At 37.0% G+C, this 121,896-nt stretch overlaps 3 protein-coding genes across 3 annotated transcripts; 2 read left to right on the top strand and 1 right to left on the bottom strand.

Annotated features, from left to right (window-relative positions):
• Positions 1–246: 246 nt before the first annotated feature.
• Positions 247–68,182, bottom strand: LOC140155361 (importin-5-like). The gene is made up of 25 exons (XM_072178175.1): positions 68,058–68,182; positions 48,682–48,759; positions 29,182–29,374; positions 27,848–27,950; positions 26,530–26,626; positions 25,507–25,611; positions 25,030–25,155; positions 24,160–24,280; positions 22,656–22,850; positions 21,686–21,810; positions 21,009–21,098; positions 20,329–20,502; positions 19,054–19,272; positions 17,816–18,032; positions 17,069–17,130; positions 14,108–14,264; positions 13,670–13,842; positions 13,016–13,127; positions 11,613–11,668; positions 11,268–11,390; positions 10,405–10,479; positions 9,477–9,621; positions 8,815–9,043; positions 7,700–7,841; positions 247–6,819 (listed from the first exon to the last, which is right to left on the bottom strand). The coding sequence occupies exons 1-25, from the start codon at positions 68,136–68,138 to the stop codon at positions 6,736–6,738; spliced, it is 3,282 nt and encodes a 1,093-aa protein (XP_072034276.1). The 5' UTR covers positions 68,139–68,182; the 3' UTR covers positions 247–6,735.
• A 184-nt stretch (positions 68,183–68,366) lies between these two features.
• On the top strand, positions 68,367–105,475 carry LOC140155360 (uncharacterized). Its single transcript, XM_072178174.1, is given in 17 exon segments — positions 68,367–68,433; positions 78,747–78,945; positions 79,729–79,800; positions 81,624–81,886; positions 82,923–84,302; positions 86,580–86,673; positions 87,000–87,181; positions 87,843–88,601; positions 89,118–89,159; positions 90,110–90,247; positions 91,030–91,158; positions 92,234–92,380; positions 92,382–92,464; positions 92,890–93,006; positions 94,938–95,092; positions 97,578–97,721; positions 99,360–105,475. Coding segments are annotated over 17 exon segments (4,224 nt in total). The 5' UTR covers positions 68,367–68,421; the 3' UTR covers positions 99,668–105,475.
• Positions 105,476–109,622: 4,147 nt separating this feature from the next.
• On the top strand, positions 109,623–113,162 carry LOC140155359 (galactosylceramide sulfotransferase-like). Its single transcript, XM_072178173.1, has 2 exons — positions 109,623–110,095; positions 111,329–113,162. The coding sequence occupies exons 1-2, from the start codon at positions 109,908–109,910 to the stop codon at positions 112,455–112,457; spliced, it is 1,317 nt and encodes a 438-aa protein (XP_072034274.1). The 5' UTR covers positions 109,623–109,907; the 3' UTR covers positions 112,458–113,162.
• The last annotated feature ends 8,734 nt before the right edge of the window (positions 113,163–121,896 follow it).

The raw sequence follows: 121,896 nt of genomic DNA, 5'->3' as shown, positions 1-121,896 counted from the left end.
GGACCGTCATGTCTTTATTTCTTGAACGATTTCAACAAAAGAGGTCTTAAATTTGAGCTAAAAGATGTCGCTATTGGCTGCTGGTCCAAATTATGACGTATCTGTCTTAGTAACTTGTTTAGAATATATGTCATATACAGGGGGTGAACATAACTAGTACCTTAATTCTTTTGCTTACTGTATTCCAAACATGTTATGCTATTCCAAAACAATTAACACACAAATAAAGGCAAATCAAGTCCAATGTAAACAATCCTCCTTTTTTGAACATTTATTAATTCAAATATACATGACTTCAGCTATCATACAATGTTTCTTATCCCAAAATAAGGTTTCCTTTTTTTACATGAAGCACTGCTACTATAATAACCCTTAATGGAATCTTACAATGGAGATGAGTAATAAGATATTGTTGACTGGAATCTGCGCAAGTGCCCATGCTTGTAGAAAAAATATTCAGACTAAACGGTACAGTGTTATTTTTCCAATATCCCATCATACACTATAATTTGGTTCACCTCAAGTTCGGTAGTGACGTATGTGCGTATTTCAATCGCCGGAGCGTCATCGTGAGCGTCAAGTTAAATGCGCTGAGTGTACATGCATGCCCACACAGGCGGTTTGTCGGCACGCTTGTGGCGCAACCGCGAAAAAGCATTGACGTCCCTACCAAACTTGAGTTGAACCAAATTATATCACATATACTTCATGCATCAGTTTCAACAGAACACATCAAATGCAAACATGATATTATTCCTTGTGGGATATAGGGAAAAGATTAGTAGCCATGATCACACCGGGCGCTTACCTCTACATGTATGTTAGTCTAACACGGAGGTAGTGCAAGGTCATCCTTTAACACCAATACTTATTCACACAGTCCCTTCCCACTGACCTTAACACTAATTCCATGCTCACGTAGTTAGATTTTCCATAGTCATCAAATTTATACCTCATGGCTGCAGAGTCCAGGTTCAATTCTGTAGTGGACCCCCCTGTCTCTTTCATATTGTTATCAATAATGGCATAATTTTGAAAATAGTGAAAGAAAATATCCTTACAGATTAGTTTGACCGTTTCTGAGTTTCATCTCAGTCTTTTCACCTACTTTAATTAAAGAGAACTCATAAATACTGTATTATCCTGTGTATAAGCCTTGGGTCTAAGAAATGATGAAGTAATGTTATTATTTGAACTTTCTTTATGCTCAATTTATGCTGGTTGATATGCTCCATAATACAATGTGTGCACGTGTGTTTTAAAACCATATATATAACTTCCAAGTTTCTAAATTTAAAGCATTTATAGGTTTGTATTTGGAACTTGCTACAAAAGTGCATAATTATTATTGTTATCATCATTATCATTACTTCATCATTTCATTGATTTATTTTGTATAAATCACATTGAGAAAATGTGCAATATAATAATTTCCAAACAGTGATTACCAACTTGATGTGACCACTTCCTGGCCCTGTGTATGTGCATTATCTTTAGCAAAGAACGTCATCAGATAACCCAGCTCATTTTTTAAATTCAAGTCAAACCCGCTTCATACACAAGAAAATACTGTATTTTGTGATAGTTTGATTATTTCCTAATTGTATTTACAGCAGTGTGTCTACTTATGTTAATGGTACCAATCTTGTCATGATTATGTATTATAAGGGTAGCAATTTTTGCAGTACAGAATTTTCACTTTTATTATTACATATCCATGTTGGGCATACACATTCATATTAATCCATTTTAGGCACCATTACTCCAGAAAAAAAAATTGAATTTTTGATGTACACATAATTAGCATCAGTAAGATGTGAAAATTGAATAGTACAAAAATTACTATCAGAACTATTGAAGAGTGCATACTACTAATATTAATAATATATTATAGAATGTACATGTACTGGTAAAAATGCAGCACAAGACGAGCGTGGAACCAAAATCTAACCATAATCTTAAAATAGTCATAAAGTCATGTGAATAAAATAGTATACACTTTGCTGCCTCAAAAATCCTGGTTATCAAAGGGTGGTCAATCTACAAGGCAGTTCTACCCCACTGTCTCTACAATCATATACCCAATATACATCTTTGAAATAGCCAAAATATGAGCACAAAAACAGGCCTGTTAAATTTTACAAATTTACAATACAAAAAATGTCAACCAGTAACGGAATTCATAGTTTATTCAACACAAATGGAATTCATATTATTGTTATGGCTAAAACTTGATATAGATTTAAAAACAAAATATTTTTAAGTCATCAAAAACAGTTCTATTTTTTTAAATCAAAATTACTATAAAGCAGCTTTAAGCAAAGGAAGAAATATGCAGCAAACCAATAATGTTAATACCAGAAGTGCCTTTCAGGCATCTGTTGAAACCTCGTGTATTGTCATCCACTTACAATGTGTGATGACATCAATTAATTTCAATTTGATGAGGAGAGTCGGGGAGGGGATCTCATCTAATTGGGAAGATCTAATCACACACTTCTGGAATTCTAGACTATTAACTTTTGCCATTTGAAATCTCCAACACTGCCAGAAGTGCAATAGCTGCCCTGTGAACATGTGGTAATTTACACACTGTATATCATACTCATCTACACATGGCAGCTATTGCACTTACCCACTTCTGGCACTGAGCAGTCAATTTCAAATACAGGTGCACATTTAACACAATGGTCAATCCCGGTGAAAATTTTGCAGGTTTTATGTCAAAATCCATCTTGGCAGCTTCTGGTTTTTAAAATTATGCAAAATATGAATGTACAAGTTGTACAACACAACTAAATTTTAGTTCATTTCTAAACCGTATGATTATAAAAGCAATTTCTTGATAAATTATTATTTCTGGTTCTGGTACTTTTAAACTAACACATTAGCCAAAATAAGTTCCCAGCATATTACTAGAGCATAAGGCAAACTGTTTTGTTTCTGAATTTTGTCTGAAATGACCAAAATTACCTTGTCACAAAAATGGAAAAAATATATAAATATGGTCAGAAAAAACAAAAACTAAGCAAAACTCAAGCACATAAATTTGCAGAAGCACTAATGGTCTTACTTGAGGTTACGTTCATAAAGTTTTCAGATCATCACATACAGTGGAGCTGCAACTTATTTACATAAAAGTAATACATGATTTCGTTGTTTGCAGCTCAAGATATTTGACAAATGCCAATAAATAACTGTCAATATAATTATAACATACATCTCATGCAATGCTCATGCAGATTATTGGAGTGGGCAACACCGTTTTTTTTTTACATGGAGCTCAAAATTCAGAAGTTATAAAAGAAATTGTTACACTTTTTGGATATCGTGTTGAATTCGGCAGACTGCCAAATCCGGCTTTTGGTAAATTCACATTAAGCATGCATTATTTTTGAATTAGAGAACAAGGGATCAATGCTTAACCTATAGAGGGCAGCATATCAATTTTTTAACAATTATCATCGTCGACCGTACTGCGATGGACTGCTAGCTAACCCTGTATGTCGCCTTTTTTGATTTGATTACTTATTATGCTGTTATCATCTGATCTCTGTTAAAAAATTGATATGCTGCCATTAATTAGGTAAAGCATTGATCCCTTGTCCATTTCTCAAATTCAAAAATAATGCATGCGTAATATGAATCGGATACTGCTGTCTGCAGTATTTTTACCAAATCCCTATACCCTCGTCCCTCCCTTATAGAGTAAACCACGCATTATTTTCATAGTATTGGTCCCATACCCTGGAGTCAAACTACAATTTCACAAATACTCTTGATTAATAGAAATAATACAAATTAATGATATTTAAATAAATATAAGTGAATAACTTAAGTATGATATATTCATTTTAGGGTACAGTATTAATTCAGTTAATCCCATGCAATCAAGTGTCATACAGGCAGGGGCAGATCAAGAGGGGGCTGGCTGATGGGGGCGTGTTCGGACCCTTCTTTTTAAGAGCTAAATCATGAGAATTCAGCCTGTTTTGGGATTATATCAGGGATTATACTCCTGACTTTTTGCCAATTTAGACACTAGGCCCCTTCATTTTAGAAAACCTGGATTTGCCCCTGATACAGAACTTGGTCTACAGCAGCTTTGTCTTGTATGCCATGTTGTACTATAGTCCGTCTTGTCTCAAGTTGAGGGTAACGCCATGTTGGATTTCGCAGTGGCATATTCAATCATGGCGTGATAACCTAATCCCACAAAGCGTATACACCCGCATAAAATGGTGATTTGTCCGTACACTGTAGACGCACCCGCATAAACGCACACATTCGTATCAACGAGTTCGAAATTTAACATGGTGTTGCTCTAAACTTAAGATGAGACACACTAAATATAGACTAATCACTTCAGCGACTGACACATTTCTGTGACACCTGTGTGATTATTATATCATCTTGTATACCTGTACTACACAATTGCAGTTTTAATCACAACCACCCGATTTTTGTGGAAAAGGCTACAATATATGGACAACTAAATGACATCAAGGACTTTTGCAAACATCTTGTGAGTTTAACACAGTCACTGTACATCCTCCGTATTTATCAATTGTATTATTAGTGCGTCACAGCACTTTCAATAGTATCATAAATTTCTGAAACCACAAATAGAGTACCAAAAATATCCAAAACAATTTTTGCCAATAAGGTGTTCCAACACTTAGCAAAATCCTTGATGTCATGCAATGCATTCAGTTTAACATCACATTACTTAACAATAGCGCATTAAAATGAAAGCTTTCTCTTGAAATAACTTAAAACTATTCTTACTAAGGCCAAAAAAAGTTTGCCCAAGCTTCCTTTGGTCAAAAACCCTACGTCCTATGCAAAAATGTTATTATTCGAAAAAAGGCAACACGGTCGCGGAATATAGTTTTTTATTGCATTTTTAGCCAACTTCATTTGGTAGCTTCATAGCTGATTTTTAACAACTTTTCCCGATGTATACTATAAAAAAATGCACTTTAAATGCAAATTTTAAATCCTATGCGTATGGGAAGCTGAGACAACTTTTTTGGCCTAACATAACTTACAGGATACGCATAGTGTAATTTCAAATCATTTAAAATGGTCATAAAATAATACATAAATATAGTGAGCAATGTTCAGGTACACAATGATAATTACTTATTATTGCAATTTATTGCATAATTTTCAATTTGGCAAAAAGCCTTCTTTTAATTGATACGGTATGTGAGGTAATCAAGCACGGCTGGTCTTCTGTTGCGCAATGTCAATCTCAGAAAAATACCAAATTACGCTCAGGATATCAATTTGTTTCAAGATGACAAAAGTTATCACTCTTTCAGTTTTTGCCAGCAAATTGTTTTTGCTTAGTGGAAAAAATGTAGTCAAAAATATGTTTTTTTCCACCTGCGGCAAACACCGGCAAACCCTGAAAAATATTTTGCTTGATCATATAACACATCTTTTAATCATCACATGAATGCAACATGGAGTACAGTTGGCTGAACTTTGTTCACATGATTCTATGGTATTGCCAGAAAAGCTACACTTTAATTAAATTTTTATTGTCAAGACTAATTGTGGATTGATACACAATAGCGTACATGCAGTTGGGTAGCACCACAGTATTGTGCAATTTGCATGCAACTTTGTGTGAATTTGGTACTTTATCATCGTGCAGTTTAACAAAACTGAATCATTTTTTGTTATTACCAGATGAATTAAGTAAGTATAGTTTGTTGAAACATTCACATGGGATTTCCATGACAATTACAAATGAACATCACATGAAAATACATGCAATCTTAAAATGGAAAATGCATAATATAATATCTTTGTGTATTTGTAACATTTGAAAGAGAAAAGCTGCTTTATGTCAATATATATCATATAAGCACTCCTCAGCAAGAAGACTTAAATAGGTATGCCGATTCCCTGCACCATGGCACCACAACCAGAGTTCAGATAACAACTGAGCAAGAAATGCAAATGAAGGTAACATTTTACTTGCAATGTTGTATCAAAAACTTCAATTTGACTGTAGCCTCAAATACTTATGCCCTCGTCAAGTATTTCCCCCACCCCCTATCATGGGAAATGTGGGGCACTGCTGGGAATTGTAATCTGGCATTAAATAGGGATAAATCGATTGCTGCGTGCAGTTTTTGTACTGTGTAATCTCCCGACCCTGCAGGCTGCAACCCAGGGCAATTGAATACCTACAGGGATCTCCAGGGGTTGGGGTCATGCCCCATCTCCCCACATTCATCAGGATGGGGGTGTGGGATGGGAAGTACTCAAATAGTGGATAACATGTTGGCTCATAATTTAACACATGCTCGTCTGCTAATTTAATTCATTGTACAACACACATGTTCATTGTATAACAGATATTCCCGCCCACTGGAATGCAGTGAATTGCAAATCGATACTGCATTATGTAATCGATTAGTGACTTGCACTACCCTGTACATGCATCTTTGGTCTGTGAGAGGTGGTATAGGTTAGTTGCCATGGTAACAGGGATCCAGCATCATAAATAGATAATAACCACAAACATAAGAAAAAGCATTTGGGGCAAGGATGAATTGCTCAGCTATGAAATTCATTTTTTTTCTACATCACAAATAAAATAAAATAAAATACGATAAAATGACCGTTTACAATCGTTGTTAATTGATTCTAAGTTATTTCCTGGAACAGGTCAATTCACCTTCACAGCAGTTTAAAAGGTCAGCGGTCACAGAAAGGTCATCCCGAGAGGGCGGTAGACAAAGCTTGTAGTTGTTCTTCCGTGAGCTGTGCTAGACAAGTATTCCAAATATCAGCATTGCCCTGGAGATAAAGAAAAAATACACAGAAATTAATCTTTATAATTAGGGGTTCATTCATATATTTTCATGACTAAACGGTTGTTTATGCCCGAGGGGCCGCATAAACAACCGTTTAGTCATGAAAATATATGAATGAACCCCGTTCATACAAGAACATTTTGTAATTCTTATTTCATCAAAATAATAACAAAAGTAACATTATTAAAAGTCATGATTTTCCTTCATTTTTCCTACCCGGCGATCGCACATCCGGGACACCGGGCATAAACGCTGTTTATGCCCGGCTCTCGACCAATCACGCGCGCCGTTACATAGTGTGTATGTATGAACTGATGATAACAGATAAGTCAAAACATCTGCTATGTACACTATCATTTTCTTACAGCTATGACACAAAGTGTACAAAGTCCACAATTACAAAAAAAACCTACTGAAGCTGTCCTGCTTTGTAAGTCCTGTGTTTTTCACCACAGTTTATACAGCCGTTTAGCTTATACACTGACATCTAAACATCCCTATGGAAGACAACCTTATTCTCCCACACAGGGGGTATATATTTCAAATGGAGTCACCCATTCAGGTAACCCCATTTAAATTCATACTCTTTGTGTAGAAGATTAAAGTCATGTCTTACATAGGGGGTGTATGGATTTCAAGTGGAAGACTCCAAAGTTGGTTACCTCATCAAATGTGTCACATTAGTAAAACAACAAAATTGAAGACCATGTCAAATATTGCAAGCAGGGTTGTTTGATTTAAATCATGCAGGTTTAAATCATTGATTTAAATCGTAATTTAAATCACTTGATTTTTAAAAAAATTCACAAATTCATCAAAATCATTTTGCCTTTTTAATTAAATCTGGAAGATTTGTACCATACCTGCACTTGTCTGGCAATATTAGCACATCTTCTGAAGACTTCTTGATCTTCTGAGAGTCCATCCTTGAAGTAGGTTTCTGCTAAGATGGCTAAAATTCGAGGCAGATTGCCATTGTTTTCCCCAAGTATATGTGGATTATTTCTACAGGGCAAGATTAAAAAAAGTTTTGTGATGAGCAATCTTGAACAAAGCCATGTTAATATTTAGTTATACTTCATCGTCAAAATTTCTCAATTTAATTACTCAGTGGAAATATTAAAACCATAAACGGTCGCCTAATGGCGCTATGGGCTCCCTTGACCCAACTGGAATTTTAGACAAATACTAAAAGTGCCCTCCCATAAAAATCCCATCAGCAAATAAGGGCAGGTACCCTTAATTCTTGTTGGGATTTTTTGAGGAGGAGCACTCTATTTGTACATGAAATTTACCCCAAGGCAAAAGTAGCCCACGTGCGCCATTAGGCGAACGTTTACGGTACGTTTATAAGAGGACATGGTGGACTAGAGTGGACAGGCTCAGACTCATAATCGGAAGGTTGAGGGTTTGAACCCATGCTACCGTAATATGTCCTTCAACACGGGTCTTCTATTAACCTCTCTCTACCCACTACCCAGTATAAATGGGTACTGGCATAGTAAAGTGCTGGGAAGGTAAAACAGATTTGCCAAAATTAGTTCATTCATGGGAGTCTGACCCAAACACCAAGGTTAAAAGAGATGAGCACTACTCCGGCAAGAAAAACAAACGCAGTGATTTATAGTACGCTATGCACAGGTACATTGCCTAGACGTTGATCCACATGCCTCAGCACACTTTACAGGTTGTCGCTGACCACTACGGCCCACATCATTCCATAAACCATTAAACAACAACACAGGGACTTGCTGCTAAGAAGCGCACACCCTATACATTCCACAATTAACCTTCGCAACCAGGATCAACTCCCCAAGTTTCGTACGGGTTACAATGAGACAATTAGCAGGAAGTCCCTTGTCCAGCGGAATTTCAAGCTAACTCAATGTTTACACGAAAGCGTACTAACTACCACCGGGGTTCGAACCCTTATATACCTTAATACTGTGACAAAAAAGAGAGGGTCTCATCTACTTACGATTCTATCAGGTCACACAGGAAATTATAAACATGGACTGCCTCTTCTCTATCTTCTGTTACCGGTAACCACGACAACCAGACAGGTAGGAGCTCATCTGTATTGATGTTGCCATGGTTATGCTTCATGACCTTGGTAACGGCTGCTATGGCGTTCTCTGTAGCATTGACGTTTTCTCTTGCTCTCGACTCAGGGTCCTGAATGACAGCAGTTAACAGTGGAATTGCCTCTGTGAAAAAAATAACATCAAATTTATAGTCCCCAAACAAACATGTAACTTTAGGCCAAAAAAAAAAAGTTTGTTTGCTTGTCCTCATTTGACCAACCGTCCCCAAATGTTGTGACCAGAAAACTTTTTTTATTCCATTTTCATAAAAATATCTTGAATTATTCCATCAACTGATTTGTTAGGAGTTGCCTCGTTATACCTTGTTTATTCTTTCCATATATCTAGGTTTCTTAGCCCGGTTTAAGCATTATGTTTGAGCCTGGTTCAATCAGGACCCAAGGTGTGTCTCCACACGGAGTGACCGGTTAAACAAACATTATTATGACAAGCCCTTGAAATAAGCTACTCTCATTGACCATGTAGTCATCAGCTATCACCTTCTGCATCAGTACCTTGATTTGTTACAGAGCTTAGTGATCATAACATGACTTACGTAAACAAGCTTGTGCAAATTGCGGCCCTCCAAATTGTCCCATGACACCAATACCATATGCAGCAGCCTGCCGAACATCTGGACTTCTGTCTGTAACATATTGCAGCAAAGGTGCTAGAAACCACTCCTGGTATTTGATGGCACTCTGAGATAATTGAAACAACATTATGCAAGTATTTTAGTTAAAGATTGCAAGAAAGGCATCATATTTTAGACTGGCAATTTTCAATATGTGGTGTGATCAAGCAAAATCAGTCGGAAATTCTTGTTTGCAGGTGTAGGGGAAAATGTGTCAGTACTTCTTATTTGTGACAACTAAACTATGAATAACTTTCTCACAATAGATCACTGAAACATGGGATTTTCAGTGAAATCAACAAACACATTCCTACTTTTAGAAATTTAATTAGATTTGATCTGTCGAAAAATCAGCAATTTTTGCAATCAATGATGAGTGCATGGTTTATACATGTACGTATTTGAATTTTGGTTTTGTCATAAAGCTGAATAGCTGTAAATACCAGTTTTCATGGCTATATCAATTGTTTAACTTTTAGAATATAAAATTATTGTAAATAAATATTGCACATTCACTTCTGTAATATACACTTCAAATGACTAATTCATGTTCTGAAATTTTAGAAGAACCAATGGAATGGTACCAACACTTTTAAACGTTGAACAAATTTTAATCTTTACCCAGAGCAGCAAGCGCACATAAATGATGGTAAAAAACAACAACAAAAAAACCAGTGCATCTGGCCGGATTCTAACCGGCGACCTTTGTAATACTAGCACGAGGCTCCAGCCAACTGAGCCACAAACTTTCAAACATTGTTTACTCAGAACAGCGATTTTGCCTATTCGTCCCTCTGCCGAATTCAAAACGATATGGGTAATAAAAAAAAGGTTTTTCTTTGTTACTTACAGGTCCACAGTATTCTAATAAATCATCAAATATACAGATTCCCCACTGTTTGTCTGTATAGGGTCTCTCAGGTGCCTGTAAACAAGGAAAATTTATATGTAAATAAACATTAGACAACAGTAGAAAATAAATACAGAAAACAAACACGCACAAGAGTAATATTTCTCAATTTGAAATATCAGGCAAACATAACTCAGAAAATATACCTTAATTTTGATTCTGTTCCAAAGAGTTTACGTTGAATTTTTTTTTGAAAGTTAGCTGTCAATTAAAAGCTAGCATTATCGGACAGATGCTGGAGGCGTTTATCTTTTTGGCATCTTAACTCATCAATGAACATTTAGCTCAATTAGCTACACCCCCTCAATGTTCACTTATTCTACACAAATTAAAATAAAGTCCTGAAAATAACACCTTGTTCTTTGAACCTGTGTACAGGGCTAGAAAAAATGTCAATTTCCCAGGAAGCAAGTTAAATGTCCCACAATTTATAGCATAAAGACACAATTTCCCTCCAAATACCAGAATTTTCCTCTAAACAACATTTCCTGGGAAGGAGCTTCCCAATTTCCCCACTTTTTTCGAGCCATGTCTGTGTACACACAAACTACCCCATTCACATGTTGTCATTTGTAGCATTGTCATGGAAACGACTGACTCATCTTTGTCATGCCATGTAATGCTGGTTTCATACTACCCTGCCGCTTGCCGCGTGGCGCACACGCATTGCAGACAAACGGACACAATAAAGGCTTGTCATTGGTTGAAACGCCCTGCCGCTTGCCGCAGCGGCAGGAAAGTATGACGGGCGCTTAAGAATAACCAGACAAAAATATGGTTTTTAGTAATTGTACTAGACTTACCAATAGCTTAACTAGCAGTGGTAGGAGCTGTTCAAACATTGGTAAGCCGACATCACCCTGGGTTCCTAGTATTGCATGGATCACATCCGATACCTTACTCAATATATATACATCATCATCATCCTAGAAACGGGGGAAAAATATCATGGTCAAAATCATCAGTTACGGTCATAAAAATCATTGAATGTTCATCAGGAAGCATTCTTAATCAACACAAGACTCTTCAAGAATTACAACTCATTAGTCATTAATTTAACCTGCACATATAAGAAGCAATACATACTACATCTCCATTTTAAGCTTGAGATTCAGGTAAGGTCAAAGATTAACTTAGTATGTCTTTACCTCATCTTGTAAATTTTCTTCCACCACATCATCGTAGTCTTCATCTTTTCTTTGCTCTGCAAATGATTAAAAGAATACATAAATAATACAATCCTCTGATCTGGCCAGTGCTTCCATACAGCCGATTCAAACAATTCCAGTTGAAATCCACACACCCCCTGTGGAAGACATGACCTTAGTCTCCCAATCAGGGAGTGTGCATTTAAAATGGGATTACCTGAATGGGTGAATCCATTTGAAATCTACACCCCATGTGTGGATGATTAAGGTCATGTCTAAGGATTCAATTGGAATACCCCATTGTTATTTCAGGAGAGTTCCCCTCATGATTAGGGGAGCTGTCAGGCATGTCTAGCAACTGGCTTTTTGGAGCACAAACCACCTAGTGGACAAGCTGCATAACTGTCCATTAGTTATTTGCAGGACATTGTGAACATCTTTAACATTTTGCCTTTGGAACCAAAGAATATCCTGAGGGGCGTAGCTAAGATCTCCCAATGAGTGCAAACAGTACTCATGGTACCAAATAATCCCTTGCTACATCACACAAGATTGTCATTGTTTAGAGTGTATGACTGCAGTTGTTTTGAGGGTGTTGAGAAATATCTAAACATTATGCTTTGGACCTCGGAATATCCCTCGAGCCATGCAAAGTCATTAACCTCATTCATAACAGTCACCTTTACTTTTTTAATTTGATCTGCATTACACATTTTTCTTCTTTTAAATTTGAAAACAAAATTATACAAATTTAACTTTCACTTTCCCTGTAAAAATTGAAAAGCTGATTATGGAAAATACAGCTAGCGACCAATCACACTAGCGTGCAATCATGCAATGTCCAACTCTGGCACCCGCGTAAACTGTTCGAACGCATATCACATCACAGTGCAGTCATTATTCTGTCGGTCCATGCCACGTCACTTCCGGTTGATGATGCGACTCACGGTCGAGTGAAAACAAGTCCCTGATTTGATTTTTATTGATGATTTCTGTCATTGGTGTTATGTAAATTTCGATCGCAAATAGTCAGTAGAATCAAACAACCGTTTCTAAGTCTTCAGAGTGGAAGAAACTTACTTGACTTACCGTTTATGTACTGACAAACTTAAAATTAAATTCCATGGTCGAGTGTCGTTTTTTTTCGGAAATTGAATGTCACTCCAACAACATCGCTATATTCATAACAAACCGTGCAGTTTTGCAGTTTGGGCCCGAGACTAGAGATAGCCCGGATGTTGGACCGACAGAATAAAGGGTACTTTTGTACTACATCATGAGATGCAGGCATTATACTTTTTAAATAACCTGCATTTCCGTCTGCGTTTTTCAAATTTAACATCTTCGATTGGATTAACTGCATCACATATATTCATGAGGTTAAGAATATATTTTCTACTGACCTTGTCTTTCCGATTGCCTCTTGAAATGTTGTTCCAACATCTCATGTATCGTCTTAGCTACTTCTTGCATTTGGTCATTGTTGAGACATTCTCCACCGAGGAACTCGATACACTGTATAACAAATACAAACACACCAACTTTATTCATGAGTCGCACCGGGGCAATATTTTTGCAGAAGGACTCATTTGTCCACACCTTAATTTTCAAGAAATATTTACTTTTCCCATGACTTGCCATGTTTTTCAATGGGTGAAAAGTCTCCCCAGTAGCTTGCTGCAAGTAACACACGCCAGTCCTTATCTTGGCAGCGCCCTCCAAATGAGGTAATTTTGTCATACCAAAAAGCTGTACATAATTGTTGAGGGAACACAGACGGACGGACACAAGACTCATGGTGGCATAAGGTGTTTTTCCTTCAGACGACCGAAAATGATTAGTATCTCTAAATAGCATTTTGGTAAGTGCATTTTAAGGGCCCATAAGAAACACAGTTTGCAGTTAGCAAAGTCACAACCCGACTATTGTAATCCCAGTTATATATAAAACAAAATATTTCTGAAAGTGGCTATGCAGGATACCCCCATAAATGTAGTTACCAAGTCAGACATGGGCAATACTGTTATGACCTTTGACCCTGGCCTACAGCGACTCACCTTTGCAAATGATTCCATGTGTTGCTGCAGAATGTCTACTTCAGGTTCTGTCTGTATGGCTTTGACAATTTCTGGATAGATGTAAGCCCACATCTGCGCCAGGTATTCCTCCCCTTTGATCTTGGCACATTCTAGAAGCAATGGTAACGACTCGGCAGCTGTATACCTGACAAGTGCATTTGACGTCAAGGAAAGGGCAAAACCATAAGAAATGGAAGAGAGCAATGTGTAGGCAGTGTCTACATGTAAACTGCATAGCATAGCAACAAAAATGTGAAGAATGTGATATTTGGTCAAAAATATGATTTTTTGGTCAAAAATGTGATTTTTGGTCAAAAATGTGAATTTTGGTCAAATTAGAAAAACAGAAACTGCATTTTTGCTTGGAAGGACAGTGTAGCTGCAGAGGTCTACTGCAGTCAAATATAAAAAGGATATCATCGTGGAAATAGAACTTGAGTAATGGCACCATGATCCTGACCACCTGCTCCGTGTAGTCCGCAAAAGATTCCTTCAGCTCCCTTGCGTAACACACCAACATTTGACACGCTGTACTTTTGTCTTCTAGTCCGGCTGTTTTGATGCCAAAACTTTGCTGTAAATTGAACATTAACAACATGTGTTTATACTGTATAAAACCTCTTAAGGGGTGGGGTAAGAATGTTTGAACAGTATTTATTGTGGGACATTAGAGCACATGAGACATATCAGTGCATTCTGAATACGAAGAATGTCCTTCTGATATCAAATAATTTTGATTTTTGAAATTCACAATAATACACATTTATGGCAAATCATTAAAATTGATATTTTTGATATTTAACAGTACTCGGTAAACTTTATAAATCTGATGATTTATACTTAAAATGTATGTAGGTGGGATGAAGAGCCGACGATCAATTGAAAATTTTGACCTTTCGTGTTGAAGATATGGATTTTTTTCCCCAAAGCACAAAAAAAAATTAGGTCTTTTTGGGAAAAAAATCCATATCTTCAATATGAAAGGTCAAAATTTCTCCCACCTGCATACACTTTAAGAATATATCATTAGATTTATAAAATTTACTTCGAGGACTGTTATATTTCAAAAATGTGAAAAATATCAATTTTTAATAATTTGTCATAAAATGTGTATTATATCGTGAATTTCAAAAAATAAAAATTATTTGATATCAGAAAGACATTCTTCGTATTCAAAATGCAATTCGATATGTTTGATGTGCTCTCATGTCCCACAAAAAAACACTGTCGAAACGCTCATTCCAGATCCCTTAATTGCGTAACTGTCTGGTAAGTAATCAACTTGTCTGTCCATTTTTGTGTAAGTGACTTCTTGGGACCGTTTATGTCCAGTTTGCCAGTGATCAAGTCAGACTGGTATAAGAGACTAGCAACATTAGGCTATTCCAGGTGAAATCTCAAACACCCTGTGGAAGACTTTATCTCCCACAAAGAGGGTGTAGATTTTACGAGAAACCTGAATGGGAACCTGAATGGGCAACTCTTGCTTTTGTCATGTGTAAGAAATGTAAATAGTTATGTACCATTATTTTTGTTACTTTTGTATTTTGCAAGTAATTAAAATGAATATTATAACCTCATTTGACATTCACAATCCTGGTGTGGGAGATTAAGATCATGTCTTCCACATCGGGGGTGTATGGATTTCAACTGGAATAACACATTTTGCTACTGAACAACAAACCTCACCACTTCTTAATTCAAATTTGAGTGTTTTAGACATGGTCTAGACAAATCTTCACCAAACATGTAGCATTATTCTATAAAATAATTGGCTGTGTGGACTAACACTGGTCAAAATGGAGTAAAAGTCAGGATTGGCGTTGGTAGATGAATAAGAAAATCTATTTCTGGATGCACTATAGTCCATGCCTTCCTTGTGGCAGTCAAATAAACTCTAATTTTGTGAGTTTCTCGCAAGAATCTGTTGTGCTAATTGAATTCCTTGCATCAATTTCTTTTTGAAATTATATACTGTAAAACACTTTAATTTCGCGGGTACTTTATTTCGCGAATTGGCGATGATCGACATTTTCGCGAGTATTTAATTTCGCGAATTTTCAATTTCGATATAAGCTTACACCTACAAAGTATGCCCAATTTTGAACTCCACAGAATTCTGCACTAACTTTCATATTTCTATCCGTTTACATCGCTCTAAACACTGGATAAATTTCCCTTTTCTTGGCCTATAATGTACAATGAATATCTAGTAATTCAGATTAAACCTTGATTTTTTATATATTTTGTCATTTTGACTGTCTATTTTGATGATAGTTTTGCGATATTTTACCACTTCCGAGTTTGACCATCGGCCATATTTGATTACCTTATTCCCAATGCCCCTTGCCTATTACCCACAATGCTGTAACAAATTAGCCTAAGTTCCTCTCCTCTTCCTAAAGATTGAAGACCATGCATAGCTTTTAACTGACACATGGATTTAACCTATTATTTCAGGATGTTGGTGCATTACTGGAGTTCAGAAATAAACAAATTAACCCCATGAGAACTACCTGCCGATTGGCCAAAAAGAAGCTTTCATTATCGATTGGACCAATCAGCAACATTGTTAGAAAAAAAAATTGGGGTGAATTATTTGCAAAGCTCCATTCTGATTGGTGATTAAAATGAAGCTATCACGTAATTGACCAATCAGAGGCAATGTTAGATTGGCAGGTAGTGCTCAGGGGTGTTAAAGATGGCCGATTTGATAAGAAAAAAAATACCAGAAAATATATCAAAAAAGAACGTGAAAATAAGTCCAGAAGGACTGAAAAATTAACAAAATGGATGTGCACTAATAAAATTAAAATATTACTTTACCTCCATGCATCATGAAAAATTAATTTTATGCTGTATTCTGAGCGATGTAAATGGATATAAATATGATGGTTTGTGTAGACAGAATAAGCTTAAAATACATAAAGCTTGTTTTAAGCTTTCAGTGTGTGTTTTCAAGGATCAATTTCGCGAGTATTTAATTTCGCGAATTTGTAGACCTCGCGAAATTCGCAAAATTAAATACCTCGCAAAATTAACTTGTTTTACAGTACTTTAATATCCCTATCATCATTAATGCATTGAGAGATACAATAACAAACAATATCTAAATTACTGCCTACGGACTATATACTCTGATAAGCTCGTAATCGGCGGGACTCATAACATTGTGAATTGATATAGAATAGCGTACAGACAGCTTGGCGCACCACATACGCAAACTGTGTTTGAATTGCTTGACTAATGTGCACTTATGTTAATTTACGCAGGCATAAGTTGGGACTTTATTGATGTGCGCAATAACAAAAACCCGAATAATTCTCGCCTATTACGAGCTGATCATAGTATAGGAAGGAGCAACCATATCCTACACACCTGTTCACCAAGATTTACAAACTGCCAGCCTTCATCTTCATCCATGTTCTTTGCATCCTCAGCTAAGAAAAACAAACAAAAATGACGGTGATAGAACATCAATTTCAACATCGATATACAGGAAAGAAAATCAAAACTTGTAATTGGCAAACAGTTCGAAACATACAGTAAGTATTTCACTTCAGCAAGTATTTTGATACATTTGATCTGTTTATTTTCAAAATGGAGTTTGTGTTAACTGTGCGATAAGCCCACAATTTCCTATTCTCTGCTGCGACTTCCGGTTCTCATTTTGCTCAAATAATCAGCTTTGTATGGGGTTGAGTTCGAGGCATGGTTTGTTCTTTCATCTCATCGGTACATTTAACTCAAGGAAAAACAACTGTCAGACTCTACAGACTGTGTAGCCCTGAAAATAGATTTTAGATCTCTTAACACTTTTAAGCTTAATCCCCTTCAGCCCTCCTGACTATTCTTATCATATCTCTGATTGGCTCAATACATGACATAGTCCTCTCCCAATCAAAATGGTTCTTAGGGGCCTATAATTCGGCCAGCAGTGCCTATGTGGTTAATGCTCGTCACTAGTATGAACTGAAAGAGCCCTAAAATCTTATTTGCATCTACCCCATCAGTCCTGATGGCTCATTGGTAGAGGTACAAGTTTCAAAAATTCCATTACGTATTTTTTTCCTTGTTATTTTGTTTTTACATAAATTTATGTTCCAGATTCGGCTGTGCACTCACCATCTATAAGAGCCACCTCAGGTTTGAGTGATGCTGTCTTCAACAGAGGTCCCATTACAACCGGGAGATATTGCTGGAATTCTTTGCCGAGAAGTTTACACATTCTAGCCCAGGCAGATATCATGTAAGAGATCTGTGGGTCATCATCATCCATATCGCTGGAATCTGTCTGTGTCTTCAGGAGGAGCTGCATCACATCATTGGCATCTTGCATGAACTGAGAAGGAAATAAAATAACATGGTTATTCATTCACCCATGCATTGGGCTATTCCATTTAAAATCCACAGATTTAGCTAAAGCCTTCCACAGAGGGGGTATGCGTTTTAAATAGAATAGACAATTGGGCAACTTCCATTTCAAATACTCACTCCAGTTGTAAAGCAACCAAGTAGGTTAATCCATAATACAGGGGGAGAATGGGTTTCAAAATGATTAACCCTGACCAATTACATTTGAAAAACACACTCCCTCTGTGGAAGATGTTTCCAAAATCTTCCCCAGGGGTAGTGTGGATTTCAACTGAAATAGCTCAATTTACTTTCCTTTTGATCAATCTACAGCTTTCCTAGGGCATATCACGGTCAATTAATTGGTCTACTCTATAAATGCACACCTAACTTCATTTTGAATCAGGGTCTTCCCTATAGCTATCACCCCTGGCATGCTCCGATCACATCCCCTGCCAAATATAGAAAGATTTTGGGACCTATATCATTAACACAAATCTCCAATTTGCACATTTGAAATATGTTTTGCCACTCCTTCATTCTGACTGTCTCCCTTTAACTTAATTACCCGACCTGTCAACCCCCAAAGTCAGAAAGAGGGACAATGAGGCCAAAACCTTGTACATGTACACAAACCAGGTACCGACAAATTCAAACACTTGAGGTGTGTAATACTTTCAAAATTCAGGGAAGGTTTTATTTTAAATTTATCACAATAGACTAAAGAGAATGCTATAGCAAAAGTTAAAAGTGAAATTTACATCATTTTCTACTGTTCTTACATTTAAATTTGCCATCACTGAAATGTTCAGAAAGCTGGACTGTCCCTCTTTTTCACTTTGGAAACCCCCAAATGAGGGACAGTCCCTCAAAATGAGGGACAGTTGGCAGGTCTGGATTACACTAGTTCTGAGAGATGGGCACTGCAGTGTGTAAATGCAGGCATGAACCTTACCAACTAGTGGACCCTAGTTCACATCCAGTTTATCCCTAGCATCTCTATCACTCACCTTTTCTGTTCCCACAGCCAGGCCAATCAGACTGATGCATTCTATCGTCTTGCCGCGCAGTAACCTGTACTCTTTGCTGGTAGCATTCTGTACTATGTATTTGAGATTGGGCATAAAATGTTCGTAGTATTGACAGAATTTGTCTTCTATGGTGTCGGCCACAGCCGCTAGAGTTGTCACCATCTGCTCAAGCACCAATTTGGTACCATTTTGTACAAGCTACAAAAGAGATGATAAAATAAACATACAACATGACAAAATTAGTTCACGGTTCCCCAACATCCTTATTGTCAAGTGTCTATACAGAAATGCACAAAAGCCAATGTTCAATTAACGTACATCATTTAATGATTCAAAATCTGGGAGAAAAAATAGGGACTAGGAAATCAATGCAGCTTGGTGGAGAGGTCACATACAGTATTAAAACCAACACCCTATGTATTCAAGGTATTGATTTTCATTTTGGCTAGAATTTGAAATGAAAGACAGCTTCAAAACCAACAACCGGGGAATCAAAACGCTTGTTTCTCTGGAGGTATGCTTATCTGATGTACACACTGACAAAGATCAACAGCTTAGAGCCATAACCAGTTATGTTCACTCTATAAAAGATAGTTACATTTGGTACATCATTTTAGACATGGTCACTGTGTAAAAGGTGTACAAATGTAATTGAAATTTTCATTTAATTTTCATTCCATAAAAAATAAAATATTTCAATTCAAAACGTCAATTTTGGACACAGCCAGTCCTCGATACAGTATATATAAATAAAGACAGCAGCACACGATGGCATTCCAAGGACAAAATGTGGGTGGGGCAAAAATACTGATCAAACCAATCAAAAGATATTATCGGAAATACCAACCAATCACGAGTGACTTACATTCACTTCCGCATCATGTAATGTACGCAAGCATTCATCATTTGTGAGCACGGTGGCAAAGCGGAACGGACTCAGACTCATAATCGGAAGGTTGCGGGTTCAAGCCCCAGCAACACTATCGTGTTGTGCCCTTGAGTAAAGCACTTTATCTTGATTCTCTAACCAGGTGTATAAATGCTGGAAAGGTAACAGACTCGCTGTGGAGGTGGTGTGTGTGTTCCCCCCATAGCAGCATTTCATGGTGGAGTCTGGCCTAATCGCTAATGAAAGAGAGATGGGCACTCCGTCCTGCAAAACATGCAGGTTCGAATCCCTTATTCATCATGTTGTGTTCATTCTTACTGAAGTCTATACCCAATATCATATAGAAACAAGACTATCTCTCTTACCTCCTGCATTTTAATTCCGATGATGACTTTCAGTTTGCCTAATATCTGGTCTAGGTATGGCAGGAGTAAGGACTTGGGGCAGTCTTCACTGAAATTCACTAATGCAGCTCCTGCATGTGCCTGCACTCTTGGATGTTCATTGTCATCTAGTACTTGGATTAAGCCTGGAACAATCTGCAAAAGAAACGAAAAACATGGTTAGAAACCTGAAAAGTCACACACCTCTATACTTCAGTGCAGGGCAGATTTGTCAAAAATGCCTGAAATATTGCAATAACCTTGGAACATCAAATTTTGTGAGCATGAACGCCAAACTTCTCCTATTGGAGAGCACTCAATCAAAGAAAACCATCAAATTGATTGGGACAATGTCCGCATGTGGGACAGAGAGAACGACTGGTACTGATGAGGAGTGAAAAAAACCATTCAAATACGTCGCACCAACAGTGGCCTTATCAGGGACCAGGGAAGCCAGATTCTACCAGTCTCATACAACAAGCAGAAGTGTGACAGAATTTCTGGCATGTGATCAAAGACTAACTTAGCCTCACTTTAAGGCATTTACAAAGAGCCCCAAAAGGAACACAGTATGATTTGAATGCTGGTGGATACCGGCCGCAACTTTCTTCTTGTTATCCTTGAAGAATATGAAATTAATAGAATGCAGGGTGAATAATTACCTTTGCATGAAATTTCTTCTCTAGTGTGGGTGCAAAGTCTGTAGCCATTTGTCCCAATGCATTGCATGAAGCGTATCTCACCCGTGGATGCTGCGGGACAAAGGAGAGAAAACAAACAAATCATTTAAAAGGTATTTTAACCCTAGTCCCAATATTCTTTGGTTCGTCTCAAGTTCGGTCGTAATGTAGGCGCGTATTTCACTGTTCGCAGAATAGAATCATGTGAGTCAAGTTAATTGCGAAGAGCGTACGCCGTACACGCAGGTGTACAAGGGCGGTTCACTACCGAGCTTAAAGTGAACCAAAGTATACATAATACCACAGGCCACGCTGGGCATCTCCCCTTCAGTGGGACAGGCATCGCACAGGGCACCTGGAATTTAAAAAAAAAAACACCTCGGAGCCATAGGTTTAATCAGCCCCGTGTGGTAAAATAGTGACCAGTTAGGTAATCAAGGATTTTCGCAAAATTTTCTTGCACAAATTCAAATCGATTCACTCGCACTGCCAGATTTCTAAGCCTGAATACACTGATTTAAGATTATACCTTTTATCTGTAGTTCTTACAACAAAGTTAGTTGCATTTACTAATTATTATAAGAATGGAAAACCAAGTTTACAACTTGTGTACTTGGATAACTTTCAAAGATAACCCCGCGACCACGAGGGCGCCTTACCGGATCACTAAGGAATGGCAAGACTGTGTCTACAACCTGTCCTAAGACGGCCTCCATCTGATTATGGCATCCTTCTCCTACAGCCGAGATGGCCATTAGAGCTGCATGTCTATACCTCCAGTCAGCTGGAACAACAAGCAAACATAAATTTAATTATCAAGTGAAGTACAACATGCAAATGTACTTTTGGTTGGATTCTTAATTAGAGTTGCTAAAATGGTACACAAGTCTGTGTACAGGGTTGTGACCTGCCTAAATTTTAGTGCTAAGTAATTTGCTTACAAGGAAACACCAGTCTGGGACATTTGTTGTGACCATTTGCATTGAAATCAGAGCATTTTTAATTTTTGGCCCCTGTGTGGCCAAAACAACTGACCAACCCCCAAGTTTTGACCTTTTTGCTTATAACTCAAGAACTGTATGTTGCCAGTAGGTCAACTATACTTTTTCTGAATCCTTGCAATGAGAGGAATGATTTGGTATGCATGTTAACCAGATTTGAGCAACTTTGAAATTTGACCACTGTGTTGACCTTTAACCTTGAATATGGCCTGAGTACAAGGAATTATTTTTGGTTAACATCTTGAATGTGTTAGAGGACCATAAAAGTAAGCTAAAAAAATTAGTTTGGTAGAGTACTTCCTGTATATACCGGACTATAGTGGTGTGTACTGCCGTCTGGCGTAGTCACTTTTATGAGGGTGTATTCATACGCCCAAGACCATCATGGACGACTTTGGTTACAAGATCTATTCCAGAGGGGCCTACATACCTTAAAAACAATTCCACCTATATGTCCCCCTTACGGGTCTAATATCATTATGCCCATGGTATGATTAATTGTCACATCTGTGCATAAAAGTTCAGTGTGAATGTGAAATGTCAATGTTTTCATGTTCTTGGTTACCTGTAAATTCTGTGTGTCCATATGAGTAGGGATGTGGGTGGGGATGTGTGTGTGTGTACTTACGATTTTGTAACATAGGTGGTATTCCTGATATAACATATGGGAGCATGGTTTTGCCTCCGATACCGCATGCAAACCTATCCAGAGCACTCTCTCCTGCTACTGCGTTGCTATCAGAGTCATCATCTTCAATCTCATCCGATTTGGCCCAGTCAGGGTCATCCTCTAGTTCTACCATCATGCCCAAAAGCTGAGGAACTATGTAAATATATAATAAATAAAGGATTCAAAGCACTGTAATTTTGCTGCCATGGAGAATCATCACAATCAGACCGCATTAACTAGGCCATTTGCAGCTGAACCCTGGTGCAAACCTATCCACAATTAGATTGTAACATCCACCAATAATCTATGCAGCTCCCCAATTTCCAATGGGTGAAGGAAGTTTTTGATAACCAAACATCTAATCACTGATATTTGAAAGGAGGAGGAAACCGGAGATCTCGGAAAAAACATGCAAGAGCGAGCATGGATCGGGATAAACCAAGTGCACATACAGTCCTTGGGCACGGCCGGGGCTTGAACCCGGGACCTCAATGGTACAAGACGAGGGAACAACAGCTGCGCCAACTTGTTCTCCCCATGTAAGAATTGTAGGTTATATGAATGTCAAAGATAATCAAAAAACCCTTTCTGCCATGTTCAAAGAAAGCATAGAAAGAGAGAAACAAACCTGAACCCAAATGTAACATACATAAACAGAAAGAATACAATATCACATTATCCCCTTTATATAGCTAAAACCAGAGATTAACCCTAACACTGGACCCTGCTTTTTGGGATCGGAAGTCAAAGAAGATCCGAAAAAGTCAAGGAGAAGAAGAATTTTAGACTTGGCACCCCCGTGATTCGAACCACAGAACCGCCCGCATGCCAACCACACGATCACGGACCGGTAACTACACGGGTTATTGCTGCCCGCCAGCAATTCCGTGCGCGATATAACACTTAGGGTGATTGCGCCATCACAGACCCTGGGATTCATACATGCGCAGAATTTTTCATCGAAGATTTTTGGGTGTTAGGGTTAATCATAGGCTCTAATCTGGAAAAATACATCTTAGTTAACCCTAACACTGGACCCTGCTTTTTGGGATCGGAAGTCAACGAAGATCCGAAAAAGTCAAGGAGAAGAAGAATTTTTGACTTGGCACCCCCGGGATTCGAACCTTTGACCCACCGCATGCCAACCACACGATCACGGACCGGTAGCTACATCGGTTATTGCTGCCCGCCAGCAATTCCGTCGCATATAACACTTAGGGTGATTGCGTCATCGCAGACCCTGGGATTCATGCATGCGCAGAATTTTTCATCGTAAGATTTTTGGGTGTTAGGATTCAAGAACAGGAGGATGTCTTGATTGCATTTGCCGAGTTATAGTTCTGGTTTTTCCATGACCCGATCTTACTATCATTTGATTTGGGATTTTGATGAAAAATGCCACATGTCGTCAGTCTCCATGCATGACAATTCAAGATGGCAGATACCCATAACCTTTTCTTACCTATCATTGGAATATATCTGTTGAATTTTCTCAGCATAGCAGGTGCTGTTTCTGCCAAAGTGACAACCATCTCTACTCCCAGCTGACGCCAGCTGTCCGTTAAATTTTTGTTTTCCATGATCTGGAAGGGATGGGACAAAAAGAGTTGTATATATCTTACAACTTGTACAAATTATATGTAGGCTTACAGATTTCCGATAGGATTATTTCATGAAGCTAAAACTAGTTTTATAAGTAACCATAATGACCCATCTGCAATCTTCATTTAACCCAGTGTGCAAGTATAAATTTGGAATCTTATGCAAGAAATTCCTGCAATGAACCTCACTGATCTGATCACTGAACTAATCTTTCATGACAGACTTTTAAATATTTTTGAATCAATTTTTCTTTAAATACTTTTACCAGTCAAAGAGGGTCTTTGACAATCTCAGCTCTTCTTTATCCTTCCATTTTCTTAACCATTTGATAACATAGGTTGTAGTATTTGGTTGGAGCCAAGGAATTTACGGCTCTGCACATAGTCTGTTATTATACCAGGGTCAGAATTTTGTTTCCCAGTGCGAGAATCAGTCTTGATTCTTGCAGAATAATTTTGCAGTAATTGTTTGATTCTTGCAAATAAACTTCTGTGTAAACTACAAAAGTTTCCGAGAATCAACTTTGATATACGCAAATCTGTTTCCAAGAATCGATTCTCGCCGAAATTCTGACCCTGTATACAGGTCTGAGACCAGCCCTCCCCACAGGCTTTTATGACAAAAATATCATTGACCCCAATACTGGTAAAATTTGGGATTTCTACAGCAATATAGATATTCACTAGCTGCTAACAAGCGGTTAAATATTTCTAGTTGTGACTTTACTTACTTGTAAGGATAATGTGAGAATCTGCTCCATGAGTGGTCTCAAAACTCTTGGAACTGTTTCTTCTAATTCAATGAAAACTTTCAGTAAGGAATCATCTTCTTGAGCCTTCACACTTTCCACTGCAGCCTACAAAAGTTAAAACGATATTAAAATGATTGAATTGGTTTAAACTTAAACAAATTAAGGCTGACATTAAAATTGTTAACTTGATTGTTGGGAGTGGCCTTCTTTTCCTTGTTCTTTGTCTTCAAATCTGTTTCTCACTTCTCTTTCCATACAGGCCAACATGCTTATATAGGCTTTTTGGCCTGGCTTGAGCATTTTGTTTGAGCCTGGTCCCATCAGGACCCAAGCGTGTCTCCACACCGTTTAAACAAACTTGGATAATCATAGGTAAAAACTAGCACATATTTTGTAGATGTGCATTGTGCAACTTCAATAATTGAACAGTCATAATTTTTTAACAGCTATACTAACCTGTAAAACTGCTGGTAGCAATTCAGCAAAGTGTTTCTGTAGACTTGTCTCTCGACTTTGTGCTAAGAGGAATGCTACTGTTGCTCTGGCTGCTATGATTCGCACCTGAGAAAGAAAGGGAAATGTGAAGCTCATAAACAAGGCTGTTGTCGAGCGCAATTTTCCTGATTGTCGACAAGCAAGGACCAATTGTCGACAAAAAATCAGTAAAAAAATTAGAATAAAGCTTAAGATATGCATAACAATGCCATTATTTACCATGAAATAATTGAATCAATGTTCTACAAAAATGTATTTCATTCATGGTGCAGATTATCTTTCCATTTGTTTTTTCCACTTTATTGATGTTTTGTGTTGTTGACAACGTCGGATCTTGAGATTTGATGATTGTCGACAATGTAAATTATACTCGACAGCAGTCCTAATAATTTCTAAAAATGATTGTAAATTGATTAGCTTATCAGCTTTCATCTCCGAAAAGAGGCAAGAAATATTTTTTTCCATAAACTGAAGGCCACGAGGAAGTATTGTTGTTGATTATCCTAAACTGTTTGACTGGTTTACGCAATGTAGCCTTAATTGCCTATGCTGAATGGAAAGATAAAACCACCATAACCAGCTAAAGCAAGCTTGAGTATCAATCAGTATGTAAAATCTTTCTTACATTTTACGTTCTATGCTTCATCGACTTATTGGTACCGCAAACTGTTCTTGTTTAAGGAAAATTCTTTACAAATTTCAAGCTTTTGCTTCACAATTCATCTGAAGACGGGTGTGCATCAGTGGCATATCAACCTAGGAGGGAGGGAAGCAAGTTACCCCCACACTAAAATAATACCAGGAAAAAGAGTGAGCACAATTTTACCCCTGGCTTCTTCCTTTAGATTAGATCTGTTTCAAACAAAATCAACCTTATTTTGGGTAATTTTTAGCAATAAAATTTGAATTTTTAGCGCATTTTGTCCCAGCCAATTTCTAAATAAATGCTTGATATTAAACCAGGCAGACGGATGAAATACTTACCGATGTTGGTTCTGATTCTGCGAGACATTTGGATAACATGTCCTTAATGACTTGCAAATAATGTGACTGCTTGTTGCCAAATATACCAGGAAAATTGCTGCAGAGAGAATACAAGTTTGGTTAAAAGTTGAAACCTGCCATGCCCTTTTTAATGTTTTATTTTCAGTTCTTCACTTTTTAAACACAACACACACAATTTCTGGAATCAGAGAAGTATCTAAAGTGGGAGCTTAACCAGGGCCAGGGGTGGGGCCTTGTGCCCTTACAATGACATGCATCAATTCTTTATTATTAGCCAAATCTGACTGATCAAATGTACAATGAAATTTTGACTTTCAGAAAGTTACAGATAGCCACAAATAACTCGCATGAGCATGGCTAGAAGAGATGACACAAGGAAAGGTATGTGCTACAATCTAGTTACTAGAGGTGTTATCGACACATTTTCTAATTCAACACTTCGTCGGGGAAAAAATATGACAATTGACACATGAGGACACTCGTAATGCGATCTAAAAAATGCTGAAAAAAGTCGATAGAAAGCTTAAAATCACACTGATATGAGTTAAGATCGCCGACTTCAGGTGTAAACATACTTCCTGGTTCATGCTACTTTCTTGTTTGGGTCAATTTCAGGAGATAATTTTTGACTTTCTGATGAAAACATGATCGTACGGTAATCTCCCGTAAGCTTATTTGGACAAATTAGCATGGAAATTTCTTTTTTCTTCTTTTTGGTATGTGTTGTAAAGGGACAGTTTATTTTGACATGTCGGATTTAGGATCATGTCGACGATACTATGACACATACGACAATCGATAACACCTTTACTAGTTACTATATTTATACAAACATTAGGCTATCGTATACTGAAAACACAGAAGTTCTAGCATTTTTGGTTCTAAAGTTCTGAGGTTTTGTGATTATGTGTATTTTCAAGTGAACTTTCTAGAACTCCATATTTTTTTTTTTTTTTCAATTTCAAATTTGCCGCCTTTGGCCCCATGGACCAGATCGTGTCACAACTTTTTCAGGGGATCTATGCGCCACTCTCCTGAGGAATGCTACGAGAGTTTGATCTCTCAATAGTGTTTACTCTCTCTGGAAATTGGGTGCGCCAAAATGAAGCATTTTCCCGAACTGATCTAATTTTGGATCAAAACTTCCTCGAATTGACTAGTAAACTGTAATCCAGAATTGCAAATTCTTGTGGGCCAAATCTGATTTTCACTGGGCCAAAATCGCAATGACGAAGTCAGCACCAGTGACGAAGTCAGCACCAGTGACGAAGTCAGTACACAGAAGCAGAGAACTTACTTGAATATGTGCAAGGCACTTTCTTTTAACCCAGCATCTGGAGACACTGCACACTGGAAAAGGAACTGCAACACATCAGGCCACAGCAAGTTTCCATCATCATCTATGTGGGTAAATAAGGAAAATAGGAGGTTAGCTGACATCAACTACTGAGAAAAAAGTGTCTGTGCCCATTATTGTAATAAGAGTGCAAGTTACAACAAGGTGGGATATTCTTAACATGTACCAAAACCTGGTCATAAGGCCCCCCCCTTTTTGCCTTTTCCCAACCGACATAACAAAATTCAGCAATCGCCTGCTTTCTTGTTTTTAGGGCTTAGATTGTTGTTTTTTTGGTGTTTTAAGTGGAAACCTAAAAACTTTTCTTTCACTGAAAGTTTCAGCCTTGAGAGAGCAAAAAAACTAAAACTGCATGGTTAGGGTCCATAAAAGTGGGAGTCATTATAGAAACTGAAACATTTTATGAACTGAAAGTGAAACCTTGCCATACAGAAATTGGACTGGTCAACTTAAGTGTCTCAATGAACATTCTTTCAGGTGGCGCAAGAATTACACAATCAGGTCAAGGTAACATTTAGTGTTAAATGTGTTTAGAGATCAACAAACACTCCAGATGGGCATCATGTTTCGATTATATCCTTCCCTTAGATCACTGATAAGGATATTGCTGCCTGAAAAACAAAACCTGGTCATAAGGTTCCCCCAAAAGGTTTGTTTGCTTTCCCAATCGAAACAAAAAAATTCAAGAAATCACCTGCTTTCTTGGTTCAAGTTTTTTTCCTGAAGTTGAAAATTTTTCTTTAAGCCTTGAAAGGGCAAATAAACTTTTTTGTAGGCCTAATTAGACTTCCTGATTTTATTTTCCAAGAAATGTTCAGTCATGGTTTTAACCAGGATCAAAAAACTGCCCACCCACATTCCACAGACCCGAAGACCATCCTGATCTGGGATTGCCCTTCCTTAACACCGTTCATATTTCGCAATATCAAAATGGTGAAAGTTGACCGTGATGCCTCAGAAAGTCTTTTTTATAGACTTCTCAATACTTGATTTCTTTTAGAAATTGTACCATAAATTGATCTCATCAGGGATTTCAGACAAGCGTTAGCTTAGGCATCTTTCGAGCCGTCCCATGTTTGTGATTGCACGGGTCATTCTTCATATTCCCAGAAAAAGTATCTGTCTTGAGAAATATATAATTTTTTTTTTCCAATTTTTTCGATTTTTTTTTTAGGCTTACCAATTTTTTTTCTTGGACTTCCAATTTTTTTTTGGGAGCGGCGCAGCTGCACTCCCATGGATATCGAGGCCCTGCCACATATTTTCCCACTTACCAAGTAAATTCCTTGCTAATTCTGCCACACAGTCGCATACTTTTCTTCTAACTAAAGGCACTGTTTCTTGTTGTATACCAGCTAATAACTCCGCTTTGCACGCCTCTTGGACCTCAAGTCCTAACTGAGGCCAAACCTGCTCCCCAAAATTGCTCACCAGTCTTCTGAAAAGCACTGCAGCCATTTGTCTTGCCTGTTGATAGCAAAAAAAAAAAAAAATAAATAAATAAATTCCATTCAAAAAACCCAAGGCATTTATGTACAATACAAAATGCATACCGTAATTGCTTTTCAATTCAATGTATACAGTGACCCCATTCCCAAATATCATATTTCAAGGTTACAGGATGATAAAAAACATTGCTATTCACAAATTTGACATTTCAATGTGAACAGTGTGACATGTTATCCACGATTTAATCATTCAAATTAGTCATGCCTGTTACCACTATTGATCGCAGCAAAGATGCCCCCATTACCTAGCATTCAGTCATACTATCTCTCTCTCTGCTTTGGCACTAAAGTGCTAATCGAAGAAAATAATTTACTGTAAAATGAAAATCACAGACAGCATTTGGCTTCCTAAATGAAATAGACACATGCGTGTCAAATAAAAATGGAAGTGTACACTATTCTTATGTTTTTAGGTTTCAACTTGAGGTTTCAAAATGCTGTCTAGATAACTTATTATTTATTAAATCATTATTTTCAGAATTTTTCAATTTGGCTAATGCTGAATGTCATCAAGCTGCATATATATCCACTGCTCAGTGAGAAGTGGGTAAGTGCAATAGCTGCCCTGTGAACATCTGGCAAGTTACACACAGTATATAGTACTTATCTACACATTACAGCTATTACTCTTGCCCACTTTTGGCACTGAGCAGTCAATATTTTAGCAGGTCGCTATTCAACAAAAATAATTGCTTTTCTACAGCGACCCCTTCATAAAACAGTATCTGAATGTGTAATGCAGTATTTGTATTCAATGTTAAAAATTATCATAATAATAGTAAGAATAATAATATTGGGAATGGTGTCACTTGAACAGAAACTTGTAAAAGTTCAATTGACCTTAGACACTGCAAAAGGAAAACCTGTTTCCTAAAACTCAACAGACAAAGATTATCAGGAAACTATATAAATATTGGTTGACTACATCATCACAGTCAATGGCACACATACAAGGCGGTTCTCGAACCACGAGTCTCGCCTGCTTTTGTGACCGCCTGCTTTTGCGATAACTGTTGGTAGAGAGGTAAATGAATTTGGCGGTTATCGGCTGGGCACGATTATCTGGCCGATGGTAACTGTACCCACCAAGTTTCATGCCCATGCAACAGTTTTTACTAATATGACCTCAGATGACCCTGGTGGCCCTGAAATGACCTTCCAAAAATTTGGCTTTAAATGTTGACTGTACCCATCAAGTTTCATGCCCATACGAAGTTTTTACTAATTTGTCCTCAGATGACCCCTGGTGACTCGAAATTACCTTCCAAATATTTGGCTTTAAATGTTGACTGTACCCACCAAGTTCCATGTCCATCCAACAGTTTTTACTAATTTGACCTCAGATGACCCTCAAATGACCTTCCAAAAATTTGGCTTGAAATGTTGACTGTACCCACCAAGTTTCATGTCCATACGACAGTTTTTACTAATTTGACCTCAGATGACCCCTGGTGACCCCAAAATGACCTTCCAAAAATTTGGCTTTAAATGTTGACTGTACCCACCAAGTTTCATGTCCATACGACAGTTTTTACTAATTTGACCTCAGATGACCCCTGGTGACCCCAAAATGACCTTCCAAAATTTGGCTTTAAATGATGACTGTACCCACCAAGTTTCATGCCCATACGAGTTTTTAATAACTTGACCTCAGATGACCCCTGAGTGACCTCGGATGACCCCGTAATGACCTTCCAAAAATTTGGCAAAACCAAAGAACTATTTCATCAAAGTAATAAATCAAAACAGAAAGATGCTTCCTTTACGAGTTATCACTCATTGAAAGTGCTACTTTGCTATACTTTTACATGGAAAGCGACTATCTTAAAGTCGCTATATTTCCTTAATTACATGACCGATCAAGCTGTTATTGGGATATGTGATGCACAGTTGAAAATTAATTATTAAAAGATTTGGTGACCTCAGTTGACCTTTGACCTTGTATGTGACCGTTGACCTCACGAAATTGGAAAAAGTATGTTGCGCTGAAAAATCAAATTTGGCAATACCAAAGAACTATTTCATCAAATAAATCAAAACAGAAAGATGCTTCCTTTACAAGTTATCACTCATTGAAAGTGCTACTTTGCTATACTTTACAAAGAAAGCGACTATCTTAAAGTCGTCATATTTCCTTAATTACATGACCGATCAAGCTGTTATTGGGATATGTGATGCACAGTTGAAAATTAATTATTAAAAGATTTGGTGACCTCAGTTGACCTTTGACCTTGTATGTGACCTTGACCTCATGAAAATCTAATCAGGTCGAGTACCTCTGGCCACGCAACTCCCCACCAAGTTACGTCACTGTACCCCATACGGATCTCCAGATAATCTGTTCACAAGGTATTTTGCTTATTACGCATATATTATGCAAATTAGGTACTTAATTACCATATTTTACGCTCAAAATCTAATCAGGTCGAGAACCTCTGGCCCCGCTACTCCTCAGCAAGTTACGTCACTGTATCCCATACGGATCTCCAGATAAGCTGTTCACAAGGGTTTTTTGCTTGATACGCATCAACACGCATAAATTATGCAAATTAGGTACTTAATTAGCATATTTTGCGCTGAAAATCTAATCAGGTCGAGAACATCTGGCCACGCTTACTCCCCACCAAGTTACGCCACTGTACCCCATACGGATCTCCAGATAAGCTGTTCACAAGGTTTTTTTGCTTGATACGCATCAAATACGCATAAATTATGCAAATTAGGTACTTAATTAGCATATTTTGCGCTGAAAATCTAATCAGGTCGAGAACATCTGGCCACGCTTACTCCCCACCAAGTTACGCCACTGTACCCCATACGGATCTCCAGATAAGCTGTTCACAAGGGTTTTTTTTGCTTGATACGATCAAATACGCATAAATTATGCAAATTAGGTACTTAATTAGCATATTTTGCGCTGAAAATCTAATCAGGTCGAGAACATCTGGCCACGCTTCTCTCCCCACCAAGTTACGCCACTGTACCCCATACGGATCTCCAGATAATCTGTTCACAAGGTATTTTGCTTATTACGCATAAATTATGCAAATTAGGTACTTAATTACCATATTTTGCGCTCAAAATCTAATCAGGTCGACACCCTCTGGTCATGCTACCCCTATAAAGTTTCATCATCATAGCACTTACGGTTCTCAAGATAACGCTCTCACAAGCTTTTTCCTAACACACACACGCACGCACACCCCTACCCACATAACCCTGAAAATGGGGACATGGGTAGAGATGTAGGAAATTGGGGACAACCTATTGCATGACATTATGCTTGAAATTTTTATTGCTTATGTGTAGGTATACCCTACTTATCAACAATCTGTAGTGGGAATTACAAATTTCAAATTCCTTGTCCTAGTGATTTTTTACATTGGAACTGTGGACACACACCAATACACACTCAATGAGATTTTTAACATGAAATATGGGGATATAGAATATCCCCATTTTAAATGTAAAGTTCTGGAAGTGTGTATGGGTATTTAACATATTAACTGGGGACATTGGAACTGTGGACACACACCAATACACACCCAAATGAGTTTTAACATGAAAGAGGGAAAACGGAGTGCGTTCATAAAAATGTGAACAACCCTCTCAAGTTCTGGAAGGGTGTGTATATAAATGTTTAAAGCCAATTTTAGCTACTTTAGGAAAAGTATTGAGAACTAAAATGAAATGAAATAATAAGGAACCCTGAAAGTACATTGTATGTTTTAATTCTCCCAGTCCTGGGGTTCTTTCAGATCTGGAAAAATTATTCTTGTGCAATATTTGCCACATTTCCCTTCAACATGGCAGGATTCCCACAGGAGTCAATTGGGGAAGTAGGGATATCTCCAATTCTCTTTTGATTACATGGGGGTGTGGCAGAATGTTGCAATTGGTCGTATGCCATGAACTGGGTACGCTAAAATGGGGGAGCCATTTTTTTGTCAAGTTTCATTCAAGTTTATTCTTAAAGTACTTGACTGTGTTCAAAGTATTTGGTATCAATTTATTGCTAGAGGTCTGCTCTAAAAATAAAACCATTTCCAGCCCATTTGGACTAGTATTGCATTAGTGTTGCATTTGAACTAGTACAAGTGTAGGGAATTGAAGGAAAGGATACAAACAAGCTAAGCATGATTCAAATGTGGTTATTCCAACAGGTTGTGTTCTTTATGTTGGAATAGATATGATACATGAAAACAATAAATTTGTACTTCGGGTTCAAGACCATGAAGACAATATATATGTGCTCAATATCCGCCTAATAATATACCATATTTAAAGTCACCCTGTATAGTACCATTTTGCATAGAGATGACAAATAATATATGTACTTAACAGAATGTACAAAGGGCCATTTAATTACATAGAAGAAAATGAAGTTTGTATTCCATGACTACACTTACTACATTAAACCTGTTTAATTTTGATGAATTTCAGTACTAATGAGTCAAACATAATCACCCTGTATAATATGTTGATCACCCTGTATACTTAATATTTGAGTATAACTATGGGCAGAAACTCACGACTCATGTATTTCTCTTTCTAATTTACATTTTCAGTGATGAAATATAGGACTGCTACTTAAATAAAGAAGTTAATTGATCTTCAAATTAATTTTTTTGCATCAAAAAATAGAGTCGAATTTGACCACCCTGTATGATCAACACAGAACACCACCAGTCGTCCCGTTTATGATTTGTTTGTGGGCCATTGTCATATTTTTTTTAATCCACATCTGTTTTGACTTGTACATTTTGGGAGAAAAAGATGACTCAGGTATATCAAAATTTCAAAATATGTATTTTTTTTTTATGTTACACCCTATAGGAATTTTACCCGCCCTGAATATTGGATCTCTTTTGCCGTATCTAACATCCTTGTAATAAGCTTTCCAAAAATATATACGTGTGTGCACTTTAAATGTAAGGAATAAAAGTTATGCTTACTGCAGTACATATTGGTGACGTTTATGTCATTTTTCAGTGTGTAATATTCATGACATACGACCAATTACAGACACTTATTTCATGCTGAAATTGGGGATACATACAAGGATTCTTACTAGTCAATTGGGTAAGAACCGCGTAATAAGGATATCTTCATATTTCTCTTTTTGTTTACATGGGGATGTGGCAGAATATAACAATCAGACTTTTTATTTCATGCTGAAATTGGGGATACACACAAGGATTCTTACCAGTCAATTGGGGAATCGAATTGGACACAAAGGTGTGGCAGAGTGTCGCTCTCACAGACACTTATTTCATGCTGCAATTGGGGATACACACAATGGTTCTTACCAGTCAATTGGGGAAGTACCGCGAAATGTGAATATATTCATTGGGCATTAAGGTGTGGCAGAGTGTCGCTCTCACAGACACTTATTTCATGCTGCAATTGGGGATACACACAAGGATTCTTACCAGTCAATTGCGGAAGTACTGCGATGAAATGGGAATATAAACATTGGGCACAAAGGTGTGGCAGTGTCGCTATCACAGGCACTTACTTCATGCTGAAAATTTGCTATTTCAGATTATCCACCCCCCATTTCCCACTCCTTTTCCTCTCAATATTGCATGGGGAATTCCCATCACTTAAAATGCCTAGATTGAATGGCTATAATGCCTATTGCTCGGGAATTCCATTTATGTAAATACCTATTGTTTGGGAATTCCCATCAGAAAAATGCCTCTTGCATTGGAAATTCTCATCACAAAGTAAAGTACTCAAACAAAAATGTGCAATTGTATTGCAAAAAATAACCAAAACATGAGATTAAAATTGGTCTGAAACTGGGGTAAGGGCTCTGGTATGAACGCTTGTCATTTAGACAGTATTTTTGTGGGACATGAGAGCACATCATGCATCAGACATATCGAATTGAATTCTGAATACGAGGAATGTCCTGATGATATCAAATAATTTTGATTTTTGAAATTTGTGATATAATTGGCAAGATTTTTTGGCAGGCCGAGAGGGGTTGGGAAGTGATTTTTGGCAGGCCCAGTCCTCGAAGTAAACTTTCTAAATTTAATGATAAATCCAAGCAATCCAGGTAAATCATCCACATAGTAAATTGCTCAACCAGGCCATCCTACATTCATTGCATTATGTTCTGATGTTCTGATCTGATGAGTGTAGGTCAGCCTAGCCTGCTTGGCTTGCCTTCATGAAACAATGTTGTAAACAACAATGTTTTAATCAACCACCAAGTTCATTTTAAATATAAATCTAATGATGTGTACTTAAAGTGTATGTAGCTGGGATGAAAAGCTGACAATCAAATGAAATGTTTGACCTTTCAGATTGAAGATATGGATTTTTTCCCAAAACACCTAATTTTTATTTTTGTGGTGTTTTGGGAAAAAATCCATATCTTCAATAGCTACATACACTTTTTATCCCAGCTACATACACTTTAAGTACATATCATTAGATTTATAAAGTTTACTTCGAGGACTGTTAAATATCAAAATATCAATTTTAATCATTTGCCCCCTCTGGGCCTGCCAAAAATCACTTCCCAACCCCTCTCGGCCTGCCAAAAAATCTTGCCCCTCCCCCTCCCATGCTAAATTTTTTGGGATCTAAATGTGCAAACCTTAAGAGATCTGGAATGAGTGTTTTGACAGTATTTTTTGTGGGACATGAGAGCACATCAGGATGATCAGACATATCCATAATAATAATGATATCAATATATTTTCATTTTTGAAATTCACGATATAATACAAATTTTATGACAAATTATTAAAATTTGATATTTTTCACATTTTTGATATATAACAGTCCTCGAAGTAAATTTTATAAATCTAATGATATATTCTTAAAGTGTATGTAGCTGGGAGGAAAAGCCGACAATCAATTGAAAATTTTGACCTTTCATATTGAAGATATGGATTTTTCCCCAAAAGACCTAACTGATTGTCGGCTTTTCATCCTACCTACATACACTTTAAGTACATAATTATCATCAGATTTATAAAGTTTACTTCGAGTACTGTTAAATATCAAAAATATCAATTTTTAATCATTTACCATAAAATGTGTATTACACTGTGAATTTCAAAAAATGATATCAAAAGGGCATTCTTCGTATTCAGAATGCAATTCGATATGTCTGGTGTGCTCTAATGTCCCACAATAAATACTGTCCAAACGTTCATACCCCATCCCTTAAATGGTCTATATTGTGAGTGCAACAAACAGGAAAATTTGCATATTTTAAGCATACTGCTTTTTAAGCATTTTATTTAAAACGGGGCCCCATTAAGGAATCGGATAACAACGTTTGCACAGTATTTTTGTGGGACCTGAGAGCACATCAGACATACCGAATAAGTATTCTTTGAAATTTGCGATATGATACAAATTTTATGGCAAATTATAAAATATTACTATTTTTTTCATTTTTGATATTAACAGTCCACGGAGTAAACTTTATAAATCTAATGATATGTAAAGTGTATGTAGCTGGGATGAAAAGCCAATGATCATTTAAAATTCTGACCTTTCATATTGAAGATATACATTTTTTTTCTCCAAAAAGACTTACATTTTTTGAAAAGAAATCTATATCTTTAATACGAAATGTAAAAATGTTCATATGATGAACGACTTTTCATCCCAGCTACTTACAATTTACTTTGATGACTGTTAAATTTCAAAAATATCAATTTTCAATCATTATATCGCAAATTTCAAAAAATCTAAATTATTTGATATCAGAAGAACATTCCTTGTATTCAAAATGCAATTCAATATGTATGATGTGCTCTCAGGTCCCACAAAAATAATATGTGAAAATGTCGCTATCCGAGCCCTTAATGTGTGCCAAAAATCACTTGCCCCCCTCTTGGCTTGCCAAAAATGGTTTGCACCCTTCCCCTCTCAGCTGGTCAAAAAATGTCTTCCTTCCAATTCCCAACCCCCGCTCTTAATTATTGGTGAAGGGGATGATTACGCAATCTAATGTTCAGATATCAGTAGACCTATATTTTTAGAGAAAAGATTGGTATAGCTATATATTTTACCTTCATGCAAATTAATTGCTAAGTTTTAGGTAAAAAGAAGTTATGTTTTTGCATGCAAAACATGCATATAGAGATTGTAATATGGGTGGTTGTGAAGAAATTCCAACCAAAAGGCCATTTATTCCATAGGGAAAAAGACACTAAAGTTTCTCTATTTTTGAGGAACTATATAAAGTTATCAGAGAACGTGTTTCGATTAATGGTGATCAAGACTTAATTGATCTTTTTATTAATCTCATCAGCTACATTTTGCTCAGCTTAATTTAGGTATATTTGTTCACAGTAGAAACATAAATCTGCATAGCTATATAACTTGGGTCTAAAATGCCTAACTTTTTGACATTGGCAATTTGGTCCATTTTAAGTGACGGAGTTTTTCTCTAAAATGGAAAATGCAATGTCTATTATGGCATTGTGTAGGCCTATGCTAACATATAGTGATGTTCTACTATGAAAATTAAGCATGAGTGGTTTTGATTTCATTCAAATGGATATCTTTTCTTTATTAGAAAAGAGTAGACCTATTAGTAGGCCTACATATCATAATAATGAAAATCTAGTTGGGTACAATAGGTATATAGTTCAGTATTTGTTTGGTATAAACTGAGGAGTAGGCCCTATTATAGTGGGTGACAACACCGGGGTGGACTCCATAAGTGGGTTTATCCTCTGTGGTGGTTCTGAAAAGAATGTGTGATTGGAAGCATGTAGGTGATTTATTTTTTCATGCATACATTTTGAGAAACATATATGCTTTTAAGGGCATATTTTTAACCCTTTTTTCAAATAGGGAGCTTGCTACGGAATTGTTTAAATGTTTTGACCACGAATATGTATTTCTAAATAAAATGATGCAAATACACTTTCAGCTCTTCATTAAAGCATCAAATTATACATTATCTGAATAATAATAATAATAATAAATGTATTTTTGAGCGCCTCACAACAAAAAAGCAAGTTCACCAAGCGCTTTACAAAGCAAAATACATGAAAGCTAAATACACAAATTATTTGCAAGGTACAAGCCAGCTGTACAATGCCATAAATTAAAAACAAGGTTACTATACCATAAATTAAGTACAATAATTAATCTACATCTTGAACGACAATTTGAATAAGATGAGTCTTTAGGAATGTTTTAAAGTTCTGCAGAGAAGTGATGAATCTAAATGATATCTGTAGTATTTGGGCATTTATTGGTTCATGATTTTATGATTATACCGGTGTCCCAAAAAGGTTACATGTAGATTTGTGAAAATAATCTAAGTTGCTTTTAACAAATATTAATGTCCTTTTCACATGACATAATCTTTGTACCCTCTACTGCACCCCTGTGAATGTCAAGTTCACAACGTATGATTTAGCCCGCATTCCAAATTCCTGAGCAAGCTGCATGTTTACTATGTTTACGGGACATAATGCAACACGAGGTTCGCTGCCCGCACACAGCGCACAGTACATTTGGCGGGTCATTTGAGTAGGTCCAGCCATAGCATGGCAGATGCAGTATTATTCTGTTGAACAGAAAGTTAATTTTGTTCAGTTTTATTTCAAGAGACCAATCAGAAAATGGACAATATTCTTACAGTCATTTCAACTCAACAAAACCCAAACAAAGCCTAAATGCAAATTATTATTAATTTCATTATGTTGATGGCAGAAGATACAGCGTGCAGAAATGCTTTCACCAAAAATTGGTGACTCCATATGTTACATTATAATATTTTTATGTATAATACTTTTCGTGACGCCAAAAAGTATTACAAGTCAAATAAAAATGGGTTCCACGCCGAGTTGAATCACATTAAATAGCGCGCTATAATCCCGACTCTTAATTGTTTGCTAGATTCAAGCGAGGTCATCCGAAAATCTATCAAAGATAAATTTCTACTGATGCTGCTAAAAAATCCAAGAGGTGCTTTTGGATGTTTATTCTGCACTTAACCAGTAGGCCTACTATAGTAATAAATTCACCAGATCTAATCCACCGTGCCAGAAAACTGAATTCCTGTACCATTGTGTACTCTGTAGTGTTATTCATTGGCTTTCCCTACACCATGACATCTAATTTCATAAACTTATAAAACAGTTATAAGATACACACATTTGCTTGCATTTTCTTCATTAATGTTTATAATGCACCCATATTTATAAGCAAAATTTCAGATTTTCAAGAATATGCCTATTTTTAAGCACATATTCTTACTACTAGTAATTCCGACATGTCCATTATGAAACCGTGTGAAACTGACCCTCGAATCCAAAAAAATTGGACCCCTCAAATTCCAATAATTAAATTCCTTTTGCTGGAAAATACACTAGGCCTATTATTATGTCAAGGACTCACAACATGCCCTTAGGCTTCTCAACGATGTTCACTTCATTCAATGCAAATCAATCACTACTATTCACTATGGATGTGAAGTCCTTGTACACCAGTATCCCACATGACGAGTGACTACGAGCTTTACATCATTTCCTTGACAGACGTAAGATCAAAGAACCATCAACTGACACTATTTGTCGACTTGCTGAACTTGTTCCGAATCTCAATTGCTTTGAATTCAATGGACAGTTTTACCTTCAGACCCAGGGCGTAAAGATGGGTACCAGATTCGGACCAGTATATGCTTGTATCTTCATGGGTTTCATTGAACAACAGTTTCTACAACAGTATAAGGGTCCAAAACCTCATCACTTCCTCAGATACATTGATGACATAATTGCGACACTAACTGCAGAGAAGAAGATTTGTTACACTTCATGGAATTTGTCAATCAATTCCACCCGGCGCTTAGATATACCTGGGAAATCTCCAACGAACAGATCAGTTTCCTAGACATCATGATCACCATCGATGGCAATCATCTCTGCACTTCAGTACACTACAAGAGCACTGACTCCCATTCGTACTTGACCTACACATCATCACATCCAAAGTCATGTAAGAATTCCATACCGTTCTCACAACTTCTCCGCCTGAGACGACTATGCAGCAGTGAAGCCGACTTCAGCAAGCAATCCTTGGACATGATCCAGTTCTTCAAGTCTTGTGGTTACCTCGCGACAATGTAAACTCTGCGGCATTACAGCGGTTCATACCATCACCAGAGAAGAGAGCCTTCGCACTGAAGAGCGTGCCGACAATCACCAATGTCCCCTGCTTGTACTCGCATATCATCCAGCCACTGTTGCAGTAAGTAATGTGATCATGCGCAACTGGAAGATAATTAGTGATCATCCTACAACCACTGATATCTTCAAAGAACAACCCATTGTGTCCTACCGTCATGACAAGAACGTTAAAGATCACCTTGTTCGCTCTTCACTACCACAAACAGATGAAGAGACGGTAGCCAACCACGGCACGGTAACCTTACTGGTATTTTCAGACTCCTACATTATTACAAATCCAAAATAAAACCTAACACTTTCCATTTTCAAATAATCACACTCTAAAGTTTAAACTTAAACACATCAAAGTGTTATAAACACTAATGATATAACATTTTTTAAACACCATGTTTAAATTTTAAACATTGTTAGTGTTTAGAGTTTAATAGTCTTCAAACGTTTGAAATTTGTAGTTACAACAACTGGGTTGGCCCTATTATATGTATTACAAACCATTTTACCTTCATGTCCACGAGGGCAACAAAAAACCACCAACAACCCCCCCCAAAGAAAAAAGACAACTTCATAGCGAAATAAAAGCTCCGACCTAAACTTCCAGCCCCATGGAGTATCCGTAACATTATAATATTTAATTATCGGATAGGCCTACTGATTAGAAGTAATATTCAAACATGCCAAAATAACGTCAGATGAAACAAAAAATGTACGAAAGACAAATAAAAATCATACAGAAAATACATGTGTGGCTCACGCATGCAATACGAATAAAAAAATAGACCTACTGTGGCTTTTACCATTGTTAAACATGCCCAAAAGCAAACAATTAAAAAATAAACAGATGCATAGGCCTAAATGCATTAATTTGATACAGAATGTAGAATGTGTATTATGTATAGCAATGTTGCCCAAATAACAAATTATATGTAGGGCCTAAACCACTGAAAACGTATGAAAATATAAAGAAGAAAAAATGTTATGAAAAACAGTAACATGTATAACTTCTCTTTTTAACCTAAATTGTGCGTGGAAAGAAATGTCCCAAATAATACCAAATGAAGCCTATAAAATAAGCATTTTCCAAAGTGAGGGTAAAAATACATCTTGCATAATAAGTATAACTTGGCCAACAGTTTAACCTGCCCGTTTTGATCTTACCTTGCTTTTCACAGATTGCATTGTAAATTTATGTTTAAGGGCTCGGATAGCGACATTTTCACATATTTTTGTGGGATCTGAGAGCACATCAGACACATCAAATTGCATTTTGAATATGAGGAATGTCCTTCTGATATCAAATAATTTTGATTTTTTTTTTAATTTGCGATATAATTTTATTACACATTTTATGGCAAATTATTAAAATATTTAATTAAATTTTTGAAATTTAACAGTCCTCAAAGTAAATTGTATAAATCTAACGATATGCACTTAAAAAGAGTATGAAGTTTGGGTGAACAGCATACATCCATCATGTGAAAATTTTGACCTTCATTATTGAAGATAATAGCTCAAAACACTAAAAAAATGTAGGTCTTTTTGGAAAAAAATGTTTATGTTCAATATGAAAGGTCAAAATTGTCAATTGATGGTCGGCTTTTCATCCCAGCTACATACAGAGTAATTACATGTCATTAGATTTATAAAGTTTACTTCGAGGACTGTTAAATTTCAAAAATATGAAATTTTAATAATTTGCAATAAAATTTGTAGTATCACGAATTTCACAAATTAAATCAAAATTATTTGATATCAGAAAGACATCCTCGTATTCAGCATGAAATTCGATATCTGATGTGAGGTCCCATAACAATACCGTGCAAATGTGGCAACCCGCTTCCTTAATAATGTATTTAATAATCAAAATCATTGTCTTGTTGTTTTTCGTATCATTGTTTTACATGAATGAAGTGATGATAACAATATACTGCACTTTTCGCAAATACTTGCTTTTCGAAAGTGCAATTATTGTTATTAACACTACATTCAGTAATGCCAATACTTTTCCCTGAAAAGTATTTGCTTTTCAGAGAAAAGAGAAAGGCATTTACTGAATGGCGTGTTATTAGTGATCATCGCTCCATTCGTGGAAAATAATGGAGCGATAAAACAATAGCGCACGTCATAGGTGTGTATTAAGGTGTTATAATAGATATCGGCAAGGGAATTATTACAGCATGACGCTTTGCGTGTGCCGCAATCCTCTTGACAATCAACCAATCAGAAAAGCACATTCCAAAAATATTTTCGTAGAGTTGAATTTATTTCAACTCAGAAATATATTTCAATTTTAATCTCGTTTCACGCTTAGCAGCACTTTGACTTGCGAAAAAGAAACAAAGGGCAGTGATGATAAGTATACTCTGTGGAAAGCCATAGAGGCCTAATAATTAAATATATAGGCGTTAGTCTTTGCCAAATATTTATATTTTCTATGCGAATTTCTTTTTGTATACATTACAATAAAAAAAGACGGGTCATACTTTTTAAACGTTCAACGCGTTTATTAGTAGGCCTATACTAATTGTAGTTCTATTAATTTTATTATGGTTGTAATGTATTAAAATTATTATTTTATTATAGTTTTAATAAAGTTGTATTACATGTAATTGTGGGATCATTAGTACCCATATAAGAGGCGTTGCATATGATTAACATTATTCATGTTTTAATGTAGGCCTATTTTGGGATGATAAATAGAACATACTCCAACATTTCATGTAATATCACCGATATCAACATGCACAAAGTGTTGCAAATTCATAACCCAACGTGTTTATGTTGTAACCAGTTCTGCAACTCTTATTAATTTATTGTTTTACCCGTAAGTAGAGTGGCGTTGTGAAGTGTTTTGTGTCATCCGGCTTTTTTTTTATTTTAGCGTAGGCCTCTAAATTCCGTACCAAACTATTCATGTTTATTGATAACATGAATAAAATCAAAGCAATTTTTATTACCGTATTATTATGTGGGATGTCTATAAAATTAATGTAGTAAATTATCCGGTTTTTTTTGGTTTGTTTGTTTTAAAATTAGTAATTGAAGTATAAGCCTACTGTACAGTTAAAATATTATGCAAGAAGACATCAAAAGGTGTTCATCATTGCGTGTAAGAACACTCACTAAATTTACCACTCTTAGAAATTGAGCAACTCCTTATGAATTAATTAAGCAACACCCAATATAACAAAATATATATTTTCCCGGTACATACTTCTCATTTGACGTGTAATACTTTTTGACGTCACGAAAAGCATTATACATAAAATATTATATGTAACATGTGGAGTCTGCAGACTGCCTTAAGCAGTACCCTTGGACAATAGTATTACCCATATACAGATTCATTCAATAATTACCATTTTATTCATTCATTAACATAATAGCAAAATTTGAACCTCTAAACTCAATATAGATATTGTTAAATCTATCATGTTACCTACTGAATACCTGGGTTTCTTCACCTATCATTTAATAAAGTGTTAAGTGTATGCTTATAGTTCCTAAATGCTGCAATTGGGGATACACACAAGGATTCTTACCAGTCAATTGGGGAAATGCCGCAAAATAAGGATATACCACCATTCCTCTTTTTTATAACATGAAGGTGTGGCAGAATGTCAAAATCACAGACACTTATTTCATTCAGGATAGATACAAAGATTCAATTGGGGAAGTACCGTGAAATAGGGATATCTTCATTTCTTTTTGTTACATGGGGATGTGGCAATCAGACACTTATTTCATGCTGAAATTGGGGATACACAAAAGGTTTCTTACCAGTCAACTGGGGAAGTATCGCAAATTGGGCACAAAGGTGTGGCACAGTGTCGCTCTCACAGACACTTATTTCATGCTGCAATTGGGGATACACACAAGGATTCTTACCAGTCAATTGGGGAAAAATAATACCGCAAAAAATAAGGATATCCCCATTCGATCTTCTTTTGATAACAGAATGTCACAATTGAAACCTAAGTATGGGCCCAATTTTCAGCAGCTGTTCTCATAAAAGATTCTTCTCTACAGACTTCAGTACAAGGTATCAATTTGGAATTGGAGTGGCATAATTATAGTTTCTGTATTTTCTCATCTTCTCTGGTTTAATCAACAGTTCACACACCATGCAAAATGGAACAGGACATTGGTAAATGCCAGTTTAGGGATTGTGCAAGGTCTTGATCGATGTGAATAAAGTGTTAAGTTTGTCACCCATTTTCCCTTGTGTGCTGTATGAGCATAAGAATTTATAAAGATGTTGTTTTAACAATAATAATTTTCCCTATCCAGTAACGATGTCCCGTGTTATATGAGATGATAGATATTGGCCTATACTGGTACACAAAGAAATGTTAGTACCAAACTGGGGATGACGTACTACAATTACAAATCAGCAGGCCTAGGACCAGGCTAAGGTAGCCTAGGTCAACATAGTAGGCCTTATCCTGACAAAACCAAATCAACATCAAAGTTAAGGTCAACGGAATATCCCCATTTCATGGTATTTCCCCAATTGACTGGTAAGGATCCTTGTGTGTATCCCCATTTACAGCATGAAACAAGTGTACACAAATTATGGGTATAATCAGAAATAATGGCACTAAAGTGTGACAAAGTGGTCAAAATTACAAAGAGTGTTTTTGCGACAAGTGAGTTTTGGAACATTTATTTTGCGCACCATGTAGTCTTTATATTTAAGTAGACTATTAAGTGACTAATTTGAAAGAATGGGGTACTTAATAATAGCAAACATTTCAGAAAATGCCATGAAAACCCATGCAAAACTTTTTAACTTGTACATTTTTTACAGTGCATGTTTCAAATACAAGTACCTCTTTTCACGCTAGCATGTAACACTCCTGACCATATGGGGAAGAAAATTGGGCATATTATTTTTTACATGACAGCTATGACACCATATATACAAAACACCGTTTTTGAAGGATGAATTTCCGTGCTGGTCTTTTTCATACAACAACCTCACGGTGCCATTATTTTTTACTTTACCCATTATACATACCATTCTAGTTTTACTGTTTATAATACAGTGGCCATGCCCATAAACCAGTAGAAGGGGCCTATTAGATACCATTGTCAAATGAATAGAACTCACACCCTAGCATGTGATTTACTATGAGTATGAACATCACAAATTGAAAATCTAGGCCCCTATAAATAATATAAACCCGAATATAAACTCGTTAATGAAGAAAACAGCATGAAATCAAAACAGTACTCTGATATCCACATTGCTGATATGAAATTCTGAATAGTTATCAACAAGTAGGCATGGTAATGACAAATTGGCTTCTGACAGAGTTACAACAATCCCCAGAAATCAAGATTGGCAGCCAGAATGTTGACAAATTTCTGTAGGCTACATACTTGTCAATTTCAGCTTATAACCATGCAAAATTTAGTTGCAACCAGCAAACACAAAAACGTTTTAAAAACGTTTTAAATAAGTTATATTTTGGCTTTTGGTTTAGGTAAAAACGTTTTAATAACATTAAAATGTCGGGTTATATAAAGGTCATGATAACGTTTTAAAACGCTTTTGTATGAAAAACACACTACAACAATATTTTTAAATGTTTTCAAAAATGTTATTTTAAACTATTTTTGCAAACATTTTTGCCAAATATTTTGTCAATACTTAAATAACATTATGTTAAAATATTTGAACCCAGCAAACACAGAAATGTTCTTAAAATGATTTTTTAAAACCTTTTAATAACATTTAAATGTCGGGTTATATAAAGGTCATGAAAACGTTTTTAAAACGTTATTGCAAATATTTTGGGCAAACATTTTTCGCAAAATATTTTTTCAACCCCAAAATAACATTCTGTTTAGAATGTTTTGCATCAAGTTTTCAAGAATGTTTTTGGAATGTTATTAAAACATTTTTATACCCTTTATATAACCCGACATTTAAACGTTTTCTGTAAAACATTTTTGTTTGCTGAGCAGTAGATTATCAAAAAATGTTTTTTAAGGTTATGAAAACGTTTTATACTCTTAATATACCCTTTATATAACCCGACATTTAAACGTTTTCTGACAACCTTTTATATCCTCTTGCGAATGATGTCGAAAACGTTTTGTGTTTGCTGGGAAGTTACTTACGTTGAAGTTGAAAAATATGCACAAGTCAAATGAGCTGCTGACCACATTAGGTTCACTTTTGTCCATGGAAACGGGGACATCAAATTGGGTTGGCTTATTATATTTTGTCAGTGGAAATGGGGAGATCACATCAGTTATTTTTTTTCTGTGGAAATGGGGACACACTCAGCTTGATTTTTGACTGTGCAAATGGTGACGTCACAACAGTGTGGTTTTTGTCTGTTGATATGGGGATGTCACCTAAACTGTGTGTAAACTGCATTGTTAAAGCATCTTACACACATGTGTGTGGCAGATTGGGATAAAACCATGCAAACTGGGTATGTACCTCAAATCACCCCAGATTTTCAAAAATGCATTTTTACATCAAATTTTAACATATTATGACCATTAGAGAATTGGGGATATCCCCATTTCACCGTATGTCCCCAATTGATTGGTACGAATCCTTGTGTGTATCCCCAATTTCAGCATGAAACAAGTGCGCACACACGCACGCACGCACACACGCACACACACACACACGGACACACACACACCATAGTGATTACTAAGTCTCTCCCTGAACATTCAGGCGAGACAATAAGCAACACTGGGCAGTTCCAGTTGATATCCTTACACCCCCATGGGAAACAAGACCTTAAAATAGCAGGCATGAGAATGAATGATCATCCATGAAAAACCTGAAAGTTTGAAAAAGCCTGAAAAAGCACATGAAATTATGCTAAAAAGGCCAAAAACGGACTGGGACCAAAAAAAAAAGCCAGAGTTCAGGCTTAAACCTGAGAATTCTCACTCCTGTCATATCACCCACAGTGGGTGTAGATTTGAAACAGAGTCACCCATTCACGTAACCCCATTTGAAATTCACACTCCCTGTGTGCGAGATTAAGGTCATGTCTTTCATAAGGGGTGATGTATTTCAACTGGAACAGCCCAATAGTTTGTGTTATGTTTATGCCTAGCAACAGTTTGCAGTCAGGTGTTATAGTGTCACAAAGATCACAATTCCTGTGAATTGGTTGAAGAATCAAAAACTATTATGTTAGGACAACATAATAGTATACTGCCCTTCGTACTATTTACTTGGGACTATATAATGGAAGTACTGAAAATTGGGGTGGGGGCGTTACTTAGAGAAAACCGATAGTCCTAATTCAGTAACTGGGTATAAGGCGACAAAAAAAAAAAAAAAAACCTGTTCTACGGGTGGACGGACCTTTCAAGTAGGGTTGGTCGGTCTGGCTTTTTTTTTCTTTCTTTTTTTTTGTTTTGGAAATGACCCCAAAAAATCACCAAAATCTGTAAATATTTGCAATTTGGGAAAATACAAAAAAAAAAGATTTGTTCCTGAAATTGTCGAAATTTGGGTTGGTATTCATTTGTACAGGAGAATTTTTCCCAATTTGTTCAATATCTGGCTCGGTCGTCGCCTAACCTACAAGACTGTCTTATGCTGGTTTCATACTTTCTGCCACCACTTGCACGCCACTCAGCACTGCTCTGTGCTCATTGGCCTGAAATCATATCCTGTTCACATACGTCGGACGAGCACCCAGGGCGTGAAAACTTTTTAATTTCCCGGGAAGAAAACTAAATTTCCCACAATTTATAGCATGTTTTTACAAAAAAGATGCAATTTCCATCCAAATACCAGCATGATAATTTTGCTCCAAAAACACCACATTTCCTGGGAAAGAGATTCCCAAATTCCTTGTTTTTTAGAGCCATGCCACTGATGCAGGCAACGCTACCTAGCTGACTTGAACTCCTACATGTAGATATTTCCTGCTTGGGACAAAGCGGTGGAGTGATTGATACATCAGTTTGCGGCTGGTGTGACTGCGCAATAAAGCAAATTAAATCGTTGTCAAGAGCAGCAAAGCGGTAAGCCACAGGAAAATATGAAACCAGTATTTAATGTTACTAAATTTCTTGGCTTACAAATTTTTATACAAACCTCCACAGCTTGGGCATGTCTCATCCCCGTCACCAAGAATGTAACTTTCTGGGCTGGTGCAATACCCTCATAGGTAGCCTGCAAGAACATAAAAATACAAGAAACCATAGTTTTTTACTAGTTAATTAAAACAAGATTACTGCATGACTGAGAGTTTTTGTGGATTTTATGGTACTGGATATTTGCGAGGGGGTCTTTTACAATTGTATAAATTATGTACCGAGTCCTATACAAACACCACATTATTAATTATAGTACACCTAGATATTTTAGCAGGTTGTTACTTTTAAATACATTTAACAATGTTGCATTTTAATTCAATGCAAATATTTGTACCGTACTTAGAAAAAACCCAAAACTAATTTCATAGTAATACTAATTAGTATAAGATTTTAAAACTAAAATAGTGTTACTAGTGTAATTTGCTAGCCTAAATGTCTGGGTTTAGCAGGCAAGACCCACTCAATCTCTCTCTCATTCATCATGCTCTATGTACAGGAAAAAGGAAACAACACGGCCTCTGGACATACTGCTTTATTTTATCCTGCAACTGCATAATATTACAATACTGTACGTGTATCCACTAATGATTGACCAGTATTATCTATCATGGCAAATTAATTATTCTCTTTACAAGCCACGCACAAATTGTTTTTTAATGGTTACAGTTCAGTTTGTTTTTTTCACACACAAATTGTTTTTTAATGGTTACAGTTCAATTTTTTTTACTGACCACGATGGATGGAGTACATGTACAGTGTATGGTCCACTTTGGCTGTGGTAATTGTTTTGTTAGGATTCCCCCCCCCCCCAGCCTCTGGGAGACATAATAAAAGTCGGCAGAGATTCTTGTGTTGATATTGACATTCTAATAAACAGTATTAAACACATTTTAACCCTCATGCAAAAAACTATAATTTCAAAGTGATATCGGCAGAAGACTTGTTAATAACACAATTTTACCAATTTATGGCCCACTTATGGCTTCCAGAAATAATAGACCTGCAGGAGATGCATTGGTTATCACAGAAAATAAATCAATAAAATCAAATAATTTGTGACAAACCGACGGATCACACTAAACCACAATGAGTTATTTGTCCACAGCCAGCTGCCTTACATTACTTAGTTTTAAGGGGTACTACACCCCTGGCAAATTTTGTGCCTATTTTTGCATTTTTCTCAAAAATTATAACACATTGGTGACAAGTAAGATATATTATAATATAGGGGCAAGGACAACAACTACTGTACTGAAAATTCAGCAACTCAAAGCAAGTAGTTATTGATTTATTGATCAAATATTGGTTTTCCTCATTTTTGACTGTAACTCCACAACTGTTGTCTGTGCTGAAATAAAATTTCCAGTGCAGTAGTTGTAGTCCTTGCCCCTATAATATACATATCTTACTTGTCCCTCAAGGCGCTATCATTTTGAGAAAAATGCAAAAATAGGCACAAAATTGGGCAGGGGTGTAGTGCCCCCTTAAGTGCAATTCATCCCCATTAAGGGATTTTCTTCTTTTGACCCAAGTGCAGACTCTGAACTCGTTTATGGCGCAACATAGTTAAATTGTGCAATATTTATTGTTTTCTTTTTTTGAAGATGAATCGACATTAAATTGAAAATTAATTGAACAGTTTCACTTTCTTATTCACATGATTACATGTACCATATTTTGATTTGACAAGAAATATTTGGGATTTGAAGCCATAAGGTAAGCAATAAGCATGCTGAAAACTGCTCAATTTATTTTCAATTCAATGTTGAGCCACATTATTCTAACAAAAATATCTTTGAAAAAAATGTTATGAAAATAAGTTTAAGCATGAAATATATCTTAATGGATTTCTCAATTATGAGAATTAATTCTGCAACTATGGGAAATATATTTTTGGCTTCCAAAATTGCATTTTTATCCGGTGGGACTGCCACAACATCCTTGAAATGCTAACTCCCTCATGTACTTATGCCAGTATAATATGTATCTCCAGATTTGATATTTCAATCTATGCAAGCTTACAAGTAGCTCTCATCTCAGCCATCAAGGTATTAGGTAGGATTTGAAGGTGTGTAAATTCAACAACCTGGGTGTGTTCAAATTAAAGATTTGTGTACAAAGTACAATGTATAGGCCATGTGAGCAAAAACTGGGTGTGTATCAAAAAAATCTGATTTTTTTTATTTAAATTGATTTTTTTTTTAAATTTTTTATTCCAAGAACTGCTATACCCCATGAAAGACTACCAGTGGAATGCTAGTCATATGCGCAATCCTACCAGGTATTTACAAAAAAATCAAAACATGTTTTTACATGTGAAAATTTCAAAGAAAAAATTTGGTAAAATCATGGGGTAAAAACCTGTTGAATTCTGCACCTTGAAAATAAATTTTTAGCAATAGATGAAGTGACATCATAGAGGTATTTTAATTGTATGGATCCAAAAGTTGTAGAAACATTAGGAATGAAGTAAAACAGTCAATTTAAGAAAGAAATGAATATATATCAAAAATGGTAAAAAATGAAAACAGTTGATTTAAACACAGACCCTAGAATGTGATTTAAATCAGTGATTTAAAAAAATCAAGTGAAATCAATGATTTAAATCAGCATGATTTAAATCAAACAACCCTGGTGTGTATTTTACAAATTGTATAAAACACTCCCTTTGTACATGACTGGCTGCATAAACTATTGTCTGCCATACACTGGGCTATTCCATTTAAAAACCAAACTACCTGCACCCCTGTGGAGGATTTGGGAAATATCATTCACAGAGGGAGTAGGAATCTCAAATGGAATGTACACATTAGGCAGCTCCATTTGAATTGCATACACCCTCTGAGAAAGATTCAACCTGAATCTTCAACGGAGGGAGGGTGAATTACAAATGGAGTAGCAATTTTTATGTGTTCATTCCATCTGAAACTCAAACCACCCTGTGGAAGATATTTCCAAAATCTTTCACAGGGGTAGTGTGGATTTTAAGGGGGTACTGCACCCCTGCCCAATTTTGTGCCTATTTTTTTCATTTTTCTCAAAAATTATAGCGCATTGGTGACAAGTAAGGTATGTTATAGGGGCAAGGACTACAACTAATGCACTGGAAATTTTATTTCAGCACAGACAACAGTTGGGGAGTTACAGTCAAAAATGAGGGAAAACCAATATTTGATCAATAAATCAATAACTACTTTCCTTGAGTTGCTGAATTTTCAGTGCAGTAGTTGTAGTCCTTGCCCCTACATGTATACATATCTTACTTGACACCAATCCATGCGCTATAATTTTTAAGAAGAATGCAAAAATAGGCACAAAATTGGGCAGGGGTGTAGTACCCCCTTAAATGCAATAGCCCATTTGTAGGTTACCAGGTACATACACTACAAGTTTTTTGTTTTCAAAGTTCACTTGTCTTCCAATCCCATAGCAATAATTTCCCTGGCCAAATTTATGGAAGCTAGAGACACAGGAAGGAAAAAGAGGAAATGTAGAACAAGTTGAAACATGCTTTTAAAGTTGAGTTTCCGTAACTAAGCAGTTTGTATACCATTTAGTTAGTAAGTTGTTTTGAAAAAATAAAGGCCAATTCAGCAAATTTGCTCAATCAGAGGATTGCGAAAATCATAAAAATTCAGATTTTTGCACCTCAGTATGATAGATCTGTGTGCCGTATAATACATAAACGACTCAAAAAAAGTTTCTTTAGGGTTAGGAAATTTACCCACTATTAAAATCTAGCAACTAATTCTGTACGTTTGCTAAATAATCGCATGCGGGGGGCCGGAGGATTGTCCTGCGCATTTTGACACCTCAACTCCCCAAAATTGAACAGTAAATTTATTTTCAGTTTCCGGGCAGGGCCCTCCAAAGTATGGTTCATATGAAATTTTTCTCATTTTGAGGGCCCTGTAACTTTGTTTCGAAGCAATATATGGATTTGATTTTAGCAAATTTGAAATCTACACCCTGAAAACCCCAGAGTGGAGAATTTGAATGCTTTAAGGGGTGTAGTTTGGGAGAAATGGCCCTCTAAAGTTCGACTTGCGCTTTTCACGCTGACCCCCCATAAATTTCAAATTGATGCTGTGCAAAAATGAAACGGAGTTGGAGGCTCAAATTTTCAGGTTTTTCATTTCTAATTGATATCTATCACATGGCCCTGCAAAGTGCTAACACTTCAAAGTGTTCATACAATGTAGTTCTGGTCGCTAGGGTTCAACTCCCCGCACAGGCATGGAATACTACGTAATATGTATCATGTTCGCTTCCATCTAGCGATCAATAACCTGAAAAACCCATATGTAATCCAATTCAATGCACAAGCTTTTGTACACCTGTGCAGCCCTCGAATTAAGGATCTGAAGGGGCACGGCAACTTTTTTAGGGCAAGTTGATAATTGCCGTGGATTTTCACTGAAAAGGCAAGGCAGCGCGGCAATTTGTAATATTTCAAAAGGGCATCAAGGCAACTGTTGAAAATTTGAGAAGGGCACCAAGGCAATTTTTCAAAAGCGAATAGGCCTAAATGCATTTAATACCGTCAGCTGAATTCGACACCAAAGTAAAATTCGACTCTCAACTTTACACTAAAACTAACCTGATTGCTTAAAAAACCTGCTTTATAATACAAAGCAATCAAAAATCAACAGTTTAATTTAGTTAAATTTTGTGATCCCTAGTTCTGAGCTGCAAAACTGACTCGAAACAGCGATGAAACAGCTGTAACTTTTGTAATAATATTGATAAAATTCGCCGGGATAAAAACTATTTCGTGCAAAACATATCTAGAGATGGGCTCACATGTACAAGATAAGACGAGACCGGAAGGGTATCGCCATCGGTTTGCAATGGGAAGTCAATGTTTGATAATCGAGAGAACAATTGATTTGCCCAGCGCTCAGATTTTGTTCACGACACGAGGTCGAGGAGTCTTAGTTACTAACAGCGTTTCTGATTGGTCGATAGTACGTTGAAGGTATTTCTCTGACCAATCGAGAAAATGAAGTCAGAATGTCAGATTTCTAGCAACCAGATAATGTATAAAAGCCGATGTGATTGGCGAATGAATATTAATTCACAACAAACTATTGTGTAGTGATGTGGTCGACATGCCTTATGTCGACATAATGTCGACGTCGGCACGTATGCCGACATGTCGACATCAAAAATCTTGTCGACAAAAAAATTTTTTTTTTTTTTTTTTTCAAAAATATTTTTTGGCCAGAAAAGCAAGTTATAGGCCCAAACTGACTTGTTATTCAAGGTTGGAAACCAGAGAAATACTGCTACTAAAAAAAAAAAAAATTGGCATTTTTTTTTTTACAAAGTTGGATGAACTTGTACATTTTGATTACCTTTGCTTCTATTGAACAGTCAGGGACACATTGAATTAGTATGCATTGCTAGCTGTTCAATAGAAACAAAAGTAATTAAAATGTACAACTTTTTCAACTTTGTAAAAAAAAATTGGCATTTTTTTTTTTTTTTGAGAAGCAGTATTTCTCTGGTTTCAACCTTGAATAACAAGTCAGTTTGGGCCTATAACTTGATTTTCTGGCCAAAATATTGTTTGAAAATTAAAAAAACAAAAAAACATTTTTTTTTTTTTTTTAGAATTTTTTTATGTCGACACACTGTTGACGTCGGTATACGAATTATATCGACATGTCGACAATAAAAAACGGTGCCGACCACATCACTACTATTGTGTATACTGTGATTGATAGCTGGGTTACGATGCTCAAAATAGCGATCGTGTTCAAGATTTTCGATTTAATTTTCCACAATTTTGCGGGGATTTAACCAGTACTTGTTAATGATTTTATAATGAAGGGACAGGGCTGCCCGGCTAGGGCACCCACGGCAACTTCATTTAGGGGCACGGCAAGTGACTGCCGTCGGTAAAGGACATATTTTGAGGGCATTGCGGCAATGGGGGTGGGCACCCACGGCAATATGCCGTCGGTGCCGTGGGTTAATTCGAGGGCTGCACCTGTGGTTCTTTGATGTTACTGCTTACAATAGAAACATTGATCAATAATGAACGTTGGTCAAAAGACGAGCTTACTGAAGTGAAAAATTATGTACATGCAGAATCATCATTAATGCATATTGCCTTGAAAATCATAAAAAGCGATTACTTGATCAACTCAAATGATTTTATTAGCGTTATTTATATACAATATTTCAATATTTCTAAATGTTTAAGTTTTATATGTCTTTTGACCCAGAAATGTATGAATTTGATGCAAAATTGTGATGAAAAATAATATTTTACCAGTCAGATTCAGAAAGAGAAAATCTCAAATAACTCGTTAATTACATTACAATCCAAACATAGATGTTCAAGTTCATAGAGAATGTTACAAACTGTTGTATGTTTTGTTATTTTGTTTTCTCTGTAGGGAATGTGTTTTATCGTTAAAATCGGATATGAAAAACTATCACACATACAGCACAAACGGGCATCACTATTTGTGTGCATAATACAAATTTACGAATTATATAGAAGTGACATACATGTATGACACTTATAAAAGCTGTATCTTGAAAAGGAGATTACTCTGATGCTAGAATTTCGGCATGGATTTCATGGAAACTCATGTGAAATGAAGAAAAATATTTCTGATTGATTTTATGTGTCTTTTGAGCTCTAAATGTTTCAAAATGTCAAAATCAACAAAATTTGAGTATTAAATTATGATGTCATCAACATGACATTAATATTCATGAGGAATACTTATTGCTCCCTCAATTAAGATATGATTAACAAATTGTTGGATTTCATCACACGACCTACTAGTAACTCGATCTAGAAATTTATGAAAGTTACTTGTCAATTTTTGCCGGAAACAAGCTTTTTTTATGGTTACTGATCGACCAGCTCATTAGCGCAGTTTATCAGACATTGGGACATTCTTTACCGTGGGATTACCGCCCTCTCTGTTGATGACAGGGCTTCGAACTCTTATCAAGGCGATATAGGAAATGCAGGGCCATGATCAATACCCAAGGTAAGAAAAAAATCCATGAGGTATGGTGTATGGCTTGGCATTTTCGGTAATTTTGTACCCGGGTACCAAGCATTTTTCGGCGGGTAACTGGGTACCAAATTGCAAAAAAAAAAAAAATTTAAATTTTTTTTTAAAGTTTGTTATTTTTTCGGTTTTGTAGTGTCCCTGGACCTAGACCTAAATGCTAGGATCATTCATGGTTGACCTAAAAAAAAAATTAAAAAAAAAAAAAAGTTCAAGATATTTTGTTATTTTTTATATGAAAATTGATAAATTGAAAATTCAATGCATTTTGAAATCATTAATAGACTATGACATGAATACAAATGATCAATTTCAAAGTTGCTCAGGAATAATTTGATGTGCTTGTTAACCAGATTTGAGCAACTTTGAAATTTGACCCCTGTGTTGACCTTTAACCTTCAATATGGCCAGAGTGCCGGGAAATATTTTTTGTTAACATCTTGAATGTGTTATAGGACCATAAAAGGAAGCTAAAAAAGTTTGTTTGGTAGAGTCCTGGGGGGGGGGGATGCACATCAAAACCTGGTAGATACCCGACTTTGTTGACTTTGGATAACCACTAGACCAGGCCTTCTCAACTAGTTTATTTGAAGTGCCAACTGGGAAATTTTAGTGATAATGAAGTGCCAACATGTTTAGGGAGCATTTTGTGAGGGAGCGTGTGCGCGATCGAACGCATATAGCGGATGGGGTCCAGGAGGCCCGCACCTTATGGCCCCTGTAGGGTTCCAGTGTGAAAGCCCCAGCCGCGGGGTCCAGCGCCCCCGGAAGCTCTGAGATTTTAAGGCTATCTAAAGGCTCAGATGTGGTATTTTCACCCCTTTTTTGTAAACAATTTATGAGGAAAAAACTAGTAAATTTAACGTGTGTCACTTCATGCGCCACTTCGACTAACTCCAAGCGCCAGTTGAGAAGGCCTGCACTAGACGTATTCTGAAGTGCTAGGATCATTCACAGTTAATTTGAAAAAAATTGGGAAAAAATTACAAAAAAATTACAGTTTGTTATCCTTAATATGGAAACCACTAACTAATGTTTACCTCTTCATCTATCACATTATATATACATGCATTGTTTTCCATAATATGTGCTAGATGAAGAGGTAAACATTAGTTAGTGGTTTGCATATGACCTTTAGCCCTATATTTTCCCCCACTTTAGACAGACACCCTTTTTGCCAAAAATCGAACATGCGGGGGCTTACAATGTAATGTGCAAGCCAGAGGGTTTCTGCACCGCAGGAAAGGTTGACCTACAAAAAGGGAAAAAAAGGTTTGTGTTTTTAATATGCCATGCCATGTATTCTATTAAATGATTTTAAAATGTATTGAATTTGTATCCATTTTCAAATCATTGGTAGAGTATGACATGAACTAAGGCTGGCATTTTCGGTCGGGTAAACGGGTACCCGCCCGAGATTACATTACCCGGGTAGGAAATACCCTCCCCGGGTACCCGAAATTCAAAATTCAAATTCAATACATTTTGAAATCATTAATAGACTATGACATGAATACAAATTATCAATTTCCATATAAAAAATAACAAAATATCTTGAATTTTTTTTTTTTTTTTTTTTTTTTAGGTCAACCATGAATGATCCTGGCATTTAGGTCTAAGTCCAGAGACACTACAAAACCGAAAAAATAAAAAACTTAAAAAAAAAAAAAAAATTTTTTTTTTTTTTGCAATTTCGGTATTTCCAGTTACCCGCCCGAAAATCGCGGCGGGTACCGGGTACAAAATTACCAAAAATGCCAGGCCTAACATGAACACAAATTATCACTTTATTAAAAACACAAACAATATGTTTTGTAGGTCAACCATGAATGATCCTAGCATTTAGTTCTTGGTCCAGGGACACTCCAAAACCAAAAAGCACATAAAAAAATCTGGAAATCCGGAAGTGTGACATCTCTGGTAATTTGTCATTTTTAAAATTGCACAAATTTCCAAACAACGGCTCCATGCTCACGATGATTAAACTTTTGATATCAAATTTGGTATCAACCTTCGAAGGAAAGTGTATACATAGAAAATTATTATATAAATTATTTTGCCATAAACTCATCAGACTCTGATTAAATGGGGATGAAACTAGTGGAGACTTTTTATTTTGGCTGTGTTTATAATATAGATGCACGTTGTAAAAAACTTAAATTTATTACTATATTAGTCCAATATTTTGTTTGCTTTACTTGCACGAGTCACAAAATGGCGACTCATCTCGCATTTTCTGCATGATATTAAACTGTCGGGCGGGCCTTTATGCAGAAAGTGTTCTTGCCAACAGCTTGAGGTTACAAATTAAACAACTAACACGGCTTGCTTAAATGTACTTGCGTAGGGAGGATTGTACATGTTTTTGACATGTCCCGGCGTGAATAGTGTCTTTTTTCTCCAGCGAATACAGCGATGACCATTTTTTTGCGGACACTTTGATTTACAGGTATGTCGGTTCGCGTTCGTCATAGTGTAGAAACGTTAGCTGTACAATTTGTACAAAATACAATTTTGACATACATGTAGCTATACTATAGGCCTAACATTTATGGGCGCAAACCGACAAACGACATGGACATTGGACATGACATCCCGTACAACAAGTCTGGGGATGTGGCCGGTCAAGTCTTTCATATTGTGGCGTCAAGCATGTCAAGTGGCGTGTGCATGTGCGTTGACGCACTAACGATAGCGCGATTTCTTTAAGCGTCAGTTGGCAAAGCCAATACATGTACATAGCAATTAGGCCGGGGGCCTTTTTTTACAGATTTTTAGGCCAATTCTTGACCATTTTAAACCAAATCTGGTTAATTTATACTTGATGGTGCTGTCTACCTATACGTCGAACAACTGAATACATGCACAACGTACGGACCAATATATTTTTGTAAACATTTTAGGCCTATAACAAAATGTATATTTTCGTACAATTGTACAACTATCGTTTCTACCCTATGACCTATAAAAGTTACCTGTTTATATCAAAGTGTCCGCAAAAAACTGGTCATCGCAAGTATCTTTGATGCTGAAAAGTCGCGATATTCACGCAGGGACAGGCCGAAAACCTTACCTCGATCGTAAAATCCAGCCCATGCATGTCATAAATAATTCATTATTGTATTGTGTAAATGTCACTGATTGTGTCGACGATTGTTATTGCACCTGTTACAGCAGAAGTCATGCTGAATTTATACTCGATCGCTGGATCACCATGTGAATTCGCTTATTAAAAAAAAAAAAAACCTCTACGACCAGGTTGTTTGTTAAGCATCGAGCACGCTGACTGGCTTAGCAAATATCCAATTATTTTTGTAAACCAATCAGGTTAGACGTACTTTACTGGCGGGTCACATTAATTCATACCGTAAAAGGCCGTCGCCTTCATTGATTGGCTAACGATTGCGATGAATGGTGTTTGCAACCAATCACAAAACGGGTTACAAATAAATAAGGCGCCCATCGGAAATTTTGTGTGACGTCACGCCACAAGGTAGCCGGAGGCTTCGCTTTTCTGCTAGCTTTAAAAGCGAGCGAGTGGTATAAAGTCAGTTTCACAGCTGTGATTTATGGAGCATATCATAAAATCTCTGAGCACATACACAGCAGATTTGACAGATAAAAATGACATTTGCAATTCTGAGCAACGGGATTCCATGAAATTGAAGATTATGTAAGTTATTCTACAGGATCGGTAATAATTAACAGCTGGTCTGCAGTATTTGAAGTGCATATTGAAGTTTGTAAGTTTGTGACTTCGTACATTATGTGCAATAGATATTACAGGAAGCTTAATTATATTGGCACGCTTTCCTGCAATTTGTCTGTCGCTTACGAAAGTTATTGGGAGTTCTGGGCACGTCACACCGAGTGTGACCTCGCTGGGCATACTGTCTACCTAGTTCCAGTAACTGTAACTCGTCGTACCTAGAGTTACAGTTCACTCTATTATTATCTTTTCCACAAATAAGAAACATCACAATATGTGGGTATATCCAGGCTGGACACATCACACTACCGTGTGATGTGTCCAGTTCGTCGCCGAACTTGCATATAACATGGAGAGCTTAGCATAACAGCCTGCCTATTTACGCTTCCTGAAAACACTCTTGCACATAACATACAAAACCACAAATTCACTAACTTCAACTTGCACTACCGACACCATGAAAAATATTTTAATTATTACCGATCCTTCAGAATACTTGCAAATATTGGCAGTTTCATAAAATCCTGCTGCTGAAAATCGTAAATTCCACAATCTTCTGTCAGATCCAGGTCAGTAATCACAGGTGGGCGAATCTACCAGCGTGACAAGACCAGAGATAATAAAAGGATGAGAGGCCACGCCGTACAAATAGCTAGCCTGATTGGCAAGCGTCGTGCCGCTGGCCAGATCTTCTACGGTCGTGTATGATGAGTAGAGACCATTCGCTACTTGCACGGTTCCGCCATTATGCACTATGTGCGGGGAGAGCCTCGAACTGGCAGCATTCATGTATGCTGCCAGTTCGAGGCTCTCCCGCACATATGCATAATGGCGAACTGCAGCATAAAATAGAGCCCTATATAGGGCTCTGTGGAAGAAACGGTTCCTAATTTTGAAGCCATGGATAATATATTCATTTATACGAGAACCATATTTTTGTACCAATCACAGAACAGAATTTCACTTACTCACAGCTGTCAATCATTCTAGTGAAACGTAAGCTCCGCCTAGTATCAATGTCTTCTTCTGCGCATTGGTTGTGCGCATTAACTAGCCTCCAGCACAAATCCTGTGCACACGATCAGGTTGGATGGGCGGTTTACGCCTGGTTTACACAACAGGAACTGCGATGCATCCTAATCCGTGTATTCGCATTGCATGGTGGGCAATTTGCGTAGCTCCACGTTCACAACAGTTTAAAATCAACACAGGTAAATCCATATAAAAATTAACATGGACACAAAATTGACATAGCTTATGTAATTCAAATAATAAAATAATAAAATGTAATATTATCATGATAGATGCACGCTTTATTAAAACTTGAAAAGATTATTAAGTCCAATAATTTGTTTGTGTTAGTTTGCACGAGTCACAAAATGGCGACCCATCACGCATTTTCTGCATGTGCCGACATTAGTAACTCATAGTGACTGTCCTCAAACTAGCGCCAGTGTGTCTCAGGCCTGATAACGACCCCAGGTAATTTTATGCAGAAAGTTTTCTTGCGAACAGCTGCAGGTGACAATTAAACAATGAACACGGCTTGTTTATGTACATGCGTGGGGAGGCTTGTACGTCAGCTGACGTGTTTTGGACATGTTCGGCGTAAAAAGTGTCGTTTTCTTCATGAAAAATACCAGCGATGACCAGTTTTTGTGGGCTATTTGATTTACAGGTATGTCGGTTCGTCATAGGGTAGAAATGATAGCTGTACAATTTGTATAACATACAGTTTAACATAGGCCTAAACATTTATGGGCACAAATCGACCTTCCGTATTATGCACAAGTATGTGGAAGTGGCAGGCATAATATGTGGGCTCATTTTGGGCTCTAAGGATGCAGCTGAGGAACTCTCTCAAGGACAGTTTGGGCATGCACTGACGATTTTAATCCCATTGTAGCAGGGTTTGGGCGTGCTTGGATGATTTTAATCCCACTGTACTCCCAAAGTTGAGGTAACTGATCAACATTGATCTCATCTTTTGGGTGGGTTCAAAATTCCCAGGGTTGGCAAAACCTGCAATCTTCATGGGAGTAATTTACTTAGTGCAAAAGTGGTCAAAATATTGCTCTGCAAAATGTCTTGATTTTCATGATTTGGATTTATCATATTGAGCAGCATTCTACTAGTGATGTTTCTACACTGTGTAGAGAGGGTCTACAGCATCTCTGAGGTAAAACTGACAAATACAAGGTATATTTCTTGATGCTTGAAGTTTGGATTTCTTAAATGTACAGTGCATCCCTATATATCGCTGCAAGACTTCAGGTCCATTTATGTCATTATGTTTATGATAAAGACTGAAGTCTTGCTGGCAGGACTAGCTGTCTACCACGCCCAGTACAACCAGAAGTTCATGAATCATATTTAAGTCCGATGTACATGTGAGAAAGTCATCATGTGTATACTCATGTACTCCACAAGTAATTTGTAGGTATGCTAGGTGAATTCAAATTTGCCATCAAATTGCATCATTTTATATCAAATTAAAGCCCTTGAGTAAACTAAGCCAAAACTGAAAACCTTTTTTTCATAGCACTTTCCGTAGCAAAGTTAAATCTTGTCAAAGATTGACTTTCATCAAAAAGATTCAGCTAGCAAAATTCCCAAAAGCGGCATTTCGGGGTGTTTCTAGATCTTAGTCTCATGGCGATAGCAGCTTTTTTTAATGGAACTGCTATCAAAATCCTCTAAAATTCCATGTGCGACTTGATTATCACCATAAAAAATCATATATTTGGGTCAAGTGAAGTATAGAAAACATATTTATGTAGGTTTCCTTTAGACTGCGGAACTCAGTCCTCAATGATAGTCAGTCATTTATCTTTTGGTCGTTATATGACTATCATTTGAGGGACTGAGTTGTTATAATATGGTCATTTTCACGGTAAAGGGTGTAACTTTGGATTTTTAACATTTTAATCCGTAGTGTTCTAATAAAGCCACAGAATTCCATAATTTTTGGTCACATAAGTCATCTAGTTAGCAGCTACCTTGGGTAGCATAATCAGCTTTGGGAGTTACTGCGTTCAGTTTTAGCAGGCTTAAATGTACTTAATATTGCCATTTGGAAAAACTATAAAAAACAGTAACATTTTTGTAAAACCCTGTGTTTTCTTCAGTTAGTTCATGGATAATTTTTCTTATCCTGAAAGTACAGTCATATGTTCAGTAAACACTGCCACATTAGATTTAATTGTGAACGGCCCTGTATTTTTGAGAACCGGACTTCGATATTTGTCGCTTCGAGGCTTCATTTTCCGTTAACAATTGTTAACAAACTTTGTGGGTGTAGCTTTGGTTCATAATTCTTGGTTATTTCTTCACTTCTTCTTGATTTATAACAGTTGTTATCTTAACTTGAAATGGGTAACAAAAATTAGCCGATTTGCAAGCTTTTAAAATTTTTATAAAATCTTGACTTCAAATAGCCGTTTTTCCGTTAACTTTTTGAAGCCTCCGAAACAAACTGTTCAGCAAGCTTGTGCAAATATAAATAAAAGAGCTCATCCAATCTATTTATCAAAATGTAGCAAAGTAGATCCTCAAGTCACATGTTTTTAAATCGTGGAGATATATATCACCGTTTGAAAATGGGACCCAATACAAACTTTCCGTTAACAATTGAAGCCTCCGAAACAAATGAAGCCTCCGAAACAACAGTAAACTTAATTATCATCTATGCATATCTAAATTGGTGTGTTTCATACTGATATCTGTATTGTAATTATTACTTGATATGTGCAGAATGTCATAAATTTAAAAAAATTGACATTATGGTTAATGTTTGAAAAATATACTGATACCTTGAAAAGCCTGTTTCGGAGGCTTCACATGCAAAAAACACCATACTTAACAAATGGGTGAAAAAATTAATGTGTGATAAATCTACAATATCTGCCGCATAGAATCATTGATTCAATACACACAAGAAAATAACAGATTAGATGATCCCAACACTGTTGTCAAAAAAAAAACCACTTCTGCAATGTTTAACAATTGTTAACATGAAGCCTCCGAAAAAAAAAAAAATGACTTGCTGTGATAATTTAATTTTTGTCACAACTGAAATTCAATACTTAGAAGCAAACAGCCCTCGAATTAACCCACGGCACCGACGGCATATTGCCGTGGGTGCCCAACCCCACTGCCGCAATGCCCTCAAAATATGTCCTTTACCGACGGCAGTCACTTGCCGTGCCCTCTAAAGAAGTTGCCGTCGGTGCCCTGCACCTCAAAGGACTTTGCCAACCACTCCATTGTGAACTCCTTTGTGATGAGTTCTAAGGTCCTTGCCGACTTTTATTTACATTGATTTCCCCTTCTATGACCTTTTCAAGGGACACCTATGCTAAACTCAAAGCTGACCTCAGAAGACAGTTTTGCCGACAACCCCTTTGTGCACTCCTTTGTGATGAGTCTTGCCGACTTCTATTTACATTTATTTCCCCTTCTATGACCTTTTGAAGGGACACCTATGCTAAACTCAAAGCTGACCTCAGAAGACAGTTTTGCCTACAACCCCTTTGTGCACTCCTTTGTGATGAGTCTTGCCGACTTCTATTTACATTTATTTCCTCTTCTATGACCTTTTGAAGGGACACCTATGCTAAAGCTCAAGGTCACTTTTGCCCACTTTCTAACTGTTTACATTTATTATTTTCCCTTCCATGACCTTTTTGAAAGGACACTATGCCTAATTAAGATAATTTATTATTTGATTTCTGGACATTTTCGAATTAATTCTTATATCTGTTGGATTCATATATATACCCTCACTTCGACATGATTATAAATTCCATGGTGTTAAATTGTTTTTTTGCCCAAAATCATTGTCTGGTGGAGTAAAACAACTTCAAATCTATTGTGTTATATCATTGAATTAAAAACATATTTTTAGTGCATTCAGTCATAGTCACTAAATATTTCAATGAGCTAATTTGCATATTTTACCAATGAGAAAACCTGTTTTGTAGTATAGGCCTACGTTCATATCAAAATATTTGCGAACATGATTAAGCTCATCAGTAGAGTAGACTATAATGACTTTATGCTTAATGCTTGTGGTGATAGCTGATGATGTCCAGGGGATGCTGATGTAGCATTTACATATATTATAATGAGCTAATTTGCATATTTATATTTTGCAATTTTTTAAGGAAAATACCTTAAGGGGTACTACACCCCTGGCCAATCTTGTGCCTATTTTTGCATTTTTCTCAAAAATTATAGCGCATTGGTGAAAAGTAAGATATGTATATTATAGGGGCAAGGACTACAACTACTGCACTGAAAACTCAGTAACTCAAAACAAGGCAAGTAGTTATTGATTTATTGATCAAATATTGGTTTTCCCTCATTTTTGGCTGTAACTCCACAACTGTTGTCTGTGCTGAAATAAAATTTCCAGTGCAGTAGTTGTAGTCCTTGCCCCTATAATATAAATATCTTACTTGTCACCAATGCGCTTAATTTTTTGAGAAAAATGCAAAAATAGGCCCAAAATTGGGCAGGGGTGTAGTACCCCCTTAACCTTTGGTGTTAGAAAGGACAGAATAATTCTGGTATACCCTGCATAAAGTATAAACCTAATCCAAATCGATATAGCTACAGACTGAAATAAAAGGGAATTTCCCTATTCTTTCCGCATTGTATACTTGCGAACTTCAATATTTGAAGACCAATGTTCGATAAGCACTAAATCATCTATCATGATTGCTAACGTGAGTTTTCTTTAAATTTGAGAAATTGCCTTGGTGCCCTTCTCAAATTTTAAACAGTTGCTGTGATGCCCTTTTGAAATATTACAAATTGCCGTGCTGCCTCGCCTTTTCAATGGAAATCCAAGGCAATTGTCAACTTGCCCTAAAAAAGTTGCCGTGCCCCTTCAGATCCTTAATTCGAGGGCTGGAAGCAAAGCATGAAAATTGGTAATTGTGATATTTTTTACCTATTTTTTTATGTCAACTTGTAGTAGTTAGCTAAATATTTTACTTTTATGATCACCTGTGTTGTTAACTGAAGCCTCCAAACACAAATCGCTTGAATTGCCAATTCTAAAAATAACTCCAATTTCTGTGAAACTTGGCTGGGAGGTTCCTTTCATCAAGTAGTATTTGTACATGAAGTTAGACATTCAAATTATTTTAGGAACCCAATTAAAACTTAAAAAATATGTTTAAGGTTTGGAAATTTCCATTGTAAATGACACTTGATGTTAAAAATTTCAAAACTGCAATTACAAACATAGCAAAACATGGTATAAAATTTAACTTATATCTGTTGACTTACTTTGGAATGGAATTTCACATGTATTCCAGCTTTCATGTCAAAATTTTCTGAGGTTATGTAAAATACATTTTTTCTTAGATTTTAACCAAAATGTTATGCAAATGTCAATTTTTTATTAGAAATCAAAAGGTTTAAGCCTTGAAACATTATTTTACTTGAATTTAAGTTGCTTCTATGCATGATTTCAGTAAACAGAAACAAATTTAAGTGGTTTGAAATTTTGACCCTAAAAATCAAAAGTTACACCCTATACCGTGAAAATGACCATATATCTTCCGAGGTGCAATTTCAGACAATAGCTGGGGATTAGTGTGGCAGAGGTTATCTATTGAATCCTTTCATGACCACTGAAGCATAGTCAAGTCTCCCAAGGACACTCGGCACAAATTGAAAGACCATCACAAAAGAATGCATGCATGTCAGGTCATCGACACCAATTTGGTGTTTGTTATGACACAAATTTTGTGTCTGTTATGCACCTCGAAATATGTACCTTAAAGTCTGTATCTAGGTTTCCTTCACCGACCTATTCTCGAAAAAAATTCAAATTTCTATGTAAATATGCATTGTGTTGGGGCCCCGGTCTCGGCGAATTCGCTGACTAGTAAATGTGTTAACTAAGGTTTGCCTAGGTTACCTATAATTTGTCGAGCTGAAATTTTACGACTTCCATGAAGCAGGATTGAGTTTTAAAAGGCGTGCAGTGTGCTTCGCACGCCGCCGCCGCCTGAAAATACGCCGAGGGTGCGATTTTTCAAGACATTTTAAAAAAGTTTTTTTTTTTTTTTTGATTTAGAATGTCCCTGGAACTTAAGAATGTCCCTGGAAATATTTTAAAATTAAAAAAAAAAAAAATTACGAAAAGATTTAAAAAAATTATAAATTCATGTTCAAAATAGGCAAATTTATAATTGATGTTCACATTACAACCTATTTGTGAAGTAAAGAAGCATACAAAACAAATGCATTTTAAAATCATTCATAGATTATTATGTGAACATAAGTTACAAATTTGCCCATTTTAAACAAGAATTTATAATTTTTTAAAATTTTTTTGTAATTTTTTTTTTTTAAATTTATAAAAAAAAATCCAGGGACATTCTAAAGTTCCAGGGACATTCTAGGGAAATTCTAAATCCAAAACAAAAAAAAAACCTTAAAAAAAATTAATTTATTACAAATGACACTAGCAATAAGTCCAAAGTCCAGGGACATCTATGCAGTATACACCATTCATTACCCCAGAGCTTAACCATGGCCAGTTAAAAAAAGGACATGTATGTTGTCACAAAATTTTGCTAAGTTTTAGCTGAAAATGAAATCATAGTCATACACCAGTTTTGAAAAAGCACACCTTGGTTTATTTAGGTGTGCGATTTGCAGCACACCTAAAAGCACACCTCGGGTTATCCAGGCGTGCGATTTACAGCACACCTGTCACATTGCAAAACTCAATGCCTGGCGAAGGAATTTCCTAGGACTGGCAAGCGAGTCTAGGGTAGGCCAGCGAAGTTTCTATATGAAAGCACAGAGCGGGCAACAATTCTTCGCGATACTCTGCGATATTTTGATGAAGTATTACATTGTTATGTACATGGAATGATGCTAGATTGCGGAACTCAGTCCTCAATGATAGTCAGTCATTTATCTTTTGGTCGTTATATGACTATCATTTGAGGGACTGAGTTGTTATAATATATCTTCCGAGGTGCAATTTCAGACAATAGCTGGGGATTAGTGGGGCAGAGCAGAGGTTATCTATTGAATCCTTTCATGACCACTGAAGCATAGTCATGATAGTCAAGTCTGCCAAGGACACTCGGCACAAATTGAAAGACCATCACAAAAGAATGCATGCATGTCAGGTCATCGACACCAATTTGGTGTTTGTTATGACACCAATTTGGTGTCTGTTATGCACCTCGAAATATGTACCTTAAAGTCTGTATCTAGAATGATGCATGGACATGGTCAATGCAATGGTGGATGATTCATGAATTCCTTCGCGCGAAGCTGCGAATTAATTTTTTCATCACAGCTTCTCGCGAAGTTGCGAAGTGGAGTATACATCGGACTTTACACAAATTCATCATGATCATATTGTCCCATTGGTCCAGTGATCAACGCACATGTATCATTGTATGCCAGCATCATCATCATATTGAATGAACATGCATGCATGTGAAATTGAAAACACGAAAGTCAGAAAGTGTTATGCAATCGATTTTTATAACGCGATTTCAATGACATATTCGAGTTGTTTTCAAACATGAACACTGTAGTTACTAAGATAAATAATCAGGCATACCACTGGATGTTTTAACTCACCTCAGACTGATTTCTGATATCATTGTCAGGGGACATAAGTGTCCCTAACAAGGCTTCGAATTGCTCCTGTTCCGTCGCCATGATTTTTCGGTGCGGGAATTCACTGTCACCTTTGACCCTGTAAAAAATTGGCGCGCTTTATGACCATGTACGCAAGTAATAAAATATTTAAATTGTAAACATTCAATGAATATATTTTATGCTTCGAGTCAATAAAATATATATTTAGCTAATTTAAGTTCATACTCTTTGCAAATATAATATGATTTATATGTGGCTTTCTGCCAAATTAATAATCCAGAAATAATTTAAGCGGCGGAGGATAAAGCCTATGGCCGAAAAGAATTGTGGGTAAACAGTAAAAATGGCCGACGAGGTAAGGGGATTTTCCCGTATCATAATGCAACAAAATCTGTGTAAAAATAGCTGTACTACATATTTATCATTATCTTGCGAATAAGATGAAAAGAATGGAACAAACTCTACTTCAAGCTCTCGTTTCGTAGGGTTTACCAGCTTAAATACCGTTGTAGCGGCTCTGCAATATCGGGTGGTGTGTTACGACTGTGCTAGGGACAGGCATACAAATTTCAAATTAATTCTATTAACATGAATTGTTGTTTATTGGAAGAGAGAACTTCTCAGAAACAATTTGACACCAAAACCAATCTTCTACTGTATTGCTAAGTGAAGTTATGACGAAATTACTGTCGGAACATTGGGCCATTTTCTCTGATAAGACTTACCATAGGAGTGCATAGGGGACTTGATAATTTTGTGCCACCCTGTCAATTTTTTGTTTTCATTGTAATTTTATCTAATTTTTGTTGAATATTATGTATGTTATCATTTCCAACACATCTGTGAAATTTTGTATGAAAATTCAATTTTAAGGTGGTAAAATGTGATTTTTGTGCTAATTTTGGTCAAATTTTGCAATTTTTCGGCCATTTTGGGCCCATTTTAGGCAAAAACAATGATTTTTCCCAAGCGATAACAAAAAAGTGCTTTCTCCCAGCAAATAAGTAAACTGGAATTGTTATGTGAAAAGGATGAAAGTTTTTGGCAAACTATGGTGCCCTTTTGTCAGAAGATGAATTTTGGGTCAAAATAGAATTTTTTCCCAAAAATGCCCCTTTTGACCCCTTTTTTGACCAAAACCGTGATTTTCACCAAGGCATATCTCACAGAAAAAAATATTCAGAAGTGAAGTCAATGTTGCATTCTGCTTCCTAAAGCATTGAATCTGTTGTCAATGCAAACTAGAGCATCTGAAAATGATTCATTTTGGTTTTATTCAACAAAAAAAAAAAAATGGTGTTTTCAGTGGCACAAAATGGCACAGATTTACATAGGGCTTTATTATCAAGTAAAATAAATAGCGCCCTCACTCAGATGTGCCTGTCCCTAACTGTGCCAGTCATTCATTGCCAGTGCAGCAGTGGCTCTGCTTCCTCATCGACATTCAAGTTCACAACAATGTTCATCAAGTCATGATCTGTTTTCATGATCATGCAATGCACCACTGGCACGCACTGATCAACATGATTCATGAATGATCACTGTTCATTCATCATATTTATTCCTTCTTCAATTCATGTTTGTTATTTTAATATTTACACATCTTCACATTTTATTGTTTTGACTTTTGTTTTTATTTAGGTATCCTAGGTGAATTCAAATTTGCCATCAAATTGCATCGTTTTATATATCAAATTAAAGCCCTTGAGTAAACTAAGCCAAAACTGAAAACCTTTTTTTCATAGCACTTTCCGTAGCAAAGTTACATCTTGTCAAAGATTGACTTTCATCAAAAAGATTCAGCTAGCAAAATTCCCCAAAACGGCATTTCGGGGTGTTTCTAGATCTTAGTCTCATGGCGATGGCAGCTTTTTTTAATGGAACTGCTATCAAAATCCCTGTAAAATTCCATGTGCGACTTGATTATCACCATAAAAAATCATATATTTGGGTCAAGTGAAGTATAGAAAACATATTTATGTAGGTTTCCTTCACCCACCTATTCTCGAAAAAAATTCAAATTTCTATGTAAATATGCATTGTGTTGGGGCCCCGGTCTCGGCGAATTTGCTGACTAGTAAATGTGTTAACTAAGGTTTGCCTAGGTTACCTATTTTATTGTCATGACATACATGCATATATAGTTAGCAAACTCAAAGAGCAACTTTTTTTGTAGTCATAAATTATGAATGCAGACAAATCCTACGTCACTACATTCAGCCAGGGCAGACTTGAAAGCTGAATTTGTTTGATGAGTAATGGTGGATGCAGGCAAGTTGTTCCACTCTCTGGTCGCTCGTGGGAAAAATGAGTTGATGAAAGCGCGGTGTTGGTCTGGTAAATTTGGTATTGGTTGTCGTGCCCTCTTCTGGTCCGTTCTGTCTTTGGGGCGATGTATTTGGTGTGGTCAATGTCCATGATGCCATTCAGGATCTTGTGGAAGCAGGAGATTCTGTTTCTTCTGCGACGTTCTTGAAGTGGCAGCCAGTCTAAAGATTTTTTCAGTGCGGTGACACTTGTGTCTCTCCCATAAGTACTGGTAACGAATCTAGCTGCAGCATTCTGGACTTTTTCAAGATCAGTGATGTTTTTGACAGTGTACGGATCCCACGCTGCAGATGCGTAGTCCAAGTGTGGGCGGACAAGAGAAGTGTAGAGTTTTTCTTTGGTAGCAGTTGAGGTATGGTGGAAGTTCCTTCTAAGAAAGTTCAATACTCTGAAGGCTTTGTTTTTTGCATTGTTGACTTGGGCATTCCATCTCAGGTCGTTTTGGATGAAAATCCCCAGATATTTGCTATTATTTGTCTCTTCAAGCTTGACTCCCATCATGTTGTAGGAGGTTACGCCTGGATTCCTCTTCCTGGTGATGCGCATGGTAGTGCATTTCGACGGGTTAAACCTCATGCCCTATGTTTCGTCCCAGTTCACCATGGTGTTAAGATCAGACTGAAGTTGGTTTTCGCCTTCGGGGACTTGATGGTGTTGTAAACAAGACAGTCGTCCGCGAAGAGTCTGGTGGTGCTGGTCACTCCACAATGGATGTTGTTTATGTGAAGGAGGAAAAGGTGGGGACCAAGGACTGTCCCTTGTGGTGCTCCACTAAGAACCGGAACCCAGTCTGAACAGTTATGTTCTTTGTTTAAAATTCATCATTATAGTTGACATGGTTGATATGATCATAGTCAGAAAGTAGCAAATGGAAGTTATTAAAAGTTATTTTAAGGGGGTACTACATGTACACCCCTCAATAAATTTGTGACTATTTTTGCATTTTTCTCAAAAACTATTAACACACTGGTAACAAAAGTTATGTATATTATTGGGGCAAGGAATCCAATTACTACACTGGAATTTCAGTGACCCAAGACAAGCGGTTCGATACTTATGAAAATGAGGTACCGCAAGGATGTACCTCATTTCCTATCATATTTAGTGAACCGCTCGTCTTGAGTCACTGAAATTTCAGTGTAGTAATTGGATTCCTTGCCCCAATAATATACACAACTTTTGTTACCAGTGTGTTATTAATTTTTGAGAAAAATGCAAAAATAGTCTCAAATTTACCACATGGGTGTAGTACCCCCTTAAAAGAGCAAATCCAAAATAAAAATAAAAATAATTAAATATTTTGCAATTCTCTGTTTTGGACTCGGGCGGGAAACAGGAAATTAAGAATTAATTGTGAAGGGCTAAATCAATATATGTGAGTGAAGCGAGCAGGAAATTTTGCATTGTACATGTTCCTAACGTTTTCCTACACCTTTTTAGGGCATAATATAGAAACGGTGCCCAAAATATCTGCCAAAAATCGCTTCCCCCCCCTTTCGACCTGCCAAAAATCGCCTGACCCCCCCCTTTCGACCTGCCAAAAAATGCTTGCCCCCCATTTTTGGCCTGCCACAAATTCTTCCCCCCTTATAATTCACAACCCTGGGGGTACATATAATTATTGTACTACCCTAATTATCATGCAATCCCAAAAATGAAAAAAAAATCATCAAAAAATTTATTAAACTTCAGACAGTGAACGTGGGACCGTTTGTTATTTATGAGGTGGGGGCTGGAGAAATATAGGGGACCATTTAACTTTCAAGAGGACATATTTGGGGATATGCTTGCTCCTGTGCCAGGGGGCTGGCTGTGACCTTTGTAACTTATTTAAATTGAAATGTACACAATAATATTATTCATGTATTACTATTTGGGCATTTAGGGCAAGTAAAATAAATAATATTGTACCTGCCCTCACCAATTTTGGGAGATATTCAAATATTTTTTTTATTGTTCCTAAATTTGTTTTTGGCTTCCTAACTTCCTTAGAAAAAATAATACTTTGTTAAAAAAATTGTTGTGATGAAAAGACATGTTAAGAACAGGGCATAATTTAGTGTTGGCCATTTGTATAGCAAAAACAAATTTACATTAATTTGTATACATGTAGCTGCATAATTGCATAACATTTTGCCAAGATTGAGTAGTAAACTGCTATGCGATACCAACTAAATTATGGCCTGGTTAAGAAGTTCTTGGTTAGATTCAGGGCTCGAAATAAGGAGGGCCCTCGGCCCCTGAAAATCAGTGAGTAATTCAAAGGAATAAAGGCACACTACAAATATCAACTTTGATGGTCACTGTACAATTCATACAGATGTGGTAGTGGGACTTTGCTAAAACCATAATTATTAGTAGAAAACATTAAAATGGGAACTATGAATATTCTACAAGTTTCAAAGAAAAGTGGTGATGGAAAATTTATGCAAAAATTACACTGCATCGAGTGTACACGCAGTGACTCCAGAATCATGCCAGATTGAGAGAGTGGTCGCTAGTTGGGATGTAAGAGGGCCTAGTTTGCAGCCCCTCTGGGGTTTAATGACACCCTATTTTTTGAAGTGCCAAGGGTGTCTATTACCAGCTTTGATATACTGTCCAAATTAAGAAGCAGAAAAAGGGTCAATCAAAGGTCACATGTTTAAGGCACTACATATGGTCATGTGTCTTATGGTGGGACCCCAAAATACCTGGTGACGTTACATTTTTCTCTCCTCTTTCAGATTTAACTTGTTGTCACAGGGCTATTCTTGGTCCAATTGCATCAAGTTTGGGCTCATTATACAGCCTGATTATTCTAATTTTCAAATATGTTTCTCAATTTGGAATGTCAGTTTGTTTAATTAGTGAAAAATACCAAATGTTAACGAAGATAAACCTGGTGGATAAGCGGTAGTGGAGTATGTGCATTCTCTATGGGAGACATGGCATCCTTATGAATTTTAAATTATATCATTGCCAAATTGTGTGCTATACTTGCAAATCATACCTCAAATGAAAGCTTGATCATTCACTATTCATATTCAGCTATTAATTTTATCTAATTGTGTTAACAAGTATTCACTTAGAACCGCAAGTCACAAGAACCTCAATTTTTTCCTATTCACTTACACACAAATGCCAAGATTTTCAGTCACGACATGCGTTTTGGCTTTCAATTGTTGTATCTTGAGAATTATACACCCTAAGATAGGAAAAGTATACATTTTTGGAAAGCTTTTTACCCCAGGAATCCAAATATCCAGTTAAAATAAATGTAGGATACACTCTAAAGAAAATATCTTCAAAAATGTAATCAACATTTTGTGCGTGAAGTTACGTATATTTTCACACCCTGTATCACCACTTTGGTCAATCATAACATGGCAAAAGTATACATTTTATTTAAGCTCATAGTGTTGCCTGCCACAAAATTAGATTACATTTGAGGTATTCCATATCAGTAGCAAACAGGGTTCGGTTTTTGCCGGCAAAAACCTGTTTTTGCCGGCAAAGTGGCAAAACCCTGGCAAAAACTGTTTTTGCCAGTTTTTGCCTGGTTTAAACCGCAAAAATGGCAAAAACTGGCAAAAACTCGCATATAGTCACTCAAATATTAAAAAGTGACACAGAAAGCTCATAAACAGTAACACACATATTTTAACGAATCATTTAACATATTTTTTGTCTCATCAAGTCTTTAAAATGAAAAAGTTTTGAATTTGATACATGCCACATTTCGATTAAATGCACTTGAGCAATGAAAACTCATGCCTTTAATTTCTTAATATATTGCTATAATTACAAAATCTGGCCTTGTTACACTCGGGAACTTATTTTTGTAACTTAATAATTTGTTTTGAGATGAAAAAATTGAATTATAAATCACTTTCTTAGTTTTTGGCATTTTTGCCGGCAAAAACTGGCAAAAACTGTTTTTGCCAAGTGGTTAAAACCGCGTTTTTTTCCACCTGCGGCAAAAACCTGCGAACCCTGGTAGCAAATGCAATAAATTATGAATTTACTAGTAAAATTAATTTTTTTCATGATGTCACCCTATATATTTTCTTACGCACCCTGTATACCAACTTCATTTTTGCATAGTTGGATTCCTTGGAACATAAGCTTTCCAAAAATGTATAGTTTTGTTGATGTGAGATGTATAGTTTCAGAGATGTAACAATTTAAGTGAAAAGGAGGACAGATGATCAAAATCAGTGCTTGTAACGCAAATGTGCCCCACCATATGACACATGACCATAATTTACAGTTATGTTCTTTGTTTAAAATTCATCATTATAGTTGACATGGTTGATATGATCATAGTCAGAAAGTAGCAAATGGAAGTTATTAAAAGTTATTTTAAAAGAGCAAATCCAAAATAAAAATAAAATAATTAAATATTTTGCAATTCTCTGTTTTGGACTCGGGCGGGAAACAGGAAATTAAGAATTAATTGTGAAGGGCCTTATCAATATACATGTATGTGAGTGAAGCGAGCAGGAAATTTTGCATTGTACATGTTCCTAACATTTTCCTACACCATTTTAGGGCATAATATAGAAACGGTGCCCAAAATATCTGCCAAAAATCGCTATGCGCCCCCCTTCGACCTGCCAAAAATCGATTGACCCCCCCTTCGACCTGCCAAAAATGCTTGCCACCCACCCCTTTTGGCCTGCCACAAATTCTCCCCCCCCCCTTATAATTCACAACCCTGGGGGTACATATAATTATTGTACTACCCTAATTATCATGCAATCCCAAAATGAAAAAAAATCATCAAAAATTTATTAAACTTCAGACAGTGAACGTGGGACCGCTTTGTTATTTATGAGGTGGGGGACTGGAGAAATATAGGGGACCATTTAACTTTCAAGAGGACATATTTGGGGATATGCTTGCTCCTGTGCCAGGGGCTGGCTGTGACCTTTGTAACTTATTTAAATTGAAATGTACACAATAATATTATTCATGTATTACTATTTGGGCATTTAGGGCAAGTAAAATAAATAATATTGTACCTGCCCTCACCAATTTTGGGAGATATTCAAATATTTTTTTTATTGTTCCTAAATTTGTTTTTGGCTTCCTAACTTCCTTAGAAAAAATAATACTTTGTTAAAAAAATTGTTGTGATGAAAAGACATGTTAAGAACAGGGCATAATTTAGTGTTGGCCATTTGTATAGCAAAAACAAATTTACATTAATTTGTATGTATACATGTAGCTGCATAATTGCATAACATTTTGCCAAGATTGAGTAGTAAACTGCTATGCGATACCAACTAAATTATGGCCTGGTCAGGGTTGCCAAAAGATTTCAGCCCGAATCGCGGGTCAAATAATCGAAAAGTCGCCCAATTTTTCTCTTTACCATTGGTTTCTATGGGACATGAAACTATCGGAAGTCGCGGGAGCCAATGTTGAAAAGTCGCCCAATTTTGATCTTAACCATTGGTTTCTATGGGACAGGAAATTGTCAAAAGTCGCGGGAAAAATCTTCAAAAGTCGCCCAATTGGGCTACCAAATCGCGGGTTTGGCAACCCTGGGCCTGGTTATGAAGTTCTTGGTTAGATTCACTGTGAAAAAAAGTAACTCGTATTGGACAAACCACCTCGTTTTTAATTCCCTGTAACAATGAGGAATTATCTTTTGTCTCCCTTTGTATTGGTTACACAATCCACTTCAAAACGAGTTGCAATTCATGTATAAGTAGAAATAAGTACTCGTTTTGTACCTTGTTTTGCTACTTTGGGTGGACTAAGTACTTGTTTTATACCTTGTTTTGCTACTTGTATTGCCAGGATAACAAAGCTAATCCACCATTGTTCATGGGCACTTTAAAACGAGGTGGTTTGTCCAATACGAGTAGTTTCCTTTTTACAGTGATTCAGGGCTCGAAATAAGGAGGGCCCTCGGCCCCTGAAAATCAGTGAGTAATTCAAAGTAATAAAGGCACACTACAAATATCAACTTTGATGGTCACTTTACAATTCATACAGATGTGTTAGTGGGACTTTGCTAAAACCATAAATATTAGTAGAAAACATTAAAATGTGAACTATGAATATTCTACAAGTTTCAAAGAAAAGTGGTGATGGAAAATGTATGCAAAAATTACACTGCATCGAGTGTACACGCAGTGACTCCAGAATCATGCCAGATTGAGAGAGTGATCGCTAGTTGGGATGTAAGAGGGCCTAGTTTGCAGCCCCTCTGGGGTTTAATGACACCCTATTTTTTGAAGTGCCAAGGGTGTCTATCAGTGTCCGAAATAAGGAAAATATGGAGGTTGTCCCGAGGACAACTAAAGCATGAATTCTACTTATCCTCAAATCATTTTGGTTGTCCCCAAAACATATAAATTATGTTTTTGAGTGCAAAGAATCCAAATAGTGGTTGTCCAGGGGATAAGTACATAGCTCAATATGGTTGTCCCCAGTGATTTTTGGACAAGAGGATAAGTGCTTATTTCAAACTCTGGTGTCTATTACCAGCTTTGATATACTGTCCAAATTAAGAAGCAGAAAAAGGGTCAATCAAAGGTCACATGTTTAAGGCACTACATCTACATAATTTACTTACCTACATACATACATGTATTTGTTCTTAATTGAAACAACCTCAACCTTTTTATTTTACTACACCACCCTTTTTATTAGTCCAGCCTTATACAGACAAAGTAAAAAAAAACACCATTTTCTGATATATTTTTTTGTGTCATATGACACCCTTATAATTAAGGGTGGACTGCCAGCTATAATCCTATTCATGCATATATTCAGATGAATTAACATACCTCAGCACTTTGTCGAACTTCATTGTCTGGTAGCAAAAGTTTACTCAATAGTATTAAGTCATACACATCATGCGGGTCATTTGTTGTTCCTGACGTCTCATCGGTTCTTTGTTGCCCACAAAGTTGGATTTTCATGTTGAATTTAATGTACATTTACATGTAATGTACCAGTACAGTTGTATACAAGTTCATCTAGATGGAATCTTTGAACATGAAGTATCAGTCGTCAAACATTTTATAATGGTGTTTATTGTATCATCAGTTGTCATATGAGTATTTATTTGGAAAATGTTCCTTTTGATGTGACGCCAACAATATATGCCAGGTCTCGACATGTTTTTGATATAAATATATATTTGACCATATATGGAGCTTAAAATATGAATACATTTAATCACAAGATGTGAGTTAGTTTTAATTTGTGTCATAGTGCACACAAACTTGCGTAATAAAACCCCCTATAATGACTTAGCAATTTAGAGGGATATTTCTTGGCACCGTATCAAGATTTCTAAAATAGCATTATGTACCGTACATGAAAACAGATAAACTACCGGTATTTGCAGTAATCAATTTGATATCACATTTTTGTGAGCTGCCCACAAAGCTGAAAGAATCGCAAACAATGCAAGTTACAACAATCTGTTCTGTGTGGGTGTTTGTGTGTATGTACATTTGTATGTAGGGTGTGCATGTATGTTAAAAGGTTTCGGTTAAGGTTTCTAGAATGACCACCTCTTCTGTAGTATAATGCCCCGGCAAAGTGTCAATGTAACTTGAACACAAGTGTCCATGAATAGTAAGCTATCATGTCCGTTTTTTCTAGGTCAAAGGTCACAGGTCAAATTTAATTTCCGGTCATTTGAGTCCACAGAATCAGATTTTATTGTCATATCTCTGCTTCTAACATACTTACGCCAGCCAAGCCTGATGATATTTATCTTTGGGTAGAGGAGCATCAGGCATAGGTAATCTGAGGTCAAAGGTCATTTGAGCTCAACTTTTGAAATTGCTCCAATTGGGCTCAAAGTTGGTGGACATTAACTTGGTGAGGATGGGAACATATTTCTCAGTCCACCAATATTCTGTGAATATAATGATCACAACCATCGATAACCACGTAACTTAAGAACATCTTACGGCACTCAACTATGTATCAAACTGCTGATTGAGTAAGATGTTCAGTGCTCACGTTTGTAATTCTATGGTACTTCACCTTGCAAAATCTATGAAAGGTGATCTCTTAAAACTTCAGAAAAGATGTTTATTGCGGCATCATCTGCTTTATTGAATCGCTCATTAATAAAATTACATATTCATAGTCACCTTTTTGAATGGCCATGACAGACTGTTATACACTGTCCAGGCTCTTACACAAGGTCCCGAGCTCACACTCTCCTGTTTTGCGATAAGAGTACCGCCTCTCTTAATTTAGTTCTCTCAGATTTTACTTATTCTGAAAGTCATCAACAAGAGAATGAAAGAAAAGATGGATTGTGAGATTATTGAGGTGAAAACTATTGCAACTATTGTATTATTTGTATATCATTTTCAGCAATTAGAAAGTGTAGCTGCTGGCTTCACCCATCCATACTCCAATTCGGAATGGAGTGATACCAGTCTTCTACCAACTGATTCATCCACAGTAGATATGGATTACAACACAACATGTACAGAGATGATCCCATATGCACCACCCATCTATGGGCCGCAGCTACCAGGCTTGGAGGCAGGGAATAGTAGCGGAGAAATAGGTGAGCAATCTCATGAAGACTTATACGCTGGGAGTAGCCAAAGAGGGCGCCAGAAGGGTCTATGTCCCGCGTATCTTTGATCTGTCGGTATGTTGATGACCTGCCAGTACATCTTACCACCTGTATATTTATATTAATGGCAGTGCTGTACAGTGCAAAAACTGATTGAATTTATTCACTTCATAAATTTAGGCACCCAAATTTTGTCCCCAAGTGAATCAACTTAGGCGCCAACTGAGTTGAACAATCAAAACTTTCGACCTATCCTACATTGACTGCAGTGCAGGCATGCACGCTCATTCAATTATGCAATTTGTTTATTGATACTGGCATATAAAAAAACAGCCTTTCAAGTTGTAACTATTGTTTACTCTGGGGCAGCAGTCCTGGCGATTGCCTGAACTTTGTTTTATAACTTCAGAAAGAGACCACATGTATGTAATCACTATATCTGTCAGCATGTGTATGTATGCCATAGCACAGGCATGTTGCAACTTCAGTATTTCTAAACAACTGTTGATTCTGTTATACAATTGTGGGAATTTCCCAGCCAATATTATATTGCACAAGCCCATTATTTGCAACATGTAGTAGTGTAAAAGGCTGACCATAATTTTGATGACTGCAAATAATACATTTCCCATTGCGAATGTTAAATTTAGGCAAGATTGCAGCAGCAAAGCTGCTCTTGTTCCAGAAAGTTGTGTAGTTTTAGATTGTCATCGTTCTTCTCTGAATACCCTTAAAATGTGTGATTTTCCTGTTATTTGATATTCTTTACAGTGCACAGCACAAGTCCAGTGCCTACTAATTTCATGGCTGCCGATGCAGAGGTGCACAGTACAGACGTCAGAGGTAAACAAATTTTTTCACTCTTCAACAAATTGTTTAATGTCCCTTGTAACAAAATGATTTTCCCAGTAAATTCTGATAGAAATGTTCAGTTACAGAGCACAGTGACAGATTATCGTTATTGTGGTTGTTGTTGTTATCAGGCAAAAATATTTGTTGTGTTGCCCTCAAGTGGGAAAAATGGGAAAGTTTTTTAAGAATCCCCACAAATATTACATAATGCTTCATCCATTAGGGACATTTGTCAATTTTGACTACTGGATACTTGTTAAATAATCAATTTAAGACTAGTCTTTAATAAAATATTAATTTCAAGGGAAAAACATTGATTTTTTGAACATATCTGTAAAAATCATCATTCAAAAAAAATTAGGAATCTGATTTTTCAGGATTAAGGGTCGGTCACTGGGGGCAACACAGCAATTTTTTCTTGGCCTTATTTTGTTGTTATTTATTTCAACATAGTGGGTAATAAAGAGTAGGTACATATACATGTACCTTAGCATAGACATGTTTTAGGGGGTACTACACCCTGTGGTAGATTTGTGACTATTTTTGCATTTTTCTCCAAAAAATACTAACACACTGAAAACAAAAGTTATGTATATTGTAGGGGCAAGGAATCCAATTACTACACTGAAATGTCAGTGACTCAAGACAAGCGGTTCAGTATATATGATAGGAAATGAGGTACATCCTTGCGGTACCTTATTTCTTATCATAAATAGCGAACCGCTTGTCTTGGGTCACTGAAATTCCAGTGTAGTAACTGGATTCCTTGCCCCTATAATATCCGTAACCTTTGTTACCAGTGTGTTATTAGTTTTTGAGAAAAATGCAAAAATAGACACAAATTTATCGAGGGGTGTAGTACCCTTAAAACCATGACAGTGAAATTGCAGATTTGCTGTGCTATATAGATGAAGTAACACATGTTAGAGTCTGCTCTATTGACATGCTTGACATAACAGCTTATAACTAATACATTGTTCGATTGTTAACCATCCAGTTTTAGAGCACATGCCCTCAACATGATGTGTGCATAATTCTAGGCAGGCTTGTAGCCTGAGGTGCATAAAACACCCCCCCCCCTCGATAAAAGATCCATTTTTTCAGGGGAAATGTAAAAATGTTCACAAGAAGGTAAAAAATATAAAGAAAAAATTAACGAAGGGACTGCTTTTTCATGAAAAATCTGTTGAAATTTGCCCGAAAAACTCAATGTTTATCGAGATTAAGTCCACTTTTGGTATGGAAGCGAATATATTCAGGAAAAAGGCACACTTTAAAGAAATTCCCCCTCCCCCCTCCCACCTGAGAAAAATCCTGGCTATGGCCTGCTTCTAGGCAATGAACAATTTCACAATTACCTACAAACTGTTTTGGTCATGGTCACGTGTCACCTTATCTGTGTATAATAATCTGGTACCTCAGATTTCTATCATTGGCCTTTTTTATGGAAAATGTTGGAACTTTAATGGGCTTGTACAAGCCTTGTATTTGGCTATTCCATTTAAAATCCACACTAACCCTGTGGAAGATTTTAGCTAAAGTCATCGGCTAAGTTGCGAATAGAATAGACAGTTGGGTCTATTTCAAATACTCACTCCAGTTATGGAATATATATTATAGGTAAAGCCATAATGCAGGGGGAGCATGGATTTCAAAATGATTAACCTTGATCAGTTACATTTGAAAAATATACTCCCCCTGTGTAAGATATTTCCAAAATCTTCCACAGGGGTAATGTGGATTTTAACTGGAATAGCCCATTGTAAGACTGCTTTAAATGAAACTTGTCTTGTGCACCTATTTAATCTTTACAGACTCTCAAGCTGTCCGTGGCATGTGTGGTCTACGTAACATGGGAAACACCTGCTTCATGAACTCTGGTCTTCAGTGCCTTATGCACAATACTAGTCTGTGTAGTGCCCTTACTCAGTGTGATAAGTGCCCCGAAGAAAGCTTGTCTGGAAAATTTCAGCAGTTGCTTCATAAAGTATGGAGTGGGGAATTTGCTGTGCTTCACCCGTCACAATTCAAAGATACTTTAGGGTTCATGCATGGGCAGTTTAAAGACTTCAGACAGGTGAGTTTTTAACATCTTTCGGTTACCCCTTCATGTAATTATACACAAAATTAGGGTTAAGGTTAGGATTAGGGTTAGGATTATGGTTACACAAAATAATTACATGGAAGGATCTGTACCCATCTTTCTCATGTGCATGTGCGGTATCAATTTTGATCAAATACCTACCTACCTACCTACCTACAGGCAAGACAGCATCACACATTTTTACACTTTCTGCCGGATGCAGGAGGAACTTCTGTACAGTCCAATCCTTGGTTGCAACTTCAGCCTCCTCCACAGATCACCTTGTACCAAATGTTCTCACTCAAAAATGTGATGGTTTTGAATATTTCATAATCAAATATTGCTCGATGTACCAGGTCATGCTATGCTGTCTTTTACTTGCTAATCTGGTGTCATTAGTCAGATCTAGGTTACTTCAAAGCCCACAGGTACTAGATTCTGATTAGCTCGTAATAGGCGGGACTCATAGCATAGAATGGCGTACACCCAGCTGGGTGCAGCACATATGCAAACTGCGCTTTTTGTATTGTGTGACTGACACACGCTTTTGTTATTTTATGCATGCGTAAATTGGTACTTTATTGACTTGCGCAGTAACAAAACCGAATAATTCAGGCCTATTGTGAGCTGATCATAGTATATATACCGGTATCTTGTATCTGCCTAACAAGTTACCATGCGCTTGGAGTATTATATGGAATCATAAACTGCAAATTGGTACTGTACTTGGATAAACTACTTTTATAGGCCTATATAATAAGTTGCATAAAATGATTGGTACGCATCAGTTTCCAGTGATTATGGACAGGATTGCTGCGTCAAAATCTAACATAATAGCCACCTAACTTGTAGATTAATGATGTATGAGGTCATAAAAGCTTACATTCTGGTCAAGAGGATTCACTTATGCATTAGGAAGAAGTAGGCGATTCAATGGATATTTAAACTTGAGGGGTGCAAGTCAATTTGCTTTAGTCTGTATTTAAGCAATAATCTGATCATACTAACACTTTACATTTCTCTTGCTCAGCATGATGGACAAGAGTTTCTTGCACTTCTTCTTGACACCTTGCACGAAGAAATGAACTTGGCACGCTTAAAAACAAAGCGTCAGTCTCCATTCGAGGACATTTCAGAGGAATCCAGTGACTCCCAGTATATGTCAGAAGCATCTACATCTAAGCTCAGCGAGCTGGAGACGCTGGATATCGACTCCAACAAAGATGAACCTATCAGCACACAGAATAACAAACGAGTTGTGGTTGAACATATGCCTAGTACTGCTGAGGAAGGAGATGATGGTGTACAAGAAACAGTTAAGCTTCCTTCCATCGAAGAATTTTACATGAAAGACATGAAAACTTTAAACACTAATATGCTTCAGGGTGAGGATCCTCCGTCACCAGTGACTACTGGTAGTGAGAAATTCCCCAAGACAGAAAAGTCCCCAGTTTCTTCCCCCACTGTTAAGTCGCCTATTAGAAATAGAGTAGAAAACCCATGTGAAAGTCTATGGACCTCACCGCCTAAGAATAAAAAGACAAATTTATTGGTGGCGAAGAAGAAGGGTAATTTGAAACCCGAGGGAGAAGATGAAGGAGGCGGGCAAGATGTGTTAGTGAAAGGTGACGAGAAAAATGAAACGGATGCAATAAACCGTATGAAAATGGACTCCTCGGAGCAATCGGCGATATTAGGTAAACTGTACAAAGAAGGACTGCCAACGGCTTTCCATAATTACACAGCGTTCAGTGCAACAGAAGTAACGGGTAAAGAGGCTTTCTATGCAAGCACAGATAGTAAACTTATGAATAAACTCTTCCCTGATGGGGATGTGCCGGTCAAGGCCTTGTCCACAGATGAAGAGATGGCGGTAGTGAAAGCAGAAGACGGCTCATGCATTCCACTCTGTAAACTTTCCAAACTCCAGTGTTCAGAATCAAAAAACAATGGTGTTCTCAACACTGACAATGGTATTGTTTCTAGTAAACTCAACAGTGACAATGGCAAACTCAACACTGACAATGGTATTGTCCCTGGCAAACTCAACAGTGACAATGGTATTGTTTCTGGCAAGCTCAACACGGATAATGGTATTGTTTCTGGTAAACTCAATACGGACAATGGTATCGTTTCGAACAATCTCAACCCTGAGAGGGATGTGTGTGTGTCTCCGAGTAAGGAGGTAGTGTCATTCAGTCAAGAACTTGTTGACGACATGACGCATAAAGACTTTGTGCCTAATAACCAGCAGGCTTTGTTGGCAGAAGCTTGTGGGGTCAAAGGTCGGCAAGGGAGATACTCGGGCCGCCGGGAGTTAGAGGATGAAGGAGATAAGGAATGGGAGCACTATTTGGACATCAACCAATCATGTATTGTGGACACATTCCAGGGACAGTTTAAGAGCACGGTAAGTTACAGCTCTGAAATCGACTGCTCAGTGCCAGAAGTGGGTAAGTGCAATAGCTACATGTACCATGTGTAGCTGTCATGTGTAGATGAGTACAATATAAAGTCTTCACAAAAAGAAACTTATAAACACGACTATAGCTTCAGAACTAATAATTGTTTTCACAATATTTCAACATAGAGGGAAGGATGGATTATTTACACGTATTTTGGTACCACATTTGTCAAATGTTGTTCAATATTAACAACACAGTAGTGTGTTTAAAGAAAAATAACCGAATTTAAAGTTGCAGTTTACAGCGATCAATGGTTATTATGCCAAAACGGTGGTATGTAAAGCCCTCCATTATCTTCACGCTACTTCAAAATCGATACACATAGCTGCAACTTTAAAATTCGGCTATTTTTCTTCCAAAACACTGCTGTATTGTTAATATTGAACAAAGTTGGACAAATTGGGTATCGAAATGCGTGTAAATATACCATCCTCCTTTTTATGTTAAAATAATGTGAAAACAATTATTAGTTCTGAAGCTATAGGCGTGTTTATAACAGCTGAGTTTCTTTTTGTGCAGACTTTACTACATATGTGACTCCTCGCCACAACTGAGCCCGGATGTCGCCAGTGCCACTATTGAGATATGCTCCATCGAACTTAACAATAAACAATAGGAACGAAAGGATTTATTGACTGTTTTATTGATTTTTCACTACTTAAATGTCAAGTACTATAGACATGATATACATCATTTTAAAGCTAATTTCAAGCAGAATATTTTGGTTGAATATCTCAAAAATGATGATTGGCGACATCCGGCTCAGTTGTGGCGAGGAGTCACATATGTGTAAATTGCCAAATTGTACTTACCCACTTTTGGCACTGAGCAGTTGAAATTATTCCAGATACACAAGCATATTCATCAACTATATCTGAAATGTGATATAATTGCAAAATTTAAAACAACTTATTTTGTAGGATTACAAAAATTTTCGCTACTCAAAATATTCAAAGGATCAGAATTGGACAATTCTGATATTGCATTCTTTCATGTCTGTTCTCATGGTGCAGACCAAAGTGTTTTTCAGTGTAATGGGACTTCAGTACTCGGTAGTGCAAAAAAGTACATGTGTTCTATTGCCTGAACTTTAATGACACTCATCAAATTTTTAATATCAATATTGTTTTGGAAAAATCATAATAAATTAGTGTGATCCTTCAAATGTCTGGGTAGTGTATAAGTCCTACACACTCCTGTTTAAACAAAATTTCAATGAAACATGTACTGTTCAGTTCCAAAAACTCCAGGCCTCAAATTTTAATTTGTTGTTGCACCAGGCAAAAACAAAGAAGAGCACCAAGGCCAACATGTGATGAATAATGCCTTGATCAGTTGACAAAGGTCTGGGGCACCAAGGCCAAAACTGAAAAAGGACAGGCAATAATTAATGGCCTCCTTGAAATTTGAGCCCTGCAACACCCACATAGTCATGTATCTGGATTCATAATTAGTGATGGAAAAAATGTCTGCTGGAGACTTTACACTGACTTAGCAGCAATGGATATCGGGAACAAGTTGTATTTTTATTGCTATGAGCCAGATTTTGTTTGAGATTTGCCCCAAAATGTGTGTGATACAATGCAGTGTCAAAACTTCAGACTTACTGCTGCCACCGTAAGAGATTTTTGAACTGACTTGAACAGTATTGGATATTGGGAACAAGTTGTATTTTTATTGCTATGAGCCAGATTTTGTTTGAGATTTGCCCCAAAATGTGTGTGATACAATGCAGTGTCAAAACTTCAGACTTACTGCTGCCACCGTAAGAGATTTTTGAACTGACTTGAACAGTATTGGATATTGGGAACAAGTTGTATTTTTATTGCTATGAGCCAGATTTTATTTGAGATTTGCTCCGAAATATGTGATAAAATGCAGTGCCAAGACTTTAAAATAACTGCTACCACCCTAAGAGATTATGGTTAGGTTTTTGGATTAGGTTAGGGTTAGGATTAAATGGTTGAGGTGGCAACCATTGTTCTTCAGTTACTCCACATGCATCAAATGTACCTCAAGGCCTGGAAAAAAAGGGGGATTCAGGAATCTCGTTGTGGGAAATCCTGATATGTTGGAGGGGAATTTGCCTACATTCCTTGGAAATGAACATTTTTTCCAAGCTTGTGTACCTCTGCTTAATGAATAGAATATAACTCAAATGGCAATAGGTATTTGACATCATCATGATCATGAAATTCATGAAATTTCTTTTCTTTCTTTAGGTTGTTTGCGAAGTGTGCAGCCATTTGTCTATCATCTATGAACCATTTATGTATCTACCTGTGCCACTACCTCGTGCAATGGAAAAACAGCTCAGTAAGTACACCGTTATGTGATCTGTTACAGCAAAAGGTACCTTATGTCGGTGCTACATAAGTCTCTTTTTCTACATTGCTGCGAGAAAATGTCAAACAGTCGTAAGGCACAAGTGACTGTGAAATTTCATAACACTTTGCTGCAAACTCATCTTTCGAGAATCTAGAGGAAATCAACTAATCTTCGAAACTTGCAGTTTACAGAATTTGTGTGATTTTAGGAGTTCAGTTTTGATTAGTGCAATCACATTTCTGCTTGTATGACCCTGATCTTGCACTTGAAGTGGTTTTTTTAAAGAAAAGTTATATTTGTTGTTTCTTCACCAGTTATGACGTGGATTCCATGCCATGGTCAAGTGCCAATCCGATACCTGGTATGTCTAAACAGATTGGACTCGGTATCTGAGATGAGACGCGAGGTGTCTGCATTAGTGTATGGGAGTAACAAACCAGAGGACAAAGAAATTATCCTGGCAGAAGTATTTGACAACCACATATCCAAAATATTGGTGAGTACATAGAGATGGAATCGTAGCAAACATCCACCCACCTGTCTTTTTTTATAATGATGATTTTTACAGATATGTTCAAATTAATGTTTTTCACTTGAAATCAATATTTTATTGAAAGACTAGTCTTAAATTGATTATCTAACAAGTATCCAGTAGTCAAAATTGACTAATGTTCCATAATGGAAGAAGAATTATTTGATATTTGTGGGATTTTTTAAAAACTAAAAAAGATAATCGATGGACCATTTTTAGTTGATTTTATGTACAGTTAAGTGCTAGTCTTAGCACGAAACAGTCATTGAGGTACATAACATCATCGCGAATATAGCGCATTCAATATTTTTTTATATCCTTATTAATGTATTCTTTTTTCATTGATTGGCTAAAGACTCCATGACTACCCCCACAATAATACCTTGGGACAGTACTGAAACCCTGTGTATGTGGCCCAAGCGAGCGGTCAGAGTACTTTGACTCCTTCCCAAAATAGTTTTGGTTGTGTCATTTTAATTTTAACCAATTAATAAATGAGAATATATTAATGAAGCCATGATATAACAATTCTTAATGTACATATAGGATGAATACATTCTTTTCAGTAAACATTGCTAAGGCAGGATATAACTTTTGTTTTTTAAACTCCAATCTTGATTTTTAGGAGGATGGCGTCCAACTACGATATATCAATGACTGTTTCCGTCTTCTGTACGCTTTTGAGACCATCGCACAACCTCAAACAGACTATGTCTTCCCAGTTGGGGCAATGGGGGTACCGCATACCATCAGCAGCAGTTGCGAAGTCTCTGCAAGTAGTAGTACCACAAAGATATGCTCCCCAGACTTTGAACTCACAAATATGAGCACACAAAGTGATGATGTCATCACACAAGTTGGTGATGCAGTCAGCTCTTTTGAAGATGTAGGTTGTTCATGGGATGTTATGACTACATCAGAACCTTCTAGTACAACTGTTGAGGAGGGAAGAATAGATGCTAATGCAATGTCAAGTGAGCAGGTACCTTGTGCTGCTGAAGGAACTACCGCTGCGTCGGGTGCATCTGGGGACGTCTTTTCAAATATGTCATACTTTGACTCTAGTATGATCCAAGGGGAATCGGGGGATGCGTCAAGAAGAGAGGGTACAGCCCCAGAACAATCCTCAGAGAATGCAGACCCTTGCAAAGGTGGTTTGCAGGCGTCGTTAGACCCTGGCAGTCTGGATTTGTGGAAAACTACTTCAAACAATACAAGCCCGTGGGCTGATGACAACATGTACACGGATAGTGGTGATGTCAGCAATACTGGGGCAGTTGTTAGCCAATGGCAGTCTTGTGCGATATGTCTAGAAGATTTTCCAGAGCATAACTTGTTAACCCATAAGTCGTGTGGTGGGATGCTTTGCCATGCTTGTATAGAGGTAAGATGGTACAGTGATTAATTTTTCCGTTTTGAAGTAACCCTGGACCTAGAGCTAAATGCTAGAATTATTCATGGTTGACTTAAAAAAAAGAGAAAAAAGTTTGTGTTTTAGGTTATAATTTGTGTTCACGTCATACTCCATAAAATTTCAAAATGGGTACAAATTCAATGCATTTTGAAATCATTAATAGAGTATGACATGAACACAAATTATTATAACTTTGCATGAAACTTTTTAAGTCAACCATGAATTTTAAATTTGAGTATAGTCCTACCAACTATCCAAATGTTTACAATATGTCAAAAAGGGGTGGGACTATACTCGAGTCAGTACGGTACAAGAAAACAAAAAATTTCCTGGCTTGGGAGAGTGGGTGCCCCCTTTATGTTATGAACCGCGCAAGCTGAGAACAGCAAAATTCTGGTTGTCTCGGATTCACATTCTTTGTGGCCAGTAATATTGTCAATTTATGAAAAAGAAAAATAATTTGTAATTTCTATTATCATGTTACAGAGAGCAGTGAAGCATTATGGTGACCAGCCAGTAGATTGTCCGGTAAGTGGCTTTTGTTTTTCAATAACATGCTCAGATTTGTTATCAGGGAACCTGATGGCCAGAACAAGGCAGTCAAACCTTCATGCAGGTTATATTGTTATGTTATAACATGTTGGGCGCATCCAGATATTTTTGGCCCACCCCCTAAAGAAGACATGGGAAAATCTTAATCTTTTTTAAGATCTGACCTCGTAAACAATGAGGTCAGATCATAGCCAGCAGTAGTGCATAGAGTATCATGCCTCACGGATTTCATCACAGTCTTACCTTAGCACGCTGGTAAGCAGCGTTTGAGATGGTGTTAATCGATAGTCGATAACCGATAATCAATGATCAATCAGCTATGAATATTTAATTGGATTCTAAAAATAATGATCACGGACTCTCATGTTCAAATGTGTGTGTGTGGGTTTGGGGGGGGGGGGGGGGGGTATACCCCCCCTCGCATGTTGGTGCTAGCAATTGCTGAGGACGGCTTTTTACCCCTAAAGAAGACATGGGAAAACGCAAACTTATTGGGAATCCCATGTCTTTAGGGTAGGTGCCGTTAATTTCTGGAATAGCCCGTTAGTTATGATCATCTATTATGTGCTGAACATGCTATTGCTAGGCTTGTATTTTTATAGTAATTACAGTGTTCCCACAGTCCTTAAAAGTCCTGGAAATTTGCACAAAGTCCTTGAAAATTGGAATTTTACCTAAAGTATAATTTTGACAAAATTTGGGGAGTGAGAGGAGCTGTCACTTTCGTTAATACATGCAACATATGTGTTGTGGTAAGTCCTTGAAAATCATGCTTTTAGACCTTGAAAAGTGTGGGAACCCTGTGTAGGTTATAGTGTTATGTTATAACATGTTAGTTATGATCATCTATTATGTGCTGAACATAATAGGCTTATATTTTTATAGAAATTAACATAGTTCCCTTCATGTCTTCGTCCTGTGCACAGGTTTGCCGTCAAGAAATCAACCCAACTGAAGACTACGTAGCCATGATAACAGCCGCTGTAGTAAGACCTGCTAAGAGAATACTGCAGGTGCCTGTTATGTTTAGGAATGATACAGAAGAAGCTAATGGGGACACTCAGGTAGGTGACTGATAAGAGCCTCTGCAGTGAGTCCTATAAGGGAATGCTTCTGCTGTCTGTTCTTAATGTTTTTAAACATTAAGAACAGACAGCAGAAGCATTAAAAGAATGCAAAGTCATTTTTCAAGGTCAAGTAATGTCATCATTCCTTAAGGGTGCAACACGCCATCCGATGCCAAAATTCGATGGGGGAGGTATTGCGCACCATGTTATTTAGTAATCTATTTTTTAATCTCATGTATCACAATTATTGAATATTTGTTCAAAAGTGTGATTTCAATGTTGGCAACGTATTAGTCTGAACAGTAACATGTTGGAAATGGTGCAACTCTATTCAAATTTGGGCATTCAGCAACAACATGCAATCAAGAATTTTTGTCACTGGTCATCAACTGAGACAGAAAAGGTATGTGAAAGTTGAAACTTGAAATAGAGCTGAATTGTGACATTGTTATTCAGACTACTTAGACATGTTAATATTTTGGTTTATATGATACCATCACAGTATCGCACATTTTCATGCTTTGAACAAATTTCCTTGGTGTATAAATTTAGTTCATACATGCAGTTGCAAATGTACAAAACACTGTAGATATCGACTGCTCAGTGCCAGAAGTGGGTTAGTGCAATGGCTGCCCTGTAAAGCTACACATGGCAGCTATTGCACTTACCCACTTCTGGCATATGTCCCCAATACAACCTCTACCTAATTAGTACTAGGGACTGATCAAATTATTGGCAATGTTAATTTTGAATTCTGTTTACCATTGTGTTATTCACAGAGCTACTTGTTTGGACATCCTAATGTAATCTACACACTAAATGAAGTGAGTGGTGAACAGTTGTATGGCAACATGGAAAATCTACTACCAGTGGGGGCGCCCTTCACATTGGTCTTAACCAACGGACAGGTCAGTTCTCAAAATTAGCTCTACAAATGCAATATGCCCTTTTGCTGTCTCAGAATCACAGTGCATTGTGAGATATATTCTTGGCCAGCTCGGGAGATAAACATTGAGGACTCGCCACAGTAATTCAATGTAAAAAACACTGTGTGTTTTGGATATTTGTTGATCTTGATGTCTTCTGAACACATGCATAGAAGACAAATGTATTGAGGAGCTAGCTAGAAATTGCTAGTATGAAAACAGGAAAGTAAAATCATGGGGGAATCCCTTCCAGGCGAGGTTCATCATCAATGGAGGAGATTGTGTTGTTTATCTCTCAAACAGGCTCGAATATTGATGTGCTGTCCGAGATTTCCAAAATTGCGAAAGAGCTTATCTTGTAGGATTGGATTTTGAATATTACTTTGTTTTATAGAGCATATTAAAGGGGCATTTCGTGATCCACAGCCTCATCCCCCACTTTTCCCAAAAAAAGTTGAGATTTTTACACCACTGGATACCTCTGGCTACATAATGTTTATGTACCAAATATTTCTTGTAGATTAATTCGTTTAGCAAAAATATCGCTAAATTTGAATTTCGTTCTGGTGCACCAGAACGAAATTACAACACATTGTCTATGGAGCAGTGTAATACACATAATCATGCATAACTCGCAAACGCAAAATCGGAATCAACTGAAATTTTGGAAATAAGCTTTTTCGTGGATATCTACTTGAAAATGTCATAAAAAGAGGATGCTAGGATCACAAAATACCCCTTTAAGATCTTGACTTCATCTCAGATGTGAGTTGGGTTACTTGACAACAACTTGCAATTCTTGACAAGTATGTCGTAAGACGACGAAAAAAAAACCCCTGTTCTACAAGCGAACAGACCTTTCAAGTAGGGTCGGTCTGTTGGGCGTGTTTTTTTTTTCTGGAGGCTAAAATTACCCTAAAATGTCACGAAATTCTGAAAAAAAAACCTTTTTTGGAAACATTTCTAGAAAATGCAAATTCTGGGTCGGTCGGACCTGTAGAACAAGCTTTTTTATCGCTTAATGCTAATTTGCAAAATATATATATTAATTTGACAGGGCTTGCAGTGTTCCCGCTGTCCATATGGTCTACACTGCAAAGGTTGTCAACTTGTTCGTGAGGTGGATCTGACCCTGCAGTCTGATGATCATCTGACAGTGGTCTTTAGAGATCTCCCCAAGGAAATGATAGAGTGTGCTAGTCGTGGTGTATGATGATAAGACCATGGATAGTATGGTTGGAAATGATCAATTAACTCTCAGGGATTGCTTTCAAGCCTTTACAGAAAGGTTGGTATAATGCATGTGTATTTCTTTTAAAATTATTTGTGTAAGGGATGTGTGTGTGTGTTTTGATTTTATATGTCTGAGGACTTGAAAGCTCATCAGTTACCTTAGGATATATGCCTGTCGTCCAAAATGATCAAAATCAAAATGATCATCTCAACTTCTTTGCTGTACATAACATTCACTTCTTGCATGGTCATCAAGTTTGAAGGTAGAGCCTCGATCTGGCAGAATTAAACCAGTCATATGACGTAATTCTTTCTTTCATGCCTGTTACCAGTTAGAGGCTCTACCCAATATGGCGGAACCGTGCAAGGCTTGAATTGGCATGTCTTTCATAACAAAACCAACACGTTTTCATGCCTTTATTCCTTCTTACAGCAAGCATCTGTTACATTTTATAACTGTTTATTTGCTTCCTTTCACAGTGAATTACTAGATGAACATAATCCATGGTTCTGTCCCAATTGTAAGAAACCACAGTGTGCCAGAAAGACTATAGCTATTCGTCGCTTTCCAGAAACACTTATAGTGTATCTAAAAAGGTGAGTGTGCATACATATCGACTGCTCAGTACCAGAAGTGGGTAAGTGCAATAGCTGCCACTGCAGCTATTGCACTTAATGGCAGCTATTGCACTTACCCACTTTTGGCACTGAACAGTCGATATTTGAGATACCTGTGCTGAATTTCAGAGTTGTCAACTTGTGAAAAAAGCAATGCTAAATATTTAATCTTCTTTAAGAAAATATTGATGGGGTCTCCCCGTCAGTTAGAAAACAGTCAATCCGAACCCCATCAGTCCGAAAACCTGTTAGGGTTAAGCCTAACTATAACCGGTTTTCGGACTGACAGGGGTTCAGATTGACAGTGTTTCAGACTGACGGGGTGTCCCCCATATTGATAGAGATGCATGTCTAGTCCTGATTTTAGCTCAGTTAACCTAGTGTGAGTAGTGGAATAGGAAATTATAACCGTTAGATTTGCACAACAGTTGTGTGTCCTTCCTTTCGTTATGATCAACTGATTTTGTGCCCAATTATATAGAAAACAACCAATATACCGTACTGACGCGAGTATAGTCCCACCCTTTTTTGGGATGAAAAATGACCGAAAATGGGGGGTGGGACTTTACACAAGGATTTGCTAGTTAACAAGGTGCATTTTTAAGCTTTCAAAACAGTGAATACACGTCAAGGTGTCCGATATTCGGCACCAGAAGCTTTAAAAAGTAGTCTCACTTGAGTTGTAAAAAACTCATATTTTCTCATATTTTTGGGTGGAATTTTAGCCTTACCTTCACTAAATAGAATGTTGGGAATATTGTTAATAAAATATGTCAATTTCTTTGAAAGAAATGACATGCAAACTATCATTTTTTTAATTTATTTTACGCCTCTGACACAAGATCGATCTTTCCACATGTTGTTTACTAACTGTGGAGGCGGCCATCTTGAATCTTTGTTCACGGCAGTAGAGTTCATTTTCACTAAATTAGACTTCATTTTCTCACATCAAAATCCTTCAAAAATTCCAAAATAATGTTTTCATGTATCCATGATTTATGTAGAGCATTTTAAATATTTAGGATTGATTTTTGACAGCAAATATGAGACTGAAAATAAATAAAATCAGCGAAAGAGGTTTGAGGTTAATTGACTGAGTGGCTTCTAAACAAAAACAAAACAACTGATTCAGTTTCCATTTTTCCAGCGAGAGTTTTGTAAAAGCTTGATGTTTTGTTGAATTTTATCATCTTTACTATAATATGTGAACTATTTTGAGGATGTTTCAAGGTAAATAAATAATCTAGCAATGAAAATTAAGCTCCATTTTAGTCACAAAAATAATTTTGAGGTCATTTTGCAAATGAAGTTGCATGATTTGGGTTGTCAAATTCGGAACCATTCTGTTAAAAATTGGCAGTGGGACTTTACTCGGGGAAATAACAAATTCTGAAATTTCCCCAAATATTAGGGTGGGACTATACTCGAAGGTGGGCTTATACTCGCGTCAGTACGGTAATACTGTCTTAAAACTTGTGTAATGGTCAAACTATAATTGCTCAGTGAAAGATGTCTTGTTCCATTCATTCCACTTGCCGTTCCAGCTTGTGGAATGTAACAATTCATTTCACCTTGTGACTATATTTCGACCATCATACTCATATACAAGCTGTATCAAAAATAATGATTGCTACCCATCAGTTTCCAGTTATATGGACATGACTGCCATGTCAAACTGCAACATAATTTGTTGATTAATGTCATAAACAAGTCATTATAACTATAAATTATTGTCATTTCAAGAGGAAGAAGCATTTGGAAGAAGTAGGCTTTTCAATAACTATCAAAACTGACGGGTACCCATCCTTTTGATACTGCCTGTGAAGTTAATATTTGTATAATATCAACTGCATGTTATAAAAAAAGATGACATGTGTAATTTGTGCATATCTTTTCTTACCACTCACTAGGTTTGTGTTCCACCAGTTTACCAGCACCAAATTAGACAATAAAGTTCTCTTCCAGATAGAAAGCCTTGATGTTAGTGAGTTCCTGTGTCATGAAGCAGCTCTAGAAGGCAGCAATCACATCTATGATTTACAAAGTGCAGTGTGTCACTTTGGAGGTAAGTGGTGAAAGATCTGTATGGTATATCTCCTCCCAATAAATCAATACTTAAGATTTCAATATAAATTTGATTTATTCATACCAGGTTACATTTGAACAAACCAAATGATTGATGAAGCCAAAGTAACTCCTATAAATGTAGTTACCATACCATAAAAGAGTTACCATAGCATCAGCTACTTGCGTTTGTATGGCCATATGTGATGCAATCAAGCAAAATGAGTCGGATGTCGGGAATATTGATTTTGCGTTATAATCAATAGTATTCAACTTCTTTTGTATTTTATTGTTCTGAGCAACACTAAAATGGCCATATCTCTGGAACCATAAGTCTGATTATGATGGGGTTTCCAGCAAAATAAAGCTCTGAGAATGGCTCATATATTAATGAGATTGAAAACTGAATTTTGATTTTGATCGACATCAGACTCATTTTGCTTGATTGCATCACATATATGGCTTCTCTCTATGCGGACACAGCTATACTATTTATGGTCTTGGTGAGTCGGTGACACTAACATGTTGAGACAGCTGTTCTGCGCACGCATCTATGCGTTATCTTTAAACACATGTATGTGTACGCCAGCGCTTTGAGCAATTGCTTGCGATGTGAAGCTGTGACCAATGAAGATTTTGGAAATATCTTCCAGAGGGGGAGTATGAATTTCAAATGGAGTTAGCACACTGGGCAGCTTTTTTATAATTTCATACACCCCCTGAAGGAGGCTGAGTTTCAAAAAGAGTGGATTAATGTGCTAATTCCATTTGAAATTCATATTCCCCCTGTGGAAGATATTTCCAAAATCTTCCACAGGGGAGTGTGGATTTTAAATGGAATGGCCCAATGTGCACTGACATCACTGACTCACCTTGGTGAAAAATGGTATAATAACTTGATGTAGAATGTCCGATTTGACTTTGTAACATTGTTTTACATGTATACTTGTTCCAAGAATGTATACCTAATTTGTAGTGCTGTAATCGATAAGCTTTCTGGGTATCGATATGTCGGGAGGCAAACATCCGACATGTCGATACTATTATCGATACTCACGCAGTTTGAAACACGGATTTGAGTTTACCAATTTTATTATCAGTAAGTTCCAGAAACAAGTTAACAACAAGTGTATTGAAGCCTAACAGCTAAAACTACATGGATCATGCATCAAACAAACGAAAGTGGTATTGCAAATCCGCAATTTTACATGACTTTGGCAATGTGTGCCATGTCGTTTGTGTATCGATACTGACATTGAGTGTTTCGACATGTCGGAAGTCTATGTATTTTCCGACTATCGATACTTACGACAATCGATTACAGCACTACTAATTTGATGTTTTATAAATTTTAGGTTTGAGAATTAAGTTATTGTTTTTAGCCGCTGTCGTGCATCTATCGTCTCATTTTATATACCTCATTTATAGATTCCTGTCATCTGATTGGTTAAAAGTGCAGTCATTGAATTAGCTATGCCCTCCTTTTTAAGAATTATGTAAAAACTGAACTATTCCGCGGGCAATAGTCTTTTAAAAAGACTATTCCCCGGGAATAGTCATTTTCACATAATCGCGCGCGCGATGGCGTGTTCGGCTCCAACGCGATGCCTGCCAGTTGCGGTGACGCGATCGGTTCATTACGAAAAACTTTCTTTGTAAATTTTACCATGGCCTATGAACAATAAAATAGGCCTTTTAACCAATCAGATGACAAAAATCTATATTAATTGGTATATAAAACAAATATTGACTGCTTTATTAGGGACATGGTTAAGATTATAGGCCCAAGGAGATCTCAAAACCATGCTATGACCCGAGGTGCAGCCGAGGGTCATAGCATGGTTTTGAGATCACCTTGGGCCTATAATATTAACCATGCCCCTCATAGCAGTCAATATTTGTATAATATAACGCGAGCAACATCATTATTTTAAATATAACGGTGAGTTGAAGCCGAGTTGTTTGACGCAAAAAATAATGGTGTCGCCCGTGTTATATGAGACGATAGATGCACGGCAGCGGTTTAAAACATCTTTATTCTCATTCTTAAGCACTTCAATTCAAATAAAATATTTATAATAAGTATTACGAATTTTATTCAAATTAAATCCTACACTTTACAAGCAATTACCTAGGGCTTAGAATCGATCAGTCCCATTGATTTAGCGCCTCTGATTGGTTCAAATAACGCGTATGGATATGGAGTTGGTGTGTACGCGCTGAATCGATTTAGAGGGGTTTTCATGAAGAATTTTGCCTGTGCATGCAACATTTTGTGTTATTCAGCCCATTTTTAGGAAAAAATCAGAGTTGTGCATATATTTTATTTATTTTCTAAATCGACCCCTAAGCTGAACCGTGTTATATCGTGTCATATCACATGGCTAAGAACCAGTAAGATTGCGGGAACTTTCTCAAGTGTTTAAGAATGTATTTGAGTCCCAGTCACTTATACTGCCTTTGTTCATCTCCCTTGTCATCATCAGGTGTTAATGCTGGTCATTACACGTCCTACGTGAAAAATCCACTCACTAATACGTGGCAGTATTGTAACGACGAGACTGTCAATCATCAGGAACCGACTGAAGCTGATTCTAGCAATGTCTACATCTTATTCTATCAAAAGAAAGGTAAGGACGGAATTCACTGATAACGTAGCACCACCTAAAAGAGATAAGAGTTAGGATTAAAATGTTGTAATGATGATATCAACTGCTCAGTGCCAGAAGTGGGTAAGTGCAATAGCTGCCCTGTGAACATTTGACAATTTACACACAGTATATTGTACTCATACTCGTATACATATGGCAGCTACACATGGCAGCTATTGCACTTACCCACTTCTGGCACTAAGCAGTCGATTTCAGCATTAGAGTTGGGATTATACATGGCACCTGGTGGGTATGTTGTTGCAGGTGGAAACAGTAAATGAATGTCCATAGGGCAGATGGAGCCCCAGTCTGTGTGGGGTCAGGGTAGCCCTGATATGAAAAGGTAAATTGGTGGGAAATATCAGTCAGGAATGCAAAATATTGCGATATACTACTTCAGGATATTTCGCAAGCTTTTAATCACACCCCTGTAGTATTCGCCACTTGACTTGATAACCCTTGTGAATAGCTGCCGATTTCATTGAGGTCATCCACTGATTTACTGTGGATCTCACTGTTAGCTGCAGCCATAGATTCATAATAAACATTAACAGATGGCATCCCAAAATGAGAATTCATGAGGTCCGATAAGTCTATCACTTATGTTTAACAAATCACACACAGCGATCTGTGCCTTTACATTTAAATGAAAGATATCAAGACTGCACTTCGTAAAATATGCCATACAAGCGCAGAGTGGGTATAGCATTTTGCGCCTTTTTTTTGTCTGTCACACTTTATGGAACAATCAGCCCTCATTATCACATAATGTTGCACTTTGTCTGATGGGGCACCATCTGTATGTTATTTAATCTATGTTAGCTCCATCAATGAACATGTTTTATGGATGTAACAGCTGTGGGAAATAACATTTATAAATAGTCAACTTTACTGGCTTCCTATTTTTCATGTAAATCCATTAGAGAAAGAAATTATATTTTCAATTGGCTTAATATAGTGCAGATTTTGAAATCGGTACATGCTGTCACATTTTGTATAGGTTTTGATATCGGCACATGAATGCTAATAATTAATTTGTGAAGGACATGTAACAGCTGATGTATATATATATATACTTTCACTTCTATTATGAAAAAGCTGGTTTAGAATAGGGGGAATAAGTATATGCAAAAAATCCCATAACTAAAACCCAATGAAGGGCATTAAGTTTGATTAATTATTCAGTAATTTTTGTAAGGTCTCAATCTTAACAAAAAAGATTCTTAGCATGTTGAAATAACTTTGTGTTTGTTTGTTTTCATTGTTCTGCTATATGCTTGAATGATCAAACCTTTTCTCTTGTACCAATTGTAATTGCAATTTTTCACTTTCCAAATATTGATAAACATAATTTCCTTTTCGATCAGATTACGAAAACCAGAAATAATGTTGGATTAAGAGTAACGAAATCGATTGCTCAGTGCTAGAAGTGGGTAAGTGCAATAGTTGCCCTGTGAACATTTGGCAATTTACACACAGTATATTGTACTCATCTACACATGGCAGCAATTATTACTCTTACCCACTTCCTGGCAATGAGCAGTTCGAAATATGATATTTTGAAATTTGGATTAACATCTGATTAATTAAACAATTTCGTGTTTAAATTTATGACAGGAACAAGCAAGGAATTCACACCACCTACGTTGTCGTTAGACGACCCAGCCTTACAGCCATCTCCAGCACCACCGTCATCCCTCACAGGAGAAATGGATGAATCCTGTCCGCCCCTTGCTGGAGAAATAGAAGAACCTTGTGTTGAGGAGGAGCAGCAAAGCCCCGCTATGGAGCAATCTGATATTGACAGACTATTAGCTGGCTTGAATAAAGCTGCCGGGCAGGAGAATGAGGAGCAAGCAATGCAACAACCGTCCAGTCACGAGGAGGAGGAAGGAGACAAAGAATCTTTCAATTTCTATCAGTAGTGCATTCAAAAAAACTTGTCTTTTTAGTTCTGTAGTCAACTGCAGACAGGGTCATATTGAGCCTTTGTATGGATTCGCCATCTTGCTACCAAAACCAGGTTCTCTTGGCATACATATATGGACTGGTCAGTGCCAGAAGTTGGTAAGTGCAATAGTTGCCCTGTGAACGTTTGGCAATTTGCACACAGTATATTGTACTTATCTACACATGGCAGCTAGACATGACAGCTATTGCGCTTACCCACTTCTGGCACTGAGCAGACGATATGTGCAAAGAGCGCATTTTTCATGCTAGCAAGGTGCCAGAAGTCTTTTGCAAAAGAAACATGGCAAGTCAATCATGCATTTATACAGTGTAGGGGTGTACGTACACATAACACACACTTTGCTGGGTAGAACCTTGTTTTGAGATGACCGTACAAAGGATCAATACTATATAGTGTGTAATCAAAGATTACTATACCATTGGTAACTCTATAAATTATGATATTTTCAACAGAGTGTTGAAAAATAAATATTTATGAAATATGTTATAACTTTTATAAAGCTTTTTTGTAAAGTGATGAATTACAAGAACCGTTTATGATATAGTGTTTGTATTGGTGATAGTCAGAAAATGGTGCAATTGGTAACATTTATAGTACCGTATTTGGCATAATTAGCTCTCTTAGCTTACTTGGGCTATTACGGTTGAGATCCATACACCCTCTGTGGAAGACATAGCCTTTAATCTTCCACAGGGAGTGTGAATTTCAAATGGGGTTACCTGAATGGGCAACTCCATTTGACATCTACACCCCCTGGTTGATAGATTGAGTTCATGCCTTCCATAGGGGGTGTGTGAATTTCTCAACATAATTAGCTCTCCTACCCTACTTGGGCTATTTTGGTTAAATCCATACACCCCATGTGGAAGACATAACCTTAAATCTTCCACAAGGAGTGTGAATTTTAAATGGGGTTACCTGAATGGGCAACTCTATTTGAAATCTTCACCCCCTGTGTGGAAGACTAAGGTCATGACTTCCATAGGGGTGTATACATGGATTTCAACTGTTATAGCCATTAACTAGAATAAGTGCTCCCTAAGAACTTTTCTAACATGCATTTTGATAAAGCACCTTAATATTGTCACATGAAATGTTCCTATCTTTTGTATTTGACTAGAAGGATTTAATATTAATAATGTTGTGTGGAAAAGTTGTGTGCCTGCAGTATACCATTGTTTCTAGATGTTAAAAATCTAAGAGGCCGTAAAAGAAAGGCAAACACACAAGGGCTCAAAATATGTTTTGGACTTTTTGGACAACTTGAATGTCGTACAGCTCCCGCAATGTTGTTGGATAGGTTGTGCCGTTGTGGCATGATTAAAACACCCTGTACAAAGGTTCAAGATGGTGAAATACCCCCTCCCAGCAGGACCCATGATATTTAAAGGGTCTGTAATCTTCTGCCTTTAACATGATTTTTGCAGAAAGGAATGTTTAATTTTCATACCTTCTTCAGGATTTTCACTGAGATTTAATACTAGTAGTTATGATTTTGATGCCTTCACTTGCTTTCAGGTATACAGTAAATTTGACACCCTACCCTGCAAAATTGCCATATTCAGTGATATTGATAAGTTGTGAATTTGATGACCTTTGCGTTCAGCACCACAATAATGCATGAGCATGTAATCCCGATAAAATCAGAAATCTCTGGGCAGCCAATCATGTTTTATGCTGTACATTAGCATACCCATAGGGGGGAGTTTAAGTGCTCGAGTCCCCAGCCCCTACAAATTGAGCTATCAGAAAATTCAGAAGTGAACATGCTGAACAAGTGGACACCATATCATTAGGTATACTGCTAGTGGTGATAGGTAGATCTTGATGATATGAAAGACACATGTGACAAGTTAAAAATTTATGTCCATTTTTTTTTTTTTTTAATTTATTAATCATGATTTTGGAGGTCAAATATCTGGTTGTCCATCTTGGTTATCCTAAGTGATTTTGGACACGGGAACAAGTGCTTATTTTGAACACTGGTTTTAAGTGTTTATTTGTATTTTGTTATTATCCAAATACTGCATCAATGAAATTGGGGCGAGGTGAACAATGAACCAAGTAAAACAAGGAATGGTTGGTGTAGGAGATATTCATGAAGACACCATGTGCCATCATAAAAAGAGATAAAAAAGTTTTGATCAAGAATGCTCAGAAGCTGAAGAAATTTGTCTTGAGATGAGAAGTTAAAAATGCTATTTTCAATCTTAAAGTGTACACCTAATAGTTTTGTATCGTAAAATATTTAATGTAGTGTAGAATGAAGTTGGTACAGTCATGTTAAAAGAGATAACTAATGTATTAAAACAGATATAAAATGTCTATATTCCTTTTGCTGAGTTGGTGATGTCAAAGCACAGCAGTGGCGGTACCAGGGGGCATGGGGGTAAGTGTCCCCCAGTCAGAACTCTTGCCCAGTAAAAACCAAAAATTACCACTTGTTACAGCAATTTGGAGCAAAATTTGTTGATTTTGCCTACTGAAATTCACTTTGCCTCTCCCCCCCCTAAAAAAACCAATTCCTGTTTTGCCACTGAGGCACAAAGTAAATGACTACATTTAATCATATCTTCGCATGGATGACATGCTGGCGTAGTAGCCATTTTTGTTGACAAAAATGAGATAAGTTGAAGCCAAAATAAGTGATTTGCTCCAGAGCGACGCCCTCAATTTTCCTCAAATTTCTATTTTGTTAATGATTGTAGTGCCCAATGTTGTACTAAAATACCACATGAAAGACTAAGCCTGAAGTGCTTTAATTGCAGTCAAATTTAAGTTTTTATATTAAATCTGGAGGTCTCTGGTTTTATTCCAAGATCACCGATCGAATGATGGCTAACACGTCTCATGCGTGTGAGCTCATGTGTACATGTATCATGGAATCAGTGGCGTATAAACTGCATGTGCAAATCGCTTTTCATCTTACGTCATATTTATACGTCCCAGCTGTGTGAAGATCTGCTGAATAATACAAGTAATACGATCGACAAGCTAATACACACATTGTAGGCACTGGGATGAAATTTTCTTTGTTTTACCTCATTTGTTTGGCTTGAAATTAAAAGGGGAGAAGTGTGATTAGTGCAAACAAACATTTAAAATGAGAATCTAATCTTTATGCAAATCATTTATTATTTGTTAAGTTTCATTATCTATGTAAGATCTGCATTCTGACAAACTTTCGAGACAAGCATGATTAAGTAATGTGATAATATCACTAAATAAGTTTGGCGTATCTCAACCAGTGGGAAGATTTTGTACAACAATCCCCAATTTTGACATACCATTTACACTTTTTGTAAGGATGCTAAATAATATAAGTATGCAGGGGTAAAATGAACATGTGCATTAACATTACCTACTCACAGAAGTATTTGTAATCCAGCGTTAAAAGTATTCAGTGAAGTGCATACTTTGGTGGCAACTTGTAAAAGTGACCGTTAACCAGTGATCGAGTTACAGGGGTTCCAAGGTGACCCCGTATAAGACTTGAAAGAGGTAAAAGATGCCTCTGTTTAAAAAGATACCCCATGCAAGACAAAGGAGTGTTGCATGGGTGCCCTACGAATGCGCAATATTGCAAAGATACCATTTATGGCATAATTGGAATATTTTTCCTAGGAAAAAAGAATATTTTGGAAAAAATTACCTATCCTAATAACATCTCTTTATGGCGGAAACACTTCAAAACTTTGGGCTTGTTACATATTTCCACTGCAGTCTCGGTCAAAGCAGTGTAAGAAATATAATATTACACTAGCGATTCACTTCTAAATATCAAGCCCCTCTCCCAGAGAAAAGATAATAAGACTATTTCATCGACTATGATGTAAGAAAGTGGGGATTTCCAAATATGGATTGTGGAATACTATATATGGAAATGGAAATACAAATAAAATAAAAATATTTACTTTTGTCTTCTATCAGCTGATTTTTTAATTGTAAACAGTTTAAACTTTATTAAAAAGCATGGAGTTTTCTGCATAGTATCTAGCGGGGACTTGGTGGGGATGTAATTTTGGAAACTAGCGGTGCACTTTTTACTTGTCCCTGCTTAGTGGAGCACTTTTACTTGTACCCTCAGCCAAGTCCCTGCCCCCTAGCCGTGGGCAACTGCCAGAAAGATCATAAAATGTGCATGACTCGCCAGATTAAAATCATAATGTCAAAGAACCTGGCTTCCCCTGGTAAATTGATCCTGACCCTTTTGAGATACATTGCATCCCCGTATAAGTCCCGGCTATATCCCAGAAAAGATGCCCCCCCCAAAAAAACCCGACCACCAAATACCTGAAACTTTGCAAAGATATGGTCAAATTTCCAAGCGGAAAAATCTTGACTAGAATACCCTAATGTGTTATTCCCGTTGAAATCCATACACCCACTGTAGAAGACACCACCTTCATCATCCACACAGGGAGTATGAATGGGTTACCTGAATGGGATACTCCATTTGATGTCTACACCCCCTGTGTGGGAGATTAAGGCCATGTCTTCCAAAGGGGTGTATGGATTTCTACTGCAATACCCAATTATATCACCTTTCTTGCCAGTAGACCGTAGAATGTAAAGCTTGACTAATGCAGTGTGTCTTTCACTCAGTGGCATACTGAAAAAGTGGAATTTTTTGTGGTATATTTATTTTCGCGATTTTTACGTTCCAAGCTGCTACTGAAAAATAACAATGTGTGAATACATTCCTTTTGTTAAGGTCAATGTAAGGAAACTTACAATCGCGAATTTAAAAACAAGGGAAACAGTTCAAAATTGGCAAAGCGCAAAAAATTAAATGTGCAAAAATTTCCACTTTTCCAGTATGTTGAATGTTTTTTGACATTTGGGGTGGAGGTTGGTGTAGAATCTGTGAAGCAGAGTAAATAGAGCCATCTTTTGCTTCCAGAATAACTTTCCAGGAACAAAATGCGAGAAGCATGTGAATATTTGCCAATTTGAAGCTAAATGTTATGCAAAATTTTGCCATTTTAAAGCTAAAATGGTCAAATATGAGGTTTATTTGCATTACATGATTAGGGGGGGGATTGCATGGACCACTGCTCCCCTGGTCAAATACGGCTATGCAGTATCACTTCATTAACCCCTGAGCACTACCTGCCGATCTAACATTGCCTCTGATTGGTCAATTACATGATATTTTCACTTTAATCACCAATTAGAATTGAGCTTTGCAAATAATTCACCTCAATTTTTTTGTGTGGTGAAATTATTCTAACAATGTTGCTGATTGGTCCAATTGATAATGAAAACTTCTTTTTGGCCAATCGGCAGGGAGTTCTCATGGGGTTAAGATATTGATTTTTCTGTGCTCAGCCAATGTATATGGCTTCTAGCAGTACATACATGGATTTTGTTAACATATCTGGAGCTCACCTTTGTTGTTGGTGACTTGACAAGTAACAATACAGGGTGCAGACTTGACAACTGTCCCTCATTTTGAGGGACTGTCCCTCATTTGGGGTTTTCCAAAGTGAAAAAGAGAGACAGTCTGGTTTCTGAAAATTTCATTGTTGGCAAATTTAAATGTAAGAACAGCAGAAAATTATGCAAATTTCACTTTAACACTTTGCTATAGCATTCTCTTTAGTCTATTGTGCATGTGATTAATTTAGACCTGCAAAACCTTCCCTGAATTCTGAAAGTATTGCACACCTCAAGTCTTTGAATTTGTTGGTACCTGGTTTGTGTACTTGTACCAAGGTTTTGGCCGCAATGTCCCTCTTTCTGACTTCGGTAGGTTGAAAGGCCTCAGGGGCGTAACCAGACCTGACCTTGGGGGGTGGGGGTTGGGGGGGGGGGGCAAGATTGAAAAATTTCCCAATTTTTTACCAAAAGTTGTATTATTTATGTGCGCATCGCGAGAGGCTTGCCGCGAAGTGATAAACGGGTGGGGTCCAGGGGCCCGCCTTAGGGCCCCTGGTGTGGTCAAGGGGCAAAGCCCCGGCGGGGGTCAAGGGGGCGGAGCCCCCTGAAGCTCATGTTTTTTGGCATATTAGAAGCTAAAAATCCAGTGTTCAGAGTACAAAATTGCACAATGAAAGTAGTATAGATCTTCTTCCCTCTTTCTTTCCTTTTCTCTTCTCCCTTCCCCTTTTCTCTTCTCCCTCCCCCTTTTTTCTTCCCTCTTTTTCTCTTCTTCTTTCCCTTTCTCTTCTTCCCTCTTTTTCCCTTTTTCTCTTCTCCTTCCCTTTTTCTTCCCTCTTTTCTCCTTCCCCTTTTCCCCTTCCCAATTTTTTTGCTCTTCTTCCCAGTTCCCCCACTGGTTACGCCACTGGAAGGTCTGACTGGGTGTAAGAGGATGATGTAATGGAAAGAAGCAGGCTTTTCAATAAACTGCAAAACTTCACTGAAGTAACTCTTTAGTCAGCACTGGGAGTCAAGGGGTGCCAATCATTTTGATACAGGCAGTAGGCCTATGTAACTCATTATGCTTCATGCATTTACATTGCCAGTGGGCAATGAAAAAGCGAACTAATGCATCATGTATTTGGTAATGAATTATTAAGATGACATGTAATATTAGGCAAAAAAGAGGTTTGCCTCTGAAGACAATGCATGTAGCTGTTAAAAATATGAATAATTCCATGTTCCACAAACATTTTTTCTTCGTTTTATTTCAGGGGGAAAAATTGAAAAGTAGGTTGTAAAGCAGGAAAAAAGCAAAACAAACCGGCCATATAATTACAGTGAAAGAATTTGTGCATATCGAGGGGTCAGAGCCAAAAGGCCCTAAGTGCATTTTGGGCCAAAATGAAAATGAAATTATGATTGTATACCATAGATAAGTTATAGCCACGGAAACTTATCAGCGAAAGCGTAAAGCCCTATAAGTGCAACACTACTGCATGAAACGTGCGAGTACAAAAATGGCTATACGGGTATCATTAAATGGCGTTTTTGTACTTAAGGCCTTGTGGCTCTGACCCCACGATTTCACGTAGGGGGGAAAACATTGCAAACCGCCTTTTACATTTTCTCCAGAGACAAACCTGTTTTTGGCCTTATGAAGAAATTATGTCTGAACACAGATTGATACAACCTGATTAATTTTTGTCAATAAAATAAGTACTGTATCTCTACTACATGAAGTAACACATTTCACGTTTGCTATGATTGTTGTTGTCATTAAAGGCCCATTCAGTGATTTGCTTATCCGGACGATCGTAAAAATCATCAAAATTCAGTTTTTGGTACCTTTGTCATTGGCATAGATGTGTTAACATCAACCTTCAACTTTGTCAATACTGCTGTTTTCTTCGTTTTTTGCAAAAATTTTCATTTCAAAAATACCGAATGACAATTTGAATTACTTATCTATACATCACTTGTAAGCAATTTATAAACAATTTTTTTACACTTGCGCTGGGATCACTGAATGGGCCTTTTTAAAATATTAAAATATTGTTGAAAAACTTGATGTGAAACCACTTTAAATACTTAAAGGAGCATCCTGTGATTCTAGCATCCTCTTTTTAGCTCATGGTTCAATAGATAGCCTACCGGTATCCAATAAAAAGTTTATTTCCAAATTTTCAGGACATTGCATTATACATAATTGCATGTATTTCATTGCCCCATAGGCCACTATGTTATAATTTCAAATTGGACGATGATTTTGTCAAACGACTAAATCGGCAAGAAAGGATGCATTGTAGTCCAAGGTTTCTGATGGTAAAAAATCTCAACTTGGGGTGGGGGGCATGTGGCTCCGGATCACGAAATGGTGTAAGGCGGCAGTGGCGGCACCAGGAATTTTTTTTCGGAAGGGGGGGGGTATTTGGGGACAAATTGAATTTGGGGGGGGCAAAATCAACTAATTTTGCGCAAAATTGCCGCAAAGAGTGGACATTGTCGCAATTCTTGGCTTTTTACTGGGAGAAAAGAGTTCCGACTCCCCCCCCCCCCCACACACACACGCCCCGTCCCTAGCGCCGGTGATTTTTGTCCTCAACCATCTAAAATACACATCCTGCACCATTTTCTAGCAAATCTGTGCATGACACCGTTGCCATTAAACCACCCTTAAGGAACCGGATAACACGTTAGCAAAGTATTTTGGGGACCCGAGAGTACATCAGACACGCCAAATTGCATTCTGAATACGAGGAAATGTACTTTTGATCCCTTTGATATCAAACAAGTTTGATGCCGCTGAAAAATTACCCAAAACGTAAAATCTGGGTCGGTCTGGTCTGTATATTTTTTTATTCGTTGCCATAGAAGCTCATAGAGGCTGAGTTGTGCAGTGTGCACTTATGTGTAGGACCCCGGGGTGATGAAATGGGCTGCCAAAAATCGCTTGCCCTCCCCCTAATGCCAAAAAATCTTTGCCCTTTTGACATATGCCAAAAAATATTTGAACCCCACCGTGACGTGCCAAATTTGGGGGCACGAACCTGAAATTGCGAGCAGAAATTTGGCATAGGAAGCCCTATGTCACAGGGGAAGTTGCCCAAAGTGGTCCAGAATTGTCAAAATAGTATAAAGTTATTCAAAGTTTCACAAACTTCCTCGAAATTGCAGTAAGTTGCACAAAGTTGCTCTCAAAATCGCGTAAAGTTATTCAAAATGTCACAAAATTGCTTAACATTTTCTCAAAATTGCTTAAAGTTGCTGAAAAGATGCTCACAAGTTTTCAAAATTACTCAAAATTGCTTCAACTCCCGCGCAAGCTGCGTAAAGTGAGCGCGGATTCCATCAAATTGTCAAAATTTTTCCAATGCAGCACAAATACGAGGGGTATCCAAAGTTTTGACATCATCCAGAAGCAAAGGAGCTATATCGATGAAATTTTATCAGTGTAATCACTGGTCCTTATGTACATTATGGTCCAAAAATGGTCTCATAAGTATGTTTACTTTTTTTACAGGTGGCGCTAGATGGGCAGTAGGCGCATAATCTTTTCATGATAAGATCCTCCACTTTCTTGAATTTTTTCACTGTGGCCGCATGATCCGAAAGTGATGGACGTCCACTTCTTGGCTCATCTGTGAGGGACATGTGGCCAGTTTTGAAATTCCTTTTTCAAAAATCAACAGTGCCATATGATGGGCAATCATCACCGCAGATAGCTTTCATTTCATCATAGATTTTCTGAGCATTGTAGGCCTAACCCTTCAAATGCAGGAACTTAATCACGCTGCGTGCCTCAATTTTCACCATTTTACAGGTTATGCGCCTACTGCCCATCTGGCGCCACCTGTAAGAAAAGTAAACATACTTATGAGACCATTTTTGGACCATAATGTACATAAGGACCAGTAATTACACTGACAAAATTTCATCAATATAGCTCCTTCGCTTCTGGGTGATGTCAAAAACTTTTGGATACCCCCTCGTAGGTCATGCAACCTCACGCACTTTTGGGGAACTTTACGTAACATTAAAAAATGTTGCAACATTTCGGACATTTTTGTAGAATTTTGACAACTTTGGGCAACTTCCCCTGTGACATATAACTTGTCAGTTTCTACACCTTTTTAGGGCATCATAGAAAAAAAAATTAACTTTTGGGGGTCTTAGGCGCTCAGTTTGTATGTTTGTTTATTAATACTGACATATATACCATCAGCTACCAAGCTTTGATAGCTGATGATGCGCTCTGCAGATCAAACACGACCTTTGATCTGACCAATGCTGACTTGTAGTTCAATTTATGTGCAAATTCTGTTCTTTTCATTTATTATTTTAATATAGGCCTAGTACACGCTAGACTGATCATCAATTCGGCGTATTGTCTTGCCGTGTATGGTTCATTGCCATGGTTCATTGAGATTAACATTGACCTGACACTGAATGAAAGTAGACCCATTTTATGGCAGGATGCAGTTTTAGCCACAGATCCTAGCCTGGCCTGGGTTTGTGTTTGGGTGTGTTATGCCCGGGTGTTATGCCAAAATCCAAGTTGACCCATAGGGCGTATGATGCTGTGATCATGGTGATATCAACTGCATGACCCATGCAGCTTCAAGTTCATGGTATAGCTCTACCAGTTTCAATACAGCATACTTCAATAGACTGTCATAGTATTTTATACTCTCATTTCTTGCGGAACTTCCTGAAAGTACATTGTGAATGGTTCACAAAAATGTACTGCCTGTTTGATTTCTGTCAAGAGAACTGTCATATTTAACACAGATCCTCTGGGATCTGTGAATTTAGTCCGTCGAACGATCATGAGATCGATGGGAGTATTCGGCCTACAAAAAGTCAACTTTGTGGCGTTTTGTTTTGGTGCTATTTCTACGCTTTTCTTCTGTTTACTGTTATTTTCTGCACAGAATTCTACTAATAAGGGTGTAATTCAACTACGCGCGTCTCAAGAGTATACACGAAATAGTTTTTGGGCGCCTGGTGTTGAAATGTAAGTAGACTATAGTTTTAGTTTTACATAGTTAGTCTATAGTTTATAGCCTATAGCTATATAGGGAAATAATACTTAGTATACGAGGAAATGGTCGTATATTCGTTTGAAGGGTATAATGTTGTCCTATAAAATCTGTTCAGCATGTTTAGTGACACCATTTCCCAGAATATTTTAATAATAAAAAAGTTACAAAACAATGGTTACCATGGTTACAGGTCGATAGTCCGAATTAGGGTCATTATTCCAAAACCCAACTCTTACCCTAACCCTAAATCTAAACTTCACCGGCGCCCTAACCCTAACATATAGGCCTATGCTAAACTATAAGCCTAATTCTAACCCTAACTTACATAACCATGATAATCCTGAGCCGGAAACCTATCCATATGACCCATCTCTTTAAACATTCAACCCTAAAACTAATAATAACACTAACCTTTATCCCTAACCCTGGTGGTGACTTCTCAAAATGGTCTCATTGCTTGTTCCCCCCCCCCCCTGGCCGTGCCACAAAATATTTACCCTCTCCTTTTCGACGTGCCAAAAACCTTTACCACCCCTCCCCTTAACGTGCCAAAAATCTTTGCCCCTCCCCTTAATACACGCAAGATTTTGGGGAACCCATATTTGAAACCTTAAATTGTCTTATCATATATTGCCAAAAATTGCTTCCACCCCCCCTCTCTTTCAACCTGCCAAAAATGCTCCCCCCCCCCTTTCTTTTTTGGCCTGATGAAAATATTTGCCTCCCCCCCTATAATAGCTTATAATTCCCCACCCCGGTTGTAGGGCCTACACATAATTGCATCACCCTTACCCTTACGAACTAATGAGCTATTGAGCTATTCCCAGAACGATTCCAAAATGATCCCGTCCCGGATCCCGTGTGCATGATTTTTTGGAGAACGCTACTTTAATGCTCCCATGATGAGTCCCATCCCTTAAAATTACTCTTCACCTCGCCGTAAAAATCCCTTTAAAAGGGATGTACGTGCAGGGACAGAGATTATGACAAAAAAAGTGAGGGTAGACTTTATCCCTGATAATAACTTCGTTGTGTTTCACTTAGGGGTCAATTTTCAAACCTGATCAAATTGTGTTTAAAAAATTACGCCAAATAATGTTTCAGAAAAGTGTATAGTTTGACCTATCTAGGATGGATATCGTTATTAATTGTATGCATATATTCGAATATGACTGCACTCATTTGTGGCATTAATTTTGTTTCAGACATAAAAATCTGACGGAGACGAATATAATTCGACACGGATCTAAATCAGATGTTCTGCATTTTGATGAACCTATCCAAACATCGACTTCTCATCCAACTGAAAGGACAACTTCCGTTCTGGGACCAACATGCCCATCCCCTGGACAAAGAAATATCGTGTGTATCAAAGTCCACAAAGCTGCAAGTACTACAGCGGTTGCAATTTTAGAAAGATATGGATATAAAAATAACATGACGCTTGCTGTAAAAGCTGAAACCAAGTATGGGCCGCATATTCTCTCAAGTAGCCAGCAGTTTAAGAGAAACATGGTTTATCAATACCAAAGGAAGTACAACATGTTAACAAATCATGTACGGTATAATCGAGCAGAAATGGATATAGTTATACCAAACGCAACGTACTTAACGATTCTCCGTCACCCTGTTAAACATTTTGAGTCTGCATTTGTTTATTTCCTGGTGGCCAAACATCTAAACTTAAATGGAACAGACAAAATCGAAGCATTCTTTGAAAAACCAGACATGTACTTGAGCCAAAAGTTTTACTTTTGGTATCAATTACAAAGTGGTCAAATTTTTGATTTAGGGCTTGACCACCACGATCATACAGGTCCTAAAGTTGCCATGTTAATACAACGTCTTGCGGAGGAGTTCGATCTGGTAATGATCGCAGATTATTTTGATGAATCACTGGTGCTTTTAAGAAAACATCTTTGTCTTGATTGGAAAGACGTTGTTTACATTCCAGACAATTTTAGAACTAGTGGCCAAAAATTGAGCATTTCCAGAGAACTTCGTCAGAAAATTGAAATTTGGAATTGGGCAGATATGACGCTTTATCGTTTTTTCAATCATACATTTTGGAATAAAGTCAACGACTACGGACCAACATTTAAACAGGATTTAGCTTATTTTCGAAAACTTTTAGAGGACACTCGCAATGAATGCACGACGGGTAAAGTCATTAAAAAACGAAGAGATGCGCACGGTGTAAGAACGATAGAACTTCGAAAAAATGCCACAGAGTTTTGCACAAATCTGATGCTCGGAGATACAGATTACACCAAAATGTTTCGGAATAGACAGAAAGAAACGTTATATAATCGACCCCAATTTTGGCACAATTGATGACTGAGAATTGTAGGCGACTCTATATACACCTTCACAGCCGGTTGAGCTGAAAAGACATACCGCAAAACCTCGTCTACAAGCATAGAGTGTTTTTTTTTTTTTTTTTGTAGACAGCTGTCTTTATTAAAAGTTTCTTAATACATAGTACTGTCACTTAATCAGTGACCTTAAAATACATTAACGTGCATTTTATTTATTAATATTAGTGACATAGTCATTTCAAGAGAGTTATTAAAAACTTATAAGAGGATTGAAATCAAGCAACAAAAATAAGGGAAAAGAGCAACAGAATGAGCGAATAGAACTAACTGCTGATTATTTTGTACTCAAAATTGAGTAGAAAACAAAAAACAAACAATCAACAATGAGCTCCACCCGACCCACCCCGCCGACCCCTCCACCACACATTGAGCATGTTGAGCATATTTTACTTCCTCAACTATGGATTAAAAATACACAGGAATGAAAAATTATATCATAACATTAACAGTTGCCAGGATTGCCACTCATTATTAAACTTTTGTAACTTTAGGCTACATACTGCTTGGTATTTCAAAACATTATAATAACATTTAAGTTCTCTTTTTAAAACATCTAAGTTTGGTCGTTTCTCTGTCATCTTTACTCTATACAAATGAAATTTTGCAATAGTCAAAATCAGTGTTAGAATTAAATCATATTTAGATCCAAAAAGAATTAACTGAGGGGTCATAGCTAGATCTATATTGATCTTGTCTTTTATCCAGTCTTTGAGATCTTCCCAAAATTTCTAGAAAAGGGCAATCCACAAAGAGATGCTTGATTGTTTCTGGATTTATCTTACAAAAAGTACATAAGTCATCATCACTTATGTTCATTTTTAACAACAATGTATTTGTGCCTATGATACTCTGATTAATTCTATATTGAAACCATCTCAGTTTAATATCAGTGGAAAATTTGAAATGTAAGGTACATATTTTTTTCCAATCATCATTCTCCATTTCAAATTCCATTTGCCACTTTGACTTACTCATTGTATCCTTCATCTTTGATTCAATAGAAATTTCATAGAACATTTTGCACCCTTTTCGTTGCTTAAAAAGTAGTTCCATATTATACGGCTGAAAAGGGGAGGCTAGTTTGGAGCCTATAGTACCATTGTAATTAAAATTTGACTGAATTGCCCTAATAATACCATTGTATTCTAAGAAATTGGTCTTCACTTTTAGTTTTGTAAATTCGACAATCGACAAAAAGGATCCGTTTGCATTTAAGAGATCATTTATAAACAGCACACCCCTTTTTTTTCCAATGGGCATAACAAACTGATTTACCACCAATCTTTATTTTATCGTTCCACCACAAATATTGTTTTGCAATACGGTTGAAATCCAGTATTATTTACAATGTTTATAAGTGAGGACCAAGAAAACAGAGTATCATACCAGAACTTATTATCTATCATGTTTTTCATGTCATTAAAACGATACATACCAAGGCAACAAATATCATCACTTATTACATTAAAACAAAGACGAAATAGCTTAACCCATTTTTGATCACCACAGGCAACCCTCCGAATCCAATTTACCTTTAAAGCATTTATATGCATTTCTACATTTGGCATCTTTACTCCACCTCCACCATTCTCATAACTTTGCACAAATTGTATTCTTTTAACTCGATCTGGCTTGCCGTTCCAAATGTATTTATATATCTCATCATTTACCGTTTTGATAAATTCCTTGCTTGGGTTTGGTAGCATTTGAGCAATATAACTTATTTTTGGCAAAGGCAATGATTTCACAACTATACAACCCGTCCCAACACCGTTAAATTTCTTTTTTTCCAACTTGATAACAGTTTTCGTATCAAAAGAAGTGCTTTATCATAATTATCATTTACCATTTGTGCAAGGTTTGTACTAAAAGAAATGCCTAGAAACTCAAAGGTACCATTGAAATTCCATTGTATTTTTACATTTTACTAATTATAGTATTTCTGAATTTCTGAGACCCAATCCATACTGCAACCGTTTTATCAATATTAATTTTCAACCCAGACATCTCATAAAATGATTGCAATGTTTTAACGGCACTTTCGAGTGATTTTTCTGTACCTTCTAGAATTAATGTAGTGTCATCTGCATACTGTGCAATTTTAAAATTCATATCATTGATGCAAATTCCTGTTATATCCTTATTTTGTCTAATCATTGTAGATAATACCTCCGCACATAAAACGAAGATATATGGCGACATAGAGTGTTTTTGATTAAATCTTAATTAATACGAAACAGTCTTAAATATGCTAATATAATAGGTTTGTCTTCTAATAGTAAGCTTACTTATTTGTATTGGTAATATTGCTCAATCTACATAATGTTATCATTTTGTCGTATGGCGCCTGGATTGATTTAGCTTTCATCAAAAGTATTGCTTGTAGACGAGGTTTTACGGTACAGACAACAGTTGTGGAGTTACAGTCAAAAATGAGGGAAAACCAATATTTGATCAATAAATCAATAACTAATTGCCTTGAGTTGCTGAATTTTCATTGCAGTAGTTGTAGTCCTTGCCCCTATAATATACATATCTTACTTGTCACCAATGCGATATAATTTTTGAGAAAATTCTAAAATAGGCACACAATTGGCATTGGCCAGGGGTGTAGTACCCCCTTAAAATCATTGACATTCAGAAGCATTATGTTTCATACTGCAGTTTCACATTATACATGTTAATTTGAATTTAGATATCTTGAAACCTTTAAAAACTTGACGATATACCTGCGTAGGCTGCATGCATTACCTTAAACTATATTTAATTTTGCTAGTCCTACTCTCAATTCCAGAAAAACACAGCACGAATTTGTTTGGATTAAAAATATCCTGTTATACCAAATGAAACATAGCTTTTTAACACTTTTAAGTTAGTTCTAACTGGTAATAAAAGTCAAATTTTTAATTTGAGGGGAAATGCGCTAAAACCAAATGATCTTTGCAAAACATGTACAATTTTCAGTCACAAAATTCAAAGACTTAGCACGAATCTAAACATTCAAATTGGAGTATGGACTATGAGTTTGCTCATAAAATTTAATATTTTATGTTGATTTTGATAATTGGTTATAAATGATATTAGAAAGTGTGTTTTCTAAAAATTGGAATTAATGCATAACATGAAATTAGTCTTTGTACAAGTCTTTCGGCTTGATTGTCATGCAGAGCATTCCAAAAAAACATCCTATTAAAAAACGTTTCATTTGGCAAAATAGGATAATTTTTTTTATCCCCAAAAAATAATGCTGTATTTTTCCCTGTTCTCCGCATGTAGGCTTAGAATATGTGTCATTTAAGAGTTTTCGTAAAATTTATTGTGTTGAAAGTGAATGGTAAAAAGTTGACAGTATTATAAAAAAAAAGTATTAGTATTATAAAAGTTAAACAGAAATTTTTATAAACATTGTGACTTTGAGCCAAGTAGGCCTATATTCCAGGCCTATTGTCAGACTGTGTGTGTATTTTGCCGTTTACCGGCAGACATAATGTCCAAAGATAAATTCGCCTACCATATTTAACCGACTTACGCCCAGTGGCGTAGCCAAGGGTGAAAGGCGCAGCTTCCCCCTATGAGAAGCCCCCCCGATGCTGACCGTCCTGCTATTTTTACAAAAGACCTAACAATCTTTAAACATTTTTAAGTCTTTTGTACTTTCTAGCCAATTTTGTTAAACCATATTAAACATGGTGTGCTGTTTTTCATATAAAATGTTTTAACGTTTAAATATTATTAAAACGTTATGTCCAAACCAAAACAAAACACGTTTATAATCTTTTGTGTTTGCTTGGGTTATACATCACAGTAGGCCTTTTAATCGTCCAGATAATCATAAGGCCATGTGTTTTGAGCTCGCCACCCGTAGCGTTACATCGCAAATATATGAATTTTTACACCAATCGAGTTTCAAATTAGAATATCTCCACAATTATCAACCCTAAACTAGCAAAAGTATACATTTTTGGAAAGCTGAAGGCATAAGGAATGTAACAATACATATTTCAACTCATTATACAGGGTGACCTTGAAGTTATACAGGGTGGAATAAAAACATTCCGGATACAAAAAGGGTTACTTAATGCATTGCTTATTACTAACTTGCAGTAATAAACTGAAAGTAAATAACATCTATTTAGTTAGAGGATAGGGGGAGCCTACAGACTTTGGAAGATAAAAAAATCACAGCTGTTTGGTAATCTCGGAATACAGGGTGTCCCAAAGTATGTTAGAATTTTTTACAATTCATCATATTTTGAACTGAATCATTTTACCCCTAACCCATAGGCCTACAGGAAAAGTAAGTCCATATTTAGATTCCTCATCAAATTTCCTATCAGAAAATGTATACTTTGACTATGATAGGTTAAGTAATAAAATTTTTACAGCAACTTTTAGATTTTGAAGACATCCGCATTACTTTCTACAGTGTTTAATATGAAAATGGGTGGTTTTGTACGTAAAAGTTTGAATTTTATAGACTAAACCAATCATTAAGAGTTCAAAATGATTAAAAACAATTAGCAGAATTGTTTAGCTGTAAATTAAGACCAAAACCAAGTTTATAGCCCCTGTAGCAGTGAATTTATTCAAGTTACACACGTGAAACGTCGCGTTCCCATAGAGTTTGTGTGTACCGCTTCCCCCCTCCGCTTCCCCCTCCACCACCCTGACTGCTCGCAATTCAATCGACCACAGCTTCGTTAGTTGAAAAGCTATATTGTTCATATTTACAGGTTATTTAGTGGTATTATTTAGCTTTTAAATGAGACCAAAACCATGACATAATCTTTTTGTTTAGCCGAGCTATGATGAATTGAACAGATCACAATTTGAAAATACGTAACACCACCACCCTTTTTGGGTGGCGAGTTCAAAACGCGTGGCCATAACGAAACGGGAAATGATTCAAATGAATAATTAAAGCCACAATGTACGATTTCCGTTATATTTTTATTTTGTTATTCTTTATTCAAAATGTTGAAATATATTAGTAATAACTGCCATGAAGGGTTGCTGTCCATTTTAAGCTGAAATAACCAGTTAAAGTGAAAGAAATCCCACTGGTCATTTTGGCAATTTAATATGCATTTCTATGGAGGACATAAAGTCATAACTAAATGGCAAATTATTAAAAATCGATTTTTTTTTTTCAAATTTAACAGTCCTTGGAGTAAAATTTATAAATCTACTGATATGTACTTAAAAGTGTATGCAGCTGGGAGGAAAAGAAGACGACCATTTGAAAATGTTGACCTTTCGTATTGAAGATGCACATTTTTCCCCAAAAAAACCCTAAATTTTTTAGGTTGCTATTGAAGGGTGGGTTACAGGGTGAAGTATGGTGGGGGTATTAGGTGTAAATATATATATGATATCCCATAGAAATTGAGACACAGTGGTAACCATGGTAACGTGTCAATGGCACATTAGTTTTCTGAGGTGCACCTGGAAGTGGAAAGCGCTCAATACAATCGGCATTGTACTGAAATACCATATAGCAATTGAACTTATTAGGGTGTGTGGGAAGGGGTGGGATGGGGGTGTGCGGGGAGGGGTGGGGTACGGTGTGTGAGAGAGGCTTTGTGGGTGGGTAGTGTGGGTGTGAGTGTGTGGTGCGAGCTTTTTCACTCATTATACTATTATTTTGATAAGCTCAACTGGTGAAATGTGATGTAAAAGTGGAATAAATTCGCACGAAACGCGTAAAAATTGGCATTTTAAAGGCTAAATTGGTAAATATGAGGTTAAACCCACATACAGTAGAGAGGCTCCAGAAGATTTTAAATATGGGGGGGGGTAGGCAATGGAGCCTATATCCCAAGTTATTTGGGGGAGGGCTGGCACGGGTATACTTGTCCCGGCCCCCGGTTCCGAAGCCACTACAGGTGTCAATATTGGGGGATGATTGTATGGTCCAACCCCTATATCAAAATAGGGAGATTTATCCCCCTATCCCCCAGGATCTACGCCTATATGAACATTGCAAACAACACCAGTGTATGAATTGTGATTGAGCATCGTAAATTTGATTTCGATCATCATCTCGTGCGCTAGTTTGTAATGTTTGAGTGTTTGTTCCATACGATGCGTACGTACGCCTCTTCTATATAGATATCATTATTCACTTGATTTTTTTTGTCTCTCTCTAAACATCCGTGTATATTCAACATCGCCTAAAAGAAGATCTTTACAAAATTTGGAAGCATTTTGCCTCAAAACATATCTCATTACCCCATGAGCATCACCCGGTTTCCTCTTCATTTCATCTTCTGTACATTGCTTTCTCGTCGCAGTTAATAATTTGCGAAAATATTGCAAGTCGTTGTCAAATTCTGCTCCATAGTTCGAAATCTTCTGCCAGAAAGTGCGATTGAAGTGATGGTACAACTCCATATCAGCCCAATTCCAATTTTCGATTTGTCTTTTAACTTCTTCTGCAATTGGTGTTTTCTTATCACTTGCTCTGAAATTGTCTTTTATATAAACTATATCATTCCAAGCCAAACAAAGATGTTTCCTCAACAGTATCAAAGATTCGTCAAAATAATCAGCAATCATTATTAAATCAAATTCTCGGTTAAACCTTTGTATTGCCTCAAAAACCTTTGGTCCTGTTTGATCTTTATGATCGACTCCTAAATCAAATATCTGTCCATTCTTCATTTGAAACCAAAAATAGAATTTCTGATTCCAAAAGTATTCTGGATTCCTCATGAAAACAGTGATCGGGTCCTCACCTCCTGTCGAGTTTTGTGCAACTACTTTTTGGACTTTAAAGTACGCAAAACCGGATTCGAAATGCTTCACCGGATGGCGTATGATTGCCATGTAGGTAGCATTAGGGACTACGATGTCCATCTCTTCTCTGTTGTATCGGACGTGGTTGGTTATCATGTTAAATGTGCTCTTAGAATCACCCAACATGTGTCGTTTAAATTTCGCATTACTCGATAAAATATGAGGTCCATATAGTCTATCTGGAGGCACGGCCAAAGTCAGGTTATTCCTCCATCCATAGCGCTCTAAGATAGCTGCCGTGGTAGTACTGGCTGCCTTGTGGACTTTGATACAAACCAGGTTTTGTTGTTGAGGATGATTGCAATATCGTTGAAAAGGATCTTGCTCTTCTAATAGAGTCAAATTTGCTGTGCCTTGATTCAAATGTTGGTCAGAGCCTCTGTGGATAAATAAAAACACATTTTATAAGTGATCCCTTTGTCAAGTTAGCTAATTCGATAAAAAGCGTTCGACTGGTGCGAGAGGTTGCGGGTTCGAACCCTGGCGGTGGTTAGTAAGTTAAACGTTGAGTTAGCTTGACATTCTCCAGGACAAAGTACTTACTGCTTATTGTCTTGTTGTAACCCGTACGAAACTCTGGTAGGTGAACCTGGCTGCTATGGTCAATTGTGGAATGTCTAGGGTGCGCGCTTTTTAGCCACTTTGTTGTTGTTTTGGTTTATGGAATGATATGGGGTCATAGTGGTCAGCGACAACCTGTAAAGTGTGCTGAGGCTTATGGATCAACGTCTTAGTGTTGTGTCTGTGCGTAGCGGACTATAAATCACTACGTCCTTTTTCCCCCTTTTTCCCCCCCTTTTTCCCACTTCTGTTATATTTTAACCCCTTTACTTGGCGCTTCCTGTCGATATATCGGCCTCTAACACAATGCAGTTTTACCACATCCCAGGTTTTCAATTAGCAAGTACTCAATATGACATAAATGCAGTTTTACCACATCCGGGGTTCTCAACGGGCACGTACTCAATATAACAGTGCAGTTTTACCATATCCCAGGTTTTCAATTATATATAGCAAGTGCTCAATATGACATAATGCAGTTTTACCACATCCCGGGTTCTCATTTAGCAAGTGCTCAACATAACATAATGCAGTTTTACCACATCCCGGGTTCTCATTTAGCAAGTGCTCAACATAACATAATGCAGTTTTACCACATCCCGGGTTCTCATTTAGCAAGTGCTCAACATAACATAATGCAGTTTTACCACATCCCGGGTTCTCATTTAGCAAGTGCTCAACATAACATAATGCAGTTTTACCACATCCCGGGTTCTCATTTAGCAAGTGCTCAACATAACATAATGCAGTTTTACCACATCCCGGGTTCTCATTTAGCAAGTGCTCAACATAACATAATGCAGTTTTACCACATCCTGGGTTCTCATTTAGCAAGTGCTCAACATAACATAATGCAGTTTTACCACATCCCGGGTTCTCATTTAGCAAGTGCTCAACATAACATAATGCAGTTTTACCACATCCCGGGCTCGCATTTAGCAAGTGCTCAACATAACATAATGCAGTTTTACCACATCCCGGGTTCTCATTTAGCAAGTGCTCAACATAATATAATGCAGTTTTACCACATCCTGGGTTCTCAACTTGGCAAGTACTCAATTGACAGATAAAAACATACCACTGTCACTGAGGCGAAGAGTTCATGACCAGTGTGTGCTAATAACTATGACCTATGGTGCAGAGACTTGGTCAACAACAAAAGGAACAGAAATTGGTAATAGCACAGAGAGCTATGGAAGGGAAAATGCTCCACCTCTCATTGCGTGATAGAGTCAGACATACAGAAATCAGAAAAGTAACCCAAGTGAAAGACATCTTGCAGAAGATTAAAGAAACAAAATGGATGGGCAGGTCACTCAAGAACTGACGATAACAGGTGGACGAAGAGACTTACAGAATGGCAGCCACGGACTGGAAAAAGGAGAAGAGGAAGACAAAAAAAGACGCTGGATAGATGACATCACCACCTTCATGAGTACAACAGCTTGGGCATCAGCGGCTAGGAACAGAAGGAGATTGAAAATGCTGGAGGAGGGCTTCACACAGCAGCGGGTGAAACAGCCTGATGAGTGAGTGAGGGCTCTCAATTAGCAAGTACCGGTACTCAATATGACATAATGCAGTTTTACCACATCCCGGGTTCTCAATTAGCAAGTATATACTCAATAGGACATAATGCAGTTTTACCACATCCCGGATTCTCAATTAACAAGTGCTCAATATGATATAATGCAGTTTTACCACATCTCGGGTTCTCAATTGGCAAGTACTCAATATGACATAATGCAGTTTTACTATATCCTGGGTTCTCAATTAGAAAGTGCTCAATATAACATAATGCAGTTTTACCGCATCCCGGGTACTCAATTAGCAAGTGCTTAATATGACGTAATACAGTTTTACCGCATCCCGGGTTCTTATTTAGCTAATGCTCAATATGACATAATGCAGTAGGCCTATAATATTTTACCAAATCCCGGGTTCTCAGTAACAAGTGCTCAATACGGTATAACTAATAGCCAGCATAAACAGTAAGTCCAGATGAACAGTTTAATTATTTATTCGATTTATACGGC

The sequence above is a fragment of the Amphiura filiformis genome, chromosome 6 (assembly GCF_039555335.1).
Source record: "Amphiura filiformis chromosome 6, Afil_fr2py, whole genome shotgun sequence".
NCBI lineage: Eukaryota > Metazoa > Echinodermata > Ophiuroidea > Amphilepidida > Amphiuridae > Amphiura > Amphiura filiformis.
This window is presented reverse-complemented; position numbering and strand designations above follow the sequence as displayed.

Bases quoted from the DNA above. Each gene is read 5' to 3' on its own strand.
- LOC140155359 (XM_072178173.1), top strand. From the start codon at position 109,908: ATGAGATCGATGGGAGTATTCGGCCTACAAAAAGTCAACTTTGTGGCG. The intron at 110,096-111,328 runs GTAAGTAGACTA...ATTTTGTTTCAG, and splicing joins TGGGCGCCTGGTGTTGAAAT to ACATAAAAATCTGACGGAGA.
- LOC140155361 (XM_072178175.1), bottom strand. From the start codon at position 68,138: ATGGCGACGGAACAGGAGCAATTCGAAGCCTTGTTAGGGACACTTATG. The intron at 22,851-24,159 runs GTAAGAAAAGGT...ATATTTACATAG, and splicing joins CAGATATATTCCAATGATAG to TTCCTCAGCTTTTGGGCATG. The intron at 10,480-11,267 runs GTAAGTCTAGTA...CCTTGTTTACAG, and splicing joins CACTGCTAGTTAAGCTATTG to GCACCTGAGAGACCCTATAC.